This window comes from Triturus cristatus, chromosome 8 (genome assembly GCF_964204655.1).
Source record: "Triturus cristatus chromosome 8, aTriCri1.1, whole genome shotgun sequence".
Lineage (NCBI taxonomy): Eukaryota > Metazoa > Chordata > Amphibia > Caudata > Salamandridae > Triturus > Triturus cristatus.
The window spans coordinates 1,371,564,121-1,371,708,299 of NC_140591.1; positions in this window are offsets into that span (position 1 = coordinate 1,371,564,121).

The following is a 144,179-nucleotide window of genomic DNA, read 5'->3' on the forward strand; positions in this document are numbered from 1 at the left end:
TACTCGAAGATCTTGCAAGAAAATCATCAACAAACAGTTATTACTGCTTTAGCCATGTCCAGACTGGATTACTGCAATAGCCTCTATATCAATATCCAGGAAGGACTTATGAATAAACTGCAACTTCTGCAGAATGCAGCAGCCAGACTGCTCACCAGCAAACCGAAATATGCCTCAATCTCGGCTGAGATCAGAAGGCTTCATTGGCTGCCCATTAGAAAATGGGTTCAATTTAAGGCTCTGTGCATGGTTCATAAGGCCCTTCATGGATCCGGGCCCAACTACCTTAAATTGCAATTCCATTGGTATGCACCAAAAAGACTACTGCGCTCCTCGGATGCTAAGTAGGTATCGGTGCTCTTTGTAAAAAAAAGCCAACTTGTGTGGAAGAAGTTTTGTGGTGGGAGCAGCCACGGCTTGGAATGGCCTTCCATCGCATCTTAGGTGCATGACAAACCTACTTGGCTTCAGGAAGGCTTTGAAAACGTGGCTCTTCTCTGTCTAATTTCTAACATCTAATCCTCCTGTCTTTAGGCCTCTGTAAGACTTCATTTAGCGTCAGGACACCTCCGGGTAACAGTTGCGCTTAAGAAATGTCAATAACATTAACATTAACAAATCAGAACCATCACACAGCCATGTTTCCTTTACTGACAGTGGAAGACATGCCGCTAGATCTGGGAGACACCGTCTCTCCAGTGGTATGGGACTTCACAGGAGAGAAAATTGGACTGATTTAAGGAGTTGAGCCAGTCCGTATACAGATCAAGCCTAATGCCGAAATTTCCTAGAACACCTCAGTACAATCTGACCCCAGAAACGGTGTCAGGGATTACACCTGTAATTGAATCCATGATTGCTCAGGGAATTCTAAAGCAGATCATGGGAAGCCAATGCAATTTGCCCATCATATTTAGCATTTTGAAAGAAATCAGGTAAAAAGATGTTAAACTGCTCAATGATTTCCCCAAACGGCTGTTTAAAAACATTACAATATAAATGAATTAACAAAATATCATAGTCATCAGGGAGTAATAAAAGAGAGACCAGGAAATGTGGTGAGGACCAACATTTTGTAATGCTAATTTCCGTGACCTTAACTGAAAAAAAGGTAGCCAAACCCCCACTCGCTCTGCCTGCCTTAGATCGCAAGGTGGGTTCAAAGAGCCCCTGAAACCCAAATGCGACAAATACCAAGTTTCTTGCCAACAAATGGTGTCATGGGAGTTTATAAAATCCGGGGTCGAAATTTTGCTGCGAGCCTCCACAATATTCCAAGAAGCTATACTTATAGGCTTTTTATCTTGGTAACTCATAATGATCCCCTTGGGGAGGGGGGATAGGGGGCACTGATCGAGACTGTATCCTGTTGCCCATGAACTATAGCAGAGGTATGATCCTCAATGTTAAGTATAAAACCACAGTTCTGCAGAGGGTCAGGAGCCCCTAATGTGTGAACATTCTGAGACTCTGGCAATACAGTCTAAATTCTCCAGTGCAGATAGAAGGTCAAATAAGTTCCTAATTGGAACATTGAAGCCAAAACGATTTGATATTGATGTTGGGACATTCAAAAATAGAAATAGAATGGTGCACATACAGAAAAGGTCAACAAACCCAGAAGTATGTTTTTAGAAAAGTTCTTCTTTTATTTAATTTCACTTTTAAAATGTAAGATCCACATTTGGTATCTAGATGGTGGGACACAGACGGGGGTCAAAATACATATCCGGGTATCATTTGGGGATATCATTACCCCCTTGTCCCAATTGGCACTGCTATTGGAGCCTGCCAAATGTGTTGTAGTATATTACAAATAACTGATTGATGGATAGCCATACATGGCATACTGTAGATTATTGATACTAGAAAAACAAGTGAAAATGAATGCAGAACAAGATCTACAAGCCCTGATGAAGTTCGATGTATATTGAATGAAATGTATTGGCTGTATGCTTTAGTTGCTGAATCATACATTTTAAAAGTGGAATTAAATAAAAGAAGAACTTTTCTTGAAACATACTTGAAGAATTGTTGACCTTTTCTGTGGGTGCACCATTCCATTTCAAGTTTTGAATATCATTCTGCTCTGCAGCAATATCATACATTGACTGATATTGGATTGAAGTTCACCAAATCATTACTATCCGGAACTGAGTGCTAGTTGCGGTTGAAAGGTCCACTGTTTGTGTGTGTTTCTATTTGATGTTAGGACATCATTAACAGTTGCTGAGTTGAGCTTGTACACAATAGATGGCCTATAGATATATTCGAGGGGTAATGCCTGGATATGGGTAGAATAATGAGGTTGCTTTCCCAGCATTGTTAAAATGGACTTGATCACCCTTGGAGATCTAACTTTTACGATCACACAATCACCAGTTGACTCCTCTCTATCTGACCCTACCCAGAGGGTTCTTCGGGCCATCAGAATAGTTATGTCACATTTTTGTGTGATAGGCTTTTATTGTTTCTTGTGTTCTGCTTAACTACTCCTGTTCATTTCCTCCTCCCAAACAGTGTCCCGCTGCAAAGCCATCTTTCCTCTTATACCATGGAGAGTCAAGCAGATGACTTAAACTAATTAGTGTTGTATAATATCTAGTTGGAAAGTGTGCATTGTGACTGAGGTTTCCATAATGTACCCAAAGAATCATTTTCAAGGACGTCCGCTGGAAGTTTCTCTGAAGATGTCCGAGTTCATTGAACCATTGAGGGAATGGGTTTTTCAGTATCTTAATTTTCAGGTGTAATCGTTTAACAAACCTTGCCACTGGTCGTATGGATCATTGTTCGGTGACATGAAAAATTAAAAGGAGCAAACATATACTTCAATCCAATACTATGGGGCCGAATCCGATCCGGGTCGTAAGGGCACCGAACGCGATCCGGCCGGAAACCATACGAGTCGTACGCGTGTTTTCTGGCCAACTCGTCAAGCTGTACGAGCGAGCAAGTACGATGCGAGCTACGTGAGATTCACCGACCGAGTCATTTCTGCAATGGATGCGATTTACAACCAAGCCAGTACGATGCACGCGTCGGACAGCCTGTGCGAGCCAGAGTGTCCGGCTCGCAAAAGCACCCAGAGTCGGACTGTGGGGGTCCGCGTCGGACACCCTGACACCTGCAGCCCTACAACTTGGACACAGGGGGAGACCTATGGGTCTCCCCAACACAGGCATGTACGGTGCGGATGGCACCGACGCATACCCACTGTTGGGGGCGCACTTGTTTGAGACGTACCCATTCAGTCAATGGGAGCGCATGTACGCGTCGTACAACTGGCTCCCATTGACTTCTATGGGAGTCAGACCGAACCGAGTCCGACAGCATACATGTGCATCGTACTCGCTCAGTCGGTCTGTAGGGGTCTGGCTCAGTCGGAAAAAACTACGGATCCGATTCGGTCAGAGTGCTTTCCGAACCGGATCGGAATCGGCCCCTATGGTGAGTCATTAATGGCTTTTAGTACAGTCACTAAAGAGATTTTTTAATGAGTTCAAGATTTGTATTCTTAGATCGTTTAGTAATTAATAATTTTATTCAATAAGAATTAATCTTTTATGCATCAGCATTAAACATGAACATAATCCAATAATATAAGGTAAAATAATATTTGTCAAGATAACAGCACAAAATGTATTAATACAGCAAGTGTGTCCGATACAGGAAGGTCCCTAATCTAAATTATTTGGAAAAATAAAACTATAGAGTAAGGTTCAGATACTCAGTGAAGAGTTTTGATGAGAGAATCAATGAAGAAGCATAAAACCTACGCAAAATAAGCTGGAAAGTATTCTGTCAGCTACACCAGGTTATTTAACCCAGAGACAGGCTGCAGGCACTAAATGGCTAAAGCAGGAACATGCTAACTTTCTAAAAGTGGCATTTTCAAATTTGTAATTTAAAACCTGACTTCAGAGGACTTTTTTAATTCAAATTCCAAACACACCAAACAGGAACTGTTTACCTGCTCCCGCTTGAAAATGATCACTGTTATCCTATGGGAGAAGCATGCCGTGCAGAAGTGAGCACCAAATTTGAGCTTTTTCACTACGACACCTAAAACTTCAAAGCACATGTACTATATTTTAATTACACTGTGCCCTGCCCTCTGGGCTGTCCAGGGCCTACCATAGGGGTGACTTACAGGTATTAAAAAGGAAGGTTTGGGCCTGACAAAAGGTTTGCTTTACCAGATTGAAATAGTAGTTTCAAAAATGCACACCAAGGCTGCAATAACAGACCTGAGACAAGCTTATGTGAGTTGCACAATAACAATAACTGCTGCTGGCCCACTAGTAGCTCTCAATTTACAGGCCCTGGGCACATGTAGCACCTCTTTAAATGGGATTTACAAATAAATGAAATATACCATTTTGGTATAAATCAATTCTAACATCTTTTAAGGTGAGAGCACAAGCACATTTGTACAGTAGTAAAGTGTGTAGAGTCATGCAGCTAGCCAAAGTGAAGTCAGCAAAACAGGAGGGCTGAATGCAAAACATTAGGGGGAAAACCCCACCAAGGATGACAGGTCTAAAACCCATTATATTGCTGGTTCTGGCCTGGCAGTTACGGAGAAAATGTTGCATTTCCGTCTCCTTTGACACTACAGACTATATCAACGTGGTTGCTATAGTGTATCAAGTGTGATGGCAGCAGCTGTCTCTAGTATATCTTTCTCCTTACTCACTTACAGGACAAAGATAGTTGAATTTGTCTCCTATGTCTCAAAGAAGGTTATTTTTGTATGTAAGATCACTTCGTTTGCCTCCACTTTGTAGAATGTATCTGCAGTTGTTCTTTCAGCTTCTCAGAGACTTAGAGGTAAATTGTGAGTCATCTGAGTCATTTCTGCAATGGATGCGATTTACAACCAAGCCAGTACGATGCACGCGTCGGACAGCCTGTGCGAGCCAGAGTGTCCGGCTCGCAAAAGCACCCAGAGTCGGACTGTGGGGGTCCGCCTCGGACACCCTGACACCTGCAGCCCTACAACTTGGACACAGAGGGAGATCTATGGGTCTCCCCAACACAGGCATGTACGGTGCGGATGGCACCGACGCATACCCACTGTTGGGGGCGCACTTGTTAGAGACGTACCCATTCAGTCAACGGGAGCGCATGTACGCGTCGTACAACTGGCTCCCATTGACTTCTATGGGAGTCAGACCGAACCGAGTCCGACAGCATACATGTGCATCGTACTCGCTCAGTCGGTCTGTAGGGGTCTGGCTCGGTCGGAAAAAACTCCGGATCCGATTCGGTCAGAGTGCTTTCCGAACCGGATCGGAATCGGCCCCTATGGTGAGTCATTAATGGCTTTTAGTACAGTCACTAAAGAGATTTTTTAATGAGTTCAAGATTTGTATTCTTAGATCGTTTAGTAATTAATAATTTTATTCAATAAGAATTAATCTTTTATGCATCAGCATTAAACATGAACATAATCCAATAATATAAGGTAAAATAATATTTGTCAAGATAACAGCACAAAATGTATTAATACAGCAAGTGTGTCCGATACAGGAAGGTCCCTAATCTAAATTATTTGGAAAAATAAAACTATAGAGTAAGGTTCAGATACTCAGTGAAGAGTTTTGATGAGAGAATCAATGAAGAAGCATAAAACCTACGCAAAATAAGCTGGAAAGTATTCTGTCAGCTACACCAGGTTATTTAACCCAGAGACAGGCTGCAGGCACTAAATGGCTAAAGCAGGAACATGCTAACTTTCTAAAAGTGGCATTTTCAAATTTGTAATTTAAAACCTGACTTCAGAGGACTTTTTTAATTCAAATTCCAAACACACCAAACAGGAACTGTTTACCTGCTCCCGCTTGAAAATGATCACTGTTATCCTATGGGAGAAGCATGCCGTGCAGAAGTGAGCACCAAATTTGAGCTTTTTCACTACGACACCTAAAACTTCAAAGCACATGTACTATATTTTAATTACACTGTGCCCTGCCCTATGGGCTGTCCAGGGCCTACCATAGGGGTGACTTACAGGTATTAAAAAGGAAGGTTTGGGCCTGACAAAAGGTTTGCTTTACCAGATTGAAATAGTAGTTTCAAAAATGCACACCAAGGCTGCAATAACAGACCTGAGACAAGCTTATGTGAGTTGCACAATAACAATAACTGCTGCTGGCCCACTAGTAGCTCTCAATTTACAGGCCCTGGGCACATGTAGCACCTCTTTAAATGGGATTTACAAATAAATGAAATATACCATTTTGGTATAAATCAATTCTAACATCTTTTAAGGTGAGAGCACAAGCACATTTGTACAGTAGTAAAGTGTGTAGAGTCATGCAGCTAGCCAAAGTGAAGTCAGCAAAACAGGAGGGCTGAAAGCAAAACATTAGGGGGAAAACCCCACCAAGGATGACAGGTCTAAAACCCATTATATTGCTGGTTCTGGCCTGGCAGTTACGGAGAAAATGTTGCATTTCCGTCTCCTTTGACACTACAGACTATATCAACGTGGTTGCTATAGTGTATCAAGTGTGATGGCAGCAGCTGTCTCTAGTATATCTTTCTCCTTACTCACTTACAGGACAAAGATAGTTGAATTTGTCTCCTATGTCTCAAAGAAGGTTATTTTTGTATGTAAGATCACTTCGTTTGCCTCCACTTTGTAGAATGTATCTGCAGTTGTTCTTTCAGCTTCTCAGAGACTTAGAGGTAAATTGTGAGTCATCTGAGTCATTTCTGCAATGGATGCGATTTACAACCAAGCCAGTACGATGCACGCGTCGGACAGCCTGTGCGAGCCAGAGTGTCCGGCTCGCAAAAGCACCCAGAGTCGGACTGTGGGGGTCCGCCTCGGACACCCTGACACCTGCAGCCCTACAACTTGGACACAGAGGGAGATCTATGGGTCTCCCCAACACAGGCATGTACGGTGCGGATGGCACCGACGCATACCCACTGTTGGGGGCGCACTTGTTAGAGACGTACCCATTCAGTCAATGGGAGCGCATGTACGCGTCGTACAACTGGCTCCCATTGACTTCTATGGGAGTCAGACCGAACCGAGTCCGACAGCATACATGTGCATCGTACTCGCTCAGTCGGTCTGTAGGGGTCTGGCTCGGTCGGAAAAAACTCCGGATCCGATTCGGTCAGAGTGCTTTCCGAACCGGATCGAATCGGCCCCTATGGTGAGTCATTAATGGCTTTTAGTACAGTCACTAAAGAGATTTTTTAATGAGTTCAAGATTTGTATTCTTAGATCGTTTAGTAATTAATAATTTTATTCAATAAGAATTCATCTTTTATGCATCAGCATTAAACATGAACATAATCCAATAATATAAGGTAAAATAATATTTGTCAAGATAACAGCACAAAATGTATTAATACAGCAAGTGTGTCCGATACAGGAAGGTCTCTAATCTAAATTATTTGGAAAAATAAAACTATAGAGTAAGGTTCAGATACTCAGTGAAGAGTTTTGATGAGAGAATCAATGAAGAAGCATAAAACCTACGCAAAATAAGCTGGAAAGTATTCTGTCAGCTACACCAGGTTATTTAACCCAGAGACAGGCTGCAGGCACTAAATGGCTAAAGCAGGAACATGCTAACTTTCTAAAAGTGGCATTTTCAAATTTGTAATTTAAAACCTGACTTCAGAGGACTTTTTTAATTCAAATTCCAAACACACCAAACAGGAACTGTTTACCTGCTCCCGCTTGAAAATGATCACTGTTATCCTATGGGAGAAGCATGCCGTGCAGAAGTGAGCACCAAATTTGAGCTTTTTCACTACGACACCTAAAACTTCAAAGCACATGTACTATATTTTAATTACACTGTGCCCTGCCCTCTGGGCTGTCCAGGGCCTACCATAGGGGTGACTTACAGGTATTAAAAAGGAAGGTTTGGGCCTGACAAAAGGTTTGCTTTACCAGATTGAAATAGTAGTTTCAAAAATGCACACCAAGGCTGCAATAACAGACCTGAGACAAGCTTATGTGAGTTGCACAATAACAATAACTGCTGCTGGCCCACTAGTAGCTCTCAATTTACAGGCCCTGGGCACATGTAGCACCTCTTTAAATGGGATTTACAAATAAATGAAATATAATATAGCTTCATGTCTGAAAGAAACATTGTTCTTGTCCACAATGCTCAGAGGGTCATTGTATGTAAACTAGCAATCCACCAGAGTTTGCATTATGGCAACTCACTGTATAAAAGATCAGGAGCTCATTGTGCACTTCCTTGGCTTTCATTTAAGGTGAGAATTGTGTCTAGGTCAACCTATTGGACATGTAAACGCAGGCATGGTCTCTTCTTGTTTTTTAATGAATGTCTTACAATTTCCCTTCATGCTGATAAATGTTTTTCTCAGCTCTGTCTTTCAAACCTTCTTCTAAGGTAGAACCATTGTCTTTTCAGGCAGAGGTAGCTTGGAATTACCTTCCAACCGACAGACTTGCAGCCCCCTAAATTACACCCTTCGGGTTTCTGCTACAGGCTCATGTGTTCTAGGTAACAGCAGCACGTTAACAGTTGATACAAAGGTGTGCTGTATTTTTAAATATCAAGTACATATCTCATATTCTGGGGGAGACAGAAGAATTAAAGTGTACCATATCATCTTTCGATTTGGAAGTCAGTCATAAACAACTGAGTTAATGCCTACCTCATGAGTTGACATGATGGGCTTTCCAGAACTAGTCATTGAACCTTTTCTGACAGCCATGATAGGGATTTAAAAGGACTTTCACCTAAGGGTGGGTGTCAAATTCCATTCCGCTTGCGGAATTTCAAAATGTAGGCATTTTCACGTTCTGCGGAGAACGCGGAAGTGTCGAAATTTCCGTGATCTGCGGCGTAGCGGAGATTTTTTCCATGTTTGTGCTTTAAAAATGTGTTCTCGCTCGCGCGGTCGACTTACCGGGATCCCTGCGTTCGCCGACGAGTTTTCCGATCCGTTCACGTGCACCACAAGATGTTGGTAGCCGGTCACGCTATTGAGTTTCATTGATTGAGAGTTTGGGATCACGAACATGTCATTCGCCGCGCCATGGGACACCTCGAGATGTCTGCATTCGCAAACACTTCATTCATCACCGCGAGAGTGAGCGTGCGATCGCGAACGCGTCATTTGGACGTGCTATCCGACATATGGCGGAAGTGTGGTAAAGCTCGCGATCCCGAACACGCAAAATTTTCAATCTGTAGAAGTATAATATATCGAGCAGCATAAAACCTTCTGCAAATGATGATTTGGATGAAAAAATCTCCTCAGATTGACATTTGGCTGTCCTTTTTTGTACAAGGAGTCCTTTTTTAAAAATAAAAATTTGGGGGGGAGGGGGAGGAAATGCCTCAGAATCTCCAACTTCCTGTTCCTGTCCAGCAGGCTCCTTCCAGTGCTTTGTCCATCTCCTGTTCATTCTGCCGTTGTATTTTGAGCTGGAAGGATCACTCTTTGTGTCTGCTGCATCATTATCATTGGATTTGAGGACCTTTGAATTTGATATTTTACAAGTAAGTTGGTGTTGTTTGTTTGATTGGGGCATTGCAGTTACTGCAACTACAATTTTGGTACTTATCATTTTTTTTTTTGTATTGTTGTGGGTAGCCAGTAGGCCCAGAGCTAGTCATGGGTAGGTGCATGATGAAGCAATTGTTCCTTTGGTGTGTGTTGAATTTATTTCAAACATCATTTAGGGCATGGATGGCATCGGATTGAATTGCAAAATGTGTATTTTTGGGGTAATATCTGTTTTTGGGTGTGTGTTATTTAAATGCCTTTGTTGTGTGTGGTGTGTTGTTGTGTACCTTGCAGACCTTGTTTAGCCCTCTGGATTTTCGTTTTTGCATTTTATTGCTTTCAAAGGCAAAGCAGTGTGGTTTAGCATGCATCCTTTGCCTGACTATTATAGGCCCTTTCTCAGTGCATTGTTTCCAGGCCTCCTGCTTGTTGCTTGTGATTTTATGTGAGTGTCCATGTGGCTGGTGGCCATTTCTGGTGGGAGTTATTAGTGTGCTGCTTTTGTCATATAGGCCTGCATGTTATTCCTTTGTGGCCTAGGCTTCTTGTTGTTGTGGGCCTGGCCGTGATGCTAACGGCCATTTTGAAGCCAGGCCGTGTGCTTTTTTCAATAGGCCTGCATTGTCTGTCTTCACTTTCTCGTAGTTGTGGGCCTGGCCATGTGGCTGGTGGCCATTTTGAAGACAGGCAGTGTGTTTTTTTTCAATAGGCCTGCATTGTCTGTCTTCAGTTTCTTGTAGTTGTGGACCTGGCCATGTGGCTGGTGGCCATTTTGAAGCCAGGCAGTGTACTTTTAGTATTAGGCCTGCATTGTCTGTCTTCAGTTTCTAGTAGCTGTGTGGGCCTGGCCATGTGGCTGGCGGCCATTTTGAAGGCCGGTAGTGTGCTTTTGCCACAGGCCTGCAAGCTTAGGCTCAGAGGTAGTCACGGGTGCATGAAACAACTGTTTCTGTGTGTTCTGTTGAATTTAAACACCATTTAGGGAATTGGTGGCATTGGATTGAATTGCAAAATGTGTATTTTTGGGGGTATTTCTGTTCTTTTTGGTGTGTGTTAAATAAATGCCTTTGTGGTGTGTGGTGTGTTGTGTACCGTGCAGACCTTGTTTAGCCCTGTGGATTTTCGTTTTTGCATTTTATTGCATTAAAGGCAAAACAGTTTGGTTTAGCATGCATCCTTTGCCTGGCTATTATAGGCCTTTAGTCAGTACATTGTTTCCCAGGCCTCCTGCTTGTTGCTTGTGATTTTTGAGTGTCCATGTGGCTGGTTGCCATTTCTGGTGGGAGTTATACGTGTGTTACTTTTGCCATATAGGCCTGCATGTGTTTCCTTTGTGGCCTTCGCTTCTTGTTGTTGTAGGCCTGGCCATGATGCTAACGGCCATTTTGAAGCCAGGCTATGTGCTTTTTGCAATAGGCCTGCATTGTCTGTCTTCACTTTCTTGTAGTTGTGGGCCTGGCCATGTGACTGGTGGCCATTTTGAAGACAAGCAGTGTGCTTTTTTGCAACAGGCCTGCATTGACTGTCTTCAGTTTCTTGTAGTGGTGGGCCTCGCCACGTGGCTGGTGGCCATTTTGAAGCCCGGTAGTGTGCTTTTGCAATAGGCCTGCAAGCTTGTGGCCTAGTCTGCCAACTGGCCTTTCATCCAGTAGGCTCAGAGGTAGTCACAGATGCATGAAACAACTGTTTCTGCGTGTTCTGTTGAATTTAAACATCATTTAGGGCATGGAGGGCATTGGATTGAATTGCAAAATAGGTATTTTGGGGGGTATTTTTGTTCTTTTTGGGTGTGTGTTAAATAAAGGCCTTTGTGGTGTGTGGTGTGTTGTGTACCTTGCAGACCTTGTTTAGCCCTGTGGATTTTCATTTTTGAATTTTATTTCATTAAAGACAAAGCAGTGTGGTTTAGCATGCATCCTTTGCCTGACTATTATAGGCCTTTTGTCAGTACATTGTTTTCCAGGCTTCCTGCTTGTTGCTTGTGATTTGTGAGTGTCCATGTGGTTGGTTGCCATTTCTGGTGGGAGTTATAAGTGTGCTGCTTTTGTCATATAGGCCTGCATGTGTTTCCTTTGTGGCCAAGGCTTCTTGTTGTTGTGGGCCTGGCAATGATGCTAACGGCCATTTTGAAGCCAGGCCGTGTGCTTTTTGCAATAGTCCTGCATTGTCTGTCTTCACTTTCTTGTAGATGTGGGTCTGGCCATGTGGCTGGTGGCCATTTTGAAGACAGGCAGTGTACTTTTAGCAACAGGCCTGCTTTGTCTGTCTTCTGTTTCTAGTAGTTGTGTGGGCCTGGCCATGTGGCTGGTGGCTATTTTGAAGGCCGGTAGTGTGGTTTTGCCATAGGCCTGCAAGCTTAGGCTCAGAGGTGCATGAAACAACTGTTTCTGTGTGTTCTGTTGAATTTAAACACCATTTAGGGCATGGATGGCATTGGATTGAATTGCAAAATGTGAATTTTTGGGAGTATTTCTGTGTTAAATAAATGCCTTTGTGGTGTGTGGTGTGTTGTGTACCTTGCATACCTTGTTTAGCCCTATGGAGTTTCGTTTTTTGCATTTTATTGCATTAAAAGGCAAAGCAGTGTGGTTTAGCATGCATCCTTTACCTGGCTTTTATAGGCCTTTTCTCAGTACATTGTTTTCCAAGCCTACTGCTTGTTTCTTCTGATTTTTTGTGAGTGTCCATGTGGCTGGTGGGCATTTCTGGTGGGAGTTATTAGTGTGCTGCTTTTGTCATATAGGACTTCATGTTATTCCTTTGTGGCCTAGGCTTCTTGTTGTTGTGGGCCTTTTGCAATAGGCCTGCATTGTCTGTCTGCCGGTAGTGTGCTTTTACCATAGGCCTGCAAGCTTTCGGCCTAGTCTTCCAACAGGCCTTTCATCCAGTAGGCTCAGAGGTAGTCTAGGGCGCATGAAACAGCTGTTTCTGTGTGTTGTGTTGAATTTAAACACCATTTAGGGCATGGATGGCATTGGATTGAATTGCAAAATGTATATTTTTGGGGGTATTTCCGTTATTTTTGGGTGCGTGTTAAATAAATGCCTTTGTGATGTGTGGTGTGTTGTGTACCTTGCAGACCTTTTTTAGCTCTGTGGATTTTCGTTTTTGCATTTTATTGCATTAACGGCAAAGCAGTGTGGTTTAGCATGCATCCTTTGCCTGGCTATTGTAGGCCGTTTGTCAGTACATTGTTTTCCAGACCTCCTGCTTGTTGCTTGTGATTTGTGAGTGTCCATGTGGTTGGTGGCCATTTCTAGTGGGAGTTATATAAGTGTGCTGCTTTTGCCATATAGGCCTGCATGGTTTTCCTCTTCTCTTACTGCTTCCATCCATCCACTTGGCCAGCAGCAGCTCCCTGAATGATGTGATGAGCAAATCATTTAATGGCAAACAGGGTCCACTTCCATTACATTTGTTTTTTGTTGTTGTTGTTCTTCTTTCCTATCCTTCCTGAGAGTGTACACAGTATACCATGAAAGCCCTTGTTGACAAAGTCTCACAAATTGCTACACTAAGTTATATCTTTTATTTGATTGTTTATACTGGTAGTAATTGAACCACAACAACAAATGCAACATTTCACTGATGTTCTTCTCATGGCTTCTTTGCTTTTAAGTGCACAAAAAGACAGAGGAGGAGGTGTCATCATCACCCGTTGTACTGCCAGACAGAATCCTGCTGTGCACCACGTCACATCCACGTGTGACCACAGACATCATTGCAACTTGTGCACCTGCGTCCTGCTGACATCTGAAGAAGATGGGCCGAAAGAAAGGTAACAGGTCCTCCAGTACCAAGAAAGTTGTCTGTGAGAAGAAGGAACAGAAAAAGGAAGTGGCACTTACCAAGACTAATGTGCCGCCCCAGATGTTTTTTGGGAAATAAAAAATTACGTCTGCAGCAGCGTTGTCCGGCGACCAAGCTGGGAGCAGCACCTCCGCATCAGCGGGCCAGCCCCACCAACCTAGGCCCAAGCCCATGAGTTTCGCAGAGGTAGCCAGTCTACTAACGAGCAACGATGTTGAAATGTCATTATCGCAAAGTAGTACACAATCAACGCAGGAGGAAACTCCGCACATTAGTGGGCAGCAGCAGGCACCGCAGAAGGCGCAGCTGCAAGAACAGCAGCAGCTGCAAGAACAGCAGCAGCCGCAAGAACAGCAGCAGCCACCAGAATAGCAGCAGCCGCAAGAACAGCAGCATCCTCAAGAACAGCAGCAGCCACAAGAACAGCAGCGGCCACAGCCCACAATAGCAGTTGTTCCTCCTGAAGTAGGGGCATTTCAGGAAATCAAGCTTCCTGCAGACAAAGAGGAGCAAGACACTGTTTCAAAAGATCCATTGTCTTCCAGACCCCGAGAAAGGAAAAGGTGGGTTAGTCCATCATCTTCTTCTTCAAGCCCCGCTTCTGATGATCTTGATGCCACTTGGAAGCCAGCAGCTCAGTCTGAGAGTGATGCACGCCACAAGACAAGGCTAGTGAAAAGGAAGGTTCCAGAAAGCCTTAGAGTTTTGGAGGTAGATGTACAAGAGGGGGATGATGATGACGAGCCAGTCATCACGAACATCATTCCCGGCCCCGAGGAGATGGAGACCAACATTATTACCCTATCCTAAATCACTGCGAGGGATGTAGCACAGCTACCTCCAACACAGGTAACAACAACACAACCTCCAGCTTCCATATATACAAAGGCCCGGCAGGGACCTACATCCAGCTCAACCACCACCTCAGTAGGTAGTGGTAGTGTAAATGCACAGAGTCAAATTCCAGGCACACCCTCCAGTTCATCTGGTATTGAAAGTGGCACATCCAGCAGTGCCAGAAAGTTCTCCTCCCCAGTTTGGGACTTCTTTTTAGTTAGCAGTAAGGAGGAGAACATTGCTGTATGCTCAATTTGTCGACAGGCAGTTAGGCGGGGTAAGCTTGGTACAAACAATGGTACCGGAGGCCAAACAAGTCATCTCAGAATACACCACAGTATCCAGTGGCAGGCTCACCTACTTCCCTTAGTAAAAAGTAAAACTGAACCAATTGATGTTGTTGGGGATGAAGAATTAGGGGAAGATGTGATGGCGGCGGAAGGTGAACAAGAGGGAGACATTTCTAGCCCTGTCTCCAGCAGTGTAGTGGTACTGCCCACATCCTCAGCATCATCTCAGTGGCACCACAGTGAGAGTCATACTCAGACTCATCCTGAGACACCAAGGCAACCGAGTACTGCAATGAAAAAAGTGCATTGTTGAGCCTAACTGGCTTCAAGAAAACAGCTGCACCACAAAGGAAACAAATCCAGCCTGCCATTCTCAGCACGTTTAGGTCGGAGGAGCAGTACGAACGCAACCACCCAACGGCACTGTTGTACAATGCGAAGCTGGCTAAAATGTTGGCGCTTTTCATTTCTAGAAGGGGTGGGTTTCCTTGTGTCAGCCATCTGACCTAAATGGAAGGTTCCCAGACCGTCCTATTTCACCAGAGTTGCTGCTCTAGCACTACATCACGATGTGCTGGAATTGGTTGGACAAGCTTTGCAGCAGAGTGCTGTTCACAATATCCACCTGACAACAGACATGTGGACCAGTTGCCAAGCCACTGATTACATGTACATCACTGCACACTGGGTCTCTTTTGTGCGGTTTAGAGATAAGCTATCTCAAGTAGGTGCTGTTGACACAGCTGAGATTTTTAATGCTACTCGGAAACATGCAACTGTAGCCAAGTTCACCATGGAGAAATCTCATACTGCTGTAAACATTTTGGAAGAGTTTCACAGCAAGGTCTTTGAATGGCTGCGCCCAATGGGGCTTAAGATTTGTTTTGTTTCCACAGATAATGGCAGTAATGTACTTAAGGCCATGCAGCTTGGTTCCTATTTCAGGATCTCATGTTTGGCGCACTGCATTAACATTATAGTTCAAGACTTTCTGAAAAAAGAAGCCATAGTCAACAACTTACTGACCACCTACCGAAGAATATGCACTCATTTCAGCCATTCTGTTAAAGCTCGGAAGCAGCTGAGGATCATTCAACGTGACTATAGAATGCCAGTCAAAGCACTCATCCAGGAGGTGGCAACACGTTGGAACTCAACTTATTACATGCTTGACCGTACTGTTTGAGCAGTACAGACCAATCAACGAATATGTCATGCGAAGAGGGAATGCTCCTGTTAAAGGCATGACCCTTCAGATGGACCAATGGTGCCTAGTTAAATGCCTGACTGAGATGCTTCTTCCTTCCGAGGTCTTCACACGTGAAGTCATCAAGGAGGACTGTACTATGGGCCAAGCTATCCCATTGTTGCACATGCTAGAGCAACAGCTGAAGGAGGTTTCTGAAGTGTACAAAGGTGTAGAGGAAAAAAAAGAAGCATATGAGTTGGTGGAGAGCTCATCTCGTCACTTCGCTGACAATACAAGGGTGCAAAATAAGATTTTGTCACAAGAACATTACATTTGTGCCACTATTCTGGATTCACGGTCCAAATCGGCACTGAAAAGTACGACATCAATTCCTTTTTCTGAAGTGGATGTTGCCTGGTACAAAACTTGGATAGCTGACGCAGCCAGTAAGTTGGAAAATGAACGTCTGGTAATTAAAAGCCCGCTCCATACACCCATAACCACAACAAGTACTGCAGCAGTGCATCCGGCGTCAAGTTCAACTTCAGAGCCTGAGGGCAGTGTGTTTGGCTCAGCACACTCACCAACACTATCGACAGCAAGAATCGGATCATCAGCCCCAGTAACATCGTTAAAGGATTGGTATTTACAGCAAGGACTTGGGAGGTCCAGTGCTGATGCACAGACAAAAGAGACCGAACAAAGTGTAGCACCCCTGAACATTGAGCGGATGGTCCAGGCCTATCTGGATGACCCAACAGAGGTGTACATTGATCAAAACCCATTGCGGTATTAGTATGGGAAAAGGGGCCAATGGCCTCTGCTCAGCAGGCTGGCGATAAACTATCTGGCTTGCCCTGTCGCAAGTGTCTCTTCTGAACATGTTTTCAGTGCTGCTGATTCCATTGTAACAGTGAGAAGGACCAGTCTCTCACCCAAAAACGTGGAGGGTTTAACCATGGTCAAAATGATTCAGCACTTTATACCACCAAATTACACAATACATGAATCAATGCAGGAAGATGAGGACATCGGCTCAGGTGACAGAAGTAGCATGTTAGATGATAATTTCCTACTTCTGGTTGAACCCCAAGAGTTTGAAGACGAGCTATACTTCCCTGACAACTAGACTTCCACTTCTTACTGTCTTCCTCTCTTATTTACTTTTATTTGTGTATCTGTCTTTCTGGTTGGAAACTTTGAATCACAACAAATCCATCACCACCGTCTTCTATTCTTTTATTGCCATATATGAGTTTCAGCTTTCTGCGTTTCAGTCCACTCCTCTGAGTTCTGCTCCTCCATCCTCCTGAATCACCCTAAATCTATTGCCCTCAAGCCAGATGATTAGGATAATAGAAGAAAATCTTGCCTCGTTGAGTCCCTCCAAAAGAAGTGGAACATGATGATGACTACTATAGCTATCCTCCTTTCCGAGCCGAGAGAGACTGCCCATTAACTGAAGATGAGAAGGAACAGGCAATGAATGATGCTTTGGATGCTGACTGAGTGATTTGTGTTGGTGTTGTTTGTAGTGCATGAAGTTATTCATTGTGTACTATTATCTAATCTACACTCTAAAAGTCACTCAAGGCAATGTTTTTTTCCCTTCTCGTTTTTTAAAGTAACAAATTTGTACTTCTACTGCAGGCCGATCCATTGCATTTTGAATATGGAAAGGGGATTCAATCTGTACAATGCACACTGAGTTGGACAAAACCATGATGATGACCACAGTGACATAATATCTTCGCAGTCACTCAGTAGGATCCAAGATGATTGATGGAATAACTCAGGGTGTTTCATGAGTGGCATAAAAGGTAAACAAGTCGTCAACAACCACTGCAGACCTACATGTCTGTGTAGTGGTCAAGTCGAGTGTGGTGATATGACTGAGAGCGATGCATTGATTTAGTCACTTAATTTGTAAAATGCTATGTTGCTGTATATTTTGTGCTTTGTCTGCCTCTGTCCAGAAAAAAAGTACGCTAAATGGAGGATGGGTCACTGTGGGTGCCGTGGGCCTGCTCTGTCCTGTAGTTGTTGGAGGTTAATGCTGGAAACAGACTAGAGTAGACATGATGTATCCATGCCACCTCTGAAAGTGTTCTTGTTGCACTCCCCCGTAATTCATGCATTTATTTTTCTATTTGATCTTTCAATATGCCTTTTGTTTTTCCATCTACAATTACAGGCCGGCCCTTACCCTGTGCTATACTGGGAAAAACAACTCACAATTACCTTACCAATAAATCTACATCTACCAGGCAGGCAGTGGCGTCACCCAAGATTGATGGCTGGAGTGTCCATGGAAGGGAGGACCAAGAGGAATGCCAAGATGCAACTCCCCATTTTGACCAGGATAACATACAGTAACAGTATCAGCTTTCATCATCTTTTAAATAATTTGATTCATTTTTTGTCTTCCACCATTACTACTGTGTGTTGTTATTAGTATGTTTGCTCTCTGCTTATAATTCAATTCATCCCTACAGCTATTTTTGAATTTCCTTTGCTATCTTTAATAGTAAGCACGGGCCGGTACAACAGAACAGAAACTGTATGTAATTCGGGTCTCTGAGGGCCGACAGGCAAGGCAAATTGCATAATATACTGCTGCCCTGTACTGTCTAATTGTCTAGTAGTAGTTAGTAAGTACTTCATTAACCATCAAGTTATCATCATCATGCCTGCATTTCTTTTTTCTCCCTTAACAGATTTATGGATATGGTCGTCTGCCAAGACTTTTTTTCTTTTGTTGTTGTCTATGCGTACTGTTTTTCTTTGTCAAACCTTTCCCCAAACCCCCCTTCCCAACCATTCATCAAACCCTAACCCTCTTCCCCCAGCTGTATGACTTATTGAGGTGTGACTAAATTAAATGGACACCAATAATTTATCACACGCTTGCTGGCGCGGATGTGGCAAAAGCAACACTAATTCAATTTCAAGGCAGTGCAAGGATCTTCTTCTGCTTGCCCACCCATGAGCAGTATATTTGCGAGGTAATTTTTTTACCAAAGGAACCTAATCCATCAGCATTAATTGCTAGCATCGATTGGATTTGTTGTCATCCTCCTACACAGCACTAACGGTTATGCTTGTGTCGAGTGTACTGTAGGCCTAGTCAAGTGACTCGACACAACTAGAGTTTGTAACTCTATGTACTAGGCTATCCCTGCCTACATTATGTTTATTGGATTTTTGCATATTATTGTTTGGCAGTAAGTTCTGTACTGTACTTCGTTCTACTACTCCTCCAACAGTCTCTCTCAGGCGACTGACTGTCTCATTTTCTTTTTTTGCAAATGCTACTGCCAGTGTCTACTACTACTACCACCACAACCATGGCATGTTGGGAAAGAGAGCCATCATCACCATGCAGCCATTGCTGTGCCTAAGTTAAACATCAAGCACAGGTAAGAGAAGAAGTTTGGGGGAGGCATAATTAATAATGGACATTGTTTCATTAATTCAATTTCACACACCCCTTTGATGAGTCCAGTTGCAGAATGCATAGACTAGGAGGAGAGACTGACTAGACTAGTGGACTAGTCACTCAGTGAGGGGTACCGCATCTATCTGTTTGTGTCTTACAAAGTCAGCCAATTATTTAAATAAAAAACTGGCTGTGGCCCTGCACCAGCAAGGAAACAGCGTGACGTAAAACAGTAACCCCACCCACAAAACATTAACAACATCGTATGTAAAGTATAAATATATAATTTAATCCCCTAATAAAAATAAACTATGTAAAAAATCACCTGACCCACCCCTCTTCCTAACCCCAACCAATGTCCGGAACAAAAAAGTCCAACCTATATGAAATGTCCAATTGTCCAAAGAAAGTTAACCCCAACGCCCGATTCCCACCCACCAAAAGAAGAAATAAAAAAAGGGGCAATTAACAGGGTCTTATCGGCGGGCTCGACTCTCCAGGAGGGCACAAACGTGCTCCTCTAGCCGGGCCACGCGTCGCTTCAACGCACGGCAATTACATCCACGGGGGGTGGGCAGCAGTGATATGAAAAGATGGGCGGTGGGCGGCGGGCAGCTGCCAGACGGTGGTGCTGTAAAGCTGGAGGGGGTGGCTGGGGCCCAGGGCATTGGAGGAGGCTGCAGCTGCTGCCGCCTCCTCCTCCGTAAAAACCACCGGCGACCAGTATTCCCTTTGTACGGCCGCCAGCTTCTGGCGCCGGGCCATGGCTGCCAACTCCTTCCCGTCCGGTTTCCCTTTGGAAGGAGTTGTTATATCAAGAAGAAAAAACAAGACTATTGTAAAATATACTCTTAGCAAAGCAGTAAGACAAACTAATTCTACACATAGTGGCAAGGTAGCACTAGCAAGCACAGTACATAACATTTGTGGTATGTATCTATCCTCCCACTTCCTCGGCCTCTAACATTTGTGGGAGTTTCAGGCATTCAACCACCCATGCATCTGATTCCTATCAGCCACCTATGCATGCATGCATCCCACTTATCCTTCTCTGCCAATCATAAATATTAATCTCGCCTGCCCTTCTTTCTTCCACCCTTCTTTCCCTTTTCATTCCACCCATCCATCAAGGTCATCTGATGTGACTTTTAGGCTTCTCCATAAAACTCTCACAGCTGAGTTGAAGTCAGATAAAAGAGGCCATTGGTTACTCAACACTCCCGCCGCTAATGCTTTTACTAATTCTAAGTAAAGGGTGTCTTCACCCGTTCACAACAACTTCTTACTTAATAAGTCTCAACAGTACAATATACAGTACACCCTTACAGTGAGTGTAATGTCAATAAGTAAGGATTAGGAATATAACTTACCACCACCCGCCACTGCTGCTGGCTCACCCCCTGCAGCTCCTCCTGCAACTGCCGCATCCTCTCCGCCCTCAGCAGCCGCGTCGCCTTCGCCTCTGGCCCCGGCACTAGTGGTCGGTGGTACGCCTAGAAAAAACATTACACATTTTTTAGATGCCATATACACCTTCCCCTATTTTTCACTAGCAAGATTGAAAAAAAAGTTAATACATACATATATAACATACATCACTAGTACAAATCAGGTAGTAGAGTAGACACTAGTAGTTTTATATGGTCCCTAGGTTCATTCTAGTCTTTGCTTAGTTAGCCCGAGCCATGCAACTATTTTTGCGCACGTTACCTCGCAGCTTGTTGTGTAAGGCGCCTTTGAGCCCACATGAGCTCATACTGCTACTGTCTGAGCACTGTATACAAGGTTGAAAAACAAACCACTTTGTTATGGAGTTCTGGTGGAGTCCATTTTGCTTATCCATAAAAATGCTACACTTTTTGGCACGACTGAGAAATCCTTGCAATATAGTACTAACGCGCACCATTTTTAGCATAACAGACGGAAGATTTCCTTCTACGAATCAGAGCTTTGCAGAGCTTATGATGTAACCAGTACTAGGTCCTTCTAAGGTGAGGGGTCCCCAGAATTCGCTCGGAGATCTTCATTTATAATTTTATATAAATTATATTCCTACCAAGGGGAGGGTGGTGCTTCCACCACTGTTCAGTTATCATGATTTCGCCTTTTGTCTTCTATGGACTTGTAGTTGTTGTAAGTGTAACAAAGTGTAACAATGTTTATTGTTTTAATCTTATGCATTTTGCTGTTGGTGCTGTATTATAGAACAATGTACAGAGCTTGTCAGTTGAAAATAAACCTTTTGAACTTACATAGACTCTGTGGTATTTGGTGTGGACTTACACGAGTGAGTGAGCCAAATTGTTGGTTGGTTGCTGCTGATTACCACTCACCAAACAAACTACAAAAGGTTCTACTAAGGACTGGGGTAAGCAGCACTCAGCAGCATGTGACATAACAGAGGGTGCGTCACGAAGACCACTAAAAAATTACCAACTCATACTAATAAGTAACTAAACCTAAGTATCAATCCACCACTATCTCTTAGTGACAGGGGGACAAAGGAAGGACTAGAGTCTCTCTAGCATTACCTAACTTAAGTTCTCTAAAAGAAACTCTTACATAATCACGCTAAGCGAGCGCAAAGTTGCAAACAAGTAAGATTAGTAGCGCCGAGCACCTGTGTCATAACAATCAAAGAAGATTTTTAAATGTAAGTTACCTGCAATGTAAGCAGCAGCATTCTTGCTGGTCGTAAAAAAAATATATTCGCAATATATAACACAGAGCAGAAGAATAGACACAAAGTAGTAATATTAAATAGCTACTCACCAAGCCCCGGGACTTTCCCTCCTAGCAGGTCCAGCATGTCCTGCTCCGGTCCAGGATATCGGACCACCGGTGCGTCAACTGGTTTAGGGTGCGCCGGACACCAGAGCAGCGAAACACTGCCCGGCGCACCTTTCCCCAACGCTGCCAGCACTCCTGGAGCCTGTACCAGGACCCACGCCTGCCGCCTGCTGCCAGGGTTAAGGGGAGGTGGTGCTACACAAAAAAAAACAGTGCGGCCACCTCGGCCTCACCGAATGAGGCCCGTGGCTGCACCCCGTGTTGGCACAGCCTTCCGCAAGGAAGGAGGTCGCGGCTCTGGCTACGAGCCCTGCGGCCCTTTGCCATGGTTCTGGGTAGTAGGACAGGGGGTGGAAAAGAAAAGGTTGGAATGTAAAAAGTAAGTAAAAGAGATGAAAAAAGCAGGTAATAGAAAAAGAGTGAAAAAGTAGTGAAAAATACACAGAAAGTTAAAAAAAATTAAAATATAGAATCAGGAAAATAGAGAGATAGATAATAAATAAAAAAAGATCAACAAAAGTTTCCAGAAACAAAGGATTGAAAAGATAGAGGGAGGATTGAAAAGCAGGCCCAGGACCATAGCAATACAGTGAAAAACAAGATGGCCGCGTGATATTTCCCCCTCGAGCACGCAAAAAGCATCGCAAACACGTAATACGCGTTCCCCAATAGGAAATACTTATCACGAATGGGCGGAAGCATGCAGTATGCGACCCAGTACAGGAAATAACCATCGCGAGTGGGAGGGACAAGTGAAAAACAAGATGGCCGCGCCCATTGGTGACCGCATGGGCAAGTTAGCGATATATTTTCCCGCGAGCACGCAAAAACACATCGTGAATGGGCGGGACAAACATTTTCACGTCTTCGCTGAGATTCCGCATGCTCGCGGAGATTTGTGGCAATTTCGCAGAGATTTGCGTAGCGTGACTATGCAAATTCCGCCCACCCCCTACTTTCACCCCAGGATGCCTGTGGCATGCATCATCATAGAGGCCTTCATCCAGAATGATAATGCATCTGGATGCACTCCACCTCTGAAAGAATGAATAAATTAATAAATTAATTAAAGTGACTTCTACAGAGCTCACATACTCAAAGGCCTCAGGGTGCAAAGTACTCAGACGACTCAGCCAGAAGAGTAGACCTAAGAACCTTCTAGGTCATAAAGCCAAAAGAGCAAAGAGCCAAGTTTTAAAGATTTTCCTAAACAACTGATAATTACCTATCGTAGTAATGGAATGAGGCACAGTGTTCCAGAGCCTCACTGTGGTATAGGAAAGGATTTACCACTCTAACAAACATGTCCAATTCTGAGCAAAATAAGAGGTTTGCTGGAGGCTTAACGCAATTCCCTCCTTGGAACACACCATTGGAACTTTTCCCTGAGAAATTTAGGGCCAAGATTATGTAGACTTGTGTGCTATGCACAAGACCTTAACCATGATATGCTTCCTAATCGGGAGCCAGTACAATTTCATAAGCTGCTGAGAACCTTTGTAAGGAAGAACTTTATATTTTTATCTAAGGGATCTTATATAGGTATATAGCATTAAAATTTCAAAATGGGATATCCTATTATGATACTATTATTTGTGGGCTCTACTGGTAGGATTAAAAATAATCAAATGCACAGCTTTACACGAGGATGAGAATGTTACATTTTACGGTCATTTTTCCCCATAAATGTCACCTAACCTTCATCAGGACCAAAAGATCCATAATAATTTAAAACTGTGAACTTAGCTATATTTAATTTGTGGAATAGAAAAACATGCAAGCATGCACATATTCTTGCATTCTGATGCTCCGATTTGAGTGTGCCAGCTTTTTCTCTTTGGAGGGAGCAATAAGATAATGAAAGACAGTGATAATATTATCTATATGTTTACTGAGATGTGTTCAATACAAAAAAAGCAGCTGAAACAATATTTTAGAAAAAACACTCTTACTGATGTCAAGGCAAACCTCACTCAGTGCTGGACAAAGGGTAACCCACAAGACAATAAAACTAAAACCTAAAAACAAACATACATATATGGCAGCATGACCTGATTATTAACAGACTCACCCTTGAGTGGGTTCCTATAGTCACACTCTATTTTAAACAAAGGAAGCAATGCTTAATATTTATGGGCTCGTGGAAAAATCATATATGAAGAAAAGTGCAGTAGGGGAGCAAAAATACAGAGAGAAAGAGGGAGGGTTCCATGCCTTAGCATTGTCAATATTTTCTTACTTCATCAAAGTAAGTGGCTAATGGCCAAACCGATCTGATTCTTCACCCCTGAATAATAGCGAGGAACAAGAGAGGAATTTTATTTATAGTTCACCATCCAAAGAGCATTTGAAACGGTGCCTCCATGTAGGTGGTGCACTACACGAATGCATCACATGTATTACTCATTGCAATTGGGGAGACATGCCACACAAATGTGTCACACGTATCCAGCGTAGCTATTGGCCAAGAGGTTGGGCTATGTCCTTGATGCTGTAATCTATCAACATCATTTTGTCTACGTAGTGGAATATACTGTACTATTGATGGAGCCTAATGACTAATGCCTAATGACCTTATCAGTTCCCGACTAGTTATAAATAAATTACCCATGTCACAACTCTATTGTATGATTGTGGGAAGTAGTGTCTGTAGTGAACCATAGAGAAAGCATATTCTCTTGGCTGAAGAAAGCTTTTTTTCAGGGTTGCTGTCAGTAGTGGCTCCTCGAGGGAGTGCTGTGGGGCGGTGGGGTGGGGCAGGGGCAGGTTGGCGGGTAGTAAATTCCGGCATACGGCCTTGTTGTATATCGTGGGACATGATTATCATCAATCTTTAGTTAACTTGCAGCATATTGCATTGGATAGCCCATGATAGCCCAAGATATGGATTTTTTTTGTATATACGGGGTATATTTTATACAGTGAACTGTGCCACCAAATGCAGTGGTTCTTATATATTACTGAGGCATGAACATGAGATATCATCCTTAAGGCCTACTTGGTGGGCTTTAAGTTTATAAATGCATCTCTCATCCTTCTCCAAGAGTATTTTGGACATCTTACTGGAGGTATCAAAAGCTCAAATTTTCTCAATTACCACCCAGATATCATCTCTTTCTGTGTGTTGTACCTCAATATAATGATTTGTCATGTGTGGTGTTTTGTTATTACATCTTATGTTGCATCGGTGTTCGCAAATTTGTGTTTTTATTTTGCAGCTTGCCTTCCCTATATATCTCAAATTGCTGGGTCATGTTACAATTGGTATGTGTTTTAGGAGCCAGTCATGGATTAAACCCAACTGTAAACTCATGACATTCCCAGTAAGTGGTCAGACAATGCAATTGCCACATGAGGTATGACCTACAAGTGGAGTCATCCCCCATACTGTGTAATGTGTTCGGGGTAAGGCTGTTTTGGTCTAGTGTGAGCCAGTAAGTCCAGGATGTTTTGACCACTCTTAAGGGAGAATATTGGTTTGTCCAAAGATGTGTGTACAGGCCAGTTGACCCAAGCCAGTTTTCAGATCTGTTAATACTGCTTTCATTGTTAAATATTCTCTCAGTTTCATGTTTTAAATAATATTCATTTTAACTTGCACAGATTGTATTTCAAAAACGTACCTTACACTGTGGTGACTGCTACATGTCTCTGATATTTTTCAACCATGTCTATTTCAAAATTAATCAAAAGAAAATGCGTCTAGCTTTTCACCATGACAAGTAACAAACAAGACATCTCTTCTTATATTTATATGCTTCACCCCATCAAGATATACTTTAATATGCTATTTATCACATTTTGCTTTAATCATTATGTTTCCAATGCCTTAAGGCCAATACATTTTTGACATACATAAAATTAAATGAAAGCAAAAGACTGAGGGGCAGATTTATGAGCCCCTTGCGCCACTTTTGCGTCACTTTTCCCATGTTAAAAGTGATGCAAAAGTGGCGCAAGGGGCTCATAAATCTGCCCCCAAGTATGAAACCTGAGTACAATTTATCCTTGTCTGCCTTTCATGTGTTGGCCTCCTAGAAAATGTAATGCATATTTGGTGCATACTTCATTTATTTATATGCTGTTTTTATATAGCGCTAACAACAATTCCCTGGGATATCACGGAGCTGGAAAGCTCCCTATCTTTTCAAATGTGAGAACTGGAATAAAGAACTTGAATCAACTGCTCAGAATTAATTAACCCTTGAAGAGCCAAGTTTTTAATTTTTTTCTAAACCACAAATGGTTATCATTCATGCGATCGTCTATGAGTAAAGTGTTTCAGTGGGACACTGCCAGATGTGAGAAAAAGCGACCACTGATTCTGACTTTTTTTAATCTGTTTGGCCTTGGCGAGCGCCAGGTTTCGTGACCTCAGTTTGCATGTCGGATTATAAAATTCCACTTTTGCTTGAAGAATTTCAGGCCCAATATTTTATAGTGACCTGGTTGAATGGCAAATAAGCTGGCTCTTTTCCTTACTGGTAACCAATGTGGGGCTTCCAGGCAAGCTGTCCATATTGCAGATCAACTTGACAGCAGCGTTCTGAATTACCTGGAGTTTGATGAAGAGATAATTCGCCATAGCCACATACAGAGCTCTGCCATAGTTCAATCTGTTGGTTAACAGGGCCTGGGCTATCGATTTGTGCCAGTCGACCGGTATCCAATGGAGCAACCTTCTCAGTAATTTGAGGATACCAAAGCATTTGCCACAAGTGGCAAAAACTTGTTCCTGCATTGAAAGAAAGTCACCAATAATGACTCCAAGGTTTTTTGCTAATTTCTTCGGGATCAGTTCCTTTCCTAGTGATGTAGGCCACCAGGATGAATCCCATATTTGGTGAGCCCCACCAAATATTAGAATCTCAGATTTTTCAGCATTGAGTTTTAAACAGTTCTCCTTCATCCATTCTGCTACCTCTGATTGGCCAAGTTGCTTTGAGTTTTATCATGTTTTTTTCCTCAAATGGAAATGACCAACTGAGTATCTTCCACGTACAAGCAAATCTTGAAGCCATAATTCCTCACAATATTTGCTACGGAGGAAACATAAATGTTAAAAAGAATCAGACTCAAAGAAGAGCCTTGAGGGATACCACACTTAGATAGATGGGATCAGGATCTAAAAGTGCTCAGCTGGACCTTTTGACTTATATTCTTCAGGAATTATTCAAACCACTGTAAGGATTTAGAATGAAGTTTCCTGAACAGCTGACTGTGGGAGACGGTGTCAAAAACCACAGACAAGTCAAGTAGGAACAGGGCGGCAGCCTTGCCCTGATGAACTACTTACCTGATATCATTCAGTATGGTCAAAAGGGTGGACTCAGTACTATTTTTGTCTCAAAAACATGTTTAAGAAGGGTCTAGCAGATTGTTAGTTTTTAGAAAGTTGGTTAACTGTCCATTCACTCATTTTTCCAGTACCTTGGACATGAATGGTAAAAAAAGATATAGGCCAGTGGTTGGAAAGCAAAGAATCATCCATTCCTGGCTTCTTGGCTAGGGGTAATATTAAAGCCTGCATCCAAGTATCTGGGTATGTTGCTTCTTCCAAGAACTGGATAAAAATGTGGGTAAAATGGGGGACTCATATAGTGGTTAGTTTAGAATAAATGAAATGAGGGCAAGGGTCGAGATGGGATCCTGATTTGAAATGGACATTAGTTTCGCCATTTGTTCTTCTTTCAAAATAACTCAAATAGGTTACAGCCTCCGGATATGGGCCCAATAGTTCCCACTGAAACTCGTCCACAGACCGTTGAGTATTAAATGACAATAAGATCCTCTCAATTTTGTCATTAAAAAAACTTTCTGATTACCTTACAATGTACTTCCGTGAGAGTGAATGTTTGGAAAAGGCATGTTGGCTGGGCGAGCCCTTTTACAATTTTAAACAGTTCTTTTAAAGAACTGATATTCTCTTCTATTCTCCTAATGAAGTAATTCTTCTTAGCTCTCCTTAATGCCTCATAATATTTTGTCAATTCCACTTTATAATTTAGGCGATCAGTTGTGTTTTTTAGCTCCTCCAGACATGTTCAAGAGTTTCACATTTCCTTTTGCTAGTCTAAGATAATTAGAGTACCGTTTTTCTGAGAGCGAGTCTCTCGCTTGTTTCCTAACTTTTGGAGGGGCGCAGCTGTCTAAAGAATATAAGATGGCTGCATTGAGTTTCTCAATATAATCATCTAGAGATTTTATTTGCCTGTTAGGCGGTGGAGAAAAATATTTGAAGAAAGTTTCATCATTGGTATGATTCTAGGGTCTTTTGAGTGCTGTGGACAGATCTGGAGGTGTTTTTGATCTACTGGTAGTGTGAGAGTGAAAGTGACTGAGGAACAGTCCGTCTAAGTTAAAGAGGAAATGCCCAGACGTTTTGTAACCTCAATATTTGAAAAAGGAGATCTAAAATATGGGCAGCTCTATGAGTGGAGCCGGTGATCCATTGTTTGAGCTGGAGGATTTTCATGTTGTTCTCCAATTGTCTGCAAAGGGGCTCTTAAGCGTTCTCAAAGCATTTTACAGGAGTAGCTAATCTTTCCCTGCCATTTTGTATTGAAATCTGCAGGGCCCCCTTTCCACCACAGATGGGTGCAGATGGGCTTGACTTTGGCGTGCCAGCCTTACACCCTGCGCGAGTGTCCACTGCATATGTCCACTGAGTACGTCCATAGCATGCAGTCTTGTAGCGCCCTCATTTTTTTCACCACTTGAGATATTGACTAGACCTCTGACCAAGAATGATGGCAATCAAAAAATCCTCACTGCCTGTTCGGAGAACAGGTAAAAAAACATAAAAAAGTTAAAAGCACAGTGCCCCGAAGTTTACAAGGTCTATGCCCCTTCAAAAAAGGGTAACTTTGATTTTTAAAGCTTGTCCCACAATATAAAAAAGACGATGATTCCCCTAACTGCAAGGTTCTCAGGAATAGCAGTAGTCACAATGTTCAAAAGTTTCATTAAACATCAATTCATACAGACTGAAGTGCCTAGAGTGCAGTCTCGCAGTTTTAGGAAATTAGTGGGACCAATTCCAATTAGCCGCACAGCATCCTCGTTTTTATCACCCCTTGACTTATATACTAGATCACTGACCAATAAAGACGGCGGTCGAAAGATCCTCACTTCCTCTTTGGCGTGGTCTAAACCTACCACTGCCTCAAGCAGGCAAAAAACATACAAATTTTAAAAACACCATGTCCACAAGTTTACAAGGTCTATGCCCCAAGGTTAAATGTGATTTTTAAAGATGGTCCGACTATATAAATTAGATGTTGATTTCCCCAACAACAAGGTGTTCATGAATAGCAGTAGTCACAATGTGCAAATGTTGCATTAAACATCAATAGGAAAAGAAACTATGATGTCAGTCAGAAACTAAACCTTCCGACTCCTTGTCGGATTCCGTTCCGACTGACACACATTAGGAGGTTCCGACCGACCGATTATGATGCTTCCGAACACCGTTCAGAAGGCTCCCATTGACTTCAAAGGGAGCCTGTGTTCAGACCGACAACACAGGCTTCCATTGAAAATAGGGGCGGTTGCAGAAAACCTTGTACCCTGTTGCAGACACCCCATGGTGCCTGCCACACTCTGCATGATATTGAAGAAGGAACCCACGAGTACCGCTACGGGCTCTAACTGGAGGACTCTAGGTGAAGGGGGGCCTGCTACGGGCCCCAAAATTCAGTTTCCTACAGTCGTTCCATGTCAGACAGACCGAGTCGGAAAGGCTGTCTGAATCTGACATCACAATCTGCTGGTTGGAAGCGCGGTACATTGAGCTGTACGAATTGGCTCAGACTGACTCGGATTCTTTAAATGACAGTCGGAACAGAGTCAGAATGACCGAACGGTTTCCATCTGTCATAATCTGTCAGTCGAAAATGTTTCCGAGTCGGTCAGAAACATGGGTTCCGACATGGGTTAGGAAACTCCGAATGCCATTCAAAGCCTTTCCGACTGACATCATAATGGAACCCTTAATGTTTTGAATACTACCAGCTCCTACATTCCTACATGAAATCCAGCTTCTGTAGTGTGGTTAACACACATTGTATGATTATGTGGTGTGATTAGATAGGTCACTTAGTATGCCTTCATTAATTGAAGTCTATCTTTGAGTAAAAGAAAACACATGTTCTGGGGATAGTCAGAGAAAAGTGTAACAAAAAACAAATATTTCTACCACATTTTTGTTGTTTTACAAATAACATCGCAAGTGACAGTACATGTGATATTAACACATGGTCAAATTAGCAAACCTCCAAAAACAAATGATGTTAAGAAGTTAATACTATGCACGCACGAGGGATCATGTTATGGTGCATCCTTATTATTATGCTGCGAAGACATTACTGAATGCTTGAGCAATAAAGAATGGGGAGTCACAATATTTTTAAATTACTCCCAAATTGTCTGGATAGGTTTATGTGCAATGCACATTCTTTAGTGCATGCAATAAAGCACAAGCAAGTCTTTTAAAGATCACTGGGTGCAAAGGCAATTTCAAGACTGTAACAGACTCAAAGACAACAATCCTTCTTCCAACTCAAAGGCCTCTTTTTTAGCTGACTCCAATCAGCAAAGTGATCAAAAGAGATATTGTCTCAGTCCTGAAATGAATGCATTTTCACTGAAGAAAATTGACAACAACATGGCAATGATTTCAGCATTCATCTAGTGACCTTTCATGCACCACTGACAAATTGGGGTACCATGGACTAAAGGAGTTACAGTTCCGATAAATCCTCTCTATGGGCCATATGTAGGTAGCCTAATACCGGTCGGTAACGGCCGATTTTCGGTAAAAATCCCGTTACCGACCGGTATTCAGGCTTTTGGTATGTAGGGGGGACATTGCAGGATTCGGTAATTTACCGAATCGGTAAAATTACCGATTCGGTAATTTTACCGATTCGGTAAATACCGAATCCTGAAATGAGATGTAGGGAGAGTGTGTGGGTGTTGTGTGGATTCGTTATTTACCACCAACTAAAAGTTGGTGGTAAATGACGAATGGCTTTGAAAAAGCATTTTTTGCCACTTAGAAGTGTGCAATGTGGCAGACATACATGCCCTTAGGGCATGTATGTGTGCCACATGTGCACACATGCAGGAATCAGGGGTGCAACAGGGTGTCACTGTGACACCCTGCCACCCTTGATTGTGCTCCCCCATTACCGAATCGGTAAATACCGATTCTAAAATACCGACCCATTCCGAATCGGTAAATATTACCGATGGATTACCTACATAGCATTTACCACTTCATAAATACCGAATCGGTAAAATTCGGTATTTATGAAGTGGTAAATGTTAGGCCACCTACATATGGCCCTATGTGTTCTATGTCACCCATTCCCTAGATGCTGGTGGGGTTGGTTTGACTGTTATCCCAGGCCTAGGATCGAAAATCTGTTTTTGGATAGGTAAATATATTTTATAAGGGCAAGATGCTTGCAAACTAGGCTGGGCATGGCTTGAAGTGGTCTCAATAGGAGGAAACAACTCTGGAGGAGTAAAATCAGTATGACATAAAATAGGATACAAAGTTAAATACAGAATACATTGTTGTGTAACCCTATGGGTGTGCAACGTGTCCACAATTCGGTAAGCAGTGTGTTTACAGGTTTAAGAAGGTGGTGTATTTGGTAAACGACCTTTGCCACTTATTCCCGGAGAACAGACACAGTATCATTCAGGCCTCTCCCATGTAGTTGCAGATTACAGCTCCATTTTTCTGGGACCAGGAACAATTGGTATCTAAATTGCAGCTTGTCACCTAGATTGCAGAATTTCGCATCACAAAGGGATGCCCTGGGCAGTAGCAGCCGGCATTGCTCACAGGTGGGGCGGGGGCGAGGGGTGGTAGGATTCGTGGGGAATGTCATAAGGATGGAATTGCAGGGAAATAAAAAAAATTTAAAACATTTAATTAAACACACCTTTCCGCCTGGTCCTGCGTCTTCTCTGCTCCTGCTCTCCTGCCTTTGACAGGAACAGGAAGCAGGCAGCCAGGCTCCCTCCCCTAAGCCAATAACAACGCTGCAAGCAGTGTTGTGACTGGTCGGGACGGCGCCCAGCTAGGGGCTAGTGGGGTGGGCATGTTCTCCATAATTGCAGCCTGCATGGAGAAGGACAAAGTGCGCATGACTGGTTTGGCCGGCCCGAGAGGGCCGGCCAAACAGTCTTTGCACACTCAGGAGTGGGCAAAGCTCTCCTCCCCTGCTCAAAGAGCAGAGCAGTTCCACCCACCCGCCCGCCCACACTGCGCAAAGCAAACATAAAATGGTAATAACTAAAAGCTATTACCATTCTATGTTTTGGCTTTCCCACACTGCAAAAAAGGAGTGGGGTGACACTCCTCCACCCTAGTGGAGGAGCTGCCCCTGGTTCTGGGGACCTCTCCATGTGTGCGTTTCATGTTTGCATGTTCATTTTGTGCACCAATCACTTTACCAGTTCTTGAGTTCAGACCAGACACAAAGGCATTAGTGTTGGACTTGTTTGTTGAGCGATAAGTCTAGATTTGTAGAATTGCATTTCCTCACTTTTCAGTGATCTTGTGGACTCTGGCTCATGTGAAGAAGGTCTTTGTTTCTTAGGTTCTGGCAACTCCATTCTGACCACTTTAAGTGAGTTTTCCTCGACCTCTGTAGTTATCTCTAGCTTGTTTCAAGGTTCTTCCAAATTTTGAACAGTGTTTTCAAACTATGGGGGGTATCTTCATGGCACAGTCAAATTCGTCCACAGCCTGAAACTTGGCTATTTAAATTGTATTTTGTATTAGTAATAACACGTAGAAATGCAAGAAGAAATCAAGCTTCAAGGTACACATAAAACATAAAGAATAGTACAAAACCATAAATTAGATTGTAAAAGCAAATGTTTTCAATGTCCTGAGCTTCAAAATCAAATCAGAGTATTTTTCCTGCACAAATGTTCCAGCTTTTATCTTTCAAAATGTATGCTTGGAAAAATGATTTAAAACAATTTGCACATTGCAGAATGTCACAATGTGCACAAACACCCATTTGAGCCCACTTTGATATTTACCTGCCACCCCAGAATGCAGACCTCTATTTCTAGAAGAGGAAGCCATTCACTGCATTGAACAATGGCTTGCATGGCGTCACATGTTATGTAGCTTAGATACACGAAGCGCTGAGCCCCGGCTTTTGAAGCGTGTACATTTATCTTTTTAGAGAGAACACAATTGTGCATTTTTTAAATGTCCACTTCAATAATGTGAACAGTGTATTTTAAATATTATGAGATTGGCGTTTCAGCCCAAGTTAACGTGATAACATGCACATAGGATGCCGCAGCTTTCGAACATGGTGACGAGTTACATCTGGAAGGGGTGGAGGCAGAAGAATATCTTTAATTTGTTTCTTCTACTATCAAGGTCACAAATGGTGGGAAATTAAGCAGCTTTTAAGAAAAAGTTGAGAGAAAATGTCCTACACAAAGGATAGGCATTATCTCAGGGCTTGAAGTGTAACATGATGTTGGGCAGCAGGCTGGGTGGTATGGTGCACAGAACATGAAACCAGGGACCTGATGGTATCAAGACTTGCTTAACATATCTTGCCTTCTAGACCTTGGTGAAGGGACATATGTACTACTGTGCCTGTTCCAAATTTCAGTCTAAATTGATATTTCTTCTGCTCATCATTTGAACCACTGTGCTATATAGAAATTGATTCACATGGCATTGTCTTGCTCTGACTGTGCATGAAATGTCTGCATTGCTTCTTTGGTTAGAGCAGTCTGTTGTTATAATTTGGAGATTCAATCTGTATTTCCAGTGAAGTTTCCCAAGGGGGTTTTCAGATGTTTCTATTGTTTCAATACTCATTGTAAGCACCGTGAATGCCTACTGTCTTAATTTTTCTGTGGCGGAAGAGACTGAACTCAAACACAAAACCAGCCCTTATGTGCGTGGCTTCGTTTCCGTTGTTTTACTGATACCACCATCCAGGCTGTGTTCTCTTTAGATTAGATTGTTTTATCTTTTCCTCTGAAACTTATTCTCTTCACTTTTTTCTCTCTCTTAAAATGCACTCATCTACAGACTCTCACTCTTCTCGTTTCCTCTCTGTGATATTGTGGCCCAATTTAGCTGATTGTCTTTTAGTAGTGTGCCTTTCCCTGTTTCCACCCATTACAATTTCTCTACATCTTACTTTCTTTCATGCTTCGCTGCTTGCTGCATACCTGCTGCCTGAGGACGAGTGTGGGTTCTGCTACTTGCTGGGAAATAGATGTGTGATGGGATGCAAGAGCTTAAGAACAGGGGCTTGGGGCGAGCAATTGGTCAACAATCGACTGGGAGAAAGAAAGAATGTCTGGAATAGAATTCTGGTTAGACTGAGTGGGATAATGTGAGTGAGTGCCTTTGAGCCCTGGCTGGAGCAAATGACTACATTTGGTTGTGATACGAAGTGTGGCAGGGCCTGGATAGAAGATGAGAAGGGGTGAAACACACAGGTGGCTGAAAGGCGCTGAACGAGCTGCAGAGTGGTTGGAGTTACCATTACTCTTGGATATGTGGATGTTGGTGGGATCAAAAGTGCTGAATATTCGATTTAGCACTTCAGATGGAAGCCCCCCCCCCGCGGTTGCCAATCATATTGGGAGGAGTTTGTGCTAGCAATGGAAGCCCGGAAAAGTAGGGCGGGGTATTGAGCTGTAAGAGATATTGAAAATGGATGCTTAGCAGAGTGGGAATACACTAGAAGGTGTGTCATTGTCAGTTCTATGGACTTATCGATTTTCTTTGGGAAACAGCCTGGGGAATAAAAAGGAGAAAGGTACTAGACGAGATAAGTTTCATACTGTGCCAGTGTCAGGGCATCACTAAACCTCCCACCACTTGCAGATACGTGGAATATGTGGGCAGGGGTTCTTAACTTTGTGAGGGAACTGGCATCCTCCATGTTGAGGAACAGGCATCCTCCAGGTTGAGGAACTGGCATCCTCCAGGTTGAGGAACTGGCATCCTCCAGGTTGAGGAACTGGCACCCTCCAGGTTGAGGAACTGGCATCCTCCAGGTTGAGGAATTGGTTAACCATGTCTCACCAGGACCACTGAGTTTCACATCCGTGCTGGGTTCCATGTACTGCTTCAGGATGGGTCTCAGCAGTTTCTCATATCAGATGTTCTGATGTATGTCCTGGAGTCAAATGCAATTTGAGGAGTGGTTTTGCCGCTTGAAAAAACAAATAAGTTGTATCTGTGCCTAGGTTATGTGTAGTGATTGAGACCAAGGTGGTACGGTCCCAGCCGATCTCGCCAGGGAGGGGAGAGTCCATCTCATCATCATAATACACGTTCTACTCAACACAGGTGTTATGCTTTTCTTTATTACATTGCAAGCAGTTGCCTACAACAGTAAAGCATGATCCTGCTAATGAGAAGTAGCCAGGCAGCATGACTATCTTCAAGGTGTTATTTGCTGTACACTTTGTTGTCATAGTAATGTTTTGCCAAGAAAATAGAACCACCCAGTACTTAATTTATTTATAAGTCATATAAGGGAAACGTTGCTCCAAAACATATTACCTAGTTTGTTTATTTTTTAGAGGTTTCACATTTTTATAATTGAGTGTTACCTAATATATTTCAGGAAGGTGACATCCAACTCTCATCAAGCTGCATGACTTTATGTCTTGTAAAAGGAAGGAGATTTTTATTTACATGGAACTGCTCATGGTATGTGAAGTGTCGGAACAATTCATCTTTTACATGCTCTCTGTAACTGAATGCTTTGAGACGTACCACAGTTCAGCCATTATGAGATAATGAGCTCGTAATGGGGAATAATATGCAAACCCAGTTTTACTAGTCATTTTTCCAGGGACATTTCTGGGACCATCTTTATGCGGTATACTGCAGTGGGGGAATGCTGCAGGCGGGGCCGTGGGAGGCTACCATGGGCTTCGGGAACATTTTCAGCTCCATTATGCAGGAGGGTGGTGGGCGGTGGCCAGCCTCTCCAGATGCCCACCACCCTATCAGCTCCAAATCCAGGTCCGTGTCTGGTGTTTCTGAGCCGGGAATTAGCAGGTGCATTATTTGCAGAGCGATCAGTTCTAGCCCTGGTATACATATTGCATACCCAGAATGGCTCAACACAGTATCACCCTACACCCTCGCATACCACTAGACCACTCTTAATGAGAGCCAAAGTCCTTTTTTTTCCGATTTAGTGTTTAAAGTGTTTAATTTGCATTTGCACTTTTTGGGAAAGATTTTAATTGGGGGAAAAACTTTTATTGTATTGTGAGGAATATTTTAATATACTGTGTACTGTATACTGTGTGTGTTTTAAAAACGGGCAGAACTGCAATTACTGGAACCTTTACTGGGTTTCTTCCCTCCATCCTAGCGCTCGATTCCCGATTGAGGGGCACCGCCATCTTGTCGGGTTAGCGGTCTAGCTTCCCGGACCCGAGCTGCATATAGTGAAGGCTGGCGCGAACACCGAAGGCGCGCCTAAGGCAAGCCCGTCTGCGCGAAGGTTGCGCACAGCGCCAGCGATGCTGCTCGGGCCGGGGGTAAGTTGGACTTGGGTGGAGGTAGTAGCCTTGTAAGTTACTCCAGTTTGGAATTGCGTAGGCTGGGAGTGGCGACAGAGGGGCTGGGCACTTTTATGTTGGAACAGACTGCCCTTCCAGTCTCTAACTTTTTGAGACAGGGAAACCTTATTTGTGGACTGCTCAATGTGAGATCACTCCCAAAACATTGCATTGAAATCCAGTTGTTACTGGAACTCCAAGAATTAGATGTTTTATTTATGACTGAAACCTGGATCAACACTGCGTGTGAGGTGGAGCCAGGTTGGGCCTGCCCTCCTGTATTTAAGATCTTACACAAACCTAGATTGAGGGGGAGAGGAGGAGGAGTCCGTGTAATTTACAAAGACTCTTGGAATTGTGTGGTATTAGAAATTGACACTATTGAGGGATTCAAGCTATTTGGAATTGCTATTAAAGACGCACAGGGCTATATTTTAACTGGGGTGGTCTGTTATAGACCTCCAGGGGCGTTATGTTTGCGGCAGCAGCAGTTATTGTTGGAGGCCATTACCAACTTGGCCGCTACCCATGCCAGGGTAGTGCTGCTAGGTGACTTTAATTTGTGGATGAATGGGTCTTTGGACTCCGGTTACAACAATGTCCTTCAGTCATGTATAGGTTTGGGCCTTCACCAGCGGGTGAATGAGGCTACTCACAAGGACGGTCATATACTTGATCTTATTTTTTCTGGGGACCAAGTTCTTAATGTTGTGGGTATTCTGCCAATGGTTTGGACAGATCACTTCTTGGTAACATTTTTGGTTACTATGCCTTGTGATAATGCCCAAGCAGGAAGTTCTGCTACTAAATATGTTAGTAGAGACTGGAAGACCCTTCTAAGAAACAAAGGTCAAGTCCCGGTCTTTGATTTGAAAGACTGTTTTTTACGAGGCAGGCAAGTGGAGGAGAATTATGCCTCCTTTTGTGGACAGATATCTTCCGTCCTAGACTCAACTGCCCCATTTAAAGTGCATAAGAGCTTCCGCACCTTGGTTCAACGACAATCTAAAAAAATTGAAACTTGAGTGTAAGCAGGCGGAGAGGAAGTGGAGGAGGAGCTATAACGATAAGGAAAAAATTAGTTGGAAACGGTTGATTGGGGCTATAAGACAGAAATAAATTGGACTAAAGCTAACTACTATTCTAGCACTATATTAAAGGCTCAGAATCGACCGAGGTGCATTTTTAAAATTTTAAACTTCCTGACCAGCCCCGAGTGTGGCAAGAATCAGATTCCCCCCTCACAAGAGTTATGCGATAGCCTGGCAAGCTATTTTTATGACAAAATTAATGCGATGATTGCGGATTTGGGGGAAATCCCTTGCTGTCAGGAGGTAGTGAGTCCGGTACATTCTAGTGCTGAAAGTGGACCATGGGTAGGGGGTGTAACTACACCTTCCCACCGTGAGAGCCTGCCTTGTGGGAAGTTCTTAACCGAATTTCCGAGCCTCTCATTAGAAGACTTTGGTAAGGTCACTTTAGGGGTTATGTCAGGCTCACCGCTGGACCCTCTGCCACCGAGAGTTTGGAAGGAATTTGAAGTGGAGCTCTTTTCCATACTTAGGCTGATTTGTAATCAGTCTCTTTCCAGTGGTGTGGTCCCCTCGCAGTGGAAGCAGGCACTTGTGATGCCCCTGCTGAAGAAGTCTACACTGGACCCAGCGAGCCCTAGTAACTACAGACCCATCTCTCTTTTGCCGTTCCCGGCTAAAATTGTAGAAAGAGTGGAGGGTAATCACCTCTCACAACATCTTCAGAAGAATAATATCTTGGAGGAGGTACAATTTGGGTTTCGGCCAGCGCATGGCACGGAGACGGCATTGGTGACTGTATTGGACGAGCTTCGAATGCAGGCAGACAGGGGCCGGTCAGTAGCTCTTGTTCTGCTTGACCTGTCTGCCACATTCGATACGGTCAACCATGCGATTTTGTTGAGGAGGCTGGAAGAGGTTGGGGTGACCGGGTGTGCCCTCTGCTGGTTTCAATCTTTTCTCGCTGGGAGGAGTCAAGCAGTGGCCCTGCCTCCTTATCAATCCTCCTTCTCTAAGATTACGCATGGTGTCCCCCAGGGCTCTGCAATTAGCCCGATCCTTTTTAATATTTATATGCTTCCTTTGATGGTCATCATTAGGGCATATAATATTATGACTGTAAATTATGCTGATGACACACAACTAATTCTCTCCATGAAGGGTGATGACGCGACCTCACTAGAAGCGTTTCATGATTGTCTGAGGGCGATGTCTCATTGGTTGAAATTAAACTCCCTACAATTTAACGCTGGAAAAACTGAGGTTCTTTATTTCTCTGCAGGGAAGGCCCCTCAGTTGCTGCCGAAGATCTCCCTAAGACCCTACGTCCAGTGGAGAAGGTGCGGAACCTGGGCGTTATATTTAACAACAAGTTAACGCTGGAAGCTCAGGTCAACCAATTGGTAGGAAGTTGTTTCGCTATGATTCGTACTCTGCAAAAAATTCTGCCGTTAATGCCTTCTCAGGCTCGAGTTCTAGTAGTTCAGGGCACTATATTAAGTAGATTGGACTACTGTAATGCGCTGCTACTGGGTTCTTCGAACTATCTATTAGACAGATTGCAGCGCATCCAGTCTACAGCAGCCAAGCTGGTGCTAGGCTGGCCGAGTTATGCATCATCGTCCCGGGCCTTGTCGGAGTTGCATTGGCTCCCTATTAGACAGAGAATCCAGTTCAAATCTCTCTGCCTGTTGTTCAAGGCCTTGCACGAGATTGGCCCTGTCGCTTTGCAGAGGAAATTTGTTTGGTACATTCCAGGGAGATGTTTGCGCTCTGAATCTGCCAGACTGGTTACAGTACCTAGATTTAAGAAATCTAGATCTGGAGGTATAGCTTTCACTGTGATAGCTGCCAGACTTTGGAACGCGCTTCCGTTGGAGTTAAGAATGGTGAGTGACCTCCTCCCATTTAGGAGGAGATTAAAGACCTGGCTATTTCCGAGCTCCTAAAATAATGTTGTTTGCTCTGTTGTTTCTGCTCACATTAAACAGTTTTGATGCTTAGCGCCAGGATGCCTGCAAGGTGATAGTGCCCCTGTATAAATTCGAATTAATAATAATAATAATAATAATAATAATAATAATAATAATAATAATAAAGGTGGCACCATTCCTCCGCCAAGGATTCGAAAACTGGTGTCCAATTTGATTGCAGTAAAGGAGGTGGGAATAGCGCCAAACAGATGACATGTTATCCAGCTCTGTTACAGCCAGTGGTCCACCAAACCCCTGCCATGTGTGTACCAGGTAATGGCAATGCCACTCATATCTGACATGCACTATGGATAGACAGATGATGCTGGTATGGCAGTTGTGCCCACCAGATCATAGTCGGTGGCAGCCCCACATGTCACTCACCTAGGAGCTTCAGAAATCCCTATTGGCTGCCAGACATCTGTAGAAGTCTGGTGGATCTCTCCGAGACTCCCTCAGCCATGGGAACTTAAGGACGGTTTCTGTCACATTTGCACTGAAAAACCCAAGCACTGACTTCTCAGGTGCGCAAATGCGTGCCATACAAAAGCAGAGCCCCATGGATTCCCTGGCTGACACTACACACATGTGGGGTGTATAAGGGGATTGATTCCCTGTTAAAGGTAATCCTTGTGATTACCAGTGTATGTTGGCCCTTGTGCCCGGGGAAATTCTGGGTATTCCCTTGCTGATGTTGCATACTTTCCTTATTCCGGCTCGGGAATAGTGGAGATTCCCTTATGCCGGGGTGCGTCTCTGTGGAACCATTTATGCCAGGCAGCCCAGCAGGGCCAACAGGGAAAATCGGATGGAGCAGGGTGGTGCTTGCGCTGCAAGGCTCATCCCACCACCCGCCCTTGTACTCAAGAGATCATACTGATGGTGGGTAAGGTGATAGCCTCTGCTCAGCCTAAATGAGGCCCAAAGTCTGCACTGTCCCACTGAATAATCCGTGCAAACAATGTTCCTACCACATGACCAGTGCAAATGTAACATTTACAACAGCCATTTTGTATTTTATATCAAGTTTGTGTCACTGAATTAAGTTATATATATATCAAAATGTACACACAGCTATTGTGACTTATGTAAGTTCGATTCGAACTCCTCTGCTAATACCTGTGCACCAGGGTATTTCATTTTTAAAACTGGGTCACAATCTGAACATCATTTTGATTGTCAAACGCTGGAGTGGGGAATAATGCATTGACTGTGAGTGCTTTCCCTGCTCCGAGGTGAGAAAAGCCACCCACACAATGTGCGCCAGTTGTAATTTGACACATCAGCCCAGATTCACAAAGGTTTGCATTTCTTTTACTTTTAAAGCATTTTTTAAAGCAGACCAGATGCTAAACCGTTTTGGGGATTTACAAACCAACTCAGATTGATATTTGTGTTGGTTGTAAGAAAAAGTAATTCAAACCAGCGCTGAGCCCTGCTTTGCATCACTCTACGTCAATAGGGCGTTCCATGGGTTGTGCTTGCACGTTCCTGGGCTACCACCCATGTTTTTGGTGCAAAACTCTATCTACTTGCAATAGCAGATTGGGCTATGTGCTAAAAAAATTAAGTCATTTAAAAGCAAGAGTAAAAAGGAGAAATGCTTTAATTTCTCCTTTCTTCTCCAGCTTTCCATGTGTGCTGCACTGTACAGCACACATACGAAGTAGGAAAAGGAAGTAAGAATGAAAGAATTTCTCCTTTTAATGCCTGCTTTTAAGTGGTGTTAAGTTTTAGAGAAGTGGCGTTAATTTTTCTGGCTTTGCATGTGTGGAGGACTGTACAGAACACCTACGTAGCAGGAAAAGTGTTTTACAGTCAATCTAAGCATAGTATTTTGTAATGGAAGGGTACCCTTCCAGTACAAAACCTATGCTAGACTCACATCCCCATCTTTGCATTACGGCACACAGGGCCGGCTCTAGGGCGGTGCGACCGGTGCCACCGCACCGGGTGCTGGCTTCCTGGGGGTGCCGTGTTTGCAAGTTTATAATGTTTTTAAAGCACCTGCTGCAGCGTTCCTTTCCTCCAGCAATTACCAGGCCTCACAAAAATGTCAAGATAACTCATGTGATTAATTATCTTCCTGGAGAGAGATCAGCGTTTTGTATGGTTGAGGTTTTAAATTATGTGAAGTTAGTGCAGAGGGTTAGTATGCCTGCTGCAAAGAACGTGTACCAAGTAGTTTACAGAGTGCACATAATGTAACCAGATCAGCAGGTTACTGCTTTTAAAAGAGACATCCTTTTGTTACTTGTAATTTATAAGTTAAAGTCCTAATATTCAACTGTGAGCTATTAACTTTCATCATAGAACTGCATACACATGGCAAAGTATACATTAGAACATTGATTAATGTTGCATAAAGGGTTAATTTGGCTAGAAATCGATTCTTATTATTAAAGAAAAGTCCCCAAAATGCTGTTTCTTTTTCGACTCTGAGTTTGTGCTTCTCCACACCAAGCACACTTAAACTATACTGCCTACCAGTATGGATGACATGTGACTCCTACACTTTTAATCCTTTGGCTTATGGAACATTTCCTAGACACTGATATACACATGTATGATTGATTGTCTCTGTGTAATGTGTGTGTGATGCAAAGTGGTCTGATACCCTACACTGGATGAGTGGCGCTATATAACTAATTCAATGCATCTGAGAGAGTGTGGTTATGGAGACTTGGTCACTGTTAAAGGGTGCTAGTGAGATAATCCGTGGTGGAGGTGGTCTTTGGGGGGGCGCCAACAAACATTGTCCCACTGTGCGCCACCAGCGCTAAAGCCGGCCTTGACGGCACAAAGGTGTGTGCGTGGCACTCAGCAGCATCATTGTGTGCCACCATGGGATAGTACCATATCTCTGTAGATATGGCACTGTCCATCTCTCTCCCTCTCACACAATGCAGCGCAGCAACTTTGGGTGCTGTGTTGTATGGAAGTTTTGTAAATCTGGGACAAAGCGTGTGTGCAAACACCTTAAGGGTGACATATTAGAATCCAAAATATAATTCCAAATCGGCATTTGCACACGAATTAGAATGAGGGTAGACCGATGGCCAAACCACAGCCGAGAGAAGGTGCACATTTGTTTTCCGATGAAGTATTTTTGCACTTGGTCTCAACCCCAAAGTGTGAATAAGCCCTTTATTCATAAAACATCACCGTCAGTAGCAAATATCCATGTTGGCAAAATCAGTGCTCAGGAAAATCTCTGGTAACATTTTTGACAATATTGGAAAGCAAAAGAGAAGATATAAGGTTCCACAGACGAATGTCCGGTTTTAGGTGTTTCAAACACTGTATTTCAATGGATGCCTTGCTTTAAAATAATCAAACTATCAGCATGATGCCACTAATGCTGGAGATGTATTTGTAATAAGTAAATGGCATGCTTGGTCGGAAAATTGCAAGATAATCAAAATGAAAGACATACATTTTTCACGATGAAGAAAACGCCTTTGGCAAATGTCATGTACTAGGTGTCATTTGGAATACTTCAAAGGAGAAACATTTTACCCGTGGTTCATATTGCATAACAGATTTCACTTTTAATATTCATATGATTTGTTAGAAGATGTTGTTCTTATCTGTCATCATGCTTCCAGCACATCTGGTGAAATGATTTACAGATGTAGCAGAGTCCAAGAAGAAAGTTTTATGAATTATGGAGTAAAGTGAGGACACAAACTAAAACTTGGTAAGTGTTCCACTTTAAAACAGCACAACCATTCATCAACACATTTTAGGTGTCTGGGTTTTTAAAGAATTTAAAGCAGAAAGAAATAGCACTCAAATGAGCACTATGCGTGTAAAACACTCCACAATCATCAGCTACAGCTCAAAGTCATTGCTTCTATTCAAATTAAAGAACATTTTCGATCTGCATCGCCCGAAAAACTCACCATATGTTAAAAAGTAAAAAAAAGTAGAATCACCAAACATAACGAAGATGGAGCTGTCAGGTTACACAAAATCATAAACATCTATGTGTGAAAGGCGATCAAAACATCAACTCATAAAAGAGGGGGTACATGAACCAATCTTTTCCTCAATTAATAGGAGAACGAGGCTCGCATGACAAGTGCATGACCATGTACACTCTAGAAAATCCATTGGGAAGAAAATATTATCTCCATTAAATCCACGCACATTGACACTGACAACTCCGATTTCTAAATGTCAGAATATCACCTTTATCGCTACCCTTCATAAAAAAGAGGCGTTGATCAAAAGCTAGCTTTCAATTTGGATAAAATCAAACAAAAAGCATAAATTATAATTAAGAGATGTGAAATAATAATCAATGAACTGGGTGGCCTGCAGATTGGGATTAGGATATGTGCTTGAATACCCTATAATATAACATGCAATAGTATTAACACCCAACCAACATCTCCCCATTTAACTCACAGACAAATAGATACAACATGGACTATAGTATTGGAAATATCTTGCAAAAAACTCAATCTCATATAATTACTGTTCCACCTGACACTCACTCTTATCCGATATCTCAGAAGCAAAGGTAGACGCTGCAAGAATTTTTGCCCTATTTTTTTGTTACTGATTTGTTTCGAATTTTTGGGAGAAACTCGTCAATGCTCAGCTTACGGCATGTGTAGAGGCACAAAAGTACTAGATCTTAGTGTGGCTTCTGACACTGTGTCCCAATCCATCTTGGTGGACAGACCAATATTACTAGGTCTTGAAGGCTCAGCACTGGCGGGCTTGTATCTTTTTTAAAGGATCACTCATTCCAAGTTTTTTATCTATTGTCAGATCTGAATTGCAGGCCTTGAACTCTGGTGCCCCCCAGGGCTCAATTTTGAGTCCTTTGTTGTATAACATCTACATCCGCCCTTTGGCTGATGTGGTGGAAAACTGTGGCTTTACCCTTTTTTCCTCTGCAGATGACACAAAGATCATCTTAACATTGTCTTATGCTCAGCATGCACCTTCCGACCTCAACCTGGGCTTGAGTCGCATCTCCGCATGGATGAATAAAAACTAGTTCAAGCTCAAAGGGGATAAGATGGAAGTCATGATTCTGGGCAAGCACTCCGCTCTTTGGGGCCTACAACATTGGCCAGCGTCTATTGGGGTTCTGACGACTCCTTCGCCAAAGGGCAAAAACATGGGATTCTTGTTGGATAAGAAGCTTTCTATGAAGCCTCAAGTGACCAAGGTGACTGCCACGCGGTTTGCTGTGCTTAAGTGGCTAAGAAAGATAATCTGGTTGATCCCAGTCTCAGCCCAAAAGATGGTGATCAAGGCCCTTATTTTATCCAGCTTAGACTATGGCAATGTGTTATACCTGGGTGCCGATACAACTTGTCGGTTGCAGGTAGTACAGAATGCTGCTGCTAGGCTTCTATATCGACTTACAAAATTCGACTCAGTCTCTCATCTCCTGCATGAGCTTCACTGGCTCACAATCTCTAAGCACTTTAAATTTGACGCCGGGGAGGGGATGTGGTCGACGGCTGCGCTGCCGACTTTGGTGCAGGAAACCAGGGTTCGACCCTCGAGGTAGCGTGCACATCCTGTGATTCTGGACACATCACTTAATCACTCCGTGCCTGAATATGTAATGTAAATACGGTGCTCATGTACAGCGCTCCAATACCCTCGGGTCGAGTTTGCGCTATATAAAAGATGCAAAAAAAAAGCCCTGTGCTATATGTTCAAAGCTAAAGCTGGAATGGGATCCTAATACATTGAGGACTTGGTGGTGCCTTATCAACCCACCGAGCTCTCTGAATCAAGCCTTTTTTAATGAGCCCAGAATTCACCTGCCCCATATGAAAGGCATTCCTGTTCCTACTTAGGCCCAAAATTATGGAACTCCCTTCCAGAGCACTTGAAAACTTGTATGTTATTAATTCCCTTTTGCTGGCTTTTAAATCTGTTACTCTAATAGTTCCCTACCGTACTGCTTCTGTGCCGAGAAACACCTGGGTGTAGCAGTGCACATTATAAATCCTTAAATAAATAAAAAATAATAGGAATAAAGTGAGGCAATGCTTTACAACTACATTGTCAAAGAATGCATAACAGAGATTCAAATGTGGTAAGGAAACCATCTATGACTATCTCCTCATCATGCTCAGGCTATGCTCAAGCAAAACAGTTAGGCGCTCTTTCATCTACTTCAGTTGTAAAGGATACATCAAGTTGGTTTGTGATGTTAAACTTCACTGCTCATCATACTCAAGTGCTTCTGGTGCAGATCGGGGTGTACAAATTCTTCCTACTTCCACAGATAGAGTAATTTCACAGTTACACTCACATACACTCATCATACACTTGGGCCCATTTACTAACATACACTCGAATACTCTATCAGCACTGAACCTGTGGAAAGAAAAACTCCTAAACACCCTGCATCTACACTGAGGTCGATAAGACCTAATTGTTACTGTCCTGAGTCATGATCTAAACAATCTATACAACAATAATCAAAATAGAGTACTCAATAATTGACAAGAAATAACCACCAACAATGTATTTAAAATTATGGTACTTTATCTAAAATTAGTCAAAGAAATTCAATCAGAGTAAATCATTATTCTCATAATTACCTATTCTAGCTAAATGTCAGAATGGGTCAGGACAGGTCTCTCAGTAGAAGTCTCCCAAGTCGCCGTCCTCACAGCATCGATCCTCACCAACGCAGGTTTGGGAAGAAGTGGCCTTAGACCCTCTCTAGGCTAACAATATTTATAATGAATTTTGCAAAATAAAGAAACATAAAATGTTTAAAACGTCTGCTGAACCGCTGAGCAGAGCGAGCAGGAAAGGATGTAGCATCGCTACATTTGGAAAATCTCCGCTCAGAAAAATCACAAAAATAAAAATACGGAAGAAGGAAACTCTAGGTTTACAAATGTTTCTTTTACATTCACATTTCCTCGGAACCAGCGCTGCAATCACAAAGTTCATTGTGGCTCCCTTGTCCTCCAAGGACACTTGGACATTCGCCCAGAGCTGCTGTCCTCACGGAAAACTTTTAAACCAGGCGAAGACTGTGGTCAGATGACTCTCGACCATGTTCAGCAAGGCCTTCTCATCAAAGTTCAACTACTCGATTGCAGGCTTTAAACGGCAGCCATTTTTAATAGGCCAAAACGTACCATCTTAATTAAAAGAGACAAAAACAACGTTACCACAGCATAGTGATTAAACAGTGTTAACCCCACTAATACCCTTATGTGTATGTAATTATCTAGCCTTTGCAACACAGAAAAGCATTAGTACACGACATTTCAAAAGCGTTTTGTGCTTTAAAACAAACAGCACTCAGCAACATTTATTTAATAAAACATGCACATTATTATTAAGCAACATGAATGCATCCCCACGGTTTTCTCTTGTTAATTCGTATTGATTAATCAGAACATTTACACAAAACAAATAATTAATGGTTACAAATTAATATTTTTTAATTATCGACAAATAGACAAACCAGGGCTTAAAAACCCAATAGATTTTCAACAGAATACTCTGCTCCAGCAATCCCCCCTTTGGTGATATTATCACCAAATAAACAACCCAAAACAAAAAAAAAAATATTGTAAAATTTAGTCCCATTTTAGGAGAAATTGGAAATGTCTTTTTCTCCTTACACAACACTACACACCAGACACCCTTTCATCATCCCTCTTTGTTTCCAAGTAAACACTCTCCCTCAATTCTTCTAATTCTATTTCTTGTGGTTGTCTTTTCAACCTTTTATTTCTCTTTTCAATATTTCTTTTGATTAATTTAATTTTCCCTCCCCTGTTTTTACAACACAAACACACCAATCTCAGTATCAATAAAGCAACAATTATACAGGTCAAAGGAAACAATATTTTACCTATAATAGTACTACCTATTTTTGCAATAAAACTCTTAACAGCTATCACCTTATTAGCTAATTTAGTCCAGATACTCTCAGCTTCTAGTGGTACTAATTCTTCATGCAAATCAGTAATATTTTTGATATAGACCTTCAGGTCTTTGCTTTCGTCTGGAATGTAAGTGCAACAATGTTGAACTTTCAGCATTCCACAGACTCCACCCTCCTTGGCCAATAGAATATCAAGGGCAAGTCGATTTTGCATAAACATGGCACGTACGGCAATCAATTCCGTATTCATCAAAAGAAACCCTCCAGCGGTATTTGTCGATAAGCGATCCACCCCTGTTGACAACTTCCGAATTCCATAAGCATTCAAAGAAATTCCCACTGCTGGAATTAAAACTCCAAATATATCACCCACAATTTCAGACCAAGTTTCTCTCTTAAAACGTGTTAGTAAATTAATATGTTCTACATCTTCTATTCTATCTATATGAAAGATCTTTGGAAAGACCAGGCCCACATAACACGTGCCATACCAATGGTCAGGCAACCTGTAATAAGCCTTGTTCCCACAAACATAATACACTCCTGGGAAAACTGGATCTTCTCCTGCCTTGAAACCCCATCCTGTTGCAATGAAGTATGTATCATGACACTCACTAGTCCCAACAAAATATGTATCATATTGGGATTTCCTTCTGGTAATGCACAGCTTACCCTTCTGTGGTGCATCTAGAGCTAAAGTTGGACTAGCCCCATTTCTCAATTCTTTTCCCATCTCAATGTCCCAAATTGTCTCACTCATTTTATATTTCCCTGCTTTCTCATGCATGCTCATTCTCCTTTCCTCCACCATGTTTAGGAAAGCCTTCTCCTCTTCTTTCAGACTGCAAGTTAAATTATTCTTAAAAATGTAATCTAATGTTAATTCTTCTTTTTCAATTAAAATCTCACCAAAAATGTTAGCTTCTTTAGCTGGATTCAGCTTTTTGTTCATTGGCAATTGCCCAAAAATGTTATCTTTGTTAGACATCTCATAATCTATTTTCCCTAGCAAATAAAAAACACTACTTAACACACTACAAGAAATTCCATACGTAGCTGGTAAATGGTGATAAGTAACACCCTCTGAAACGGATGCAGGTAACTGCATGCATACGTAGCAATCCCTAACTTCCATTGTTTTCACATATTCGTATAACAACTTTGAAAAAACATTACTAGAAAAATCATTAATTGACCTATCTTTATGTATATAAGTATTACTAATTCTAGTTGGAACTACTTTTTGTGAACTTTTCTCTGCATTGGTCACATTCTCTGTATGCATCTCAAATGTACCTATTGTAACTCTAAAAGTAACTAATAAAGCTAACACACCCCATAGTAGCATTAATAATCCAGTACAGCAGCAGCACATTTTACACCATCTTCTTAAGAAGGCACATTTACTTTGGTTATTCTCTATGTTAGCCATTTTACTACTTTGACCGTGTCTTTTGACTTAGCCTCTACTACTCCACTACTGGAACTTTTAAAACTTCGAATTCTTGATTACTTCAAACAACTAATTTTTAGTCTTTCTTCTTTTCACTCTTCTCCAAGTGATTTCTTCTGTTCACTCAATTTGGATATTCATCATTCTTCACTTCAACTTCTTCAACATCAAATTGTATTAGATCTCCCACAATATCCTCAGTATCCGACTTTTCATCAATGTCAGTCAAGATTACTTTCAGGATTTCACCTGTATCTTCCTCAACCACTTTCCGTACGGTCTCCTCTGGATTTCCTTGACTTACTGCCTCTTCACCTTCAGACAGTGCCACGTACGTCCATTCCGGCGACCTATACTTCTGGTTAGGTTTTCTTATCCTCTTGATCTCCTCTGGTTCTTTCAACTCTTTTCGCTTTTCACTTTTTGCTGGATTCTGACTCGACACCTCATTCACTTGTTACGCTTTCGAGGTATTTGCTCGTATCAGTCTATATCTCAGCCTCTTTATTCTGTTGTTAGGCCAAAGATCTCCTCTTACAACCTTTTTCGGTCTTGTTTCTGTATTATTTCTTTCTCCAATCCAAGTTCTCTTTCTCAGAACTCGACCCTCTGATTTTTCATTCTCACTTTCATCCGATTCTGTTTCAAATGCCTCTTGTTCTTCAGCAGTTTTCTTTCGCACCACAGTTTTTTTCACCACTGTTTGAGACTTCCCTATTTCTGTCCCTCCTCGGGTCTCCGACACGCAATCTTCTTGCTGTCTACTTGTCCCTTCACCTAGCTTGTCAAGAATGTTCCCTACACCTCCTCGGGGGTCTTCCGCAATCTGTCCCTCTCTATCTTCTTCTGACCCTACTTCAGGTATAATCTCAAGTGGTTCTTCAATCTCCTCCTCTTCTGATTCAGGAGTAGTTTCTGTGGAACTGCTCTTTTCTCTTCTTTTTCCTCCACTGCTTGTCGGAACTTCAGGCTCTCTTACAGAATCTGATCTCCTTTCTGAGACTCTCAATGGTTCTCTCTCTGAACTTTGATTTTTTCTCACTGATTCTGTGTCTTCATCATCACTGGAATCTGACTCTTCAAAATACTCCTTACCAGTCCCATCCTTTGGGTTTGGAACTCTCAGAGTATGACTCGCATGTACCCAGTTTTTCACACCAGCACACTTCACTGCAGTTGTCGTAGTCAGAATGACTTGTCTTGGCCTTCCCCACCTTGGAACCAAGCAATTTCTTCTTCTGTGTACTTTAATCCTCACCCAGTCCCCTGGACTCAGATCATGAGCTTGCTTCTTCTCAAGTGTGGTAGCTTCTTCTCCAACCTGGTGAAACACAGAATGAACTGCGTCAGCCAGGCCTTTACAGTAATCCAAAATCATGTCATCAGTTATTGTCATCAACTTATTGACAGGTACAAATGCATGACGCATTGCACGTCCCATCAAAATCTCATGTGGGCTCAAACCAGTAGTTCTATCTGGAGTAGATCTAATAGTCATTAGCACTAGAGGCAAGACATCAGGCCATTTCATTCCAGTGGCTAAACACATCTTACCAATCCAGTTCTTGATCGTGCTATTTATCTGCTCCACCACGCCAGAAGCCTCTGGCCTGTATGCACAATGTAGCTTCTGCTGTATGCTCAATGCTTCACAAATCAAACTCATGAGTTCATTATAGAAGTGTCCACCTCTATCAGACTCAATTGTTACTGGAAACCCGTACCTAGGAATCAACTCCCTTAACAGTAACTTTGCCACTGTTACTCCATCATTTCTCCTAGTCGGATAAGCCTCCACCCATCTTGAGAACAAGCAGACTACCACTAGAACATATCTCAATCTGTTCACTTGGGGCATTTCAATGAAATCAATCTGCATTCTCGTGAAAGGACCACCTTCTCTGCCTATCGTTCCCAGACTCACCACTGTCTTTTTCCCAGTGTTAAATTGCTGGCAAATCAAACATTTCTGACAGATGCTCTCTGCAATTGTCCTGAACTTTGCATTGTACCAAGTCTGCTTAAAAGACCTGATCATCGCATCCCTTCCCAAATGTCCCTGGCCATGATACATCCTTGCCATTGTCGACAGCATAGAGTTAGGCATGACTGGTCTGCCATCTCTATAGACCCAAACATGGTCTGTCTCTCTTGGGGCACAACCTGCCTTGATCCAGTCTTTCTTTTCTTCCTTTCCTGCCTCATCCTGCAACTGTTTCACTTCATCCCACGTCTCTAGGACATTAGTAAACATCACAGAACAAAAAGACATTTCACCTTCTCGTTCCCTATTAATCGAATGATTATTTTTCGCACAATATTGTGCAATGTCGTTAGCAAATCTGTTGCCAACAGTTACAAAATCATCTCCTTGTCCATGAGCAGCACATTTCACAACTGCTAATTCTTTAGGCAGCTGTATCGCCTCAAGTAATTTCCCAATCACTTCAGCATTCTTTATCGGAGTCCCACTCGACGTCAAGAAACCTCTCTGCAGCCAAAGCTGGCCAAAATCATGCACAACTCCAAATCCATACTGACTATCAGTTATCACAGTCACTCTCAGATTCTCTCCAATTTTACAAGCTTTTGTCAATGCCACCAATTCAGCAACTTGTGCAGATTTCACTCCTTTCAATGGTGATGCTTCCATAACTTCTGAAACCTTGCACACTGCATATGCTGCACTCAGCACACCCTCATCATTCCTCAGACATGATCCATCCACAAACAGCACATGATCACTCTCAAGCAATGGAAGATCTCTTATGTCTGGTCTCGGTTTTGTACAGTAATCAAGCACATCCAAACAATCATGATCATATTCTGTCTTCACACCCACACTTTCAATATCTGGCAACAATGTCGCTGGATTCACATTCACACATCTCTCAAGAGTCACATTTGATGCTCCCAGAATGACTTTCTCATATTTAGTCAGCCGACTATGTGACATGTACTGGGTTCTGCTTCTTGTCAAAAGAATTGCCACATTATGAGGTACGAATACCCTTACAGGATATCCCATTATGATTCCCTCACTCTGTTCCAGGCTTCTGCATGTTGCAGCCACAGATTTCAAACAACCTGGTAAACCTACAGCTACAGGGTCAAGTGTCGATGAGAAGTACGCAATAGGCCTCCTCAGCTGTCCATGCTTCTGAATTAACACTGAAAGTGCACATCCATTTCTCTCACTGCAGTACAACTCAAACTCCTTTTCATAGTCTGGCATACCCAAAGCAGGGGCTTCACACATTCTGCTCTTCAGCTCCTCAAATGCTGCCATTTGTTCTCCATCTAGTTCCAATGGGTCTTTTACCTCACTTTTTGTCAGCTTAATCAGTGGTCTTGCTATCAGAGAAAAGTTACTAATCCACTGATGACAATAACCCACCATCCCCAGGAACATTCTCACTTCCCTCTGGGTCGTTGGGGCCTTCATTCCCCTGATGATTTTGATCCTGTCATCAGTCACCTTTCTCAGACCTTTTTCAATATGGTGTCCAAGATAATGCACCTCTTTCTTGCAAAATTGCAATTTGGCTGGAGATACTTTTAACCCTCCATCTGCCAGATGATTTAGTAAAGCTATGGTATCTACTTCACAAGCTTCACGTGTCTTTGATGCCACAAGTAGGTCATCAATATACTGCACTAATACTGAGTTTTCAGGCATAATCAAGCTTTCCAATGATTTTTTCAATAACTGATTGAATATTGAAGGACTCTCTGTATACCCCTGTGGGATACGACACCATGCTAAAATACGCTGGCCAAACCTAAATGCAAAAATCGGCTGGCTGTCATGATGCAATGGAATTGAAAAGAAAGCATGACACAAATCAATCACTGTGTACCACTCAGCATCATGTGGAATCTGATACAAAATCACTGACGGATTTGGCACAATGGGACAACATGCCACCACAATTTGGTTAACTTTTCTCAAATCTTGTACAATCCTGAATTTCCCATTAGGCTTCTTTAGCCCCATTATCGGTGAGTTACACGGGCTACTCAGTAGTTCTCTCAAAACTCCTTGCTGAATCATTTTCTCAATTATAGGAGTTATTCCTTCAATTATTTCTGGTGTCATTTTGTACTGAGGAATGTTAGGATAAGTAATTCCCTCTTTCACTGCAATTTTCACAGGATCTACATTATTCATCAATCCCACATCCTCTCCAGTAAAATCCCAAACTGTCCTTTTCACTGTGTCTCTCAGCTCTTGAGGCAAATCCTCCGGATCAAACACAGCATATGCACCGACCATTTCACTCTCTCTATTATCTAGAGTCATTCGGTACAAAACATCCTCATCTGGTGTTTTAAAAGCTATTCCATCCGGCGTACAAAAAATTGTACAGTTCATCTTACATAGCAGATCCCTGCCTAACAAGTTCACTGGACTAGTGTCACAGACAATAAATCTGTGCATGTCTGAAAATTTCCCTATTTGTACCCTTACTGGTTCAGTAAGACGTGTCCTGATTTGTGTATTGGCTACACCAACTACTTGGATTGCTTCATCCGAGAGAGGAAGATTTCTAATATCTGCTGACCTGACAGTTGATCTTGTCGCACCTGTGTCTACTAAAAAAGTAACACTTTCTTCATTTATTTTCCCATCTACAAATGGTCCTGCCTGGTCTATTTCTAGAGTTGCACCAAGTATGCACTCTTCCTCCTCTCTTCGGCACCGTCAATAATCACCTTCAGACTCACTCCCTTCATTCTTTAACAAGTACTGCTGTACCTGGTTAGAACGCCTTTGTTTGTTTACCTGCTCATCATTGTAGAATCCTGAATCCTGATTGTACTTTTGTGACCCTCTATTCTGCGGCAAGGGCGGTTTTGGCTCTTGACTCTGCTGTCTCACAACCTTCTGTTGTTGCTGCTGTTGATTATTCCCCTCGTTCTGCACCTGTTGATTTAATGCTTTACCCTCATTATTCGCTAATGGTGGATTGGTACATTCAGATCTCCAATGTCCCAGTTGGCCACAGTTGTGACAAGGGAATTTCTTTTTGGCTTCCTCAAGATTCCCCTTTCCTTTCCCTGCATATCTGGGCCTATTCCCTGCATTATTTCCTGCATTATTCGCCTGTTCCACCAACTGTGCTTCCTGTCTTTCCGCAACTTTCACTTGTGCCCACATTGCCTTTTCTTTCAGCTTTCTCTGTTTTGCTTCAATTTCATCACTGAAGTACTTTGCATGTCTCAGAATCTCATCTATTTTCTTACTCTGCCAGTCCACTGTATGCTCACGAATTCTCTCACTAATCTCAGGTCTCAGGCCATATACAAATCTGTATACAAAATGACTCAAATCTTTGTCACCCAGGTGCTCATCCCCACTGAATTGTTTAAAAGCCAGTATCAGCCTCTCATAAAAAGCATGAACTGATTCTTTTGCTTCCTGATGTGTTCGATCTATTTTAACCCAGTCTGTCTCTTTTGGAGGTACTTTACTTTTCAGGTATACGATCACCTGCTCATACTTTCTCATTACCTCTGGATCTGGTGCTCCTGTTCTCTGATCTCTTGGATATTCCTCAGTAGGCCAACTTACAACTATTTTACACTCAGCCCACAAGTCTGCTGGAACAATTATATCAAACAGACTATTCAGGTCAATCCACAGCACTTTTGACAACTTCACAAACCTGTCTACCTGCCTATACCACTCGACGGGCTTTTCTCTCAGTCGAGGGAAATCATTCGTAAATGATAAAATATCCTGTCTGGTCCATGGAACATGTACATATCCTCCTCCAGGTATTTCTCTCATAGGATAAGCATCGTGCAGAATGCGGCTGCGAGATTAATAAAACGGGTCCCTTTTAGGCAGCATATCTCTCCGTATCTGCACGAGCTGCACTGGCTACCAGTGGCAAGCAGAATTAAGTTCAAAGTGCTAACCCTGGCTTTCAGAGCGCTAAAAGGCACATGTCCAAATTATCTGAAACTCCGACTTCCTCGCTACCACCAAAAACGTGAGCTACGCTCAAACTCCCTACTCAAGCTAACTGTACCGCACATAAGGAAAGCGAGACTTGGAGGCAGATCCTTCTCGGCCGGCACGGCGAAACTTTGGAATACCCTGCCTCCTGCCATCCAATCCGCTACGTCAGAAGCAAGTTTTAGGAAACTCCTAAAAACCTGGCTTTTTACGCAATAATCCTGCCCCCCTTCCTGACTACTTACTCTTGTTGTGGGACTCGCTAGCGCCGGGACACCTCCCCAGAGGTAGCTGTTCACGCTCAATAAATTTCTGTATTATTATTATTATTATTATCCACTGTTTTCTCTTTTTCTCTCACAGGAAATGCTGAATAAGTCCTGTCCCCTGATTCTTCTCTTTTCTTGTACCACCTATCTTTCCACTTCTCTACATCACCCCATCTTCGCAACAATGCGACCATTTCCTTAATCTGTCCTGTTCTACCAGCACCATTCAGATTTTCAATGTCTTTGTCTGTGAAATCCATCCTGTAAGACTTCTGCAAAGCTTTCACCTTATCAATGTCAACTCCCTGCTCATTCGCTACTGCTCTTAACCTGTCATGTGTATTTCTTGCTCTCCAGGTGATATTTTTACACATAAATAACAGTTCACCATCATGATGATTTTTTAGAATTTCTGTAGGAATTGTCCCTGCAACAAGCTCCTCTAATTCTACACGTAACCTAGCCACATCAATTGCCTGTGAATCTTTATCCCTCTTTTAAAGGACTTTCATCCAATCATTCAAATCTTCAGCTGTTATTTCAGTAGTTTTTCTCACTGGAACCACTTTCTTCTGTGGTTCTAAAATCGGCATCCCTGAACAACTAGCTTCACTAGCATCCAATCTCGAATTAGACTGTACCTCTAATCCTTCACTACATGTGTCATGTCTGGATTGTCTCAGATCACTGTTTTCTGTCCTTTTTCCTGAATCTCCTGAGGGACCAGCCAAACTTGTTATCTTATTCCCAACATATGGAATCACCAAACCATTTTCACCTGTCCTCTGCTTATCAAAAATAGGCATAACCGGACCTATGGTTACAGGCACCGTAACAGCTTCCAGATTCTTTGTCAGCTCTCTAATCTTTTCAGTCAGCTCTGATGTAGTTCTGGCTAATTCTCTCGTATTCTCGTCACCACATCGATTCTCTCTCTCCCTGAAAGGATTACCACTTCTTAACTCAGGTGTCACATTTTCTGTTTCAATAATACGCAATGTATCTCTTATCGGAGAAACAACTGGTGTGCTCTCTTCTGGTTCTGGTCTATATGGAGGTGGTCTCTTATAAATCATGTCATTCAAGACCTCATCCTCATACTCATTAACTCCATATCTTCTCACTTCTGCCTCAGGAACCCTTTCCGCACCCTTCCTTTCTTCTCTCTCGTCAACTGTTCTCATAGGATATAATCCCTCTGACATACTAGCATCTCGCCATCTCTTCATTCGATCATGATGAGTTTCACGATCATGCCTTCTTCCAAACATATATCTGTAATTTCCTCCAGACCTCTGCTTTTCTCGCTCATGTACTTCCTCTTCCCATTCCACTAAAGCCTCAAACTGTGTCGGCCTTGGTGTTGGGTCAAGACACAACATCTTTTCACGTAAATTTTTCAACACGGCCAGATTAAATGAACCATGTTCTGGGAATGCTAGAACACCATCTTCCCTAGTATACCTAACCCAATTCTCCAACCATATACAGGTATGATACCCATATCTCGCAGCCATGAAGGATGCAGGCGTTTTCGTTGGAGGTAACAATTCACCTTCTCTTGTTTTAACATCTTTATCCTTGTCAAACCATCGCTTTATTTTTCCGAACAAAGATTTTTTCTTTTTCTCTTCTTGGTAATACATTTTAGCGTTTACCAAAACTTTCTAATCCCTTCCGTATTACAACTGTACAATACGATTTTTCATCCAATAACAGCGCGACTCACACTAACGCACCAATCCTGGAGCGTCTACGTCACAAGAGTATAGGGTAACTACTTCCAATCCTTGCGCGGCTCACACCAACGCACCAATCCCAGCGCGAACACTATTCTGATCCAATATCCAATCAGAGCGCGGTCTGTTTGACGTCAACAGTCGCTGCAGTCGCCCTACTCCTGTCTCTTGTCACTCGTCTACCCCTCCTTTACAAAACTTCTCAGTAGACTTCGTGTCAAATTCTACAAAATCTATTAGTTACAACATATAAACATTTCCATTGTCCGCTTCGCTAACCATAGAATAGTAAAGAAAATCTATTTCACAAGAATCCCGTCTTTCACTCACTTCTGTTCCAGTACGGAATTAATACTCTCGTTGACACAGTAGCACATCCCTCTACTTTGCCCTTCTATCATGCATTCATTAACTGTTTCCTCTAGGACTGATCCAAAGAGTTTTACAACCAACTAAATGCTCGTACATTCACGCACATTCATACAAGAAAATGTAGTACATACACACAGAATCCTGCTTCCCGAGAACAGCGAACAATCTGTCCCGCTACAGAATTATAACACACATTAACCAAGCAGCTTACCTCTGCCCAGTCCTTCAAACAAGCTCAGAGAATACCTATTACTTCTCCCGCGATAAGCTTTAACGGTGAACCTTACGGATCCCTGGGACTTAAGACCAGAGTTTCACAGATAACCTTCGCTACCATACGCACTCCTGTTATACCAGAAATATTTCTAATAGTAACATACGACGATGTCACTGATTCCGAACCCAGACAATGTGACGCGCAACTTCAATTGTCACACGTTTTTCCTGCATACATACAGGACCAACAATCCCGTCTTTCCCGAGAGCAGTATATACTTCCCTCTGCCCTACTACGGAACTGCTACTAGCTCCCAAGTTCCAGAAGCACTACATATAACTCAATACGACGACTCCGACATATAGTATTAGTACATATATCAACATCAATCAATAATCAATAAATCAAAGCCAATGTACAAGCAATCTAATCAGATCAAGACAATAATCAATAACCATCAAATTCTGCTACCAGGAAATTGGTGCAGATCGGGGTGTACAAATTCTTCCTACTTCCACAGATAGAGTAATTTTACAGTTACACTCACATACACTCATCATACACTTGGGCCCATTTACTAACATACACTCGAATACTCTATCAGCACTGAACCTGTGGAAAGAAAAACTCCTAAACACCCTGCATCTACAATGAGGTCGATAAGACCTAATTGTTACTGTCCTGAGTCATGATCTAAACAATCTATACAACAATAATCAAAATAGAGTACTCAATAATTGACAAGAAATAACCACCAACAATGTATTTAAAATTATGGTACTTTATCTAAAATTAGTCAAAGAAATTCAAACAGAGTAAATCATTATTCTCATAATTACCTATTCTAGCTAAATGTCAGAATGGGTCAGGACAGGTCTCTCAGTAGAAGTCTACCAAGTCGCCGTCCTCACTGCATCGATCCTCACCAACGCAGGTTTGGGAAGAAGTGGCCTTAGACCCTCTCTAGGCTAACAATATTTATAATGAATTTTGCAAAATAAAGAAACATAAAATGTTTAAAACGTCCGCTGAACCGCTGAGCAGAGCGAGCAGGAAAGGATGTAGCATCGCTACATTTGGAAAATCTCCGCTCAGAAAAATCACAAAAATAAAAAGACGGAAGAAGGAAACTCTAGGTTTACAAATGTTTCTTTTACATTCACATTTCCTCGGAACCAGCGCTGCAATCACAAAGTTCATTGTGGCTCCCTTGTCCTCCAAGGACACTTGGACATTCGCCCAGAGCTGCTGTCCTCACGGAAAACTTTTAAACCAGGCGAAGACTGTGGTCAGATGACTCTCGACCATGTTCAGCATGGCCTTCTCATCAAAGTTCAACTACTCGATTGCAGGTTTTAAACGGCAGCCATTTTTAATAGGCCAAAACGTACCATCTTAACCCCTTCAGCGCTGCGCGGATTCCCCCGCGGTGCTGAAGGGTTCTAGCGCGGGCGTGGTCATGACGGAACGGTTCCGTCATGAGCACAGCTCAACCGATGCTCATGGCGGAACCGTTCCGTCATGAGCATCGAAGGGGTTAATTAAAAGAGACAAAAACAACGTTACCACAGCATAGTGATTAAACAGTGTTAACCCCACTAATACCCTTATGTGTATGTAATTATCTAGCCTTTGCAACAAGCATTAGTACACGACATTTCAAAAGCGTTTTGTGCTTTAAAACAAACAGCACTCAGCAACATTTATTTAATAAAACATGCACATTATTATTAAGCAACATGAATGCATCCCCACGGTTTTCTCTTGTTAATTCATATTGATTAATCAGAACATTTACACAAAACAAATAATTAATGGTTACAAATTAATATTTTTTAATTATCGACAAATAGACAAACCAGAGCTTAAAAACCCAATAGATTTTCAACAGAAAACTCTGCTCCAGCACTTCTAGGGTTCAAATGGTGATTCAGCCCCTCAGGATTGGAGTTGAGTGTTTGCCCAAGTGCAAAGATCACATCTGTTTTCTAAGTCATTTGACTCCAAAGCCAGAAATTACACAAGACCTCTTCCACAAGATACGAAAAGCAATCATGAATTTCAAACAAACATGACTCCCTCCTGACCCCATAGCCAACAGCAGAAATCTATTGAGGTGTGGTTGTTGACACTGTACCACAACCTGGCAACTATTTAACAGGGCAGGCGCAAAAGGCACACACCTAAACATGTAGCATCCCGGAGCAGGTCTTTGGAAGGCTAAAACAATGATTATTGTGCCTGCATCAGGACATTCTCTGCTACATGTCTCTCAACAGATGATTCCCATATGTGGATGACCACAGAAAACTCCTACCAGGACCACTGTGGGAACGAAAACCCAATAATCTCCTGAGCCCCAATATTAAAAGACTCACACATTTGACCTTAGGCATTTCAACCCCAAAATTCCTTCTCAATGAACCAGCAGTAAGAAACTACCCTCCCCATCAAGATCCCAAACTTAGCAGAGTAAATTCATGAGGCCACTCAAGGACTACGTTTTCGATCAAGGTTAAGTTTTCAAATATTTAATACAGTGTTGTTAATAGAACATTGGAGAGAAATGCATAATTTTGTCATAAAGACCCAGAAATAGAGAATCATAAATCATAACAGAAAACTAGTCACTTAGTAAAAGTTCCTCTAATTCCTAAGAATCAAACTCATGAAAAGTACTGACAGTAAAGAATTGGTCAGAAAACACTGAAAGAGTCTCTGGAGGAGAATGAGAAGTTGCCCTCGGGCCCTCAAAAACAAAGGTTTGGCAAATTGAAAACATTTCTGTAAATTTGAAAAACTCTTAACACCAACCCATTTCTTAAAGTACAAGAAACCTTCAGTTTGCCTCCTCAGCAACTGCACTCCGGAGGTGTACAACCCAATGTGAAACATTTTTAAATCATATTACATAGAATAATGTTCTTCTTCACACTTACAATGGAACTTCCAGCAGAAATCCTTCAAAATGATAGATCAGGTGCACGATGGAAAGTTTAAGTCACTATACATGCTTTCTAAAACCACAGTACATTTGCGTCATTGCTCCCCATGTTTAGTGGAAACTGTAGGGAGAGAAGACTTGCAGCAGGTAATTGAATGGGAGAGTGAATAAGCAGGAGCAGTATGAACAGAACAACATTAACTGCATCAATTTAAAGAATAATGGTGTCTTGCACAAACATGTGGCAACCTATACTACATTATCAATCACACTTCCAAATGAGATAATCACATCATTTTAAATGCAAAATCATTAACACATTAAATACTGTCATATGCATAATTAAAATAGCTAATTCGCTCAAATAGGTTATTGCCCCAATTTTCACATCAGAAAATACTTTAACTCTGTCACAATTACAATTGGTGTTTGGAGTAGTTAGATAGTTGTTACATCATCCCCACAGTGCAAAACCTGTAGATCATTGGACAGCAGATTCCATTTGACAATTGTTTCTGTGATATAGGATATTGCATTTGAGAAATGACTAGCTGATCACATGGAGGGGGCATTTACTTGAAATTCTTGAAGCGCAAGTGGGATGAAGTTGAATCATATGCATTGGAATGGTCGATGTTGTTAGTTTTATGAAATTATGCCGTTTCTTGATTTACCCATGCATTTATATAGAGAATGAAATCATTTTGTAAATTATCGTTTATTATATTCATAAAGGGTCTGAAGTTGGCTGTTTTTGGATAGAAGGTAATACTTGAACATCGTTTCTGTAAGGAATTGCCTTTCCTTGACTTGTTACTCCCTGATTTCATTGTTCTAAACCTTAACTGTAGACCTTGTAAGCTGCTAAAATTGTATCTTTTCTCTGCCCTGTGTGGTATGGCTATGATGACATATGCAGGCCACAAGCTAAAAATATTCTGTACCAAGTTATTAATGTGTGCCGCCCAAACAGCTGTGTGCCATCATACTGGGCACTAGGCGCGGTGCGTCCATTAGGCCGTTGGGGCGTAGCCCCCCCGCCTGCATAATCAGTTTACTTAAGTTCAAAGAGGAGAACTGACAATCATGTCAGTCAGCATGACGTCGGACCGCCCACCCGGGGGAGGGCGGTCTGACGTCATGTTGACTGACATGATTGTCAGACAGACCAGGCAGGGGCAACAGGCAGCAGCACAAGTGCGCATGATTGGGGAAGGTGAGCGAATTTTCGCTCCATGCCCAGTCATGCGCACTTGTGTCTGCTCTGGCTGGCGCATGCCCATTAGGAGACTGAGGGTTGAGCAAAGGCTCAAACCTCGGTCTCCTAATGGGCAGGCGGGCGAGCAGTAACCGTGCCCTAAGCCAATCCTGGTTTACATTAATGTCATGACACTGAAAAGAAAGAGATTGTGACATGGATACCTGCTAAATGATTGTGAGACTGGTGAACTTTGTGCTGTTTCCTTAGACTGTCTACTCAATAAAACCGGAAGACAGACTCAAAAAGTGTTCCAACGATTTCTTTACGAGGTTTCTGTTGACAGTTTTGCTGAAGAGGATGAGGTTCTGCCAGACAAGATACTCATTACTTTTGAATTTCATTCTGGTTGAATTGTGCAGAAGCTCCTGAAAAAAAGAAGACGATTGTATGTCTGTAAGAATCGCAGCAGTATTTAAATACCGTGCCTCCTTCATATAGAAAGAAGTGGAATGTAGTCAGTGGATACAGTTGTGAAGATTTAAGTACTTTCTTCACCATTTTACTGTTGTTGAAACTTAGTTTTAAACTTTGAAAATGTGTCCATCAGATAACAGATTGCAACCTGCAGTCCCTATGTCAAAAGTACTCAGTATTGTCATTGTGTGGTGGCAATTTATTCCCAGGTTGTTTGATGTTCATTCAGTGCTCTAAATATAGATTGAACGGCTTGGCACCGAAAATAGAGCGTCGAGAGACACTCTAATGTGTTGGAACAAGAGAAGATCAATGATTTCACCTGTGAATTGCCATTTTCATCTTTGAGAGATAAGAAATGATCAAATCTTGTATCTGGGCCTCTAATACCAGTCTCGTTTTAGGTTAAGAGAATGTTATGGTTTTGGCTCTTTCGTTAATCACATCTGCGGACCAACCCCCCCCGCCCCTTAGCACCTTGAGACCCTCACGGGTGAGTAGTACGCTTACAAATCCCTGATTGATTGATTGATTATGGTCAATGGTGTCAAATGCAGTGGAAATATAGTGGGAAGAGAGATTATTTGATTCTTGTAATGCAAAAGGGGCTTCTACTAAGTCATTGCTGAGTCCACCATCTCTTCCTGCATTAAGTGTTAAAAGTGGCTGATAATTCAAGAAAAAGCAAGCAAACACAATTTTGAAATGGCCAGAAAGGAGCTCTACATTGCTGCCATCCAAGATAACGTTTGTCAAAACACCTAATCATCAGTGTTTCTTCATTCATCTAGGGGACCCATCCAATATTTTCAAGATTCAATCAATTGAGAAAAGAGAGGATGGAAACATTTGGAGTTTGTCCAGCTCAGTTATTTGTTAATAACTTCAAGAGGTATGTAATGTAACACTCATAATAGGGGAAATCCAACACTGTCTGCCAATCAAAAACTGACCCAGTCAATAGTTAACTTTTTGGAAAAAAAGCACACGTGGCGTTCGGTCTAATTCTATAGTTAATTTTCTTACTATTTTCTACTGCTTCATTTAGTCCAAGGGTAGTTAGTTAAACGCAAGCCAGATAAGTTTAACACATTCTTGTTATATTTGATTTTATGCATCATCACATCCCTGTTTTCCTAATATTTCAATGGGATTTTTTTTTGTTTAACCTTTGTCTACATTATTTCTGTAGAAAAGGCTTGTGCTCAATCATCTGCTGAAATATGAGTAATTGTGATTGGTGGAAATCATTGTACTTTTTTGTCCTCACTTGGTTCTGGTGGAACCACTGGTTCGGGGATGTACCCACCTTCCCATGCGTGGGACCACATAGGATAAACACAGTGTCTACCACGGGCTTCATTCTGGGTTGTGGACATATCGAGTGACATCTATTAAGAAATAAAACTACTCCTGATTCACATACTAGCTCTCCGATACAAGTACCTTGATTTGCTTTAACATGGAAAAGATGTTATAAATTGGCATTGGACTTCAAGTGAGATAAATGCATAGAAGTTAGAAACTCCGGAAGGTGCCTTTAAAGATCAACATATTATTATGCAATATTTGAGCTATATCTGCAAGCAAACAATTATACAAATACTGTTTCAAGTTGACAAATGAGCTAAGGCTAAATGGGTACAATCAATATCATTTTTAGGGGCTGTTAAGAAATCGCAGGGATTTTTTCCTTCAGTTTGAAGGCAGAAGATAAAGCTAAATAAGCGTAAAATGACATGTAAGGAAGGAGTCAAATCTTCCTAAGATCTTAAGGAAACAGAAAAATGTAAAGAAATAATTAAAAAATATATAAAAAAAGAAAAGCACAATGGGTGGAAAGTTCAATAATAGCATTGAATGTCATTGTGAACAAGATGCAAACAGTTTTGTGGCATATGTGCTAATTCAGGCAATTCTACAAATTCAGGCAATTATGATGAGAGCAGAAAATGCATGGATCGGGCCTGTGCAGCTTGTTACATGGGCATGTACACCTGTCAAACGCGCTATTTACAACCCCTGCTGAAGATCTGCTTATGCTACAGATTATGTAGGGCAGCATAGATCTGCTTCTCTGCTAATGAAACAGCCAGAGCCCAGACCATCTGCTTTGTATCACTTTTGCAGAAAATTGCCAATACAGAATGTGTCAAGTTTGTTTTCCTTAGATACTGTGTAGTCCACAGCATTGTACCGTATGCATGTTAAAATGGTTGCGAGATGCTTGCTGAGTGACTCACAACAAAAGAAAACAAGTATTTGCAATGCAAAAGGTCTCACATTCATGCAGGTTTAAGCTACTGACATTGTAAATGACAATGCAAACACAAGGAGATGATGGACGGAGCACTGAAAAATTTCAGACATTCACCCCCAGTCACAGATCTGGGTTGAATCCACCATCATTCTTTAGCTCACTTCGCCACCTCAGTTCAGACCCAGCTATATGCAAATCAGTCTTGACCCTGTGCCTCATGGGAACAGTCCAGCCCAAACTGCCAAGCCAGGTCTTCCCTGAACCAGAAACAAGCATCCTGGAAACAGTTTCAGGGTAACACCCCTCATCAGCAAGGCTAGCTTTAATCCAGTGGCAAAGTGAGCACGGGACCCACATCTGGGCATACCCTTACAAATTAGGGCGAACAAAGCAAACACCAGGAGATGATGGACAGAGCGCTGAAACTTTTCTGACACTTGCCCCCAGTCATAGATCTGGGTTGAATCCATCATCGTTCTTTAGCTCACTTTGCCACCTCAGTTCAGACCCAGCTATATGCACTTCAGTCTTGACCCTGTGCCTCATGGGAACTGAACTGCTAAGTCAGGTCTTCCGTGAACCAGAAACAGGCCTCCTGGAACCGGATTCAGTGTGACAACCCTCATCAGACAGACTAGCTTGAATCCAGTGACAAAGTGAACAAGGGACCAACATCTGGGCATACCCTGCAATGTTAGAGCAGACAGAAGGAGATGATGGATGGAGCGCTGAAACTTTTCAGACACTTACCCCCAGTCATAGATCTGGGTTGAATCCATCATTGTTCTTTAGCTCACTTCGCCAGCTCATTTCAGACCCAGCTATATGCAAATCAGTCTTGACCTTGTGCCTCATGTGAGCAGTCCAGCCCAAATTGCCAAGCCAGGTCTTCCCTGAACTGTGAATATATATATATTCACTGAAAAAAACAAATGTTATAGGAACGTTATAGTTAGGGTCACTCGAACAAAACCAGAGAAATTCAGCATTTATAGGTAGCTGAGCTAAGTATAACTTATGCCCCCGCAATTCTCTGCTTATGACCTCACATATAACAACACTTTTGACATGGTCAGTGACATCACTCATGACATCACTCATGACATCTCAAATGACATTACTGATGCCACCACTGATGACATCATCTACAGAACCACTCACGCACCTACTCACACCCCCATAAAATCTCTTGTACGCCCACTCACACACCGGTACAACCACTGACACACCCATTCACAGACCTATACTAGTACTCACACACCCATTTAGTCCCCCATAGAGCTACTCACACACCACTCCCTGAAGGGGACTGGGCCTCCAACCAGCTCTCATGGTATCTCGCTGTGTAGGACTTACAGGAGGTAGCAGGAAGGCTTCTTTGCCCCCAAGGTCCCTCAGGAGTAAAGTGGACTACATCCCCAACCAGTAGTACACTACAAGCAGAGTCACGTTTACAGAGTGGTGGAGAAAGGGAGCATGGCCACCAAAGACCTCTAAGCAATCGCGCTGAGTGGGACTTGCTGGAGGTAACAGGATGGGTAGTTGGCCCTCAAGGACGCCCTGTTACCTCCAAAAAGAGTAATAGATGACAAGCTTAACTTTAAACTCTAGTTAATTCTGTGATTTTGTCGTGCTTCTATCAGCTTAGAAAGATGAAAAAACTCTTTCCTTTTATCCCAGCGGCAAGGAGAAGGACAATAATTACAGCCCTTGTATTATCTAAGCTGGATTACTGTAACAGTCTCTATGTTAACACACTAGAAAATAACCTTTACAAGCTTCAGATGGTACAGAATAGGGCCGCCAGGATACTCACAGGGACCCCTAAATTCATGTCAGTATTCAAAGAAATTCAGACGTTGCACTGGCTCCCTGTAAAAAGCTGCATTAAATTTAAGGCTATGTGCTTAGCCTACAAGGCCTTGCACAATACGGGCCCAGGGTTATTGAAAAGTTCCTTTCAGATCTATAAGCTGGGTAGACAGCTTTGGTCATTAGGGGAAAACCTTATGACCACCTCCAGATTCTCCAAAGTCTGCTGCGGGGGTAGAAGCTTTTATCTTGCTACTACAAAGCTGTGGAACAATCTGCCACCCCACATGAGACCTCTGCCTACCTTTGCATCTTTCAGGAAAGAGCTAAAAATGTGGATCTTCAATGACTAGGCTCCATTCTGCTCAGGAGCATTTTGGTAACATAACATAAGTCCCACACAGCAGGATTGCTGAGAGGTTGTCGGAGGCCATTTCTCCACCACTGTGCAAGCAGGGCTGCTGGCGCTCTCCTAGTGGGGGGATTAAGTCCCCTTGACTCCAGAGGATCCTTGGAGGCCAACTACCCTTCCTGTTAACTCCACTAAGTCCCACACAGTGGGTTTGCTGAGAGATGTTCGGTGTCCACACCCCCTTTCTTGACCACTCTGCAAACACACCTCCTGGCCTACTACTAGTTGGGGGATAAAATCCATTTGGTTCTTGAGGGTCCTTGGGGCCAACTACCCCTACTGTTACCTCCAGTGACACCCACACAGCTGGATTGCTGCAAGGTTGTCAGAGGCAATGCCCCCTTTCTCGACCATTCTGCAAACGCAGCTCCTGATGCACTACTGGTTCGGGGAAGTAGCCCACTTAAGTCCTGAAGCCCACAGGAGTAAAGTGGAATTAGATCCCCAACCGTAAGTGCCAGGAGGGCATTTGCACAGTGGTGGAGAAATGGAGCATGGCCTTCAAGTCCTCTCAGCAATCCCACTCTCTGGGACTTACTGGAGGTAATAAGAGCCCTTTATGGCCCCGAAGACCCTCAGCATTCAAGGAGATTTCATTCCCTAACCACCGTTGTGGCAGGAGGCGTGTTTGCAGAGTGGTGGCGAAGGGGGTCTGGCCTCCGGTGACTTGCAAGTGTTTAAAAAAAAAAATGAAACATTATTTTTTTACGGAAGGGAGGCTGCGTAGCCCCTCTCCCCACTGCCGATTTAGGCCCCGAGGACCCCATCCCCCAAGGCCCGGTCATTTCCTTTTTCATAAAAATTTTTTAACATGATGGAAGGGGGGGGGGGCACATGGCCCTTATTCCCTGCACCAATTTTGGTCCAGGGGACCCCATCCCCTGGGGCCTGCCCTTTATTTTTATTTTTAATGGAAAGCGGGCCACAAGGCACCCGTCCTAAGGCCAATTTCTGCCCAGGGGACCCCATCCCCTGGGGCCAGGCCTTTATTTATTTTAAAAAAGGGGAGTGGGCTGCATGGCCCACCTCCCCAGGCCTATTTCAGCCCCAGGGACCCCATCCCCGGGGCAAGGCCTTCATACATTTTTAAAGAAAATTGTGAGGAGGCCAGCATGAACCCCCTCCCCATGGTGATATTGCCTCGGGGCATGGCTGGTTCATTGGGAACCACAGGAAGCCTTAAGGACCCCGCGGTCCGTGCCACCTTCCTGCGGGAGCCGGCATGGCTTTTGGACAAGGAGCTGCAAACATGCAGCTCCTCCCCGTCCAAAAGCAATTCTGGTCCGCTTCGTGGAAGCAAGTGCATTTTTACTGCTCTTGCTTCCATGAACTGGAGCAGAGTTTGCTATCGCTTGGAGGGAGCTGGGCCACAAGATGGCTCCCAACACTTCCAGGTTTGAAGTGTTGGCAGCCTATCAGATCTCAGGCACATGGTCATGAGGGGTCGCGGATCCTTCGCGTCCCTAGATATACAACCGGGAATTTCATAAAATTTCACTGCAACTACTGAACAGAATTTCACCATTTAACAAAAGGAGTGCTTTGTGGCCCAAGAGCAACCTTTTTTACAAATTTGTGTAATTCCATTCAGCATTTCAGGATGTAGCTGTGTCTAAAGTTTCCTATGAAAATTAATATGGAGAAAAAGCAAATTGGGACCCCCTCTTTTTCTCAGTCCCCGCTTGACGGACTACCCCAAAACTTTCACGACAGCAGCTGCAGTGACTAGCATATTAGTTTTGAACATTTTGCGAGGATTCATTAAACGACGCCAAAGTTATTGCCAAATGAATAAACACTTTTCCTATGGAATCTAGGTCCTAACTAGAACTACAATCGGTAGACAATGTGAAGTTGATGACACCAGTAGCCCAAGGCCGTGGTGTGGGACGTGGTGGTGCATTGAGAAACTTACAAGCTGTTCCCCCAGGCCACGGTGCAGGCAGCGGCGGCAATGTCAGCTTGGAGTATTATCATCGGGGATACCAGGGTAGCAATGCGAAGCGAAGTGGCACAAACTGCAGTGCCCTTAGATCACGGTGCAAGCAGTGGCCTGGTGGTGGCAGGGGGTGACAGCAGTGGTGAGACCAGGGTTGCAGTTCGAAGTGGGTGGTGCTCTCTGCAGTGCTAACAGGTCACAGAGCCAGCAGCGGCATCATTGACAGTGTTGGTGGCTTTTTCTTCTGTTGCAGCACAAAACACACAGTTGTCTGTGCTAGTAGCAAATGATTTTGAAGTCTTTGCTGTTCCTAAGACTTCTTGAACAGGGGCAAGCTCTACCTCAAGCCCTGGGAGAAACTCAGGAAAATAAGTTTCAGAAAATCCAGTCCATTCCTTTCACTGACAAACACAAAAACAGCCACTGCAGGCCAACACAGGAAAGCACGCAGCAAAATGGTAGTTCCTCCTCACAGCTTCTCCAGCTCTTTTTCTTGACAGGTTCCTTTGACAAAATGAGTTCTAAATTTCTGGGGTCAGGATCCCAATATTTATACAAATTTTCCCTTTGAAGTTTTAGGTACAAAGTCTCTGAGTTCAGTGAAAATCAGTTCTATCCTCCCTGGTCCAGCTTCACTACAGGAGGTGGAGACAGAATTGTGCAGAGGAGACACAGCCTATTCAGGTGCTAGTTAAAACTCCTCCCACCACTCTAAATGCACAACTCCCCTTGTGACTGTCCAGAGTGAATGCAGATCCCAGCTCGTGTTACTCCAAAACCAGACGGTGAATACACAAACAGGCAGAGGCACACAGGATGATTAAGTAAGAAAATGCCCACTTCAGGAAAATACTCTTTCCGTTAACACTCAGGTCTAAGGATTTGCAGCTAGTTTGTGAGGGTTATGACAGTGCTTCCTGAATCATCTGACTGGTAATCTATGTAAGACATGAGAGTGATGTCAGCATTTTGGACTGCTAGTCAGTGAGGGATGTGAGAGTTCTTCCAGTATTGTGTGACTGCTACTGTGTGAGGGGCATGAGAGTGCTTTTAGTAGTGCCAGACTGCTCCTCTGTGAGGGGACTACCACTACAGTCTGTAGCATGTCCACCAATCTGTGAATTGTGTGAGATTGCTTCTGGTAGCTTCTGGTGAGAACACTGTGAAGTGTGAGAGTGCTGTCAGTATTTAGGATGTTTTGCTTCTACACCATATGGTCTTTTTATGGAGGTCATGTAAGTGACACATTGGCCACTTATTTTTATGATGCACAATTTTTAGTTTTGAAACAAATATGTAGCAATCATGGATCTCTGACCTACACATCTTCTTCACAATTTTATGTGTTTACTGTAATCTCCAAGCACCAGTTATACCAAAGAACAGAGTTTCAGCCCTCTCTCCCAAATCCATTTGGTATTTGTATAAACTCATATTCTGCTGTAGGATTCAGATGCATAAGGTCAGCATTTAACAATGTCTGTATCAAGAATGAGCAATTGAACTACCCTTTAGAAGTGCTAACACAAAGTTTGACAAATTAAATGCCCATAAAGAAGATAAAGAAAGGGGAAGTCATGAATCCCCTATCTATAAACTGATATTAAATTGTTGTGTTTATTACTACATGAGCTTTAGTAGACAGCTAAAGTTTTCTCTAGCCATATCTACAAAGGTCCATCAGTAACATTGTTCTAATATTTTTTTTAATAGGAGCCTTAACATTCAAGAAGTAACTCCTTGAAGCTTCACTAATATTCAGAATAGAAAATACATTTCCTGAATAGTCACAAAGGATTGACACATACATATTGAGATCATTTAAATGATGCTGCAAAATTACTTGACTGTTCTTGCACACATGTAAATGCTTTTCTAGTCTAGCAGTCATGGATAGAGACGTCTCTAAAGAATCTAATTGTGCTTGTAGTTTTTCTCTCATCAGTATTGTCACTCACTTATGTTCCATTTTATCAATAGCTGTAATTTCCAAAATAGCTTCTTTTTCCAGGTTGAGTAATTGTTCATTGAAGTTGGAGCACTCTTGAATTGTAGTCATTAAACAGACTATGGATTTTTGTTCTTCAATAAAATTGTACATTAGATCTGCTGCTGTAATATTAAATGGAAATTGTTTATTGATAACTCAACTTTCTAAAGCACGTTTTCCATTGTTTGTTAGAACCCCTATTGAAATTTCCATAACCCCCATCAGATGCTTGATGCATATATTTCACTAGTTCCTCGTATTCAACGTGTAGCCAAATATTTACATTGCCATTACTACCCAAATAATGTTTTGTTCCATTATGGACAAGTGCTTTGAAAACAGATTAAACTTTTACAGAGATAAGTTGCAGTTGATCAACAAATACAAGCAAATGCTTTCCTCAAAAGAGTACATCACAGTTTGTTCTTAAAATCTACTACAGTCTTGGGTGTATGAAGGCAAGCATTAAGTTTGATACCCCGCTCACTTCATCAATGATTAGAAGCTTCAGTGTTTTCATTACTCTTAATACCTCATGACAAGTATTATCAGATAATTTCTGGTATTCCAGGTTATTGTCATGTTCAACAGGTAGAATTAGTAGTCGGTGTAAAGTAATTCCTTTAATGTGATTTGCAGCTAATCCTGGTTGTGCTGCTGTTACTACACTTGACAAATTTTGATACTTTAGTCTTCTGTAGATATCCGGTGAGAACTTTAATTAGAAAGCTTTTGCTACTACCAGCTTGAACAATAATGTACAGTAGTATTGTTTTAAATGAAGAACACTCACATTGCTTCTTCTCATGGAGACATCCCTGCACTATTTAATCTTTAACTTAGTTGTAAAAAATGTTCTGTTCATTGTTCAGTTGTTCTACTAACTGTTAAAAATGAACAGTTAATGTTTTTGCTTGCTACATCACACTCTTCACCTCATTCATAGCTGTAGGTGCTTCATTTTGAATTATTGGTTCTCCAAGAGAATCTTGAGACAGTGGTCCAGAACTTTATGTTTAAATTATTTCATTGTTGCAATAAAGATAGGGTAATATGTTTTATCTGACTCAGCGTCAACATTCCGCCTCATCAGCATCAATGCAACATTTTCATATAACAAAGAGAAAATAAAAGCAAAAAAAACCTCCCCCTCTCGGGTGCCTGCCCATCCTAGTGTCCAAACCATCTATGAACCTTTCTCGCCTCCCAGGGCTTGAGAGGTCTCTGTACGGGGGGGGGGGGATTGGGCTTCTGTTAGTCGTAGTAGTCTGAGATATCGAGGGCAGGTAAGTTCAGTGAATTCCTGAGAGAGAAGTGTAAGGAATGGATGCCATGTTTCCCGGAATGTATCTCCCTCTGATTAAGCTGCTGAAGAGAGCAGCTCCATGCCTAATAGACCCCAGATCCTATGTAGCCAGTTGAGCCTGGTTGGAATCTTATCAGTACTCCAGAGTGCTAGTATAGCTTGGTGTGCAGCTTGAAGTGCTAAAGTTATTTGCCTACCTCTTCGTGATGTAAGCGGATAGGTGTGTGAATTTGGGAAGCCCAAGATAATATATGAATGGAATCTGGGTGGAGAAATGCATATCAATTTATGTCAGAATGCCCTCCCCAAATTGTGTCGGTTTTGTGCAGGCCCATAGTATATTCGTAGGTGTGCCCTCCTCTGTGAGACATCTCCAACATTTGCTCTTTCGTGAAGGGTCTATTTTATGTAGGCGAGTTGGAGTTAAGTACCAGTAAGAAACTATTTTCACTGCTATTTCAGTGCTTGTAGTGTTGGGGGCTGATCAACGAGTTCTAAAAAAAGAGTTCCAGAACTGTGGCTGCTTTGTGAACTATCCTTGGCTACCTCAGCAGTAATGGTTGCTTCATGGCCGATCTCATCTTTCAACATTTTCAAGTAGGTTATTAAGACTGAACACTCAATGCTCTCTTCCACAATGTTGAAAGAGTCTTCATACCAGTCATAGTTTCCATGTAAATCCGATTTAGCACGTAATGGCTGTTATGTACCACAACATAGGCCTAAGTAGCAAAATGACCTTTCACCTACATTTGTCCTACCTAGCTCTGCATAACGGTTCTAGCACTGACCTTTTACCCAGTTCTGTGCTGAAAAAATTTCGATTGGCTTCCTTGAAATTAGTCTCATTTTTTATGTATGAGGATTCTTAGATAAGTCCCCTGCACATGATGACAGAACTACTTTGCATAATTGCAAGTATTGATTTAGGCTCACTTAAATATTCGGACTCACAACATATCGATTGTGGTTAGAACGCCGAGGATATCTTTATGGTGTAAAATAACCATACCTTCACTAGATAAGGGGAGGCGGCTCTTCCAGGCTGACACAAGCCACTGAGGTCCCGGCCAGCTGAAGCTTCAACACGCAGCGGTCTAAAATCCCTTGCGGGGTATCCAAGTCGTGACCAAGATGGGGTCCTTCATTCTCTCCCATCAGGTAATGGGGCTGGCTCCTTCCTAGGGGGATTCCTGGCTTTACACCAATATACATGCTAAGATACACTTAGGTAAACTTAGGTAGGGTCCGCATCGTAGGAGTACGCTTGATTACTGTCATGTTTATATGCCTGCATATATTCACTGTTTTAAGACCATGGTAGAATTCTACCTTCTATTTATTCTGTTAGTGCTTGTAATCTTTTACATTTGCTTCTGTCTAATGATTGTCACAGCAAACATGTTTTATCCTAGAATGACGCTGGTTCAATAAATGCTTATTGAAAACGTCCCCAACGTTTATTCTGTGTATCTCTCTGAGACTAAGTGAGCACGACTGAGCGAAAAGTACTGTACTGCTTCCACTATCCCTGAAGGGTCAAGGGTTGTCATGTTCGATGGTTGCCAGAAACTATTCGCTCCTTGGTAAGGTTAGGGGGCTTATGGTGTAACTGTGAGCTAGCTGGTCTATAGGCTGACATTTCCTTTGGGGGTGTCCAGAATTAGTCTTGGCACCAAGCCCTTAGTTTATGTTGTCCAACAAACATGCAGATCCTATGTATTTTTAGGAACTACACAACAAAAGTACCAATTCGAGAAACTCTCTTCTCTCCAGAGTTTGGCAACTAAGCTTTCTCTGGTTAATTAGATTTCCTTTGTTGTGTCTCACCAAACAACCATCACATGTAAGTACTGCATATCTCTCTTCTATGTTTTCAGTTACATTGCTTCTTTATGTATAGTATTGAAGTACTTCATAGAGACGCATGTTTTGAAGATGTGAACTTTTTCTTAGGTAGTATGTATCCAACATATTAGATTTCAGTATGTCTCTACTTTATGGATCAAATTCTGTTAGATATTGTATTTCTGGGAAAGACTTTAATACTCTATTTCGACTGCTTGCAAGGCCTAAACTTCCCCATACAATTTCCTATGACTTTGAGAACAAACTAGCCAAATTCAACCGGTTCAAGCACTCATAGGATCCTATTTCTCTGTCAGAAACCATTTTCAAGCTGAAAATGTACAATTTCTTGGTAAAACTCTTTTCTGCCGAAATCTCTTCCCACATCTCTTTCATTTCTGTCTTCTCTGATTTTGTTATATATGAAGTGACCGATGAGTTGTCTAAAAAAAATTGCAGATCCATATTTGCACTCCATATCTTAAAAATCACAGAGATGTAGTCATTAATATACTTGAAAGCTTGTGTTCTATCGAGGTTGTATGTATTTTTCGATGAAATCCTTGTCAGTGTATGTCTAACTGCAGACAAAAAGCTGTTCACTGTTCCTTGAGACATGACAGGTCATGGGAATCCAAAACAACATCTTTTGCAAAATTGTCCTTTACATCTGTATTTTTAACGACAGTACTTCTCACATCTATGAGTTTGTAAGGGTAGAACTTGTTGTCTCAAGCTCTTTTCACCATCCTCTTTTAGGATGGCACATGTCACATACTGTTCTGTGAAAGCCAAGACAGACTCATCGCTGTCTGTTCCAAATTTTGGTTCATCTTTTACCCATAACAGTATAACAGACACTTCTAGCTTGGTACTATTTGCACCAAAAGAAATCAGTTACTTGACCCAGAGGACGATTATTTTTGTTGCAGATGAAAGACATTATGGCTTGAAACCTGTGGTTAAAATATCTGCAGACATTTGCAGAATCCAATGAACAAAGTTCTCCAGCAGTCTTCACTTTGATATTCTTTATGTTTGAGTTGCTTCTCGCAAGAATTGAAGAAGGTCATCCCTTGCATACTCAGCACAACTGAGTTTTAGAAACCAAGTAGGTGCTCCTAGGTTTCTCAGCATGCATTTGAGTTCTCCATGATAATGATACCAATACTCATTAGTGCCACTTTGGCAAGCCATCAAATTAATCAAGTAGTATTCCAGATTTTCATCTTTTTCTTGAACTTTCTCAACAAATTCCCTTGCTATGAGATTTTGCAGATTCAATCCTGCCTTGAGATTGCAGTTTGCTGCATAAGATAGTCCTGACAACCACTCTCAAATAAAGATGGAAAATATAGTGAATACACTGGCAAAATCTAGTCTAATTCATCTGTACTCAGCTGCTGGTATCTGTACAGGCCGGTCATCATACCTACCACCCACTCTGGTGGGAAACAGATGCGGAAAACACAGAGTTTCTAAACTTTTCTTCCACACACTCAAAGGAGTTACTTTTGCTTTGTTTGTTTGAAAGAGATCAATGACATCACCAATAACCTCTTTAGAATATAGACAATAGATAGTGTAGTGTTCATAAATGTGTTCTGATCAACCTTTTCTATATGACCTCTTAATGATAATGTGCCATCCTCCATACATGTTACCTCTTGAAGAACATCTATATTTTTATAATAAATATTATTTTATACAGATATATTGTTGCCTTTATAAGTTTACTAAATCTTGCTATATTGTTTTGCTCTTGGTAGGGACACTATTCACTAGAATGATAAGTTCTTCTTCACAATCTCTCTGCACCCCTTCAGTTTCTATATTGTACTTGAAATCTAATGGCAGGTACACTCCCATTTTACCTAAGGTCTACCACGGAACTCACTACTTTCAGACGTAATTTGAAGACTTGGTTGTTCCCAGTCTAATTACCTGGTTTCTTCCAGGAGGTTGTTCTTTCCTTCCAGGGTAACAGTGTGCAGCACCAGGACACCCGCGGGTAACAGTGCGCTTTATAAACTTGTATAACATAACAGCTTTACTGTTATGAACTTTCTGTAACTCTGTTTGAGATAACTTCCCTTTTCTTTGACTCCATATGAACTATAGCTTGGAATGGATATATACATTGTATTAGAATTGATTCATAAACATTTAAATCTTGAAGTTCTTGGGGGATTGGAACTAAATCTAACTTGTTGTGGACTGCTCTAGCTGTCATTTTATTATACTCCAACTTATCATAACAGATACTTACATGTAATTTGTGGTGTGGAAAAATCAAAGCGTTCCTCTACAAATAAATAAGCTGCAAACTCAAGTCACTTATCTCTGTTCTCTTCTTCAGTTTTTGAACACACAATAACATAACAAGTTTAACTTTTGTAGTGAGTACATCAACAACATGTACAAACACAGTTCGGTTTGTCTGAAAAAACTGTGTTAAACTTTGTAATCCCTTCTCAAAAGTTGTCAAAAGTAATAACTGTGTCCTGTTCTTCTACACTTGCAGATACTAAGTCTTCGTTTTTCCTACATGCCTGTTCAGGACCAAAGAAACCAAACTGAACATATTCACAAACCTTTTCCACATTTGCTACTGCACCATGCAAAAGAGCTCTACTAATTTCTCCTGAAGTAGAGCAGGACTTTTCACTTAGTAAAGCCTCCTAACTAAATTTCGCATTTCAGAATGAAGAACAGCCAACATTCTAAAGTGTTGAAAAGTGATTGTACACACTTTCTTTTAAAGACATGCTAGTGAATGTCTTTGTAAATTACTATACTCCCTTACTTTGCATGGATCTAATCCTTGCAACATCACAATTTTCTGTTTCACACTTTTGCTTAGAAACTGATTTAGGAAACTTCTCAATAAATCAATAGATGCCTGCCGCACACTGCCAGCACTGCCAGCACTGCTATAGTTACATTTATATACAGGTCCCTGTCTAAACTTTCCCTGTACCTCTTCAGATATCACTTTGTCTACATTTCTAGCTATCATCACCTCTTTTGGAATAGGAGTGTCATCCTTCATCTCATAACATAATCCAGATTCTTCAACTGCATGCACTAATGTGTTCTCTTGGAAGTAGCTTTCTTCATTAAAGAAAGGCTCAGTACTAGAAGTATGTCTACATTCACCGCTGAAAACTTTGCAACTTTGCAGAAGTTACTTCTATTGACAAGTCTTTTCTTTTGGTTTCTTTTCCTCCTTATAGACAACACTATTTTATTGAGTATCCTCATTCTGTTTAGATTCAAATAATTAGCTTCCTCATGAGAGCAAAGGCCTTAACAATGACAGCCTCAACATGTTCCTTTTGTCTGTCAGCTTCTCTTCTTCTTTTATACTTCTGAATTACTCTACTGTGGAACTTTCTAACTCTGATTTCCTTAACATGTCTCTGTCTTTTGGTTAAACTCTGTTTTTTTGTATATTTTTTTAGTCTTTATATCATGTACGTCTTTTCCTTTCTTAGTTGATCTGAAACTTTGGGCATTATTTATGAGGTTTTACCGTAGGGCAGCACCGCAGGCCTTCCTGCTGCGCTGCCCTGTGGTAAAAGAAAAGGGCAGGAATCTATCAGATACAGTGCATTCCTGTCCTTTTACCCTGTACCGGCTCACAATGGGCTGCCGTGCTCCAACATAGGTACCCATGCACCATGGTGCAAGGGTGCCTGCATTGCGGGAAGGATTATTTTTGTGCAGGAAGGGCAACCTTCCTGCACAGAAACAATCAGAAGAGGCTTTTTACTCTTTCTATGTGTGTTACAGAAATAGAAAAAGGAAAAACTAGGAGAAATAAAGATATGTCTCCTCGTTGTGCCTCCCTTATGCCTAAATTTTTGGTGCTGCCTGTCAGAACCAACTACTCTTTAGTTTCTGTCCAAACAGGAGCGGAATGAAGCCTAGTTCCCAATGCCCCTCTCAGTACCTCCCTGCTAGGTTTGACTAATCCTTCACAGGTAAGTACAATGGGGGAAAGGGGATGGGGAGAGAGAAGAGACTGCCAAGTATTGGGTTCTGTCACTCCAGCTCAGTCTTCCTTCCTTCAAGTAACAGCAATAAACAATTAACATTTTTAATGACTTATCTCTTCCAGGAAACTGTATGTTCTTATTAAACATTTAGATAACATATCTTACCAGGGGAAAACTTGGCCCTTGCTCCTCTTCTATGTGGCTCTTGTAGTGAATACTGGTGAGTAGTTGTAGAAAGAGCCTTAACTTGTAACCTCTTTATTTCTTTTGCAGAGTAAGAAGAAGGAACTGCTTCAAACAATCCTTCACCGTGGAGATATCTCAGTAAGTAGAATATAAGAAAACTATTCAATTGGGAAGTGTACTTGATTATAATGAAGAGGACTGGGTTCACATTAAGAATGTCAGAAAGGACTTATTAGCTCAGGAAAAAACTATCTCTTTGTTTTTACTTCGAGAAGAATGATGCTTAACTAAGCGTTATTCTAAATGGAATTAGCCTTGCAGTATTTACTAAAGAAGCACTAAAACGAGGGGTGCTAACTGGTTTTGAATGTCATATGCAGCATTGTCACAATTGACCAGTTTGTTTTTGATTGATTTTGATCATAAGAAAGTTAGTGGCAATGCAAGTTGTGTCAGAGATTACAATCGGTTAAGAAGTCTATACACTCTCATTTTGAACAGTACCCTATTTCTGAGAAACAGACACTCTGTCCTAAAAGGAACCTTATTAAAGAGTTGATGAATATTCAAGAAAAGAAAGGAAACAAGGATAACCTAGAAGGCATTAAGAAGAAAAAAGTAGAAAATGACAAAGATAGTGGTTGTATAGATGTGTCAAGTAGGTTTTTAAGTGGTTCTGTGGGTGTGTCAGTGGTTGTAACAGTGGCTGTGTGAGAAGTGAGTGGGTGTTGGTGTGTGAGTAGCTGTATTGGTGAGTGAGTGGCAGTGTGAGTGGCTATATGGATGAGTGTGTGGGTGTGTGAGTACCTGTATGGGTGAGTGAGTGGCTATGTGAGTTTCTGTATGGGTGATTGAGTGGGTATGTGAGTGGCTGTAAGGGTGTATGAGTGTCTGTGTAAGTGTCTGCATGTCTGTATGATTAGATATGTGAGTGGCTGTATTGATGGGTGAGTGGGTGCATGCATGGCTGTATGGGTGAGTTAGTGGGTGTGTGAATGGCTGTATGAGTGAGTGGATATGTGAGTGACTCAATGGGTGAGTGATTGGTTGTGAGTACTGGTATCGGATTGTGAATGGGTATGTGAGGGTCTGTGTGCGAGTGGGAGTATGTGTATCAGGGGTTTTATGGGAGTGTGAGTGAGTGTGTGAGTGGTTCTGTAGATTATGTCATCAGTGATGTCATTTTTAGATGTCATCAGTGGTGTCACTGACCATCTCATGAGTGATAATGCGAACAAAAGTTTGCTCAACCTTACTAGATAATAAACAGACTAGTGCATTGCGGGAGGCATAAGTTATAGTTAGCTCAGGTAACTATAACTGCTGAATTTCTATGCTTTTGAACAAGTAAAATCTGAGCCTAACTATAACGTCCCTGTAACCTTTGTTTTCTCAGTGAATATCTAAAGTTTTTTAAATTCCATTTCCTAACTATAAAATCCCTGTAACCTTTGCGTTTTAAGGGAATTTCTAAGGTTTTTTAATTTTATTTCCTAACTGTAACCTGTAACCTTTGAGAGTAAGTTTGTGAGTGAGTGCATGAGTGTCTCAGTGAGTGTGTGAGTGAGTATGTGAGTGCCTCAAGGTGTGTGTGTGTGTGGATGTGTGAGTATCTGAGCTGGCCTGGAAGTGGCTGCATAAGTGTCTGAGTAGGTATGTGAATGGGTGCATGAGATCTGAGTAGGGTTGTGAGTGCCTCCATGTGTGTGTCGGTCAGTCTGTGAGTGAGTGCATGAGGTTTTGGGTTGGTCTATGAGTGGGTGAATGAGTTTCTGATTGTGTCTGTGAGTGGGTGTGTGAGTCTCTGAGTGGGTCTGTGAATGGGTCCATGATTGCTTGAATGGATCTGTCAGTGGGTGCATGAGACTGTGTGGTCTGTGAGTGGGTATGTGAGTGGGTATGTAAGTGGATGCCAGAGTGTATGAATGGGTCTGTCAGTGGGCGCACTGTAAACAAAGCAGGGGGCACACTGGAGCAGGCCCTCATGTCAGCTTCCCCTGTGATAGTCCTTCTGTGTAGCTTACCTGCAGTCCACTACCTTTAGCTGCCTTTGGTTTTGTGCCTCTGCTAATTTTCTGCTCCTTTTTCTGCCTCTGTTTGCTCCTGCCTTCTATGTTGCCTCTTTCTGCTCGTTCTGCCTGTTTTTTGTCTTTTTCTGCTTGTTCCTGACATTTAGTCTGTCTGTTGCTGATCATTTCTGACCTCCATTTTCCCTCTTGCTGCTCATTTCTCACCTCTATTTTGCCTCTTTCTGCTCACTCCTGACCTTTATGTTTCCTCTTTCTCCTCGTTTCTCAACCTTTATTCTGCCTCTTTCTGCTCATTTCTCAACTTCATTTTGCCTCTTTATGCTCCTTGCGGACCTTTATTCTGCTTCTTTCTGCTCATTTCTGACCTTTATTCTGCCTCTTCTGACCTTTATTGGGCTTCTTTCTGCTCATTTCTCACCTTTGTTTTGCCTGTTTCTGCTCACTGCTGACCTTTATTTTGCCTCTTTCTGCTCGTTTAACATCTTTAACTTGCCTCTTTCTGCTCATCGCTGATCTTTGTTCTGCCTCTTTATGCACATTTCTTACCTTTATTCTGCCTCTTTCTGCTCCCTTCTGACCTTTATTGTGCTTATTTCTGCAAATTTTTCACGCTTGTTTTGCCTGTTTCTGCTTGTTTCTCACCTTTTTATAGCCTTTTTCTGCTTGTGTCTGACATTCATTTTTGCCTCTCTCTGCTCATTTCTGACCTTTATTCTGCCTCTTTCTCCTCCCTTGCGACCTTTATTGTGCTTCTTTCTGCCCATTTTTCACCTTTATTTTGCCTATTTCTGCTCGTTTCTCACTTTTATTTTGCCTCTTTCTGCTCGTGTCTGATATCTATTCTGCCTCTTTCTGCTCCCTTCAGCCCTTTATTATGCCCCTTTCAGCTCATTTCTCAAATTTCTTTTGCCTATTTCTGCTTGTTTCTCACCTTTATTTTGCCTATTTCTACTCATTTCTCACACTTATTTTGCCTCTTTCTGCTCGTCTCTCACCTTTATTTTGCTTCTTAGTGCTTGTGTCTCACCTATATTTTGCAACTTGCTGCTCATCTCTGACCTTTATTCTGCCTCTTTCTGCTAGTTCCTCACCTTTATTTTTTGCCTCTTTCTGCTCATGGCTAACTTTTAGTTTGCTTATTTCTGTTCATTTCTCACCTTTATTTTCACTCTTTCTGCTCTTTGCTGACTTTTATTTTGCTTCATTTTGCCAGTTTCTTACCTTTATTTTGCCTCTTTCTGTTCATTGTTGGGCTTTATTTTCCCTCTTTCTGCTTGTTTCTCACTGCTATTTTGCCTCTTTCTGCTCTTGTCTGAAGTTGATTCTGCCTCTTTCTGTTCCCCTCCAACCGTGTCCTTCTTGCTGCTCATTTCTCACTTTTATTCTGCCTCTGTCTGCTCCCTTCTGCCCTTTATTCTGCTCATTTCTCACCTTGAATTTGCCTATTTCTACTAATTTCTCACCTTTATTTTGACACTTTCTGCTCGTTGCTGACCTTTATTTTACCTAATTTTGCCCGTTTCTCACCTTTATTTTGCCTCTTGCTGCTGGTTTCTGTCCTCTATTTTCCCTTATTCTGCTTGTTACTCATCTTTATTTTGCCTCTTTCTGCATGCTTCTCGCCTTTATTTTGCCTCTACCTGCTTGTTTCTCACCTTAATTTTGCCTCTTTCTGTTCATTGTTGGTCTTTATTTTTCCTCTTCCTGCTCATTTCTCACTGCTATATTGCATCTTTCTGCTCGTGTCTAACCTTGATTCAGCCTCTTTCTGCTTGTGTCTGACCTTGATTCTGCCACTTTCTGCTCCCTTCTGCCTTTATTTTGCCTTTTTCTGCTCCCTTCTGACCCTTATTCTGCCTCTTTCGCCTCATTTCTCACCTTCAGGTTGCCTCTTTCTGCTCATTGCTGACCTTTATTTTGCCTATTTTTGCTAGTTTCTCACCTTTATTTTGCCTATTTTTGCTAGTTTCTCACCTTTATTTTGCTTTTCTACTCATTGCTGACCTTTATTCTTCCTCTTTCTGCTCGTTTCTCACCTTTATATTGCCTCTTTCTCTTAATTGCTGACCTTTATTTTCCCTCTGTTTTCTCGTTTCTCACCGCTATTTTGCCTCTTTCTGCTCATGACCGACCCTGATTCTGCCTCTTTCTGATTGTGTCTGACCATGCTCCCTTCTGACCTTTATTTGCCTATTTCTGCTCATTTCTCACCTTTATTTTGCCTCTTTCTGCTCATTGCTGACCTTTATTTTGCCTCTTTCTGTTCATGCCTCACCTTTATTTTGCCTCTAGCTGCTTGTTTCTGACCTTTATTCTGCCTCCTTCTGCTCATTCCTCACTGTTATTTTTGACTCTTTCTGCTCTTTTCTCACCTTTATTTTGCCTCTTGCTGCTCATTTCTCACCTTTATTCTGCCTCTTTCTGCTCATTTCTCACCTTGATTTTGCCTCTTTTTACTCATTGCTGACCTTTAATCTGCCTCTTTCTGCTTGTATATAACCTTTATTTTGCTTCATTCTGCTCATTGCTGGCCTTTATTTACTCTCTTTCTGCTCGTTTCTCACCTTTATTTTGCCTCTTTCTGCTTGTTTCTCACCTTTATTTTGCATCTTTCTTCTCATATCGGACATTTATTCTGCCTCTTTCTGCTCTTTCTCACTTTTATCTTGCCTCTTTCTGCTTGCTGCTGACCTTTATTCTGCCTCTGTCTGCTTGGGGTCGACCTTTATTCTTCCTCTTTCTGCTTGTTGCAGACTTTTATTCTGCCTCTTTCTGCTTGTTGCAGACATTTATTCTGCCTCTTTCTGCTCGATTCTCACCTTTATTCTGCCTTTTCTGTTTGTTTCTCACCTTTATTCTGCCAGTTTCTGCTTGTTTATCATCTTTATCCTGCCTCTTTCTGCTCATTGCTGACCTTTATTCTCCCTCTTTCTGCTCATTTTCCACCTTAATTTGCCTCTTGCTGATCTTTTCCCCCGGGACCGTGGGAGGAGCCTCAAGACCCCTGTAGTCCCAGCCGGCTCCCTGCCTCCTGCAGGATTCAGCATTGCTGCTACTTGGAGGGAGCTACTGCAAAGGCACCTCCCTCTGTGCAGGAGCAATTGTTTCATCTCTTTCTCTGGCCGCATTTCTGCAGGCAGGAAAAGAGATAACACTTTCACTTCCAGTGGACAGGAGCACTTTGACAGTTCCTGCCTGCTGAACCTGGAGTGTTTTTGGGAGGTGTCAAAGCTCCTGCTAAGCAAAAGCAAACATCTGTGTCCCGGGGTGGGCACCCCGTGACATAGCAGGAGCCTGCCCTGGGGAGTGGCGGTCCACAGGGTCCTATGTGGCCCCTCTCCCAATTTTCTAAAAATAGATGGCCCTATGGAGGTGGTGAACCTGGGGCCCGGAGCAAGATAGCGGGGACCCCCCCCCATTGTGTTATTTAGCCCTGGAGAGGTGGTGGTCTCCAGGACTCAGGAGAGCGTCCATGCACTCCCCCATCAGTGTTTGTTTAGCCCTTGGGAGATGGTGGTCCACAAGGTTCAGGGGGGTCTGTGTGGTCACCCATCAATGTTTGTTTAGCCTCAGGGAGGTTGTGGTCCTCAGGCTCATAAAGCCTCAGGGGGGGGCCTGTGTACCCTTCTCCTTTTCTTACAAATAAAGCCCCGGGAAGGTGATGGTCCTCTGTGTTCCATGAGGATAAGGAGGGGGGCCTGTGTGCCCCCTCCTTTTTTTAAAAATGGCCTGGTACCTGGCCCATTCGTGTTCTCTATTCCAAGCAAGTGTGGGAGGGGGAGCCTGTGCTTTTTTAAAAATGATGTCTTTTGTCTGCCGGGATCCCCTTGGGATCCCAACTCCAGAAAATGGGGGTCAGGGTACTCCTACTTTGCCCCTTTTCTTTTTTTTCTCCATTTTTGGGAGGAACTCAGCTGAAGCCGAGTCTCAAGATGGCTGCCGACACTTCCTGGTTGAAGTGTTGGCAGCCCATCAGAGCTCTTCATTTCCCTGCATGAGTTTGTTATTATTCATGAATTAGCAGCGATCACAGATAGACAAATTTGGATTTCCTTAAATTTCTCAATAACTACTGGTCGGATTTACACTGCATAACTGAAACTGTGATCTTCAAACAAAATCTACCTTCCTGACAAATCTGGTGTAATTTTGTCCAGTGGTTCAGGCTGCAGTCGTGTCTAAAGCTCCTATGGGAAGTAACATGGGATATGCACTTTTTATGCCACCAACTTTTTGCTCGGCCCCTGCTTTACGGATCACCCTGAAACTTTCCATGCACAATAAGACTCACTATGAACTTTTTTGGAAAGATTCATCAAATGAAAAAGATATAAGCAATTAAAAAAGCGCTGTTTCTTTGGTAGCTATAACTATCTACAACCGCCAGTAGGAAATATATATATATATTTAAAATGACATTATAGCCAGGTGAAAATGGCAGTTCAAAAGCAACATTTTAATCTAGAAAAAACACTAAAATTCACCAATTATCGTTATTTCAAGTTAAACATAGTTACCTGAAGGAACTATAACCTGCACACTTGACATGCACAGTGATGACATTAATGATGTTATTTCAGATATCCTCAGTGATGTTATCAATGATATCACAGAACATGTCATGAATGATGACAAATGTGAGTTAGCAAATCAGTTAACTATACCTGTTAAATTTCTGAGTTTTTTTTTGTTTAAAATGATATCTTTAACTGACAATTTCATGCAGCTATGTCACATAAACCTTTGTTTTTTTCTGTGAATTTCTAGGATTTTTTTATGTGAAGTATGATTGTATTACCATCCTTAACTATCCCAAGCATGTGCAGTGCACGGCCAAAAGCTGTGTGCAAAGGGGGTTTGGTGCAGGACCTGGTCAGCAGCCAGACTCTATGCTGAACATCCATGGGCACACAACCTACTCCATACATGGCCTTCAGTACTATGTGGAGTTGGGATGGATGCAAGGCCTGGCCTGTGGTGAGGCCCTGCATCCAACACCCTGCGGTTGGCCAACCTCTCATCATCCTACAACACCAACGGATGCCCACACAACTTTTTTTATTTTTTTATTTCTGACTCATATATCCTTACAAGCTTAGATTTATGGCACAAGGGCAGTCTGAGCAGCTCGAGGTGATTCAATTTCAGTTATGATACAGAGTAAATGTTTAAATATGTTCAGTGCAATCATGAGCTGTTCTGAGAAATACTCTATCTTAGACTACCTCTCTTGTGTATGGCATTTATAATACATACATTTTATCTTCTGGAGCCTAAAATCATTTCCCTTTTGCCATGTAGATCTTTAATATTTTAGTCCTTAAGGATATTTTACAATTTGAGAAGTTGGAGCTTGATCTAATTCCTTTGTCAAATTTGCACGAACTGTTTCCATACGATTATCATATTTCTTATGGAAAGTAAGTCACTTAAATTACTAAATGCAACTCCGAAAAAAAAGATAACTACCTGAAGAGAGGTGTGGTGCAGCGGCCAGGGCAGCTGACTTCAGAGCACAGGGTTCATGGTTCGATCACTGTCTCCAGCGGCAGCTCAGATCAGCACCATGTGACTCTGGGCAATAGCTCACTTAATTTCCACGAGGGTCCCCAGTACCTTGAGACTCATAAGGGTGAGTAGTTTGCGATTTACAACAACAAAAATGAAGATTAAACTGGCTTCTGTGGTTATTGGAACACCTAGACTGGAGATTGCACAGAAATCTCTGCAGCAGGTGCATTGAGGGTGAATGATGACATGCAAGTAATGCACATCTTTTCACAGCAGGTGCACAACTCATTGAGTTTTAATAGCTAGATGATAACAAATAAGGTTCTGTGGTCTTCTGGCAGGACAGGGAGAGGTTTGAATAGGATGCCTTTTTCCAACTATTGATGGGAGACAGTTGATGGTAAGGAGAGTTGCTACACAGAATTCTAAGCTTCTCATTTTAAGTTTGAAGTTTATTTATATCATGCCAGTTACTTAAAACCATACATGGTAATGTTAAAAACTCTTTACTGCATAACCTAAAACATAGATAAAAACCAGTGCTTCATATGGAAAAGTGCAAGTACTGGCTGTCAGATTAATAAAGTGCTACAATTTGGGGACTCATTGTAACAAAAAGGTAGAAGCAAACATAAACAGGATAATGAGTTAAAACATTTAAAAGTGGGAAAATCCTGACTGTTGCAAATGCATGGATTAAACACAATATTATCCAGCTGCGCTCAAGGCGGCGCTACCAAAGGCCACAGCACTGCTGGAGTTATCACCACTAGAGGACAGATCACTTGCTGAATATCTGCCACAAAAAGCCGTATCTTTATGGCACAAGGGCAGTCTGAGCAGCTAAAAGAAAAAATACATACAAAATGACAAGCTACATACAAAATGACATACAAAAAAATCCATAACATACCTGATGCACTGACGTGATTGAGAGAGAGTGAGGCCTATGATCTGCGTGGCGTCGAGTATGATGACTGGCAAGAGGCCATAGTCTCCCCCAGGAAAGTTGCCATACATTCAGGTTTGCGACTTGTACAGTTAAAAATCCAACCACCGTACATACAATTCCCCAACCACCTTATTCAAGATGGGTCAAACCACAAATGTCAGTTGTAGACAGGGTTGTGGCCAGTAGGGTAACTTCTATCACACGATTTGGGAATGTTCCAAAATACAAAATGTCTGGGAAGTGATGATTGAGTGTCTGAACAGAGTGTTTGGGATGTCCCTCAATCCAACAGCAAAATGATGCCTCTTGAATGTATGGGAGGGAACAGACTTGACCCATATGAAACATATCTGTGTAACACTGGGGTTGATCATTGCTAAGGGAATCTTAGCCAGACTGCGGGGATCAAAACATCTGCCCCAATTGGACAACTGGAAAAGAGACATGGATTGGTGTATGGTGGCTGAAAAAGCGGTCTATGAGGGCCTGGGCTGCCCACAAAAATGGAACAAAATTAGGGAACACTGGAATGACTATAGAGGGAACGTTTGTCATGCCCCAAACACGATGGCTGCAGGCATGGTACACCTGCTGGGCAACAATGGGATCCATACAAAATGAGGGAAGGTCGAGGGGGAGAAGAGGTTTCAAACTAGACCAATATATGATGCCTTGTTTTCTTGATTGCGCTCTAATTTGCAATCTTTTGCTGAAACTAATAAAATAGATGTATATTAAAAAAATACAATATTATCCATAAGCTTAAGAGAAAACTCCAGATAGTTACTGACAGCGGTGCAAAGTACTAATTAGAATTGTTAGCGATGCCTGAATTTGGAAGGTTTATGGCAGCTTCCAGTGCATCTTACTGGGGTGGTTGGTACAGTGGTTCTCGTGCTAGTGCCATCTTGAGAAAAGATCTCGATCCCTTTATAGGTTCAGGCTTCCATTTACAAGTGGGGCCTCCCGTGGGGGCATATTATCAAGCACGGCGTTAACATTATCGCCGCTTTAGCGGCAGAAAATTACCTCTAAAGCGGTGATAATGGGCTTGATAATATGGCGCAGAGAATTCCAATAGAAGCCCAGGTTGACACCAGAACATGGGCTTCTATGGGAATTCACAAGGGCATATTATCAAGCCCATTACCGCCGCTTTAGCGGCAGTTTTCTGCCGCTAAAGCGGCGATAATTTTAACTCAGTTTCTTGATAATATGCCCCTACATCTCTTCTCTGTAATACTCATACATTTCACAACTGTACAGTCAAGGGGAAGATGTGTGACCTGCTGCATGCAATCACTTCTTTCCCACATGAGCGGAGACCCAGATGTTTAAAAAGTGGTTTTAATGGACACGCCTCTCGTGATAGTTCTGGGCATAAGCAAACTATGTGGATGACAGATTCCTTATGGCTACTACAGAGTCTACAGGTTTCAGCCGATGTGTCTTTTGGGCCTTTTGGAATATTGAAATATTGGCAGTCCACCCATTTGGAATTGCAGCAGTTTATATTTAAGTTTCTTCGCAAATGTCAGGCCCAGGATTAGGTAGGAGAGCCTATTGTCTCTTAATCACTTAAAATCCTCAAGGCATGCGCGAGCTTTGCTGCTTATCTTCCACCCAGGATTGTCGCTGAATAGACTTTGGTAGCGTGTTTTTTTAAACAAGCAAAAGACACTCGAGCTAGCCATAAACTCTCTATCCCCATGCCAGTAAGTGACTTGCCGATGTAGGTGTGTGCAGCTGTTTTTTTGCGTGGGTTCAAGATTTCCATCTAAAGTTTGTGTTCTAATGTGTTTCCTTGGCCTTTCTTAGCTTGACCCCTCCCAGGCATGTGAGTTCCCCTACTCCCTTTTGGCCTCCCCATGCACCATCCTCCCACCTGCATTACTCAGGGAAAACATGTTATGGTGCATCAAAGGCCTCAGTTTATTTTCAAAAACTCATGTTTATTCCACATCACATTAATCATTGGAAACTTTAACCCACTGGTTTGTTTCTCTTTCTGATTGACAGCACTGGCTCTGTGCCACGGCCCTTTTAGCAGGTGTCTCAGTGTACTGCGAATTCTAGGCTTAACTAGTTGACGACTTTGTGGGCGGCCATTCTGCTCATCCTGGATCCTTGCTGACCACCCTTCTGCTCCCAGTGCCCCTGCCGTGTGGCATCCTAAGGACACTGCCTGAACAGCTCTTCTACTCTGGCAATCATTGTATGCTGTCATCTGCCACCCATGTCCCTGCCGTGAGGCATACCAAGGACACGGTTTGAGCAGTTCTTCTACCAATGTTACTCTTTCTCCTGGGTAACTTTCTGTGCTGCCTCTGCCACGCTGCCGCCGGTTTGGGGGCAGCTCCCCTCGTGGCAGCTGCTCATGAGAAACCCAACTGTTCTAGGACACTGACTATGCTGAGTAGGAACATATCAATGACTACTCCAGTCAAGTAAACCCATCTTCTAAATGGTAGCCCGGTGTACTAAGGTTGATCAGCCCATATTGCACGAAGCCCCAACCGTTTGCCCTGCATATCTTAGCCATGGTGATATTTAGCTTGTGCCTAGACTTGTCCACTGCCCCCTGGTTGATCGCCCCTCTCCAGGCACGGCAAGCATTCAGTTCAGACCATATGATCTCTGCCAGGCGAATCAGCCTCACCAGTGCCACCAACCCAGCTACCATTTCCCCTAGCAGTTCGCTCCTTCCACTGCTTGCCAGGTCTCTCCCCCCAAGTGAATGACCCCGGCATCAGGCCTCTTACACTGCTCCAGTGCCTCCTACACAGCTGGGGAGCAGCTGGGCCCACTTCATGCCTGATTGTTCCAGTCAAGTTTCAGCGGTTTTCTGTAACCATATCCCCTGGAAGGCCTTTTGCACCACTGCCCACCATTGCCCCCGTGCGTTGTAGGCGTGCCCCACCATCCACACCTTGTGCTGGCCCCCTTGCGGTCCTGCAGGAAGGTCCTGCAGGAAGAAAACCCAAAGCTCAGAATCCTGTGAGGTGGATGCACCCCTTGAAAGCACCCAACGCCTACCGGCCCAGCGTCTTAATACGATCTACATTGAGCCCTAATTGGGCTATGGCAGTTGCTGCCCCTATCCGGAATGAATGTGACCCGAACTTGCTGGGTCTTAACCCGGTTCTCTCCAGCCCCTTCCTCAACACTGTTATGAATTAATACCGGCTGAGGCATGCCCATCCCTGTGTGAGAATATGGGCCTGGCGGCTGGGGTTCCTTGATCCATGTACTCCTGTATGAGGCAGACCGGGAAGCATGCCCTGTCCTCAATATAGTCGATCCTTGTATTCTTTCCCTTACTGCCTGGTCCATCTTGGACCACATCAGGTGAACTACCATGTACCCCTGTCCCATGTGTATGTCCTCTGAGTACACACATGCCACCTTGGGGTTTCCTCTGGCCGGCTCTACTAGCTTGCTGATTCTGTCAGCCCCGTAGAAGGCTAGTGCAAATGCTGCCTTAAGTAGGGCCACTTCATGATGTCCTGTGCATAAGCCTGTCAGCGCGCCCAATACCCCCTTCAGTACCGCAAAATCAATGGGCCTTCTCCTGTACCGAGCCCTGGGCTGAAGCCACCCCCAGCCTTTCATCTCTGTCCTACAGAAAAATTACCCTATTGGGTCCCTCCCCATAACTTAGTGTGCTACTGTGCTAAGATGTGCTTGGGCTCAAGACTTGTTCTTCCCACTCTGGAATGCCCAATCAATGAAAGTTGCAACCTCTGCCAGGGACAACTTGTCTATGTGAGCTGTGTGAATCCTAGTACAAAAGACCTCCCAGCACTTAACGATAATTCCTCTCCATTTTGGAGGCCAGCACATTGTTCACCAGCATCGTTATCCCGTATCCACGAGGTCCTATAGGTGTCTGGGAAATGGAGGCATGCAGGGGTCTGCGTGGGGGGAAAGCTCCCTGACTCTGTCACGCTGAAAAAGAGAAATTGCATTGGCTATTGAATTCACCACCCCTGCAATGTGCCAAGCCATCCCTGTTATGTTCGCGCCCAACAGGCAGACGACTAAATGTTGCAGAAGTCTCACCACTGCCGGACATTTTGCTGTTCCCTGGTTAATCCCCTGTACCACTGCATGATTGTCTGACTACAGCGTGATCTGCTTATTTGCTAACCTGTTGCCCCATATCGTAAAAGCCACTATAATAGGGAAGACCTCTAAAAGTGTAATGTTGCCTGTGATGCCCCTGCGCTATGCCAGATGTCTGGCCATTGTGATGCTGACCATGTATTGCCCAAGATGGCCCGAAGCTGTGGCTGCTAGCTGCATCTGTGTAAAGCTCCAGTTGTTCGGACGCTACTGAGGGTTCTTGCCACATGAGAGTGCTGTTGAACCCGGCTAGAAAGGTATCCCATTGCGCTCGGTCCTTCTTCACCCCCTGCATGAGGCGTACCCTATGATGGCTCTTTGTCATCCCTTTGGTCAACGTCACTTGCCGCCTGGTGAAAGGTCTCTCAGCTGGGATCACTCTGTTTGCAAAGTCCAATTTCCCAAGCATCTGCTGAAGCTCTCCCAACGTTGAGTACCTTTTTTGCAGCAGTTGCCCTATGATGTGCTTCAGCTCCGTTACCTTGTTGCTAGGCAGCCTGCATATGCCCTCTACTGAATCCAGCTCAGTTCCCAAGAATGATAGCCTGGTGACCAGGCCCTCCATTTTCCCTAGCACCAATAGGATTCCCAGCTCCTCTGCCAACCCTTCAAACTGACTGAGTAGCTCTGCACATTCTCCTGACCCTGGTTTGCCAATGAACAGGAAGTCGTCCAAGTAGTGTATGCACCCTCCCTCCAGGTCATGTTTCCCCTGTGCCCACTATAGGAAACTGCTGAATGACTCAAAGTAAGCGCATGATATTGCGCACCCGATAGGTAGGCATTTGTCATAGTAGTACGTCCCATCTAGTTGAAAACCCAGTAGCTCTATGGGTATACCAGCAGTAGGCGGAAAGCAGACTCTATGTCTGTTTTGGCTAACAACTCCTATCTGCTTAATCAAATCCACCATTACAAAAATGGGGTAACCCAAGGAAAAAGGACCTGGGTGAATTAGTAATATCAAAAACAATGGTCCTTATCCAATGATTAATAAATCTGAGATATGTTTTACTTAGTCAGTTAGTTAACTAGTCATGAGCCTAAACACGATTTTTCTTAAACAGAGGCTCGTAATATTCAATAGGTAATTTCAAATCAACGAAGGACAACAACCAAAACACTGAAGGCCGTTATATATACATTTATTTTATAGTTTTGGCAATTTTCTACAATATTCATAGAACAGAACAAGGTTGCTCCAAGAGAAAACGTGCATCAGAGGAAAGTGATTGAAAAGTGCGTGGATAGGACAAGGAATGAAAGATGCATAGTAGTAGGAGTGATCAATAAATTACAATTACAGGCAATGTGAATCGGTTGTAATTCACCGTCCACAAGCCAAAAACCTGGTCACATTTATTGAGTACACAATTAATATATTTCAGAAAAAGACCCCATTGGTGGTCTTGCACGAAGGACTGGAATTGTGTCCCAGGTAGCAAAGGGTGGGCGTCGACGTTTCGACCCGTCTTGATGGCCTATGGGGATTTTAAACCTTGGCCTTGCGGGTCTTCATCAGGACCAATAAGGGGCAACCTGACTGGAGGGTACTTTAATTGAACCACCTGAAATATCAAAACAATGGGGTGTGAGGAGGTTGTCCTAATTAAAAACATTTAAAAGTTGCGGTTTGTAGGGAAAGGTTCGCCTACCTAGTGGTGTGGTTCCACTGAGAGATTTGCCGGGTTAGAGGGCTTGATTTGGAAGGGTCTTTTAATTCGTGTCTAATGGAAAAATAATTAGAAACAATAAGGGTAGGTATGCCAGACAACCAATGTAAAACATATTGGATTTAGCCAAAAAACGAAACTGACAAGGTGATGGCTATCTATCAAGCTCTTCGTGAAAAGTGGAAACCCGGGCATCTTACCGCTTCAAAGGGTCAGTCGAAGCTAATAACGATGTATCCAATGTCTGTTCCTGGATACCCAATGCAGAGATTCAATCAGGGCTAAAAACAAGGAGGGGGCATGGTTACTTAAAAATCCACCCTGGTTAGTGATTGATCTATAAACTATGAGCGGTGGTACTGGTAGAGCTTACCATGCGATTCACATCAAATGTGTTCGAAAAACCGGAGCGTCTGTCTCCGTTGAGGGCCCGGCGCAGTGTGAGCTCGTCCGAGGCTCCGTGCGGTTACCAAGGTAACCGTGAGTGAGTTTATGTCAGAAGGCTGAGAAATAGTAGACGGACTGCAACTTCGCGTCTCGATTGGATTAATGGGAGTGCTGCATGGTGGGAGCGAACTTGTCCGAGGCTCCGTGAGGTTGCCAAGGTAACCATGCGTGAGTTCGGAATTAGTGAGGGGACTGCGAAGATACTGAAGGTCCCGATCGAGTTTACAGGATACAGGGTAGATCGCGGCACAGTCCACCTATGCTACCGGATATTGGATCGTAAATCTCCCTATTTGTGCAAGGGCACCGTTGGTTCCCGTGTTATTACCATTGGTAAACCCAAACAATTGAATAGGCAGCGTGGAACAACCGGTGTGTGTCGGGGGAAATAACATGTATCACTCAAAAGAATTCAATTAAGAAACATAGCGAAGACAATCAGCTTATGAGAACAACTTGTAATCACAGTTTGGATGCTGCAATACCTCACAGGCACTGCGTAGGGCAACAGATGCTGTTCAGAAACCCTATATTGACAATTGTTAACAGAAACAATGGTACAAAATAATAATAAATTCACAAACATTGTATACACACATATTGACAATTATAAAACACAATATATACATTAATGTCATCCTACAATGGACTGGTATCCAGGTAATACTTAACAGTCTATTCCCACTCAATACGTTATACTGATTAAAGATCCCTTTAATCACAGAATGAGTTGGGGAGGAGATACACTCTATCTTTGATTCATGGTGGAAACTTGTTTGTTAGTTTCTTCCAGTTCGTTCAGGCCCCTGGTGACCGTGTCAAGAGAATGGATCCATCTATACTCACGTTTATTCAGTATTTCAGTGAAGTCACCTCCTCTAGGGTTAGGTTTGACTTTTTCCAAAACCCACCACCTCAGGCTGTCTGCTGTATGTTCAAATTTGGTGAAGTGTTCAACCAGAGGGGCCCCAGGTGTCTTGCATCGGATACGACTGCAGTGTTGCAGTATACGGCACTTAACCTTCTGGATGGTTTGACCCACGTATAGAAAGTTACATGGGCAGGCGATACCGTAAATAACTCCTGAGGTGTTACAGTTGCTGTGTTCTCTTAATTTGTAGGTGTGGTTGTTGTGTGTAAACTCTTTGGTGGATCTAGTTAGAGTGCATGCTTTACATGAGCCACATTGGTGGTGGCCCATGACCGGAGTACCCCATAGGGTAGTCTGTCCTACCGTGTGACTGGTAGGTAATAGGGATTTGATAAGATAATCTCGGATGTTTTTACCCTTTCTGAAGGCGTGAAGGGGAGAGGGCATGTTGCCTAATTCATCAGCCACTAGGTGCCAATGCTGATTAATGGCCTTCTTGATGGCATTAATTTTTGTGTTAAACGTGGTTACACAAACCAACCGTTCCTCTTGGGTGTTATCTTTATTTTTGGGTGTAAGTAAGAGTTCCCTGTGGTTGTACCATGCGCGTTTACGCGCTTTTTTCAGAAGTCTGATTGGGTAGCCACGGTCTATCAATCTAGATAATAGGCCTGCGGACTCTTCCATGAAATTCTCTTTTTTAGAGCAGTTTCGCCGAATCCGTAGAAACTGTCCAAAGGGTAAGTTATCATGTAGGTTGCGTGGATGGTGGCTGGAGTAACGAAGAAGTGTGTTTCTTTCGCTACTTTTCCTAAATAGTGTGGTGTATAGTTTCCCTGATTCTGAGTCTGATTTGATTGTGATGTCAAGGAAATCAATTTTTTCTCTACTGTAGTTCATCGTGAATTGTATATCAGTTGAACATGTGTTCAACCAAAGGTGGAATTTTTTGAGATCATCCTCCTCACCACGCCAGATGAATACAATATCGTCGATATAGCGACGCCATAGTTCTATACACTCACTATATGGGTTAACCTGGTTGAGGACATATTGATGTTCAAATTCACTCATGTAAATGATGGCCAGGTTGGGAGCAAAGCTGGCCCCCATCGCCACGCCCTTAGTCTGTAGGAAAAATTGATCCAAGAAGGTGAAATAATTTTGGGTCATGGCAACTTTAAGTAGTGACACAATGAATTCTGTGGGAACCGGGTGTGGTGCAGGTCTGGCATCCAGTACTAGTTCTATGCATTGTAGAGCTGCCAATTGTGGGATGTTAGTGTAAAGGGCAGTTATGTCCATAGTGACTAATAAGTGGGTGTCAGGGTCATATGGATATTCATCCAGGAGCTGTATAGTCTGCATCGTATCCCTTAGATAGGTGGGTGTCTGTTCCGCGATGGGTTTTAAAAATACATCGATGTATTTACAAAGGGGTTCTAGGACTGAGCCACAACCAGACACGATTGGCCTCCCTGGGGGATTTTGCATCCGTTTATGTATTTTGGGGAGGGTATAGATAGTGGGAAGTCTGGGATGCTTATTATTCAGGTAGTCATGCTCTAGTTTGTTGATATAACCAATCTCCAGAGCAGTACCAGTTAGGTTCCTTATGGTCTTACTTATGTCCTGGGTAGGGTCCCTACGTAGTTTCAGATAATTGCCATCAACAGCCAGTTGGGAGTCGGTCTCACTTTTGTAGTCCTCGGTGTTCTGAATAACAATGGCACAACCCTTGTCAGCGGGTTTAATCACAATACAGGGATTGTTTTTTAATGTGTCCAAAGCTGCGCGTTCCTGTTTGCTGATGTTATATTGGACATACTGTCTGTTAGTCAGTATGTTGTTCACATCCCTCAATACCACCTGTTCGAAAGCCAGAAGTTTATGTGGCATCTGTGATGCAGGGGGATTAAATTTAGATGGTGGTCGCAGTCCGCTGGCAGAAAAGGTGGGGTTGTTGGGGGTTTTTAAGAAATGATATTTAAGACGCAGTTTGCGAAAGAATTGGTGTAATTCAATCTTTAAGTGGAGGTTGTTAGGCATGTTGGTCGGGACAAATGACAAACCCTTTTCCAGGATCCCTTGTTCATTAGGTGACAAGGTATAATTTGACAGGTTGATGACAGGATTGTCAGATTTGTAAGTTACCATCTGTAATGCTGCCTGCGCGTTTGGATCTCCCTATGTGTTTCCTGTTTGAAGTGTGCCTGTCTCCTTGTCTGGCCTCTCCCTTGGTTCCATGTCTGTCCTCTGTTCCCCCTGGGTCTCCCCCAGGGGCGGCCACGTCCTCGCTGGCCCCACCACGGTTCCTCTGGTAAAAAAGAGGAGGAGGGCGGGGGCTGTTGGTTTGACTGGTTCAAACCCCCAGTTGGAACGGCTGTACTGGGTCCTGGGCGTTCAGAGTCACTCCCTGAGCTACTGCCAAAGGAGGACCCTGAGAATGTAGTGTACCTTCTAAACCCACTCCTACCTCTACTGGAAAAGGTACCCTGTTGTTCCCTAACATAGTAACCTTCTTGTAAATATGGGTAAGTGATCTTCTTATCATAGAATTTAATATCTCTAGACACTTTGTCTAGTTTTGTTGCCTGTGTGTATGTATCAAAATCCTGGATAGTGCGTTCTAATCTCTCTAGTGCCTCCTTAGCATTGACTAGAGCCCTATCTTCAATAATTTCTTTTTTTATGTCAGAGATTTCCTTAATAAGTCGTTGTACCTCTTCAACTGCTGTCTCTATACCGAGCACCATCCAGTGCCTTGAGCAGTTGTTGGACACAAAACTGAAGTTCTCTTTAAACTTTGGATTATCAAGAAAAATGGCAGGTTCATTTCTTACTTGTAGTCCCACCGGGATGACATTCGATTGGAGATACTGAGCCAGAGTACGACCGTGTAATCTAGTCCTGATCAATTTCTTCTCGAGTCTTTCTAGCTTGGACACCTTTTCGTTAAGAGTTAAGTCTATACTCGTGGAGGTACCACCTAAGAAGGTATTACCTCCTTGTAGTTGTAATAGTTTCTCAATATAATCCTCGCTGTATGATAATGTTTCCCTCTCTGACATAGTAGGACTATTTGTATAAAAATTCTTGTCTGTATAATGACAACAGTGTGGAAATAACAATCAAGACCACAAAAATGAAAATGAAACAATTCAAAAATACACAAACAATGAACATTTAAACAATTAAACCCTCGCAGGACTTGCCTGCACAAAGGTGGCCATTACAAAAATGGGGTAACCCAAGGAAAAAGGACCTGGGTGAATTAGTAATATCAAAAACAATGGTCCTTATCCAATGATTAATAAATCTGAGATATGTTTTACTTAGTCAGTTAGTTAACTAGTCATGAGCCTAAACACGATTTTTCTTAAACAGAGGCTCGTAATATTCAATAGGTAATTTCAAATCAACGAAGGACAACAACCAAAACACTGAAGGCCGTTATATATACATTTATACATTTATTTTATAGTTTTGGCAATTTTCTACGGATTCGGCGAAACTGCTCTAAAAAAGAGAATTTCATGGAAGAGTCCGCAGGCCTATTATCTAGATTGATAGACCGTGGCTACCCAATCAGACTTCTGAAAAAAGCGCGTAAACGCGCATGGTACAACCACAGGGAACTCTTACTTACACCCAAAAATAAAGATAACACCCAAGAGGAACGGTTGGTTTGTGTAACCACGTTTAACACAAAAAGTAATGCCATCAAGAAGGCCATTAATCAGCATTGGCACCTAGTGGCTGATGAATTAGGCAACATGCCCTCTCCCCTTCACGCCTTCAGAAAGGGTAAAAACATCCGAGATTATCTTATCAAATCCCTATTACCTACCAGTCACACGGTAGGACAGACTACCCTATGGGGTACTCCGGTCATGGGCCACCACCAATGTGGCTCATGTAAAGCATGCACTCTAACTAGATCCACCAAAGAGTTTACACACAACAACCACACCTACAAATTAAGAGAACACAGCAACTGTAACACCTCAGGAGTTATTTACGTTATCGCCTGCCCATGTAACTTTCTATACGTGGGTCAAACCATCCAGAAGGTTAAGTGCCGTATACTGCAACACTGCAGTCGTATCCGATGCAAGACACCTGGGGCCCCTCTGGTTGAACACTTCACCAAATTTGAACATACAGCAGACAGCCTGAGGTGGTGGGTTTTGGAAAAAGTCAAACCTAACCCTAGAGGAGGTGACTTCACTGAAATACTGAATAAACGTGAGTATAGATGGATCCATTCTCTTGACACGGTCACCAGGGGCCTGAACGAACTGGAAGAAACTAACAAACAAGTTTCCACCATGAATCAAAGATAGAGTGTATCTCCTCCCCAACTCATTCTGTGATTAAAGGGATCTTTAATCAGTATAACGTATTGAGTGGGAATAGACTGTTAAGTATTACCTGGATACCAGTCCATTGTAGGATGACATTAATGTATATATTGTGTTTTATAATTGTCAATATGTGTGTATACAATGTTTGTGAATTTATTATTATTTTGTACCATTGTTTCTGTTAACAATTGTCAATATAGGGTTTCTGAACAGCATCTGTTGCCCTAGGCAGTGCCTGTGAGGTATTGCAGCATCCAAACTGTGATTACAAGTTGTTCTCATAAGCCGATTGTCTTCGCTATGTTTCTTAATTGAATTCTTTTGAGTGATACATGTTATTTCCCCCGACACACACCGGTTGTTCCACGCTGCCTATTCAATTGTTTGGGTTTACCAATGGTAATAACACGGGAACCAACGGTGCCCTTGCACAAATAGGGAGATTTACGATCCAATATCCGGTAGCATAGGTGGACTGTGCCGCGATCTACCCTGTATCCTGTAAACTCGATCAGGACCTTCAGTATCTTCGCAGTCCCCTCACTAATTCCGAACTCACGCATGGTTACCTTGGCAACCTCACGGAGCCTCGGACAAGTTCGCTCCCACCATGCAGCACTCCCATTAATCCAATCGAGACGCGAAGTTGCAGTCCGTCTACTATTTCTCAGCCTTCTGACATAAACTCACTCACGGTTACCTTGGTAACCGCACGGAGCCTCGGACGAGCTCACACTGCGCCGGGCCCTCAACGGAGACAGACGCTCCGGTTTTTCGAACACATTTGATGTGAATCGCATGGTAAGCTCTACCAGTACCACCGCTCATAGTTTATAGATCAATCACTAACCAGGGTGGATTTTTAAGTAACCATGCCCCCTCCTTGTTTTTAGCCCTGATTGAATCTCTGCATTGGGTATCCAGGAACAGACATTGGATACATCGTTATTAGCTTCGACTGACCCTTTGAAGCGGTAAGATGCCCGGGTTTCCACTTTTCACGAAGAGCTTGATAGATAGCCATCACCTTGTCAGTTTCGTTTTTTGGCTAAATCCAATATGTTTTACATTGGTTGTCTGGCATACCTACCCTTATTGTTTCTAATTATTTTTCCATTAGACACGAATTAAAAGACCCTTCCAAATCAAGCCCTCTAACCCGGCAAATCTCTCAGTGGAACCACACCACTAGGTAGGCGAACCTTTCCCTACAAACCGCAACTTTTAAATGTTTTTAATTAGGACAACCTCCTCACACCCCATTGTTTTGATATTTCAGGTGGTTCAATTAAAGTACCCTCCAGTCAGGTTGCCCCTTATTGGTCCTGATGAAGACCCGCAAGGCCAAGGTTTAAAATCCCCATAGGCCATCAAGACGGGTCGAAACGTCGACGCCCACCCTTTGCTACCTGGGACACAATTCCAGTCCTTCGTGCAAGACCACCAATGGGGTCTTTTTCTGAAATATATTAATTGTGTACTCAATAAATGTGACCAGGTTTTTGGCTTGTGGACGGTGAATTACAACCGATTCACATTGCCTGTAATTGTAATTTATTGATCACTCCTACTACTATGCATCTTTCATTCCTTGTCCTATCCACGCACTTTTCAATCACTTTCCTCTGATGCACGTTTTCTCTTGGAGCAACCTTGTTCTGTTCTATGAATATTGTAGAAAATTGCCAAAACTATAAAATAAATGTATATATAACGGCCTTCAGTGTTTTGGTTGTTGTCCTTCGTTGATTTGAAATTACCTATGGAATATTACGAGCCTCTGTTTAATCAAATCCACTGCATCACCCAGGGAGGCTTAGGCCACCGAGCAGCTGTCTGACTCCACCCAGTCATTCACTGACTTTCCTTGTGGGCGTGACAAATGGTGTATGAGGTGGAATTTACCCACCTCCTTTTTAAGTACCACCCTCAATGGGGACACCATGTGAATTTTTAAGGAGGGGGGCTGAACGGTCCCTCTAGTCTACCCAAATGGACCTCATTCCCTACTTTCTGCCTGCCTACCTCCGGGTCTTCCCTTATGGATTTTAGGTTGCAGCTAAGCCATGGGCCCAGTGGTCCCTTGTAAGGTATGGGGAACCAATATGTGAAGCTGTCCGCCAGTAGCTGCCTTTCTTTTTCTTTTGGGTAATTAATCAGTAACACCACTAATCTTCTGAGTCTGATGGGAGTGGGCAATGTCCCTTCCTCCCTTCACTCGCTCCCCCCCTTCTGCATTTGTTCACGCCCCATGCTATTTTCTGTTGTCATGCTCTCTGCTGTCCCCTGCTCCTTTTGCTTGTTTGCAGTGGGCTGCTGGCTAATTGCTGCCGCTGTTGCTACAACTATGTTTAAACCTGCAGGTTACACTCGTCTTTGACATATTTTCAGCATGTCACTGTGCACCCCATGCCAGTCTTTCCCCCTGTGGAGCCCCTTGTTTTGTTACCCTGCCCTTTAAATTTCCTCTCAAAGCCTGAGGGATGAAAATTGTGTTTGCGCACCCCTACGCCTTCCCTGGCCACCACCATGTGACCCGTAAAACCTTCTATGTCTTGGTGATCCCATTCTATGACTGGCCATGTCTGCATTTTCTCCCTAAAGCCCTCATCATAGCGCAACCAAGCTTCCCCCTGGTATCTGTTGAGCCTCATGTACTTTCTGTTCCTGTAAGAACAAAGGAGCTGTGCTTTGCGGAAACTATTCTATGAAGATGCATGCCAAGGTCCTAAAGTCCGACAACCAATTTTCTATTGACCTCTCTATCCTGGGTTTGCGCCTATCTCGCCTGTCCTCCTCCTTTTTATCCTGTGACGTCAGATCCAACCCCGCCTGACACACCTCCAATAAGGAGAAAATGTTGATGTATTCTTTCTGCCATATCCTTTCTTTTACTATCAGTGGGATCAAGCTGCCTAACCCCTATACGCGGGTTGTAATAGGAGGATCACCTGGGGATGGACAAATTTATTTACTTGCCCACGATCACTTGCACCCCTTCTCCTGCCTTTGCGTCAACCCCCCTTTTGCTAAAGTGCTATCTGGGTTGTCCTGGTCAACCACCCCCTCATCTGTGTTGTCACCGATGCCTGATTTTCTGGGCCTCCCACTGCCCTGGCTGACCCCTGTCTTTTTGGGTACTGTTTGGTTTGACCCTTTCCTCCTTGGCTCCCCACCCTCCCAAGGACCAATCATGTCTGGGTGGTTCCCCGTGTTGAACTAGGAGCTTGGCTCTTCCCATGGCCAACATGGCATCCACGCAGGTTGGTGCAGTTGGGAGGAGACACGCCCTCAAGCTTCCCCCTGGAAGTTTACTTCGCCTTGTCTGTCCTGATTTCCTGGCCGGGGTATTGCGGGCCCCACGGCCCCTGCGCCATGTAGTTGGTAACCCCCAATTGTGTCCTGTAGTTGCTAATGTTCACTGGTACCCCTTCACTGCCATGGGATCTCCCACGCACATTAGCGTTCAACCCAGCCCCTTTGGCCTACCGCTTGTTGCTCACCATTGTTCGGTGCCGCTTGATAGTTTGTTGAGCTCCCTGTCCCCCTGAGGGCCGCCGCCGTTGTAGCCTCAGGCCCCCTGCTGGAGCTATTGCTGCAGTACCCTTCCGGTTCACTGCTCTCCTCCTCCTCGACCACTCTTGAAAGTGCTGTGCTTCTGCAGTGCCCTACACGTCCTCCTGGGTGCTTTACCCTCTTTTGTGATGGGGTGAACTGCTGTCCCTTCGCCCTTGACCCCCTTTCACCTAGTTTGGTGAGAGCAGCTATTCTGACTCCATGCCCATTCCCACTAGGCCTTGGAGGGTCTGCATCCACCCTTGTTTTCTTCCTTGGTGCTTGCTTGGCTCCCATTGCTGGCCTCTCCTCCAGGCCCTCAGTGATTTGTCTGTCCACACACTCTCCCTTTCAAGGCCACCAAAGCCCTTGTTTTCTCAAGGAGAGCTTGCAGATCATCATCCAGCTCTGGGCTAGCATGCCCCCGAGGCTTGACCTGTTTTCTCTGCCTTGGTCCCACCTCCTCCTCCTGATCGGCTTCCTCGCGGAAAACGACCAGCCTTTTTATCTGACTGCCGGTCTCCTTCGGCTTCCTGCCATGTTCTGCTGCCCCAACGCCTTCTCCGGGTGAAATCCCTCATTTGGGTGGGTCGGCCTGCTCTGCCCCGCCGCGTTCCCATTCACTGCTTTTGTCTCACCGAGTGTCACAACTGAGCCCTTCTCGGGAAATCACCTCCTCACTGCTTGTGCCCTGTTTCCTGTTGCCTTGGTTGCCAGGGGGTTGGAGCGGCATGTTGCTCTGGTCTGGGCAGGGTGTGAAAGATGTCATGACTCCGCCACATTCCCTGCCCTGCTCAGGGAGACATTGGTGCACTGCTGCAGACCCTCGCCAGCACAGTTCATTGTAGCACGGGGGCGTCTGCAATGCCTTGCTCTGCTCCTCTGTAGCGTCTTGGTGTCCTCCGGTGATCCCCAGACTGCTCCTCGTCGACCATGATCCTCCTCAAGAGATTGAAAGATTGTCCATGAGCTTCCTGGGGCAAAGTTCAAATCTCCTGCTGGCGTCCACAATCAACAAAGGTCATATACCGAGGGGAAGGTGAGATTCTTTGTTGGTAAAAGTGGGCCTGTGCCCACCTTTTGACCCCTTAGCCCACTTCACCCTCCTGCTATCATTGGCGGTTTCATAGGACGCGCCCAATCTGGGCGTGTCCTTTTTTGTGGGCTTCTTTGTTTGATCTGGGTGCTACTACTCGTGTTAGTCGTTCCCTGCTGGCCCCTATTGGGTCTGCCTTGCCTTCCTGGCCCGCACCATAATGCAGGTTTTCACAAATCTTCCTTGGCTTTCAATGGTTTATTTTGTTACGCCAAATCTCAGCCATATCTGGGCTAGAGAACTATGCTTCGGAAGCTGAAATACTAGTCTTATGATGTTAATGACATATTAGCCAAGAGTGTGGCCTCTCTTGCAAGCAAAGCTTCTGCCCCATATACAATGATTGGTAATAGTTTGGTACAGATGACTTTTAACATTGGGTCCAAAGTTGGGTCCCAAGTTTTTTTATGAAGACTTAAAAAGGCATGGAGCAAAGCTGAAGCCTTTGCATTTATATAATATTTCTGCGGCAGGAACGTTCCTCTGCTGTCAATTACTACCCTAAGGTGTTTATGGTCTGTTACTCTATTAACTGGTACGCTGTTTATGTTCTAAGCACCTGGCTTTTTGATTTTCGATCCCATAACTATGACTTTAGTTTTATCTAAATTTATGGTTAGCCCATTAAGTTTGACAAATACATAAAGCTTGTTTAAAAATCGCTGTTTCTCAATCCTAGTTCACAATATCAACATTGTATCGTCTGCGCAGAAAAGACACAAGATTGAGTTGCAGCCAAGCTACGGTGTATGTGTGTTTATGCTTTCTAAGACTGTACATAGGTGTGCAATGACAATGTTAAAAATTATTGGTGCCAGGACACAACCCTGCTTCATATCAACCTTTGTCTAGGTTTTGTGTGTACCTCTACTACTATTAACTTGGAAGCAAGTTTTAGTATGTAACAGCGTAATGGTTTTTAGTTGGACCATCAGAATTCCCCTAAGACCTCAGAGGATGGAGTCAAAAGCAGCTTTAAAGTCCACTAAGCAAAGATACAGCACAGCTTTGGCTGAGTTAGCTGTATCCATAAGGGTGGCATGTGCCAGATGACTTGCCGCTGTTCCATCCCTTTTCCGAAGCCAGTTTGATAAGGAGGAACAATCTGCTGCTCTTCTACACATATCTCCAAGTATTTCAAGAGCAGTTCATTATAGTGTTTTACCTCATTGTCTAATAGTGACATTAGACGGTAATTAGCTGGTTTACCAGGTTTTCCCCCTTTGTAGATGGGATGAATTATTGCACCCTGCCAATAGTCTGGAATTTGTTAGGCTGCCAGACAATGATTAAAAAGTAGGGTTACTGCATCCACCCAAAAGTTAGGATTGAATTTATAAAATGACTGGGGCAAGCTGTTCAGTCTCAGGGCACTGTCATTACGCACTTTCCTGATAATCCCAAGTACTTATTTTTTAATGAAGCTAGACCTTGACCATTTAGGCTTGTTTGGGAGCATAGATTGGTTTTCCTGAGCTTGAAGTGGGCTTTTTGGACTTTATCATGCAAGGAATGTGTCCTATTCAGTCCCTGAGAAATCCACATTATTTGCAGTGAAACTTCCCTTCTCCTGGTTATTTACAAAACCACAGAAGGCTTTTGCGTTCCTGGCTTTGCTTACATGGAGCAGTCGTGCCCAAAATGTATAATTTTCCTCTCGCCCTCCAGCCCATTTCTCTTTTGCATAATTTGTCTTTATGTTTACATTTAACAGGGCGGTGTATTTTGGTGAACAATCTAGAGAGGCGGCTCTTGGTGGTCAAGGCGCAGGCCCTTTTTGTTTTTGGCTTAAGTTAATTCACAAATATTTCCGGTGCCAACTCCCATATATTTATCAGGCAGGTTAAGGTTTTGGAAAAACTGTCCAATGGTCTTTGGTTATTATCCATGGTGCCATCAATCAAATCAATCATGTGTTTGTTAAGCATGACTACTCACCCGCAAGGGTCTCAAGGCGCTGGGGAGGAGGGGAGGTGCAGGTTCCAGTCCATCAAGGAGGCGGTCTGTCAAATTGCCAAGTTGTGAGGTTTCTTGTGAAGATGGGGAGTGATGTCTGTCTGAGGTGGAGCGGTAGGGCATTTCCAGGCTTTGGCCGCGAGGAAGGAGAAGGAGCGGCCTCCCGATCTGGTCTTTATGGCGCGGGGACCATGGCGTAGGAGAGCTGGGCTGATCGTAGGGTACTTTGGGGTGCTTGGAATTTGAGTCGGCTGTTCGGGTATGCTGGTCCAGTATTGTGGAGGGCTTTGTGTGCGTGGGTGAGAATCTTGAAGGTTATTCTAGTCTCGATGGGGAGCCAGTGGAGTGTGCACAGGTGCTGGGAGATATGGCAGTGTCTTGGCAGGTTGAGGATAAATCTTGCCATCTGTCCATTAACCTTCAATTTGTTTAGATTCTGAGTGTTAATCATGTCTGCAGGAACTCTTGCCATGTTGTGGGCACTTTGTTGCTCCAAATGCTGAGGGAAGTGGTCCCTTTCAGAGTGCTGATCAATCTTGAACACTTTTATCTAGCTAAATAAGGATAGACTGAGTAATGTATGATCTACGATGGATTCAGATTTAGCTGAGATACCTGCACTGGCTTGCGGCTTATCTTCTTGTATCCTTCCCTTTATAACACATAGGCCTGCTTGACTACATAAGCTTAGGACTGTTTCACCTAATAAGTTCCTTTGTCGGGGGCGTGGACAACTGCCGTTGGGAATGGCCGCACGGTAGCCGAGCTCTGTAGCGCCACTCCCGAATCATCCGATTTTCCCCATCCGCCCTGGCCGATTCCGCTCTGTGAGGTGACAGACATACCTTGCTGGTGACGGGCATGCAATGGAGGCAGTTTGGGGAAAATCCGTGCAGTCTGTGCGGGGGGAGGCCCAGTGGATGATTCGCCTGCAGTGACTGAGCCGAGGAGGAGTGCCATTCGCCAGCAGTCGGACGCTACGCAACGTCGCGGCTCCGGACTGGGTCCCGGGCGGAGCGGCGGTTGACTGCTGAGCGGCGAATGCGGGTGGATCGTTGCCGCGATTGAGGGTTCGGAGGAGAGGCATTTCTGCAGGTTGGTGAGCTCGGGGCTGGCATTGTGGGTTTGGCGTCGGCCGGGGCTGGACCCCTGGACCCGCCATCTTGAATCCTTGCCCGGGAGAGCTTGCGGAGTGATATCATGCCCTGTATCCATCAGCACTGGGGTGATTTGTGCTTTGCCGGCCCCACTGACTGTGTGTAGAGATCCCGAGGCCCGGTGGTGATCCAGCTGCCTGACAGGCGCGGGTGACCAGGTGGAGCGAGCGAAGGAAACAGTTGAGGAGCTGCGTGGCCCTGATGGTGTGTTTGGCTGCTGGGGAGGGACTGATTGACCCAGCGAAACCTGGAGCCTGGCCCAATTTGGGGTGATTAATGCTGCCCCCTCTTGAGTGGGACCCATAGTGTGCGCTCGACAGAAGTGGCCTGCACTGAGGAGAACAGGGGCAATTTGAGAGGGGCCCTTTCACACCATATCCTGTCCTGGGCTGAAGTGTTTGACCCTCCTGCCAAGCAGCCAGTTTGGGTGAGGCCCTGTTAGTGGAGCAAGTTGTGGGGATAACTTAGCAGCCCAACGGATCGGAGGTACCATCTGGCTCAAGTCGTGCTGCTGAGCTCTGGGGCGATTAAAGAGAGTGCATAATTGGACAGTGTGGCTTCCTCTGTGCTGCGGTGGTCGCCGTGGGGTGGAGACATTGACTAGCGGACGGGGTGCCACTCGCCAAAACCGACGGACCGAGTGGAAAGATCCACTGCAGGTGGCGGTGAGTAACGATCGCACCTCTACATTGTGTGCCGGCCACCGGGACAGACACAACATGGCGTCTGGATGCAGCGGTCGCACGGTGACACAGGCCAAATTTGACAAATTTGCATGACAAAAGCAACAAGGTGAGGATTGGGGGGAGCAAGCGGGCATTGGCAAGGCCACTGAACCCACGAAGAAAGATATCCTCAAGGCTATCACGATGGTACAGACCTCCCTTGAGACCCGGAGAGATACAGTGGCTTTGATTCGTGAAGATATGAGGAAAATGGCGGAGCTAGTGGGCAGAGTGGAAAACGCCACCAAGGAACTAGTCACTGATACCACCCTTCTTAAACGACAGGTGACCGAACTGCGCACTTCTCATGAGGCAACGGCTCTACAATTGGACGAATACGAAGGCAGAATGCAGCGCAACAACGTCCGCATTCTTGGCGTGCTGGAGCGCGCAGAGGAGCAGGCCGCTGATTTGTTCGTGGAGGAACTAGTCCTTAAGCACCTGCAACCACGAGGCCTTTCCAAATACTTTTCCATTGAGCGAGCTCACCGCTTGCCAGGGGGCCTCCCGAAGCCGGGTGCACCCCCCGGCTGCTCCTGGCCAGTGTGTTTAACTTTCGAGACCGCGATGTTATCCTGCAGACCGCGAGAGCGGCCCCCCCACTGAACTTTGAGAACAGCAAAATCACGTTCTTTCCAGATTTTACTCTGAGGGTTCAGAAGCAGAGCCGCAGTTTCCTGGAGGTAAAACGAACCCTCAGGGACCAGGAGATCAAATACGCTATGATGTTCCCTGCTAAACTAAGAGTGGAAGCAAACAGCAAACTGTGGTTTTTCACTAGGCCGGAGGATGTTTGGGACTGGCTCGACGGGTGGCGTACTATTGGAAAGAATTTGCTTAAGGTCCCATCCGCTGCTGATGGAACAGAAGGTTGGCGCAAGCAGAGACGTTCTGACTCGGACTCCCAGGGCCACACAGGGGGGGGGGCGCTGAATCTGAAGTCTGTGAAGAAACTGTTGGACACTCCTCGGGCTTTGGGTGCCCTATGGGGTAATTTAGTACCATGGCAAATGTACTGTTCTTCATTTGAATTTGCCATTGACTTGTGTTTGGCCTTGGGGGAGCGATGGGGCCGGGGCGGAGAAGGAGTATTTTATACAACTGTCTTAGGGAGTGGGGTTGCTCATGTTCCCAAAGTTGTTTAAGGGTGGGCAACAGGCACTCTGAATTTTGGGGGTGGCAGGCGGTTCTAGTCCCGTTGTGCAGGGAGGCAGGGAGGGGGTGGGGATTTCAATTGGGGTTGGGGATGGGTTGGATCTGTTGGTTTTTTTTTTGTTTTCTTGCATCGGTGCATTGTGCTTCTTGGACAGTTGGTACCTCACTTGGCTTCAATGTTTTTAATATCTGTATTGTATCTCAAAATATCATAATGCAATTTGGCAGATTTGGTTTCGCTGTGAAGGGAGACTCAGGAGAAACACATAGTGACGGCCCATCCTATGAAGCAGTTACACCACTGGCATATTCTGATGGCGCCTGGTCATGGAACGTAAAGTGACTCGGGGTCAAAATTAAAAGGGGTATTGTCTTACAATATATTCAACGACATGCGTTTGACATAGTACTGCTGCAAGAGACACATCTAATAGGGAACTCACGCATGGCCCCGAACAGGAAGGGATACCGAATGATAGTACATTCTGTTTTTACCACGGGCTCCAGAGGGGTGGGGGTTCTCCTACGCAAAGGCTGCCCCTATGTGGTACATAACACCTGGACAGACGCACATGGCAGATACGCAGCAAGTACGGGCACGTGGGAAGAAAGGGTCATTAACGTAGTCTCAGTGTACGCCCCACCAGGATTACGCAAAAACCAAAGGAAATGATGGACGGAGTGTTGAAAATTGCAAGCACTCACCCCCAGTCAACTGATCTGGGTTTAATCCATCACCGTTCTTTGGCCCACTCTGCCACCCCAGTTCAGACATGGCCATATGCAAATCAGTCTGACCCTGTGCCTCATGGGAACAGTCCAGCCCGAACTGCCAAGCCATGTCTTCCCTGGACCGGAAACAAGCTTCCTAGGACCGGTTTCTGGCATTTCAGCCGTCTTCAGCCAGGCTTGCTTGAATCCAGTGGCAAAGTGAGAAAGGGACTCACGTCTGAGCATACCCTGCCAACTTATGGCGAACAAAGCAAAAACCAAAGGAAATGATGGACGGAGTGTTGAACATTGCAAGCACTCACCCCCAGTCAACTGATCTGGGTTTAATCCATCACCGTTCTTTAGCCCAATCTGCCACCCCAGTTCAGACATGGCCATATGCAAATCAGTCTGACCCTGTGCCTCATGGGAACAGTCCAGCCCGAACTGCCAAGCCATGTCTTCCCTGGACCGGAAACAAGCTTCCTAAGACCGGTTTCTGGCATTTCAGCCGTCTTCAGCCAGGCTTGCTTGAATCCAGTGTCAAAGTGAGCAAGGGACTCACGTCTGAGCATACCCTGCCAACTTATGGTGAGCAAAGCAAAAACCAAAGGAAATGATGGACGGAGTGTTGAACATTGCAAGCACTCACCCCCAGTCAACTGATCTGGGTTTAATCCATCACCGTTCTTTAGCCCACTCTGCCACCCCAGGAAGCGCTCCTATTGTCGCTAGATGCCACTATGGCTTTTGATACCATCGAATGGGAGTATCTTTTTGCTGTCCTGGCTCGCATGGGGTTTGGACCCAAACTGATCAGATGGATCAGGCTATTATATACGCAGCCCACGGCGCACGTTACAGTAAACAATCATCGCTCTGCCTCTTTTCCCCTTTGCCGTGGCACGAGGCAAGTTTGCCCGCTGTCACCGCTCCTCTTTGCCATGGTACTGGAGCCGCTTGGATCAGGGGAGATCCGGGTATAAGGGGTATGAAATGGACAAGTGACCATAAGGACCGAATATCGCTCTAGGCGGACGATATCTTGCTCTATCTGGCCTCTCCAGCACGTGCGCTGCGAAGGGTGTTACACATCTTTCATATATTTGGCGCACATTCGGGGTATCAGATAAACTGTTCCAAATCCCAGATCTATGTACTCTGGGGCGAGCCCCCATCTAGTCCGCGGGGCTATGACATCCCAGTAGCGAGACAAGGTTTTTGATACCTGGGCATTTTTATTACCTCCGACGTCAATCTCTCATTCGAGTGGAATCTGCTGGTGCCCCTTCAGCGCCTAAGGTTGGACGTTAGACATTGGCGATCGCTGCCCCTTACTCTCTTGGGACGTGCATCCCTGTTTAAAATGCTTGCCCTCCTGCGCTTTCTCTACGCACGGCAAAATCACTCCCAATCCTGTCCCTGACTCATACTTCTCACAAATTGAAGAAGCAGTGCGGGGATTGCTGTGGGAAGACCGACCACCACGAATTGCTATAAGCAAACTTACCATGGGATGGTATGACGGGTGTATAGTGTTGCCAGACATGCGACTCTATTATCAGGCATCGCAGTTGATGGCCATCAATAGATGGGTGTTTGGTCTACACGATGATCCCAATTTCCACACTAATCATTGGCTCATGGGGAAGGGAGGCTATAATAGGGCGCTATATACTAACTATCGGAAGCTACAACTGACTGGCCCCACGGCTCATACGGTAGAAGTGTGGCATGGAATCCAGCGAAATTTGGGGTGGCATAACCGCCTGACAAAGGCAACTCCCCTCTGGGAACCTGATATATTGGGTCGCCTCAGCACCTGTCTGGGTTTTGATAAAAGGGACACAATTGAGATCTCCACGGTGGGTGACATGTGGGTGAAGGGGAAGAAGGCCACATTTGCTGATCTCCAAGCTAAGTATCAACTCGCACCTTCGGAGACTTTCCTATATCAACAAATTAGCCATGCCAATGATTCGGCCCTCCCAAGGGGTACCCTCCTTCCAGATTCCTACCCGTTGGAGGACCGACTACTACTAGATCCAATGGACCGCAAAGCCATTTCCCTCACCTATAAAAAACTAGTGAATAATCAAACTGACCCAATGCTGAAATTACGGTGGAGTTGGGAGACCGATCTGGGGGATATGGACGACGAGGAATGGAGAGATGCACTCGCTTCTCCCTGAGAGGTGGCGATCCCTATGTGACTTCGACTCGTCCAACTCAAAGTTCTCCACCGGGTCTATTTTTATGCCAAACTACTTTTTAAGTTGGGTAGGAGACCTGATCCGCTCTGTCTCCGACGATGTAACCAGACCGGCACATTCACACATATCCTCTGGGACTGCCCTTACATACAACAGTATTGGGAAGAAGTCACCCGCCAACTCGCAAGGACATGTCACAAACCCATTCAACCCTCCCCCAAACTCTGCCTCCTCAATATATGAGAGGCTACTGACCTCTCACAGGCGGAGCAGTCGTGGGCCACGATGGGCTGGACTATCGCCAAACACAATATCGCCCAAAAATGGGGGGCGGTTATGACTCTACAATTAAGTGATTGGGCGAAGGACATGGACTGTGCCATGATTGTAGAAAAAACAGTGTTCAAGGGACAGGGATGCCCAAAAAATGGGATCATAAATGGGGAAAGTGGAACAAATATAGGGGGGACATTTGCATTTCCCCTACGGTGGAATTGAGAAGGGAGAGACACACGTTGATGGCCCGATTGGGAGAGACTGTGAGCAGTCTGGTACTGCTGACTGGGCACGTGCACCCACTTGCCAGTCCCTAAACCTTCCCTTTTCTGCATATTAGTCACCCCTATGGTAGGCTCAAGGGCAGGGTGCATTGTAAGTATAAGGTAGGACATGCCCTGGTGTGTGTGGCATGTCCTAATAGTGAATTACAGCCATTTTCGTTTTTCACTATTGCAAGGCTACCTGTTCCCCATAGGCCAGAATGGGCAGTTACATCTTATAATCCTAACTAACTCAGGGAACATGGTAGAAAATCGAATTTAGTATGCCTGAACTCAGAGTGATAAAATACATCTTTTGGTGAAGTTGGTTTTAACATTCTGTGTTTGAAAATACCACTTTTAGAAAGTAAGTATTTTCTTGTCCAACCATCCAAGCCTGCCTCTGCTAGGTTGTGTATTCCTTGTCTGGAGTTTGAGTGACAGGGGCTGGGGGAATTCCAGTAGACAGGGTAATTAAGCTGAATAGAAAGATCTGCATGTAGATGGGTGGGAGGAGTTGCACCTGGGACCTGAATAGGGCTGTGTCTTCCCTCCACAATGCTGGCACAAACCTCCTGTGGTGCGTCTGATGTCTCTGCCCTGCATTCTGAAAGGAAAGAAGGAGTCATGCAAACAGAGTGCTCCAGAACTGGTTTGGACTAGGCAAAGACCTCTCTGCCTTCAGAGAACAAAGAGAAACTGTTTATAAAAAGGGGGACCCAGACCCCAGAACTTTAGATCACTTTGGGAAACAAGAAGAAACCTTTGCTGAGGAGAGGAACCAGAGAGACTGAGGAGAGACTATCCCTAAGCTTGCAGTTGTTGCCTGACTGCCAAAGAGAGGAGAAAGGAACATTGTGTATACTTTAGTAAACTTGTGAAGGATCTCCAAGGGCTTGAGAATTGAGCTTGCCTCCTGCTGAAGCCTCAGGGACAACAGACTTCACCAACCAGCTCCCCAAGAGTTCTTTGGAAGTGCCTACTGTTTTGCGAGGCTTTCTGAGGGACTGCGTGTTGCAAGGAGTTGGAAGTGCGATTCACAATCAAGAAGCGTGTCGCCGAACTGCCACTGTCGCTTCACAATGAGAAAGCGCCTCGCATCGCCAGAGAGGAGGATCGACGTCACATCAGATGCCGCCGCATCACTGGGAAGCGTGTCGCAGGGCCTGTCGCGGCCCAGAAGAACTGTTGAGTCATCGCCGGGTCCCCAAAGTGCCTCGCATCGCCAGAAAAGAGGATCGACGTCGCATCAGATGCCGCCGCATCACCGGGAAGCGTGTTGCAGGGACTGTCGCAGCTCGCATTGTTGTCGAAGCACCTCGCATCGCCGGAGAAGAGGATCGATTTCGCGTCAGATGCCACTGCATCACCAGGAAGCGTGTTGCAGGACCTGTCGCGGCTCGCATCGTTGCCAAAGTGTCCCGCATCGCCGGAGAAGAGGATCGACGCCGCATCAGACACCGCCGCATCACCGAGAAGCATGTCGCAGGACCTGTCACGGGCCGCATCGTGTTGCATTAAGAAAAAGACGCCATCTTTGTTATATTGCACCGGATCTTCATCGCATCACGGCGTTGCATGCTGCAACGTCACGGCAGCGCAGTAAGAAACCAACGTATTACCTCCCCTCACAGAGAAGAACCGATGCATCCCCTATGCAGCAGTAGAGACCCGACACATCACCTTCCCTGCAACACTTTCGTTGTATAGTGTTACGCATCCTAAGGTACATTGAACTCAAAGTGTCGTATTTACCATATTAAGAGAACTAAACTAATTCTACCATTTAAGTACAGTATTGTGGATTTTTGTCGTTTATGGTCCTGTGATAAGTCTATATAAATAATACTTATTTTTGATGTAAAACTTGTGTGGTGTCCATCTGTAGCGTTGTCACTTGGTTACTGTATGTGTTCACAAATGCTTTACACACTGCCCCTGAGATAAGCCTGTCTGCTCATGCCAAGCTACCAAGGGGGTGAGCAGGGGTTATTTTAGGAGTGTACCCCCTTACCCTGACTAGACGCAAGGGTCCCTATTTGTCAAAGGTACCTACCTCTGCCTACTAGAGACACCCTAATCTAACATTGGTGGCAGCGGTGGGATTCTGGACTTGCATTTATGACTCATATACAGTGATTGGTGAACACTACTAGTGAGTGCAAACCAAAACGCAACCACATACTGTTTTTGTATTTTTTGATACTATGACTCTGGTTAGTTGTTGCAAAATGGAACTCGACTTCTGGCACATGTTTGTCTACACAATGAAGGAGCTATGTGTGTTTTGCAAGGAAAGAGGGCTGCCTGTGTAGAGACGGTCCAGGGAGGATCTAGAGGTATCCCTATTTCAGTATGAGTTGCCCAGCTGGATGGCAACACTACCAGTTGAGTCTGAGAAGGAGGAATTCCCTAAAAGTGAGGGAGAAACAGAAAAAGATAGCTGGCTTCTGGCTTATGAGCAGAGGCTGAGAGAGATTGAGGAAGAGCTGAGAGAGCTTGATGAGGCTCAGAGGGCCTTAGCCCAAGAAGAAGAATTTTGGGCATCTCAGGAAGTGAGCTTTGCTGAGTTGGAGGTGGAGTCCAGCTCAGATGGTGGCAGCAAAATGGAGTTATCTAGTGCTGAGGTAGCAGTACATACACCCAGAGATGTGGCGCCTGACTTGAAGGAGGGGGTTAACATACACCAGGAGGCTCAAGGACATGAGGTAGCTCCAGTAGTGCGCAGTGTCCCTGAGGAGAATGGGGAAACTGACGCAGGGGTTCATGGTCCTAGTGGTGGGAGGGACACTCTACTGACTCTAGATGAGAGGTGCAGGGAGAGGGGTTCCCCCAAGGTTGAAGTCCTGGTATGTGAGTGTGAAGACCACCCTGAAGAGTGTGGGTTGAATGACAGAGACAGTCAGATACTGTCTTGTCAATCTCAAGTGGTGTGGAGTACGTGTGCGAGGCACTGGATGGCGAGGTGAAGGATAGTTTGGTTAACCCCTATGGGGGGCTGTGTGATCCAATCATGGGAGAGAATATTGTAAGCCCCTGTTTTCCAGAGGTATGCCAAAACCTGTTGGAGAGTGAGTTCTCTGACCCCAGAGAGCTCACATGGGAGGCAGACCTTTTGGTGGATTCCAGAGGGTCTGGAGAGGCATTGGGAAGTGACCCTCAGAGGAGTGGCTCAGGTATCTTCCAGCCCAGCGTGGGGGAAGAGGTTCAGTGTAGCCCAGTTAGGTCCCAATGTGGGTGTAGGGACTCAGGTCCTTTCTCTGTGGAGAAGGAGTGAGTGTGGGGCTGCGTGTCCCAAGGTGCCCGAAACCCAGTCTCAGGGCCTGGATGGTTCTTTAAGGGAACATCAGGTGGGGAGCCAAGGCTGTCCTGATGGGCTGCCCGTTGTGGGGATCCCCTATTGTCTGGTGAACTGGGAGTGTCTGTAAGCAGGCCTCCATCAGTTCTGGTGTCTGGCAGTGCCCCTCCTAAGTGGAGGGTGCAGAAGTCCAGATTGAGGGGTGAGAGGGGGAAAGAGTCCCCAGTGGAAGAACCAGTGGGTCAGGGGCCAGCCAGAAGGGCTGAGTCACCGGTGAGTGACCATGTTGACACCACTTCTGTCCTGGGGGATCTTCACGCGTTGTCAGATGGACAGGGGTCGGGAGATCTGCACCAGGCAGACTGTCACACGACACATGAGTTAATTGTCACCCTCGGGGGGGCATATGTGCTCCCAATGAAGCCCTGGTATGCTGGGCAAGTGTTTACCAACCCATTTATATAAGGGGCATAGAATAGGTTAATGTAAAAATCTCCAGTGAACAGTATCGGGGCACTGGTATATTTTTTAGTTTCAGATTAATTAGTTGAGCTTTAAGATAACCTTATGCTTTTGTACTGGGCTAGGGTTGATACAGATGTTCATTAAGACTAGTGGTACCTGATAGGCCTGTGATCATTTTTCCAAATTTAGCACTAAGGCCCATGGTTCTTTCATATCAATTTGGTGGGCTTTATGTCTTGGTCTGATACAGTATAGATTGGCACCCACTCTAACTTTTGCCTTTGCGTTCTGTGCTAAGGTGATACATTAAATGTAGCCAATTGTTGTAAATGTTGCAGTAATATTATCAATGATTTCATAAAAGATATCATGGATAATGTAATATGTGAGGTAATTAGCTGGGCATGGGGAGGGTGTGAGTTATAGTTACTTTAGGGCATGAGTGTAAGTGTGTATGTGACTGGCTGTATGGGTGTGTAAATGGGTGTGTGAGTGCCTCTGTGAGTGGGTATATCAGTGGTTCTCTTGGTCTCTGATTGTGTGTGTGAGTGGCTGCATGAGTGTGTAAGTGGGTGTATGAGTGTTCTTTTTGTCTCTGAGTGGGATGGTAAGTGGTTGTATGGATGTGTGAGTGGTTGTGTGAGTGGGTGAATATGTGAGTGGGTGTGTGAGTGCATATGTGACTGACTGTATGGGTCTGTGAGTGGGTGTGTAAGTAGCTTTGTGGGTCTTTGAGTGGGTGTGTGAGTGACTGTACAGGTATGTGAGTAGGTGTGTGAGTGTTTGCATAGGTGTATACATGGTTGTGTGAGTTTGTATGTGAGTGGTTCTCTTGGTCTCTGATTGGGTTTGTGAGTGGCTGTATGGATGTGTGAGTGGGTGTGTAAGGGTTGTTTGGGTATGGAAGTGGGTGCGTGAGTGAGTGTGTTAGTCAGTCTGTAAGTAGGTGCATTTTTTAAATTGGGATCTCGCTCAACAGATTTGCTGTGGATTTACACGGAAGCACTCTGAGCACCGCGGTGGATCTGTAGCTCCTTGTGCATTCCCATAAAAACATTTTTGAACAATTTCTTACCCATGAGGGGTCACTCACTGACCCCTCCATCTTTCCCATGGGGTCAAGATACCTCTATCCTCATCCCTTGTATCCTATTTACACTTTATTTTCGTCCTCCAGAAACTGTGTCCCGATGGACAAAATGGCTGCTGCAACTTTTCTCTCAGGTTGCAGCCGGTCAATCAAAGCATTGCTGTTGGCGCACGGACCCTTGGATCCATTGCTATAGATCCACATCTCTAGATATACTTAAATCATTTTTCTTTAGTAACTTCAAAATTACTGAATAGATTTACACCAAATTACAAAAAACACTCTTTCTGGACCAAGATCTAACTTTCTGCCGAATTTTTTTTAATTCCATTTACCGGTTCGGACTATAGTCGTGTCAAAATCCATATAGGAAATTGCATGGGGAAAATACGTTTTGAGAGCCCTCTTTTTCTCAGTCCTGATTGACAAATCACCCCAAAATGTCCCAGACAGCAGCTGAAGTGAGTGGCAAACTAGTTTCAGAAATATCATGAAGATTCCTTAAACAGCGTCAAAGTTATTAGCAAAACAAAAAACACTTTTTCTATGAAATCTAGGTCCTAACTATAACTACCTACTGGTAGTAAATGTAAAAAACATAACTCCAAAACTATATTATAATGTAAAATGTATATTTCTAATAATAATGTTGCATGACATATGTATATATAATCATACACACAGATATATATGTCTATGTCTTTATATAAATATATATTTATATAGTGTTAAATATCTAAATGTGTTTGATTTACATTATGTTAATGTTATATATTAAAATGTTTAAGATTTACTATTTTAATCTTTATATATATTAAAAACTATATTTTTGTATATTTTTTTAGGATATTAGTGGGAATCAATATTTTATTTTTGATATTCTTGCACTTACCGGTATTAGTATAGGGAAACAATATTTCATTTACACAGTATTATTGTTGTTGATTGCATGTCAGGAACCCCTCTTGTTTACCAGAGTGAACGTTTTGTGAATTCACCATGCCTTACAACGTAGAAAATAACATCAGACAGCATTTGTTACTTTGCTGTCTGCTCTTTTCATTTTCCATTTTCAAGCTGTCCAGTTGATTGCCCATATCAACATCTGAGAGGACCTGCAACCAAACCGCATCTGAATACCAAGGAGTTTCGAACTTCCTGCTCTTAATCCGTTTCACATGTAAGTAGACCTTATTGGAAAGGCTCTCCTTGTGCTTAAGCTGGGAAACTGAAGGACTCTTTATTATTATTTGATCATTTGTCACCCTGAAGTCTTAAGGCTACCCCTCTCTTGCATCACTCTCTTATGGACCTTAGAGAACCAAAGTTCTTGGGGTTCCTAGTTGGCTTAGTTCTTTATTAATTATCCTGTCAGTCATTTCTAGGGTTAGTGGATGGTGGATTTCTTTCTCTTTGAAAAATTCAAAAATCATTGACTTCAGTCTCTCCACCTTTGAGGTTTTCCATGAGGGCCTTGGCACCCTTGAGCTTAGCTCTGCACTTTTATTTGCTTTAGTGAGGCTGGTAGTTATTGCTTTGTAAATGTCCTGGGCATCAGCCCCTGGCTCCCTCTTTGCTTTCCAGCTATCATTTTCCACTGACTGAACAGAGTATGGACTAGGGCCTTGTGGTGGGAGACCAGCATGTGTTGCTAACTTCAAACATTTTGGTTGTATATTGAAATCTGGAACCTTGAAAGTACTCTACCATGTTGAGTTTGGTGTGTTCCTGTATCCGGGGACCTTGTTATTCCGAAAATCTCCGTACTTCAGGGATTGTGAAGGACTAAAAGACTTATACTCATGGTAGAGATTGAGAACAAGATACAGTAGCGGTTGTCAGTAGAGGATACGAAGAATCAGGTTAGCGCCGACAATTGAATGTGAATAAGAGGAAGAATTACTGCTGATGACAATAACAAAGTGAATGAAGGAGACAGATACAGGAGAATAAGCCCTGAGGAAGTCGCATGGGTTAATCCCTTATCGACGAAACGCGTTGGGAGTGGAAGAATGTTTGTGAATAAAGAACTTTGAAGATTCAATTTGAAAATAAAAGGAAGAAGAGAAGCCCACACCAATTTGTTCCTATTTTCGTTGTTGTTACAAGAGACATTGAATGTTATTTTTCACGTGTGCTTCGACAAGAGAAAATACATGTTGAGTTTGTGTCTGGTTTCCTATGCTGGGTTCCGAGAACATTTAGAACAAATCTCTCCCTTTTTGCAAGCGGAACCTTCTAAGTGGTATTTCCTCCCTGTCTCTCTGGACCTGACCCAGAGTATAGGCAACCAAGTCACCCCAAGCAGGAGCCTAAGAAAACCACCTTCCATTACCCCAACTGAGACTGGAAGGAGATTGTGTAGCACCGTGGGCACAAACGTCATCTGCACCTTTGCCGGGCTCTTCTGCGCACCAATCAGTGCTCAGCCCACCACTGTGGAGGTGTCTAGCACCACCTCCAGACTTGAACCCTCAGTTGTGGGTGACTGTGGAGCAGTTGAGCATAAACTGGTCAGAATGCAGGGGGCTCACAAAGGGGAGAAGCAGTGGCAACAACAGTGGGTGGCTGCAGGCGGACAATTAAGCACCAGGGGGAGAGGGATGCAAGCCAATGATGCAAATGGCTAGAAATGCTGTAAGAATTGTGCAGGTCGGGCTGGCTGACCTTGCTACTCCATCAAACCAACATGCCACGGGACAGGGCGGATATAAGGCTGGCATCTAAAGTCCTGTTTTATTGCTTTCCTATTTTACCCCTCCTGGGGCTCGCCAGTCTGTCAAGCTGCAGGTCAGCCTTCTAACACGTGCTATTCTGGATTGTAGCTCCTCCTATGCTTTCCAATGCTCCAACCATACTCCTCTAGCACTCCTATTAATGTGTGTAAGCACATCCTAAACTTCTGCTTGAACAGAGTTTTCAGGAACATAGATTTATCACTCTCTTCCATTTAATATTATTCAGTCACTGTCCTTGTATTGATGCATGTGTGTAATGTGGCTGCCACTTACAGGACCAGGAGTCATACAAGGGGATGATCATGCTGTACAGAACAGCCGTACTCCTCCCCTACCTGATACTGGCATGGCCACACAGGTTGTAACCATTCAATACAGGGTGTAGGGAAAGGTACCTGTGAAAAGAGTATTGTAACCATGCACATAATAGTGAAAACTTGACTTTCCACAATACTAACAAAATTCATAATTGCTTTATGGTGTGTGTGATACCTTCAACTAATCCTGGCATTTTACCCAACTACACTTTACTGATGGGCTTTTGAGCCCATAGTTACAATGTTAACAGCAGAACTGTAAGTTTAGGAATACAATGTGATGTCTGCTAAAAGGTCCATTCTGACTTAAATTGAGACATTTGCCATCGGGAAACTTGGCTGCTATGAATGTCCACACAACTGCAGAACCACTTTAATGTAGTCAGGCAAAGAATGCAAAAAAGCAGTGGTGAGCGTGCTTAAAGTATTACATTTCAGGTGCCTTGGAATGCAGGGCTACAAAATAATCTTGTGTAAATCAAATGTTTAAGGTTTCACGTGGTACTATGCTGGGTTGACCACTCCTTTTCATAATATTCAGTAAGGAATAGCTGAATAACCACCAACTGTGTCCAGGAGTCTGTTCAATGAAACATTTGAGTAAACACTCTTACTTTTGTATCCATTATAAGCCATGTAAAGCAGATAGAATAAATGCGAGAGGTAATTGGGCGAGGAGTTGGCCTAACGGCTAGGGCAGTCAACCTCAAATCTGGGGAACTGGGTTCGAGTCTCGGCAATGACGCTGAACATCCTGTGATTCTGGGGAAATCACTTAATCTCCCCCTGCCTAAACAAAAAAAACAAAAAAATGAATAAGTCCTCATGTAATACAACTGGTGCTATGTAAAGCGCTCTAATACCCGATTCGGGTCAAGTTTGCGCTATATGAGATGGGAGAGGGCAATAGATATGAATTATTGTACATACACAGACTTTCTATGTTTAGAATAGTCTAACATAATTCAACTGGACACACTGCCAATGAGACATAACCTGCACTACTTTTCTTGTAAATTAAATATGTGCTTTATAACAGCCACTGTATAGAACAGCATGTTTTGAATAACCCTGGAAGTGTTTTGTCTATTTATGGGTTGGGCAGCTGAGTAAACACTGATAGGCGCTGCTATCAAAAGGTTTGGAAAACACTGAAAAAAACCACTGAAAAAACCCACTGAAAGTCAGTCGGTCAGTCAGTCAAAATCACTTTATTTGGTTATTTAAAACCATAAAAGCATGTTAAAATGTCCATCACATAAAAACCAAATATTACACAATCATAAAAGGAAAATCAATCATAGTTAATATACAATCCCGGTTAAAAATACACATGATTAAAAGAACTCTAAAAAGTTCAGAAAATGTAATGTAAAGTGCATATTATAAGAGAGAAAACCATTTCACATTAAAAAGGATAGCCATAAGAATTAAGCACTGTAAATAGGACAGCCTATCTATACCACACACTCTATATCACACATGCCAGGGCTATGTGCTAGTCCCTGGAACACAATTTAAAAGAGGTCTGTCCTCACATATTCTGTATTGGCTGTTAAATAATACCTGTAACAAAGAATCATTAATATTCTGGTCTTCCTGACAGCAACTAATGAGAATTATGCTTGCTAACGATTATACCCACAAAATGGGAATGACAGCTGATCCACAATGCACATCTCGGCGGCTCTTTAACATACCATTTACGCCCACTAAAAGCATTTGACCTAGTAAATGTATTTATGATCTGACACATCAAGGGTAAGTTTCACCTTACTAAAGACTTGATTTGTCCTGCCACTGAGAGAATGCATAAAAGTAGGCAAGTGGGGATGTGGCAAACCTGGGATAGATTTAACACTTAATCCGCAGATAGCGTTTAACCTCATAAAAATCCATACATTTATGAAACCAAAGCACACCCACCATTCAACTGACTTAGCATGCTACCAGCTGACAAAATTCCTAACGTAGGCATTCCACAAGTAAACATTTTAATTTTTCATGTGAAACTATTGAATTCATGAATTTCACATTTTAAATTTTCTGCAGGAATCTGTCTCTTTCCAGTATCTTTTAAGGCTTTTTATGCAACTTATGCCTTTGTGTGCAAAAACTGTCATGGGCAAAACCAGTTTTGTGTGTAACTTTGCAAAATTTGGCAGATATTTCACGAAAAATACATGTCCACTCACATCTGCCCACAATCTACAAGCCATCCACAAAGCAAAGTCCAAGATGTGTGGCTGCAGGAATTACAACAGTAATCTAATTATCAAAGGACACGTGAGAAAATGGTCCATGGAACACTGCCAACTCCACTAAGGCTTTTCAGAATGGAAATCTAATTTATTTCATTTAAGGGCTGTTTTAGAAATTGTATCTTGCAGCCAATCACAGGGGGAGGGGAGTCGCAAATGACAACCGGCCTAATAAATATTAATTAGGGAGGTCATTCTAAAAACAACCCCCCCCCCTTGATTCTATATTTTGTGAACCAACCTATTAGTACATAGGTCGATTTGAAAAACAAGATTGGATTCCTAAAATGTTGCTGTACAATTTGCGACCACTTTTTGTAAAGCCAGTCTTTGTACATATATCCCCCTTAAACCTTTTAATTCCAAGTTTTACATCGACAAGTATGGCTTTCCTTACCAAAATAGGATATCGCTGTCCCGGACAAAATAGGGTATCATGGTCAGTAGTGTCAGGCACTGGCAATAGATCAAACTAGATTAGACCTTTATGCTTGTCTGTATGGCAAGAGGAGTTACTCCATAATCCAATCCAATTCAGTGGAAATGTGTTTTTCATCTTTAAAACACAATTGTATTTGAACTAACCATGTATAGGAAGGCCTGGGCATAAAGAACATGTTAAAGGTACAGTACATTTTTTAGTAAAAACAATATATAATACATTATCCTCTAACTCTTTTGAGAACGTATATTTGAGCTGTAGAACAACGCAGAAAGATCCATTTTGCAAGAATATCCCATCAGGGGTGTTCAAATCAAAATGTTGCAATATTGATGCATTCAGTTTCATGATGATAATTGTGATAGTGGGGGTCCTGTGTGTATAAGTGAATTTACATCTGGGTACTTCAACTAGAAAAAGCATTATTTAATGGTTAAAATAATTAAAATTGTGCTGGGATAATCAATTGTAATATGTTGTAATATGCCCTTGAGAATTCCAATAGAAGCCCATGTTCTGGTGTCAACATGGACTTCTATTGGAATTCTCTGCGGCATATTATCAAGCCCATTATCGCCGCTTTAGCGGCAGTTTTCTGCCGCTAAAGCGGCGATAATTTTAACACCGTGCTTGATAATATACCCCTTGGAAGGGCTTGTTTTGCACGCTTGTTCCAAATACCGAATCATTACTATATGTATGTATAGTTTTTAGACAAACCATTGAAAAGTCACCAACTCTCAATTTGGGGTCGTAATTTGCAAAAGTGAAAGGGACCCTTGTGGATTTCTTACCCCTTGTGAATTGCGGTGGAAGATTCTGGGAAAGTATGCAGTGGGCGAGAGGGACACTGACAACTCTTAAAAAAAATGTTCGGAAAATGAAAAGTTTTTTTAAAAGAAGTTCTATTTTGGAAACAAGGCTGCCTTTTGTTTTAAAGAAAGCTTTAATTTTTCAATCGCAGTGGGATGGTGGTCTGCCTACCCTTACAAACCACCATTGCTGTGATTGTGGACAATCCTTGTAAGTCTCAATTTATGACCAATCTAATTCATATTTATTAGACAGGTAACTGCAACCCAATCTGATTCCTTGTTTTGCAAACCAACATATTACTACATAAGGCATCAAGCACAAAGAGATTAAGTGTTTGCAAATACTCTCATTCAGTAAGTTAGAGAATTTGTGAATGCTAAAACTATTTTAAATAGTACTAAATTGATTTGATGATTTGGAAAAGGTTTACCAAATCATGAAATGGGTTTAAGAAACCATTAGGAACCACTCTTTGGAAAGGCCATGTTGGGCAGTTGTTGCTTCCAAATACCAATTCCTTATCATATGTCTTAATGTTTTGCAACTGGAATGAGGTTCCAAAACATTAATATTTTACCACAAACTCAAATGAGGAGGTAGGCCATTCGCAAACAGTATGGGATCCCCAAGTGAGCCCTTCCTCTTTATGAATGTTGAAAAAATGTTTTTAGGAGTAGGTAGTGGTCAAGGAAATAGTCAGAAAATTAAAATACCCCCACTGTGAACCAAAGCTCTTATGGCACCAAGAAAGCGAACAAGTGATTTCAATCCTCCCCAGAAGAGCTTACTTGTCTCTTCTATTCATCCTTTCATCCAACCGCTGATATTCATCCTTTAACCTTTACATTCTCTCATCCATTCGATCTTTCATCTATAATTCAGTCTGTCACAATTCCATCCTTCCATCCATCCGTGCACCCACCCATATCAAAACCTATCCATCCATCTTCAAATCTATTCATCAAATTAATCCATCCTTCCATCCACTCTTTATTCAGTAATCCATCCTTTCACTTAACCATCACACCTTTCATCCATCCATTCATATATCCTTTCAATCATCCATCTCTCCATTCTTTTGCTCATCCATCTACTTTTTCAGTTCATCCACCCACCCTCTCACTTCATCCATTCATTCATCCTCTCTTTCACTCATCAATTCACCCTTTCCCTCCGCCATCCATCTTATCACTTATCCATCCAGCCTTTCACCCTGTCCATTCATCCCACCATCAATCCATCCACCCTTTCACTCACTCATCCATTAATCCTTTCGCTCATCAACCATCCTTTCACTCATTCAATCATCAATCAGCCATTCACCCTTTCATCCAACCATTCATTCATCCATCCATCCTTCCTCCTTTTCAGTCATCCATCCTTTCACTCATTCATCCTTGCATCTATCCAACCATCATTTCATACATCCATGCTTTAACCTACTCACCTTCCTACCCTTTCACATTAATTATGAGCCTTTGTTTGCCGAGTTGCAGACAGAAGAGGCCCAGTACGAGCCCCACCCCTCTAAGTGCTAAATTTGGGTTGTGGGGGTAACAACGCCCCTGGTAGTGGTCCAAGTGACTACAGACTAATCCTAAAAAAAGGCTTGTGTAACTTCCCATTTTTTAAGCAGATCCCATTTTACTTAAAGAAATACAGGCTTCATTAAAAAAAATAAAAGATTGTTTTATTTAAAAGTAATCACAGACATCATGGTCTGCTTACCCCAGCAGGCCATCATCCGTGTGATTTTGGCCAACCGTAGTGGGTCGCAAATTGCTACCTACCTCATGAATATTGCGAGGTAGGTCATATTACGGCCCTCCATGATTCTGTACTTTGTGAACAGACCTATTAGTATATAGATCGGTTCAAGCACAAACTGCGACCCCCTTCGTACATGAGGCTGTTAATCTTAAAGAGCGAAGCCTAACAAATCGCTATTAAAGACATTGGACTAGTAAATGCCATTTTGCAATTTCTAAATAGTGAATTGGTATTATTTGCTATTTAGGAAGCGGAAAAATACTTTTTGTGCATGAGGTTCCTAGCCCTTACTTACTTGTCAAAGTAGTTAATGTCATTGCAACACCTACAAACCAACAGCTCTGCAATCATAGACACTCAGGATTGAGCCATCCATATTAATGGTGGAGATACATAAAGTCTGGAAAATTATAAACTTATGATAATATAATTAGAGCAGGCACAGTGGGCAAAGTTAAATCAGGTGGATTTGTTTTAGTTTTTGTATGAAAAAGCAGAATAGTCCTAACCAGGGTTGATTTTATTTCCAGGAAAAGTGTAGATGCTGTGTCAATTGTGCAGCTTTAAAGGTTAAAAATATAGTGGAATGACACAAATTGTAATTATAAGAAATAGTAACGTCAGTTCCATACATTGTTTAAGATAACTTTAGCATGAGAATGTGCAAGGACATTGTCAGCAGTGAGTGCTGCTGATCAGTCCTGGTGAGGATACAGCCAGCGCGCCTTCTTGCCTTCCCTTGGGGAAACATCTGCTCAGCAACAATCATATGGCTGCCGTGGTGGAAAAATATTGCAAACTTGGCGCGCGCGAGAGCAAGGATAAGACCCTCCCTTAGCGTCAAGCTCCCTCCCCTTCTCACCCATTTCTGACCTGAGCTGGACATGCAGTCTTCATATAATTATAGGGGTTCAGAAAAAGGGAAATGTTTGTGCCATAAATTAATTTAGCCTAAGTTGCAGTGCAAAGTCTGCCAAAGTTAAGGTCGTGTGTACAAACACAAACAGTACTATTTGTCTCTTTGAATATAACATTTCTTGAGCCTTCAGAAACATCTGTCTTCAAATATGTTTATACAACAATTATTTGCTCTCTGTTGGACACCGAAAACCAAGGAGGTTAGGCAGAATTTTAACAATCCTAATGTGGTGTCTTGTACACTTTCTAACCTACTGGATTAAAAGAAATGCCCGAGAAAAGTGCCAACAAACATGTTTATTGGTGTCCAAATTTAGATTACACTCGTAAATCTGGCAGTACACTGTCTAGTATTTCCCTTATGTACAGAGATATAGATACGTTCATATAGATGGCAGAAAAGGCTCACACTAACAATTACTCACTGTGGGGCATATTCACAAGCCCCTATCACCACCAAAACGTCATTTTTTCAGACGTTGTGGTGCAATTGGGGCTTCGCCTTATTTACAAGGCAGCGTTAAGCCGCTTAATGTGGCTTAACGCTGCCTTGTAAATAAGGCACCCTTTCATGCTGTTCTTAGCGTGAAAGGGGAGGGCAATGGGTGTTGCGGTGGGCATTCCACCGCAACACCCCAGGAAAAATCTAGTCTTAAATAAGCGACAAGAGGAGAAATGCTGTATTTCTCTTCGTTTTTGCTGTTTTCATGTGTGCTACGTTGTGCAGCACACATAGAAACAGCAAAACGCCAATGATTGTTTGTGTGCAGGAAGGTGTCCCTTCCTGCATGTAAACAATCATTTAAAAAAAATTGATGTTTTGCAACATATAGAAGATACAAAATATCACTTAGGTGCAGGATGGGACACCTTCCTGCACATAAACAATCCTTCTGCTCAATGCAGGCACTCATGCACCATGGTGCAAGGGTGACTGCATTGGCAATAGACAGCTAAATTTAAGGCCAGCGCAGGGGGAAATGTAGGGCTGCATCATATTCTTGTAAAATGGTGCAGCCCTGCGTTTCTAAAGTGACGAAGTGACGAAGTGTGTCGTTAGCCTTCTTGGCTTAATGACGCGCTTCACCACTTTCTTGTAAATGTGCCCCTGAATGTTCAGTCTGATGCAAGAGCAGATTACTTCTCTTTTGTCAACTACATCAAGGGTTGATCCCTCAGCCTACCCATTTGTTATGAATATTGGGCCAGATGTGCAAACGATGATTTTCTCTGAATTTCTATTTCGCAATCACTATTCTTAATGTGTAAGACTTTTATTTATTTTCAATCACCGATTCCTAGTGGGTTGCAAATCGACCTACCTCATGAATATTAATGAGGTAGGTCTCAAGCTGCAACCCATTAGGAATGACAGCCATCACATGCATGTTGCTGGGGTCAGGAGACCATCTTGTCTACGGCTGCTTTGAAATTAAGCATTTTTTTCTTAATGCAACCCGTTTTCCTTAAAGGAAAACAGGATGAGATTTTAAAAAAATGACCCATTCATCTTTCATTTTTTAAGAGTAGGCAGTGGACCCTGAGACTACTGCCTACGCCTAAAAACATATTTTTTTAATAACATTCTCAAAGGGAGATGGGGTTCCTTGGGCACCCCTCCCCATTTGTGAATGTCTTACAAACTTCTTAAAGGAGATGGCAAAGTATTACTGTTTTGCAACCAGAATTTGGCTGCAAAATATTAATGCGTACCATAAGGAATTGCTGTTTGGAAGGGACGTCCTAAACATAGTGATTCTTTAGAATTTCCGAAACTCACTGAGCGATTCGGTAGAATGTTACCGAATAACTAAATGGGTTTAGTCCATTTGTACAAACCATTTAGCAGTCGCAAATCTGTGATCTGGCGTATCGCAGGCTTTGTGACTGCTAAATAGCTTCCTACATCTGGCCCTAAACTATTCACTTAATGCCTCTAATATTTTCACTTTGGACATTTTGCATTTTCCCTGTGGCTTGCCTATCAAGAAACATTGGTACATTGCGCCGCTCTGGTAAGTGGCTTGGGATCCTACATTCTCTTTGACACAGTCAGGCAAACAGTTTCTCAGGACAACTATTCTGAGAAACAGAGACATATTCTATCTCTTCTCTTGGAAACTAATCCTTTACATTTTTGGATCACCTTATTAACACAAAACATAGTGTTCTGCCCCTCTGGATGTTCTCATTATTGAGAACTCTCATGTCAGGTACTGGTTGGGGCTGACCAATTTGCCTGATTCATCTGATTATCTTTGGTACCTCTTAATTCGGTTCTATTGACCACATTAGCAGTTTCATCCTGCAAGAATCAACAGTTGTTTGCAGATAGTGGGATGTCTATTTCTGAAATATTAATATTATTCACACTCTTTCTGTTTCCAAGTCATACATCACCCATTTCCTACTGCACTCTGGACTGCCTCGAACCCTGAATCCTTTTAGCTTCTGAGGGCACCGGTGATTTGTACTACATTCTTGGCACTACTGAAAAAATTGGTTGTTTTTGGTAGGAAGGACAGCGTCCTTCTTCTTTAAGCATTATGGGTGTTCTGCAGAGTGTTCAACTATATTTGTGGTAATTTTAAATGTTGTAGTACTTTGTTCCCTGCTGGAGATAATTTTTGAAAGCCTGGTCAGGTTTTTGGATGCCCTTTTGAACACTTGAAAGGGACCTTGGTGCTCATATACCAATGTGTTGCCAGTGCTAGATTTCAGCTTTTCTTTAAGTTGGAATTTATAAGATGATGGTGCTATTGAAGAAATATATTCAGTACATGCACTTCAAATATAAGTTACATTCTGTGAAATGTATGCTTCAATTTAGACACACACACACACATACACACACATACACTATATAAAGTGATTACCTAAAAATCTTAGGGGCTTGTTTATGAGGACCCTGCATCACCTTTGAACCGCGTAAAGTGGTACATGTGTGACACAGGGATTTGAGTTGCTTCATAAATCATGAGTAAGCACAACGCAGCGCAAATACCAGTGTCACCTTACTGTGCCCCCGGAAGGTATTCCATGGACGTTGCGGTGAGTTTTCCCACGCAACACTCATGGAATTTGACGCTGCCCCAGATTTACAAAGTGATGTAAACCCTAGGAAGCATCAACTCCGTACATTTCCAAGGTGTGGCATAACGAGGAGAAATATGTTATTTTCTCCTCGTTTTCCCTGCTTTCCGTGTGTGCTGTATTCTTCAGCATAAGGAAAAAACAAGGGAGGTACCCTTACAATCCAATCAGGGACAAGGGAAGCATACGTAAGATACAAGGAGGTCCCTAAATGCAATGATGGTAGAGCGTAAACTTTTAAGTGCTAGTGCTCAGCAAGGTACAAATATGAAAAAAACATAACAGTTATTTAATATCGGAATGTCAACACAACAATAATTAAAAACCCCCAAAAATCCATATATTGGCATTAAATATTTATTAAGCACAGTATCACATAAAAACATTTCATTAAAAAGTACATCAATGTAAGAAAACTGTTGTATTCTGCAGCACACATTGAAAGAGGAAAACGACTCGTAGGATTGTTTTTGTGCAAGAAGGTGCCCCTTCCTGCACAAAAACAATCCTGCATGAAACTGACATACCCTTGCACCATGGTGCTAGGGTGAATGCATTGGCGCTATGTTGCTAAAATGGCTCCAGCACATGCAGAAAGAACAGGGATGCACCGTATGGCTTAAATGTGGTGAATTCCTGCCCTTTCACTTTGATGAAGGGCATAGCAGCAAGGTTTCTTTGCTGTGCTGCTCTACATCAAAATGCCATAAATGAGGCCCTTATTACCTTAGTTAACTATAAGGTCACTTTAACATTTATTTTTCAGCAAATTTCTAAATTCGTTTTACATACAGTAAGATCTTATCACCAAACATAACTATAATATCAATTTAACGTTAGTTTTTTTCAGTGAATTTCAGGGATATTTGATCATAGTCATCCAACTCTTACACTGAGCACAGTTTTGTCTATCCATGGCAGGGGGTTGACCACAAGGCCTGTGCTACAGCCAGACCCTATTGCTAACCCCCTTTTGGCAGCCAATTCCCTGCCATGCATGACATTAGGCCATGCATGGAGTGGGGTTGGCCACAGGTAGACTCAGCAGTCGGGCCAGATATCTCCACAAGGCAAAAAAGAACGACAAATTAAAAGAACATATTTAACTCTAGAATAAATATTGAAAATATTTTATATAGAATATTATCATACATTCATGGTACGTATTTATTTTAAATGTAGAACACAAAAAATATGTTAAATCATTATTAACTTAATGTTGAATAGGTATTTAATTATTGGAAATATATTAAATTAAATTAAAATTATTTTTCTGAAGTTTAAATTAAAAAATACATTCCTGCCACAGAAAAACCTGTATTCTTTGTAAAGAGTTCATAATTAGTCAAAATGGTGCATAGAGTGATTTAAAAATACTTTAGGTATATCATGTAGTTCCTACCAATCCGTAGGACCTGCACATTTGTTAGACAACACAAACTTTGGGCGAGGTGCCTAGACTGATTATGGGCACCCCCGCAGGATATGTTGGCCTATAGACCAGCTAGCTCACAGTGCCACCGTAAGCCCCCTAACCTTACCAGGGAGCGAATGGTTTCTGGCAACCAATGAATATGACAACCCTGACCCTTCAGAGTTTGTGAAAACAGACCAGAACCTTTCGCTCAGTCAATCGTGCTTACTCTGGCTCAGAGTATTATGCAGAATACACAGTGGGGTGTTTTCAATATATTTATTGAACCAATGTTATTCTAGTATAGAATATATGTGTTTCAATAAACAGTAGACAGAAGCAGATGAAAGTGATAACAATCACATAGGGGCCGATTCTAATCTCACTCGGACAGCCCTCCGAGAGCTGTCCGTAACCTTACCTTGCGACCGACTCGTTCCGGGAACCAGTCCATCCGGGCGATGAAGTACGATGCGCAAATGTGTAAAAATCCTGACCGGCACGTAGGCTTCGATTCCAACGACATTTCCCGAACAAGTCGGATCTGTAAACGCCAATTCGAGTCGCCTGGAAGCAGTTTCACGGCAGTCTCCGACCAGACAAATACGATGCATACTTCATAAGCGCCGAATGGGTCGCCACTTCCAGCACGTCACAGCACTATCCACGGCTACGAGACGGACCAACTCAACGCGAACGAGACGGAGCAACAATCAGCAAGTACGAGGTGAACCAATGATGAATCCCATCACGCAGGTCATCCTCGTACTGCATATCTATGACCGGATCATGAACAGATGCGTACATTGCAGAAAACCATCACACAAACAAACATCACAAACCCCCGAAATGCTACACACACATAGGGGGTGGATATCCCTTCCACCAGCAACATAAGGGTTGTATGGTCATCATTACCAGCAGTCCCCACACATAGGGGGGTGCTCATCACTACCAGCAGTCCCTACTCATAGGGGGCTGGATGCCCATCACTACCAGCAGTCCCCACTCATAGGGGGGGGGCTTATCACTACCAGCAGTACCTACTCATAGGGGGCTGGATGCCCATCAATACTACCATCCCCACTCATAGGGGGCTGGATGCCCATCACTAATACCATCCCCACTCATAGGGGGCTGGATGCCCATCACTACCAGTTCCCCCTGCACATAAGGGTCTGGATGCCCATCACTACTACCATCCCCACTCATAGGGGGCTGGATGCCCAGCACTACCAGTACCCCCTACTCATAGGAGGCTGGATGCTCATCACTACCAGTATCCCCTACACATAGAGGCAGGTTGCCTAGCACTACCAGCATTCACACACATAGGGTGACTAAGCAAACCCCCCTACCATCTTGGCAAGATTGTATGTTTTTGTGTGTAAAATGCTCACAACACAGATTCTGACAGTGAACATACAATGTGACTCCCATCCAATGTGTGCCCAAAAGGTGATTGTGGGGTTAAAAAATCCAGCATTTTAGGATCATTGTGGTAATGGGGTCTAAACCCCCCATCACTACAGTGACCAAAAGGTGATTGTGGGGTCCAAAACACCAGCATATCAGGAACATTGTGGTAATGGGGTCTAAACCCCACATCATTACATTGACCAGAAGGTGAGTGTGGACATAAAAATAGCAGCATCTTCAAACCAGCATGTATGATTCCTGGTCCAAACACCACAAGCAATGTTGTGGCAATGTGGTGGCTGTGTCACATGCAAACATAGATTTGATGAGGCAAAGATTGCTGTGTATCACAAGAAAACCCTCTGCCATGTGCAGACAAGCATCAGCCATGATCCCTGACAACGAACAGACACACAAACTAAGGAATCTTGTGGAGACTGTAGATGTTAGGTGACTAAGTCCCATACCATGGCACCAATGGCACATACCAAACATGATGAATGTGCAGGCTGATGAGCTAGGAGACGCAGGGACACTAGGGAAAAACCTCCAAACAACATCCAGCCAATGGACCGCAAAAGCAATACCAATGCAGTGGTGCAGATGCACAAACACAGACAGTCAGCCCCACACTGCATATCATACACAACATGTATGTGTGTCTCAGTGTCCCCAGGCTAGTACACAACACATGACAGTGGGCTGAACTCCAATGACACAGATGTTTACACTATGCCATACAAAAGTAACTCATGAACTGTGCACCCCTTTGTGGGCAAGCAGGCATTGTCAGATAAGTGGGATCCCAACGGATTCATGTAACACAAGCTGGGCGGAACAGCAACCAACACAGTAAGAGACAGACCCACTACAGCACTACCCTCAGGGACCCTACATTGGGGTGACAGTAGCCTGTATGATTATCCCACTGTGATGACAAAGGCAGATGTTGCCCATACTGTGGAGCACAGTCACCGGTGCGCACGGGGTCATGTGTCCTGACCAACAAACTTCCATGACACCTAAACAAACACAAATCACTGGCCATGGCCTGTAATCAATGGGCAAAATGGAGGTAGGGGCCTAGCAATGAGACAACTCACATTTGGCCACTCTCAACACCACACACCTTGATGTGCACCAATGTGCATCAGCTAAGCACACATGGACTGGTGACATTGCTCATACACCCATGACAATCCCAAGGGTGGTGGGGGGGATCTAAGGTACCCCAAAATCCTCATACATGGCCAGTGAACAACCCTTGTGAATGCCTGCCACACTGCACAGTATGCGGTACATGAGCATAACATGAAATCTACCAGAATCATTGGGATCCCTGCCACACTCCCACACCAATGAGGAACCAAAGGAGAGCCACAAAGAACACATGTCGACACCTTCCAACATTGCAGCTCTGACCATGATGAGTGGGAGTAGTCACACACACATACAAGTGACTCACTCACTGACAGATACCACATAGGGAAAACAACATGATGTTGGTAACACAGAAGTGCCAAGGGGAATCCTGAATGTGTTCCCTGTGTGTTTGACAACATCCTCGGACCTTACAACTAAAACACCTAGGGGAGACACCCGAATGACCAGTAGTTTGCCATGCACCTACATCCCAGAAAACCCAGGGCAAAGATGTTGGATGAACACAGGTACAACTGTAGGGCGTCTTAGGTGCCTGCCTTGCAGGGGAGTAACTCCTTTACTCCAAGGGAGATTCTTCAGTCATCTAGCACCTTGTAGATCGTCGAAGTTCCAGGATTCTGTATCAGAGTTTTGTCCAGGTGTAATCTAAAGTCCTGTAGCCAGGGGTTCCTATCTTATAACCAAGGAAGGGGTGGGACAAACTCTAGGGACCCACCTTTGGGAGGGTCAGGAAAGAGGGGTGGCTACACCCACTTCCTTTGTCCAGTTTCATGCCAGAGCAGGGGCTGGTAGCCCCTGCAACCGGTTTGAGCTGGACTATGCACAGGGACACCAAATGTGCCCCCAGTGCTGACTTCAAAGGACTCTTGGAGTGCACCCACCCAGCCCCAATACACTAAAGCCTGTCTGGGAGGTGTTGACACCTCCCTGTGACAGGAAACCTATTATCCAGGCCTCCCCTGCTGGATTTTCACTCAGCAGCAGGAGGCCAGACTCGTGTCTGTGGCTGGCAGCATCCATTTTGTGATGCCAGGGCTCTGTTAGCTGGTATCGGGTATACCGGTGCTGTCATGTCTCTCCCTCTAGAAGGGTGGGATCATACTCCCACACCAGTTACTGGTGTGGGGGTATGATTCCAAGGTGTTTGACACCAAACACAACATGTTTCCGTGCAGCCATCCCAAAGTTAGCATTTACCGCGAGGTTATAATGCACTTAAGAGTAAATGGTCAGGCTGCATCACAGACATCCCCGGAGAATAGATTCCAAAGGCTGCAGAGGGGCTCTGCTCATGCATGGGCACCCTCTCACATAAAACCAAGCACCCTGCCTTCAGGATTGATAAGGCCTGCCATAGGGGTGACTGATAGGTTTATATGTGAACTGATAGGGTGAGATATAGTGAACCTATATCTCAGTAAGGGGTGCATGCACCACCTTACTCAGGCTGCAGTAGCAGACCTGTGGTGTCATTTTGGCAGGCTTCCCAGGGGTGCCACAATACATGCTGCAGCCCCTGTAAGGCCTCTGGGGTACCTATGGCCTGGGTACATAGTATACCATATACTAGGGACTTATAAGGGTACCCCAGAATCCAATCTGGAGTGTACCTAAGGTACAAGTAATCCATTTATAGAGGAAGCAGCTAGGCTGGGGTCCTGGATAGCAGGGCCCCAGTCAGGCTAAATTAGAAAAACAGTGTTACATCAGCAAAAGTGGGGGTAACTATAAGAAGCAGATCCTACTCTCCTCTAGTCAATAGCCAATGCGTGCGCACGGATCGGTCCATAGGTGTACGACGCGTCTTTGAAAAAGTCACCCACATCTGTCACCATTGTAGTCAATGGGCAAGACGTGTGCACGGATCGGTCCCTAGGTGTACGATGCGTCTTTGAAAAAGTCACCCGCGTCTGTCACCATTGCAGTCAATGGGCAAGGCATGTGCACGGATCGGTCCCTAGGTGTACGATGCGTCTTTAAAAAGGTCACCCTGAAGAACCGGGACCTTATGGGCCTGGCGGCGCAGGGTACGCCTTAATCTCCTGAGTTCACCTGCTTTGTCGAACAGAGACACGGGACACTCCGTTAGGCGTAGAAGATAAGGTTTATTAGCTGCAGCTAAGTACAGTTCTCCCAGAAGTACACTCGGTATGTACTTAGGAGACTGCCACTTGACTTCGTGGTGCACAATCTTTTATAACACACATATTCACAAAGAACACTCCCAATGCATACAGGGTTAACCAATGAGAAGAATGCGATAACAAGATATTAAGTAACTCAAATAAGCCTCTCTTCCAACTGTGTTTGTCACCCTTCCCCACAAGTTAATCAGTGGTAGTGTTTATAAGTCGACTTGCAGGTGGCAGAACACATTTATTTGACACGTTGCAGTAGGATGAGGGAAAACAACACCTCGTTCACCGTGCTGCCTGAGTGAGGGCAACACAAAATGGCAGAAAGACACAAAATGGTGGCTAAATACAAACGGGATCAGAAAACTGAATTACCTCAGATCCTCCTTTTGCCATTACTCAGGCAAGACACACAGACTCATTTTAATCGACGTCAATGGCCATGAGGTCATCAAGCTGTTGCTGCAACATCATTTTAATGCTCTCCGTCTTTTGTGGCACAGGCTTTGAGACACACATAGTGGCACAAAGACCACAGATGGCGGGGCCACACTGCATACAGAGACAACAGGAAAAAATGATGGCCAAACCCACTCCAAGGAATGTTAATACCTTCCATCCCCATTTGGACAGTAATCCCCAAAACCATTCCAATAAAGACCAATCTCCTTCGTCCTGATGAATCGACTCGGAGATAACATGTAATTTGGAGATGGCTTGGTATACCGTAGGGGCGTCGTCAGGTATATAAATGCAACTGCTGGAGCCGATCAATTTACAAACTCCACCACGGTCCGCAAGAATAACATCCAGAGCAATCCGGTTCTTCAATGTCATGAGACGATCCGCCTGAAGTTCAGCTGTGAGATTACTCAAGGCTCCCACAGTGACATCTATGGTAGTCTCAACAACACAAACCAATTGTCTCATGTTTCTACTGTTGGCCATTGGGCCCCAAAAAGGGAGAAATCCTTTGAGGAAATCACCTCCCTCTTGTACTGCCCTGTCTTTAGAATCAATAATCCCTCTGCCATATCTGTTTCTGTGATGTCCCGAAGGAGCAGTGTATGTAGGAGGGAGAAGAAAGGCTATATAGCACTTTCCTGAAATATCCGTCGGTAGCCATGTGTAGGCTCTATCGTGGCAGACAAAATACGTGCCCTGGGATGGCACTAACGGTGGTGAATTCTGAGATGTGTGAATGTATGTATGGGAACAAAAACTCTTTCCTTGTCCAGTGTCAGTAGTCTGGCCATTCATTTGTAAACAAAAGTTACCTCGATGAGGCACAGTCCAACTTGGTGGAGATTTTCCCTGTTTAACTCTATCTGTAAGGCTAGTAACGTAACGAGTCACGTTCCAACCATCATATGCCCGTTTCTCATCAACCGGAACCCTACTATTCTCCACAATTCTAGCCATAGCCACTATTCCTTTTATCAGAGAACTATGACTAAAATCTTGTCCACTACCATATGAACCGACTGGACGTCTGAATCGGTTCTGATATCCATTTGAAAACATCACAAAATAGGCCCAAGCGGAACCTTCATAAGAAAATGGAAGGGTTAAATATGGCATACCTTTGTCTGTGGTATGAGGCATAAGTCCACACACCCAACAGTCAGTTGTGTTGACTACCAATTGGTGTTGATGCAACAACTGGACAAATGAATTGTTAAAATATTCTGTTCTCCTGATTAGTTCATGTTGGGGAAGCGTATGTAATTGATGTGGGGAGATAGTAGAATGGAGAGGCAAGGAAATAGAAGTAGGGACAGATTTGTGCTGAATAGCATGAACAATCCAACCTACACAAGCCAATAGGGTACTAAAAAACATAAGAGCACACAATGTTATGCCACATTCACTGTACACTAATTTACAATATTTCTTTCTCATCTCTTCCTTCTTCTTATTCTTTCCCACTTTGACATCCATCCTCTAAAATTGTTGCTCACTGCAATCATCCTTACTCACTTGGCTGTGATTATTAGCCGTCCTATGACACTGCAAGTCCTGGGGGCCTAGCCACTATACAGGTCACGAACCAAGACTCCTACCGTTACCCTGCAACCTGGACAGATGATACATGTCACGAAAGAGATGAAAATCTCAGGTGTCCTTGACCAGTCTAGGCCTTAAATTATATTGAGTTCTGTTCAGTACAGTTTGGTCCTGAAATAGTGTCTGTGGATCTGTAGTGTTCAATCGGAGATGTGGCGATACGGCTCCTTTTAAAACGTCGTCATCTTCTTTCTCTGACCGAGTTCCATCTAGGTGTGCACTACTGAAAGGAACAAACCGAGGGACCCTTTCGTCTTCAAAATCACCTACACCCTTATGGACCCACTGGTCAAAAGGCAAGGGTAAGGGCACCTTTTTGCAGTGCACGCCATGGATCCAGTTCTTTTCCCCTTCGACCTTCACTGCTGTACGTGTCACCAGAAGAACTTGTAGAGGCGCCTTCCAACGAGGTTCCAAATTCCTTGTTCTCTGAAAAATTTTCACACAGACCCAGTCCCCCGTTTGGATAGAATGACCGGGGTCTGTGGAGGCTTCTGGTAAAGCGTTTTGAACCTGTTGGTGGAGAACACGTAATTTAGTGGTGAGGTCATGTAAGTAGTCAATCAGCATTGGATACTGTATGTCAGAATACCTTTTAGGGCGAGGGACTCCCCAAACATTAGCCGGGCGCCCAAAAACCACCTCGTATGAGCTGAGTCCCAAACGAGAATGTACAGCCGTTCTAGTGGATAGAAGAGCCAAAGGTAAAGCATCGGGCCAGGCAAGTCCAGTGCTAGCCTGTACCTTTGCAAACTTAAGTTTGAGAGTGCCGTTATAGCACTCAACCAAACCCGCTGATTGGGGATGGTTCGCCGCATGGAATTTTTGCCTGATACCAAGACCAGCACACACCTTTTTCATAATTTGGCCCACAAATTCACTTCCATTGTCACTCCAGACAATGCATGGCAAACCAAACCTAGGGAAGAACTCTTTCAGAAGAACTTTGGCAGTGGACAAAGCAGTGTTGTCTTTCAGGGGGTAGGCCTCTATCCATCTGGAGAAGGCACACACCACCACCAAAACATATTTGAGATTGTTGCATCGTTCCATGTGAATATAATCAATTTGCAACACATCAAAAGGATATGTTGGGGGAGCAAAATGACCTGCTGGAGTTGGGGTTCCCTTTCCTGGATTATGCATCAAGCAAACAATACAATGCTTCACTAAATTATCTGCACATTTTGGAATCCCTTCGTTCAGCCACACTGGAGCCAGAAGCTTACATATTGCTTTCGCACTGATATGGGATGGGCCATGTGCCATAGCAACTACAGGCAGTACATAGGCATCTGGTAACAGCCAACGCTGATGTTCTGACAATTCTACCCAACATCCCATCGCGTCTAACATTCCTGTACTCTCTTTCCACTTACTCAACTCTTTCTCTGTAGCCTCTCCTTGAATCGATCTCACACTTTCTATTGTATCCTCACACATTCCTTTTTCCTTGACCCAATTTGCAGTGACCGCAACATACATGCGACTCACAGCATCTCTGGCTGTTTCTTTCGCTACCTCATCCGCAAAAGCATTCCCGCGACCAACATCATCAGTAATCCTCTTATGCGCACTACACTTTATGATTTCTATCTGGGTAGGCAAAGCAAGTGACTCAAGAAGATCAGTTACCAACTGACCATGCTGTATTTTAGTACCGTGGGAGGTAAAGAATCCTCTTTCCTTCCACAAACGACCAAAACTATGTGCCACACCAAACGCATACTGGCTGTCGGTATATACATTCACTCTCTTTCCCTTAGATAACACACACGCTCTGGTCAAAGCTATCAGTTCAGCTGCCTGAGCTGAATTATGTCTGATGTGTGCTGTCTCCACGATTGTATGCAAGGTGGTAACAGCATAAGCTGAAGTTGTTTCACCATTAGGGAGTTTAAAACAAGAACCATCCACCCATAGGATCCCATCCGGGTCCATTAGTGGTGTATCTTTCAAATCAATCCTACCTTTTTTCTCCTCCTCAGTACGGAGAAAACAATCATGTTGTTCCTGAATATCTTTCTCCTCTGGAAGAGGTAACAATGTGGCTGGATTTAAAGTGTTATATCGTTTGATGTGCACAACTAGCCAAGAGCGTCAGCTCATACCCAGACAAGCGAGCGCTTGTAAGATGCTGCGTTTTTGTCCTATTTAGCAAGGTATCCACTGCATGTGGTACCATAACAATAAGAGTGTTATCTAGCACCACTCCAGCAGACTGACAAATAGAAATTGCTGCTGCTACTGTAGCTTTAAGACAACTAGGTAATGCCTTGGCTACTGGATATAATGTAGCCGAAAAGTAGGCACATGGCCGCTGCTTGTCTCCAAATCGTTGTGTTAAGACTGACAACGCACAACCCTCTCTTTCATGGACATAGAGCGTGAAGGGCTTACTGTAATCCGGAGTACCCAACACAGGAGCAGAGCACAGAGCAGCATGTAAATCAGAAAAACTCTTACTCTTCTGACATTTGTCAGTCCAAGGAAGGGGTTGGGGTGTGTCTTTCAAAGTGAGTGCCAACAAAGGTTTAGCCAACAAAGAAAAATTTGGAATCCACTGTCTACAATAAGAGGTAATGCCCAGAAAGGCACACACTTCTCTTTGTGTGGATGGCACAGACATTTGTGCAATTGCTTGAATACGTTCTGGGGTCAGTCGCCTTCCCTCCTTCGACAAGAGATGACCTAGATAGGAAACCTCTTGGCGGGCATATTGTAATTTAGAAGGTGAAACCTTATGGTGAAGGTCAGACAAGTGACACAATAGTGCAATAGTCACGTTCTTGCAAATATCCTCTGAATCAGCAGCAATCAATAAATCATCCACATATTGAATAAGGGTAGCACCTGGCGGCAAAGGAAAAGCATCAAGCTGGCATTTCAGAGCTTGGCTATAGATGGAGGGACTTTCACAATAGCCTTGGGGTGCGCGCTTGAACCAGAAACTTCGGCCTCCTAAAGAGAAGCCAAAAATATCCCTACTCTCTTCAGCAATGGGGATGCTGAAGAAAGCATTTTTCAGATCAATATCAGAAAACCAAGCTGCCGAGGCAGGTATCATAGTTAACAGGGCAGTGATATCTGGAACAACAGGAAACTGCGGCACAACAATTTTATTAACCTCCCGGAGATCAATAACAAAGCGATAAACAGGAGGCTGAGAAGGATCAGTGCGTTTAAGAACCGGGAGAACAGGACTATTGCATACATTTACCCTCGTCTCCTCAACCACACCTTTCTGAACCAAAGCATAAATAATAGCAAAAAGTGCTCTTTCACCATCATTGGGAATTTTGTATTGAGGATGCGTGGCAATTTAGCATTGGGCTTGAGGGTAACGACATAGGGTGGGATCTCAAGACAACCAACATCATTTGGACCCGTAGCCCAAAGTGTTGCAGGGAGAGAAAGCAATGCAGGTGGAAATTTATCTTTAGACAAATACATTGGAGAAGTCAGTTTCTGCCCCAGCACGAGATGTACACCAGAAAGAGAACAATATATCCTTGCATGCAATCTTTTCAATAAATCCAAACCCAACAGATTTTCGCCGCAACCAGTCGTTAAAAGAAGCGGAGCTTCCAAATCATAAGAACCAATTGAAATAGGCAGAGGACAAGAGACCGGGCTATGAACTGGGGCGCCAGAAAATCCTACGGATACGTTTGTTAAGCCAGACAAAGGTGCCCCAGGGAGTTTGGAGTGAATAATAGAACTTCTCATCGCACCAGTATCTAAAAGAAATGGCTTTGAAACACCCATTGTAGTGACATTAACATAAGGCCCATTCTGATCTACTGGAATCGATACAACTCCCTCACTTTGTCTATGGCTGTCCTAGTTAGCGTGAAGGCCGTCATTCTCACCTTCAACATAGTAATCATCATTGTAATACTGTGTAGAGTGAGTATTTTGCTGATCAAAGTAGTTCATAGAATGTGGAGGTGGAAGGGAACGCTGTGTCTGGGGCGACATACCTCGACCTCTACCCCTGGGCGCTAACTGGGAACTACCACGACCTCGTGGAGTAGATAGTCCTCCATTACGCTGTAATAAAACCGGGCAGCCATTCTTAAAATGACCTTCCTCCCTACAATAGGCGCATTGGTTAGGACCTAACAAAGGCCGCGGAATATAGGGCTCAGGCTTCTGAAACACCCTCTGAAACTGGGGAGGCTGTTGAAACTGGCGCGGAGCAGAACGAGGAGGATACGCATGTTGCAGAAGAACCTTCGTTTTTAATTCTTTGGTCTTTTTCTCTTGCTTGTCTTTTTCCTCTTTCTCCCTGTTTTCGTAATATTGAGCAGTAGCCAATATCTGAGCAGGAGAAGAAACAGCCCATGAACTTTCAGAGTCTTTTAACTTATGTGACAACTCGGGGAGCAAATTAAATATGAATTTGTCTACAAATAATCGCTGTCCACCCTCCGTAGTCATATCCTGACCACTGTGATCAATAAACGTTTCCTCAAAACGAGTGAAGAAATCGGAGACACTCTCATCTTTCTTCTGTCTACACGCAGCTAATTTATCCCAATTAACTCGTAAGGCGGGCATCATTGTTTTCATTAAAGTAATAATCCTACCAGGGAGTTCTGTGATCAAAACATCAGGCTTAGCACCACCCACTTGTGCTCTATCCGAGGCAGTTATAGCATTCCATGTACCACCCAATTCTTGAACGTGATCCTCTCTACGAATCCGAGCCCATAACGCTTGTGGGACTACATTTCCCATCAACATGTTAATATCGGCTAAATTCATAATACAGGCATCAACAGTCTGGGACAATTCTTTATAGTAACCAGCAGGGTTTTTACGGGGATCCGGTAAAGATTGTTTGAGGGCCAAAACATCAGATCTCTTCCAGGGCACATGTACCCATATATGCTGGAAGTGAGCGGGAATAGCTGGATTATTACCTGCTTGCGCAACCTCTTCCCTCCATATCGGAGGAACCTCTCTCATTGGGTAATGTTTCAATGTCTGCCGAACAGCAGGATCAGAATCAAGAAAAGTTTGTGAAGAAAATAAGGACCTAAAAGTAACAAGTGTCCTTACGGCGTCCTCAACCTTAGCACCCACAATGAGTCCTTTATCGAAATTAGCCTGAATGTCCAACAGACCCTGGGGAAGTAAACCCAAATCCATATCCTCCCATCCTTTAGCAAGAGTGTCACACATAACATTAAATACATATCTCTGCGTGGGCGCATCCCACTGATGAAAGGTGATCATGATATCTTTCACACTATACTAGGGACCCTTCTCGATCCATTTGTGAGCGAGAGAGTCCAACACCACCCGCTCGTCAGAACCTGGAAGTTGACTACAAGACTGTCTTCGAGAAAAAGCCGGAGACATGTTCAGAGTCCCAAAGAAAGGGGACAAAAAACCGGAGACAGTATCTGTTATTCGTTTGCGCACAGTAGGAGAATTAGACATAAGGACAGGGGACAAGGTATTTGTTAAATGGTAGCGGCAGTTTCAGTCGATAACCTTTCAAGTATTGCCCGGCGGTAATCGCCTCTCATACCACTCAATAATTTACCAATGAAAGAGGCAGGCGCCGGAGACTGGAAGGCAGGAAACAAAGTTTTATTCCGTCGGAGCAGAACACATCAGATCAGACAGCAAGGTATCGTCACGAGGTGCTCTAACTGCATCTCTGAGACCTGGTCTCTTATACACAGGTTTATTGCTTTATTACACATAGTACATTCTTGAGATTCCCTTGATGTATGAGAGAACATCCCCTGAAGCCCCGGCTCAGATCCGATCCCACACATAGCTACAGTAGAAGTCCCCGCCTTACCCGCAGTAGGAGATGGATATCACGCAGCAGGGTATTCCGCCAATTCCCGGGGGTGTGTGTGACCGGTCGGGTCTCAGGGGGTAGGGGCTTTGATCTACTGTAATCCCTTTGATGTGGGGTGTTTCCCTTACAGTAGGGGCAATAAACTGCATCCGCAGGGCTAGGTGGTGGCCTGGGACCAGTTCGGACAATGGGGCGCAGAGGAAGGGGGTTATCAAAGGAGAGGCATGACCATGTATGGGATGTCGGTCGGATGTGGTTCCGTAGCAGGGTCGCGTAGAAGGAGAGGGTTTACGGCCTGCATGAGAGAGCGTGGGTGGCCGGCGCGTGGGGGGATGCTCGCAGCGCCAGGGGAAAGCGCTGGCGATCGAGAATGAGCGGGGAGAGAGTGGGGTGCCTAAAATGGCGGCCGTGCATTCGCTGTGCGTGGCGCTGGGGAGAGGCAAGATGGCGCAGATAATGTTCAGTTTGCAAGCTAAATTTCCACAGTCCTCCCTTTTAACATATCTCGCCAGCTTGCCTAGTTCGGATCTATCCCCATAATACTCCGAACTTCCACCTCATACAGAGCTTTCATTCGCTCTGTTTCAAAGTCCAAAGTCTTAGGGCAGATGCAGTTCATAAAAAGCGAACATAAAGGTGGCAGACACTGAATCCCCAAGCAACATCCACATAGTATCTCAATTGGTATGAGGATATATGAAAACAGCCTCCATCCCCAACTTTTAATAGTGTCCCAAAACCAACTCCCCAGTGACCATTCTTCTTGCTCTTGATGGACCTCTGTGGACAGTCTGTGGAGGTGTTCAATTGCTCTGTAGACTGAGGGTGAGTTATCCGGTACGTAGGTACAACAGCTGGACCCAATGATGCGGCATGCTCCTCCACGATCAGCCAGAACCACATCTAGAACGAGGCGGTTCTGAAGGGCCACTAAGCGGACGGCCTGGAGCTCGGCGGTGTTGTTGGCGAGGGCGCCAGCCGTAATGTTCATCGCCGTTTCGACTGCCTGGGTTAAGTGGCGGATGGCACGGCTGTTTGCCATTGGACCCCAGAGTGGAACGAGGCCTTTCACTGCGTCCATGAACTGTGCTCCGGTGGAGTCGGCTTGCACAACGTCTTTGGCCCGCTTCTGTCGGTGATGGTTTGCTGGAGCCACATATGTCGGAGGAAGGACAAAGGCGATGTAGCAGGTGCCTCCCCAACCTTTCGGAAGCCAGGTGTAGGCCTTAGTACCACAGACGAAGTACATATTCGGGGAGGCAACAAAGGAGGGTGGGTCAACTGAGTCCAATGTTCGGGTGATGAGGCAGGAGCTGTGGCCCACCAGCTGTGCCCCCAGGCCTTCGAGGCACACAAATCCAGTGATGTTGATGATGGACAGGGCCACTGTTAGGGTGGCGGCCGTCCGTTTCCGGAGGTAAGAGAAGGTGGGTCTGGCTGGGTTGTTGAACACTTGCATTTCAACTCGTTCTTTGGCAGGGATGTCCATGTGAAAGGAAGTGTTCGATCTCAGAGGGCAGAAGAGGGCAGAAGTTCTTCCAGTTTTGTTTAGCCGGAACCCATGGTAGAAGTGTGACATGGTTTTGCCGGAAGTGGCATTGTCCTTGTAGCTTTCTTGCAGGAGGATTAGCCAGGCGAGGCAGGAACCATGGACAGAAAAAGGTGAAGGGATGAAAGGGATAGAGTGTCCAGTGGCATGTGGTAGCAATCCACAGATCCAGCAATTAGTGGCGTTGGCAGCAAGATTGTGTTGGTGGAGCAACTGCACAAAAGAGTTATTCCAGAACTCCTTACGCCTTTCTCGGAGTTGGGGTGAAAGTGAGATCAGATGGTGTTCTTTCGCGGTGGTAGGTTGAACGGTGGTCAGCAATATCTTATGAGCGGGTGTGCCCTCCTCCATGATCCAGAAGGTGACCACGAGGAGAAGGCAAAAGAGAAAGGTAATGAAAAGTGCAATAGTCTTTAAGCTGTGCATTCGGTCAGTCTTTGGGTTTTTGTAGTGGATCTTCGGACGTCCGGTTGCTTCCATCATCTTCATGTCGGGCGCTTCCATCACCTTCAAGAGACTCGGTAGCGGGCAGAACCACAGACTTCGCTTAGTTTCTCT